Below are 129,500 nucleotides of genomic sequence, written 5' to 3' on the forward strand. Positions count from 1 at the left end.
GACACCGTCAACCCGGTTAAACAAGATGGTGTTGTCTACAGGATTCCCTGTGAGTGCGGCAAAGTCTACATCGGGGAAACAGGGAGATCTATGCAGGAGAGGATCAAAGAACACGACAGGGATATACGACTCGCCCGTACCCAGACCTCCGCCGTTTCTGAACACACCCACGAGACCGGCCACTATCCTATCTGGAATGAGGTCAAGTTTGTTGATCGAGATCCTCACTGGTACACACGTAGGGTCAAGGAAGCTATTCACATAAGACTTCACCCTAACAACATCAACGGGGATAGTGGAATTGAAATTCCTGAAGCATGGATACCCACGATCAAGAAACACAACAACAGGAGAACGGTACAACAGCGGACCACTGAGAGAACAGCCACTCGCCGGAACAATGGAACAATAGGAGGATCGAAATGCGCCAATCACAGCCGACCTTTGTGATATAAATGATACCGTGCAATCAGTCGACCTTATCGCCTGAAGAAGACTAGCAGTAAGCAGTCGAAACGTCGCGATCTACATCTCAAGTGACCACATCGTGAGACAAACGATAATACACTTTATTAATAGTAATAATAATAACATTTACAATGCGGACATTTCATAAAATGCTCAATTGCGCATGACAAGATTAAAAACGGAATAAAAAGGATAAAAAGCTAAAATTACAATTAAAAGTAAACTTATAATGATTTTAAAAAGTTAACCTGGATTTGTTTTAACTTTAACGGTAAACTTCGGCAAAATTAAAAGTCAACCCAGGTTTGTCGACAGTTGAACGCCTCATCAGGCATATGGTGTAGCTCAAAAACCGACGGTATTCGTGGAAAGGTAGACGGTGTCGCGACATCTTGACGGCCAGTACCGCGAGTAAAACGAGTAAATTAGACGAAGATTCCTCTTAAGAGTAGGTTTCAATTCAACAGACAAAAGGGCTAAATTTACCAATGTTTAGGCAAAGAAATCCTGGACTGCCGTTTTCCTTTCATCGTCAAATGCCGTAAGAGATTTCTCTCCATTAGCCGCAGCAGCTCGGTAGCTCAGCAGCAGTGTACATACAAGCGCAAACCGGAAAAAGAACCGTTGGTTGTATATAGAAGAAAAAAAAGATAACCAGATGTGATAGAAAAAGGCGAGACATCAGAATTTTATTTCCATTATTCATCTACAAAGCTTTATAATTTAGTGGAGTTTGGCTCGTCATCACAGCCTGCGAATGGAAAACGACATCCTACTAGTATTGGAGTATTCCGTTAGCAAAGTCAGTAATTTTATAGTTTCCTTATAGTTTCTCTGCGGCCGTTGCAACACTTGATTTGCGAGAAAACCTCAAACCGTCAGTTGTATGTAGCTGCCTAGTTTAGTTCATTAGTTCCGTTTAAACAGCTTCTCTAATAACTGCTGTCAAGTTACGAAACCTCGGTTAGCAGTGACTGTGCTTATCTTCTCTCGTAAAAGCACGACAAAATCTTGGCGCGTTAGTCAATCGTTCCATGCTGTCTAAATCCAACGGTCCTAGCTGGAAGAGGTCGAAATAGGAAACGCCTGTGTTTGTCTTTTTCTTTTTTAACAAGTTTTGCGATCTTTGTTAAGGTATTCTTTGAAATGATAATACTTGAATTTTGATTCCTTATTATAGTTCATGGCTTCCCTAAAACGCGAAGATAGATCAAGACACTGCTAAATATAATTAGGCTTATTTACAGGAGGTAGCTTTTAAGAATCTCCAAAAAGTGAAGCAAGTTAGGGTCAGTTGTAACGTAAACCATGGACAAACAGATACTCTGTTCATTTTTCCCTGTAAAATATTTTTTTTGCACATGATGGTGATGAATGTTAAGCGCATGTTTGTGCATTGGTTAGATCTGGCTGATCGAAATTTTTTGTTAATTTAGTAATAGCCAAAGAAAAATCGTGTTGTATGAAGAAATGTTACTTAATTTCAAGTAGAATTTTGATTAAGTCCCTCAAAGAACAACAAAACACGCTCCCCAATAACGTGCCCACTTAATTTGTCCAATTATTGCACACTCGATATTCAGTTTGGTATAGTATAACTGAATATTTCTCGATTCGATTTTAGAGTTTTTACAGGCCACATTAATATACGTATATTTTTTAATAAAGCATTTGTTCAATTTTATATTGCATTAAATGTGATTTAGATATCAATCAAATGTGCGCAATCTTGTTCTCGACCACAAGAATCTGATCGATAACATACTTAGTTATTAACTGAGCAGGAAGTCTGCATTGGAGAATCTTGATCGAGGTCGTGAGTACAGACCGAGGTCTGTGCACACGATCGAGGTCAAGATTCTCTCATACAGAACGACTAAGCTGGGTTAATAAGATGTTTATTAAATGGCAAACAAGAGAAAAATAATTCGTTTAATGTAAATTCGTTTATACTAGCTGACATTTTCCCTGCGAACGTTCGAGATGAGCTTAACTTAAATCTGCTAAATTTTGCTCGTCCTCTTTACTTTTTTTCTAATCAGGCTTTTTGGCAATTCCATCGAACTAATATTCTTAGAAGGAAATAGTCAATATTTTTGTATTTAAGTTTGCAACGTTTACACCGCAAGGGTGTAGACTGTCCATGGTCAATATCGATTTCAGCAAATCAAATTCGTGAATTCTTTAGCTCACAGTTCTTGTGAGACACAGCCATATAATAAATGCTATACGTGTAGATCTAGCAATGATGGGAAGTGAGCTAAAACGTGTTGCCTTTAAAACTGTTTAGAAAATATTTAAGATTGTGCGCACGCTCTCGGTAGTCTATAGGTGTGTTTAGATCTTAGTATATGTAGACACGGTTGTGACAAGAAATATTTTATAAAAGCAATAGGGGACTTTTTAATCCCGTGTTTACATCTAAACTCGAGGAGGGTTGGAAAATTCGTGACAGTTATGCAACCCACCGACGTATGGCGTATGACTAATCTGACTGTAAACTGGTGGTCAACGTCTTTTAAATTAGACTTTCGAGCACATTTGACTAGATTCGAACATACAGGTTTTGAGTTTGAGAAAGTTACCGGGTTTATTCACATATATTTATCAGAGTAGACAGTCATTGTACTGTTTTAGTACCAAAATATTTGTATTTTTGTCAAATAATGTATTTGGTGATAATTCAGAGGGGACGTAGATCATGCGAAACCACTGGAAAACAATGTTTCAGTTTGGTTCTATAAAGTTGCCGCACTTTTCTGAATCAACTCGCTGAATTAGGAATGATTAACATTACAGGCAGGGTTGATCGTTAACCATTCTGCGGTCATATTTGACGTCAGGTCAAAGCCGTAGTATATATATTAAATGAAAGACATCTAACATATCTCACTCAACTAAAAATGGGTTATACAATGTTAAACAAAATATAAGAATTTATGGTGGTTGCAAGAAGTGTCTTTTATGCCCATTCAATTTTGCCCGATATTTCACTTGTTTCATTTTCTTGAGAGCCTAAAATCATATAGTAATGATATCTCGTAGAAAAACAAACGTCTACCAGGGCACGCAGACAGTATATTAACGGTTTGCGCTTGACATTAACCGACAGCGTAGTCGCAAGAGCATCACTGGACAACGAACAAGTTGAGATTTCATTGTTTAGTACCGCTGGATTTCAAAGTGTTGGAATCTATTGTTTCATTTTTGCCATCTGTTTGGTTTTTATCGTCTGGGTGGCCCTGGTTTCAGTAATTAAACGCACTGACGGACAACCGAATATTTCGCACACTTGCATTTTCCTTTGATGTCGGTTTTAACGGGTTCCACTGAGCTGTTGTGCTGTGAAAACATGTAGGTAAAGGGCCGAACTTGATGTAATCAGGCAGCTACTTTGGTTTTGTTTTTGTTTTTGCTACGGTTGGAGTTTGGGTGAGTAGTCTAATCGGAAAGTAATTGGTTTGGTTTTACGCCACTCAACTGAAAACCGTTCTACTACGCAGTACTTAAGCCTTTATTGCCTGGCGAGACAAAGGACACGACGACACCCGTTAGTTAATTTTAATTAAAATCCACTCCAAGTTTGATTATAAATCCAGTGCATGTTATTTGTAAGTGACAATGTCCTATGATGCCACTCCCGTTAGTATGGACCCCTGAAATTCCTCAAGAAACAACAACAACAAAAAAAACAAACAAACAAACAAAACAAAAAAAACACAAACAACCAAACAAAAACAAACAAAAAAGTAAATGAAAACAAAAACATCAACAACAACAACAACAAAAAAACAAATCAAAGAAACAATCAAGGCGACGCTCTGTGTTACGCTACTAGTAAGTCCTTGAACAAATCCAGGCACTCTGACATCTTGAGTTACTGTTTGGGTTGTCACCTGTTAAGACATTGTATCAAAAAACAAAAAAGTTAAGATCTATAATACATTTGTAGAAACTAATGCCCTGTCGGCGGTGAACTTCCTTCCAAGCCTAACGGGGTCATGTTTACATGGTTTAACATTCGCGCGTTGTATGTAAATCTCGGGAAAATTCTGTTAGGTTTAATCCAAGCAATGCTCATTTATGCTGCTTCTTACGTTTTTTCGCCTTGTATCCTAATCCTCGGGTAACTGTCGTTTTTATCATTTTCTTCTCGTGTTCCCCTTGTTGTACGCTGCTATTTAATGTGCCACATTTACATTATTTTTGTCCTAGAAACCACTGGAAATTAGTTGTTAAGAATGGCTGACTGTTAGGATCGAGAAACGCCGGTCAACGTCCCATTTGACAAATCGCTCATATTTTGCCCAAAGATACCCTTAGGTGACCTAATTCTAAAAATCATATTTAAAGGTTCCAGCGAATTTTTATTTTTCAGAAATTCGCGAAAATTTGAAAGCGCGGTCAAAGTGCGGGTTTTCGTGTAATAAAATGACCGAAATAAGGTGCGAGGACGAAGCGCTGCTTAAGTTTTAAAATACACTCAATTGACTTCAAACTTCACACAAATGTGGAACAACCACTCTAATTTATTCCTCGATTTAAATTAATCTCAGATATGTTGATATAGTGGTTTTCCGAACCATTTTAAAAACAGCTATGAAGCGTGTGAAAAATAACGGCAAAATATAGGTCATGTTTAACAGCATAAAAATGCATCTGGTACCTCACTTTCCGATTATTTTACTTTACAGCCTTAAAATATCATTATTAAAGATATACCATGCCAAGTTTCATGCTCGAACTCGCAGTATTTCCCTTTGTGAAAAACGAAAATCTATGTCAATGTGTTGGGCGCAAATAACACAATAATTATGCACGAACCAGAGACAAATCAATTTCAATGGCGAAAGTAAAAGGCTGTCATTATTTAGAATCCCGTCAATTCACTACTATCAGTAGAAACATAATGTCCACTGCATAAAAACTGTTTTTAGACGTTTTCGAACCATTGCGCGTTAACTTTGTTTAATTTCGTGTCCGCCGTCATGTCTAGTTTGTCATCGCGTGTATTTCCTTAATGTCAACAACACGTATATGGTTGTCATAACAAACGCAAGAGATTTCCTGGAACCTTAATGTTTTCGATTCACCAAAACGCTTTAAGTTCGTTAAGACACAATAATGGGTCAACTTGGAATGCTTTTTAGCATCAAGGACGTTAAAGGATTGTAAATTAATTGAGTTGAAAGATCTTGAAGCAAATCAAAATCGCGCCCTCATTCTAATTTGGTAAACAGCCGATCTCCGTTCAAGTTCAAGAAGTCGAGAGGTTAATCCGGCAAAGTAGTACCGGTACAACAACAAAATCAAACCGAGGTCATCAAAAGTGTAAGTTTAAAAGTGTAGTGGCAAGTTCCAAATAAATTTCGCCTATATAAATTGGAAACAAGATGTGAAACGGTCTGACCCGAAACAAATTAACAAAATATTAATACGACTAATTTAACCCGAAAATGTTACGGAAAACATACCTAAAAGCCGTCGATTCCCCTCGATACCACTCCGTATTGCCTTAAAGAGCCCAAGCTTTCTGCTGTAAGAATCAGAGGCCTCATGAATCTGTAGTTATTATATCGTCAACCATGCTGCGTGGCTGATATTCGAGACTCAGTAAAAGTTGTCACACAACCGTACGAGCAGCCCAGTCACGCTTTCACTGCTCTTGCGCAAATGTTCAACATTTCGCAACTTACATAAACCGACTACAAGTTTAAAGTAGTGACAGTAGATTGAAATGTGCTTTTTAAAGCTGTCCTATCGAGGAACAATTATTTCTTGTTTTTGAATGGCTCTTAGTTGTAGCTACAGTCGGGGAGGTGGGGAGAGGGTATTCCCGGAAATTTCGGATATCTGTATGCCGTGGAAGACTCCTTAGACTTCAATTACTTTTACAATTTTATTGTATATTCTTACTACTTATCTATTTTTAGCTATCACTATTTATTCAGCCAATGTCTTAATTATGTAGGATTATGTATTACGTAGGATTTTATTAATTTATAATTTTAGATAGTGCAGGTCCACATCAGGACTTAGCGTCTTGCCAATTTTGATCTCCAACCTGCTTTATGACATAAATTATGTATGTATGTATGTATGATTAAGTGGTCTCCAGCTCTTAACGCCAACACTGAAACACTAGATGATTCTCGAAGTATCACAGGGGTCACTAAGCTAAATAATTTGGAGTGTAGCTCCGCTGAGTCAATTAACCGTTGGCGCGCATATTGCATTGACCGTGGACAGGTGGAAAAACAGTTAAACCGGAAAAGCCTGTTGCACATTGTAATTTAGCGTTGTCCAACACGCAGTCTGTCTGGTTGTAATGTTAATCGTATTTGAGAGAATCTCAAGTTTTCTTTCGACACATACTGGGGTGACATACTACTAGATGGGCGTGGCCGGGAGTCACGAGTCAAGTCAGTCAACTCGCCATGCTTAACCGAGAGGAGTGACTGCGACCTTAACATCAGTGCCATTATCAACGGGTGTGACCGAGGAAGCCTCTGCTGAGGTTTCCATAGATAGTAACCATGCACGGTAGGGGTGTATTGATGTCTTCAAGGCCGCTGCATTTGTGTCTTTTATAGGCTGTCTACTTTAGAGAGGCACTTGTCGCTGGAGAAATGTACTCAGTCCCTGGAAAGCTATTCCCTTATGGACTTAGCCAAAATGTGCTACAACCGTTGCTTGGAGCAGGCGTTGGCGCTTAACTCAAAGCCACAATAGGTCACCAGGAAGCCCTCGTTGTTTTGAAAAAGGTTTGGGCTCTCAGGGCAGTCAGTGACAAGCAGCAATCGTATCTTATGGCAAAATTCCGCGTTGGTCAAACGACAGGCCGAAAGGTTGACGCCGAACTGGTGGCGCGGGAATGCGCAGTGCCCGGAATCCTTATAATATTCGTTCTTTTTCAGGTGCTAGTTTTTCTCTCACCTAAGTGCCGCAATGCGCCAAAGTGATCCTGATGAGATGCATGTTCAGGCATCTGAAGAGGAGAGAAATTTTAGTCACGAAAGGAAGTTGTAGAAATACTCCAGCTCCAGCATCCTTTGGTACAGGACAAGCGAGACTCCTGTGCCTTGGCGATGGAGGGTGACCTAAAGAACCTGAAACTGTGTATCCTACCGTGCGGGTGCGAAGACATGGGACTAGATATACCTCTCCTACTCGTGCGCGGAAAAGCTCGAAACTCGACGCTTCTGAAGTATTTTACTAACAACTGCACTTGGCGGAAGTATTCTTAGGAACTGCCGGTGTTTGGCTTCTTCGGTATTTAGCAAACACCTCTTGCGGGGGTGGGGGGGGGGGTGGGGAGGGGGGAGGATCGTTAAATTTTTGTAGAGAAGGAGGGGGGGGGGGAGTAGAGGAGGAAGACACTTAAGAGGAAAAACTAACGGCCGAATCGTCTCAACCTCGTTCCCAGGGTCTCTCATCTCACCACCCCCCTGGAGCGACCTCAGCATATCAGTTCATTAGAATAACACAGACGCCTATTAGGATAAAGCGTAGGGACAATCTGCAGTCCTTCCACTAGTGGCTCACTATCACTCTTCTCGGTTAAGCATGGCAAATTGACTGACTTGACTCGTGGCTCCCGGCCACGCCCATCTAGTAGTATTTCACCCCAGTATGTGTCGAAAGAAAACTTGAGATTCTCTCAAATACGACTAACATTACAACCAGACAGACTGCGTGTTGGACAACGCTAAATTACAATGTGCAACAGGCTTTTCCGGTTTAACTGTTTTTCCACCTGTCCACGGTCAATGCAATATGCGCGCCAACGGTTAATTGACTCAGCGGAGCTACACTCCAAATTATTTAGCTTAGTGACCCCTGTGATACTTCGAGAATCATCTAGTGTTTCAGTGTTGGCGTTAAGAGCTGGAGACCACTTAATCTTCCACGGCATACAGATATCCGAAATTTCCGGGAATACCCTCTCCCCACCTCCCCGACTGTAGCTACAACTAAGAGCCATTCAAAAACAAGAAATAATTGTTCCTCGATAGGACAGCTTTAAAAAGCACATTTCAATCTACTGTCACTACTTTAAACTTGTAGTCGGTTTATGTAAGTTGCGAAATGTTGAACATTTGCGCAAGAGCAGTGAAAGCGTGACTGGGCTGCTCGTACGGTTGTGTGACAACTTTTACTGAGTCTCGAATATCAGCCACGCAGCATGGTTGCCGATATAACAAATACAGATTCATGAGGCCCCTGATTCTTACAGCAGAAAGCTTGGGCTCTTTAAGGCAATACGGAGTGGTATCGAGGGGAATCGACGGCTTTTAGGTATGTTTTCCGTAACATTTTCGGGTTAAATTAGTCGTATTAATATTTTGTTAATTTGTTTCGGGTCAGACCGTTTCACATCTTGTTTCCAATTTATATAGGCGAAATTTATTTGGAACTTGCCACTACACTTTTAAACTTACACTTTTGATGACCTCGGTTTGATTTTGTTGTTGTACCAGTAATACATTGCCGGATTAACCTCTCGACTTCTTGAACTTGAACGGAGATCGGCTGTTTACCAAATTAGAATAAGGGCGCGATTTTGATTTGCTTCAAGATCTTTCAACTCGATTAATTTACAGTCCTTTAACGTCCTTGATGCTAAAAAGTTTTCCAAGCTGACCCATCATTGTGTCTTAACGAACTTAAAGCGTTTTGGTGAATCGAAAACATTAAGGTTCCAGGAAATCTCTTGCGTTTGTTATGACAACCATTCACGTGTTGTTGACATTAAGGAAATACACGCGATGACAAACTAGACATGACGGCGGACACGAAATTATACAAAGTTAACGCGCAATGGTTCGAAAACGTCTAAAAACAGTTTTTATGCAGTGGACATTATGTTTCTACTGATAGCAGTGAATTGACGGGATTCCAATTAATGATAGCCTTTTACTTTCGCCATTGAAATCGATTTGTCTCTGGTTCGTGCATAATTATTGTGTTATTTGCGCCCAACACATTGACATAGATTTTCGTTTTTCACAAAGGGAAATACTGCGAGTTCGAGCATGAAACTTGGCATGGTATATCTTTAATAATGATATTTTAAGGCTGTAAAGTAAAATAATCGGAAAGTGAGGTACCAGATGCATTTTTATGCTGTTAAACATGACCTATATTTTGCCGTTATTTTTCACACGCTTCATAGCTGTTTTTAAAATGGTTTGAAAAACCACTATATCAACATATCTGAGATTAGTTTAAAGCGAGGAATAAATTAGAGTGGTTGTTCCACATTTGTGTGAAGTTTGAATTCAATTGAGTTTATTTTAAGACTTAAGCAGCACTTCGTCCTCGCACCTTATTTCGGTCATTTTATTACACGAAAACCCGCACTTTGACCGCGCTTTCAAATTTTCGCGAATTTCTGAAAAATAAAAATTCGCTGGAACCTTTAAATATGATTTTTAGAATTAGGTCACCTAAGGGTATCCTTGGGCAAAATATGAGCGATTTGTCAAATGGGACGTTGACCGGCGTTTCTCGATCCTAATAGTCAGCCATTCTTAAGCATTCAAGTCGTCGTGCAATAAACTTACTTTACGTTAAACATATATTGGCTTTGCTAGTGATTTTGCTACAGCTTTCATCCACACTTAGTGCAAAAAATCCTTCCAGTGCCGCTGCGCTCCTCGCCTCTTTTTTTGTCGAGCGATGTCATGTTTGATCGATAAAATTTTCTAAGTCGCCAAGTTAATTACGTCCCATGGATTTCCAAGTGCACGTGAAATCATTTTGTTCACCAAAAAGCGCAAGGTACATTAGAGTAAAATAACATGTCTCGGAGGGTCTAGAGCAAATATAAGCCTGGTATTCCCTCTCTACAGGAAAAAAAAAAAACATCTCATCATTATGCGGCATACACCTCCACTCTAAGGCAGTTCCAGTTATGTCTGTTTATTGGGTGACGACGGATGTACCTTGCGGAAACCTTTACTTGTAAAGGTTAATAACAAACAGATGAGTCTGCGGGAGGGAAAGAAAAAAAAACAACAACAACAACCTGGGCCGGGTTGTTCGAAGCCCGATTAAGCTAACCCAGAAAAAGGTAGAATTTTGATTTGAGTTTTGTATCTTTACGGTGAGGTTTTCTGTATATTGTTTGGCCTTCTGTTTTGAGTTTTAATAATCACCCTATAAACAAAACAAAACAGCAAAAACCATTTGTATAGAAGAAAAAGTTATAATTTGGTTAACTTTTAGTCCTGGGTTAGGGTTAACCGGCTTCCGAGCAATCCTGCCCTGTTTCCAACAAGTTAACCTAATATGAGCCCAAGATCCAATCGATAACCAGCACTTGGTCAGCGGTCAACTTCAAAAAAAGAGTTACCTCGAGGAGCTGTAAACTTGAGCCCGCGATATGGTCACGTGACAATCAATCAATCCTTTATTTGTTAGGGCAGGTTTATAATTACAAGACTGAATGAACAATATTGAATCGGCAGCCAAAAGGCTGATACTGGTCAGCGGATACCTTGTTTTGACAGTTGATCATAACATGGATGTCCAATATCAAGGAAGTACACGGTAAACCAAGGCTGCATGTCTGTCAACCTACTATTTGGAGTATGGCCGCCATGTTGGGAAACTCCGTCACCGTCGTCGCCGTCGTGCGCACGCGCCCACGAGCAATACCGCTAGCCATGATAACCATGAGAAAATCAACTCATGGGTTTCTTTTTGTTTCCTATATGAGTATGGGGCTCCGCTTGGCGGCGCTCCAGGCCGCCGGAGCTCCGCTATAACAACTTACTAAGTTAACGTCTCTTTTATTGGCTCACCACACTTTCCCAAAAATATGTAAGGGAGCAGACCTCACTTAAGTTAGAAGTAGAGCCTAATCAAGTATCTATTCTTTCAACGGAAATCAGTACTAACTTACTAGGTTTTTAACTAATGCAAGTTGCGATTCGTTAAGTCACTCGATTTACATGTACAGTGCAGGAGGTGCAAGATGGCCTAATTGTTGGAAGACCCCGAACATTTCATTTCCTTTTTACTACCGCATTTGCATTGAAGTTCACAAGTGATTTAACGATCTATCTCATTTCCTAGTTATGGATCTTTTTTTAATAGAACAATAAACTTGTGACGATCAGCATTGAAAATGACACTTAACTTCATGTTCCAAAACTTACATTAGAGTTTGATGTTATATTACATATTATTAAATTCTCAGCCTCGGATAATGCAATTGTAGCTTTCTGATTGGTTCACTGGATCTCGGTTACCAGCCATTATACCTGCGTTTGACCTTATATGGAAATGACTGCGGCAAATGTCGCTCACAATGAGCTTTTTCGCGTGAAGCAAAGGTTCGTCGACAAGAAAAATGGATGAAAAAAAGCACATTCGGTGAGCTATCTACACGGCAAATACAGGAAATTATGGACAATGCCGACCCAGTAATAACAAAAAAGCCTCAAAGCTCGAGATAAGATTATTTAACGGTACGTATACGTTAAGTTTCCCTTAAAGTTGCAAAATTAAAATATGACCGGCGAGATTTTACGCATTCATGAAGATTATGTAGTCCTGGTGGCACCAAATTTTCGAAACCGATATAAGAAATGTCAAAAGAAGAACTGAATGTTCAGTTGAAGTGTTTTTACTCGTCTGCGAGGAAGAAAGATGACACGTATTGCAAAAGTTCATTGATTAAATCCATTAAAGCCGCCAGTTGATCATTTCCTTCACACGCGCCGCACAACAAACCGTTTTCCATTATCTCTGACCAGGCAAATAAATTATTAGAGTATATGCATTTGTAAAAGGCCGCAGGAAAACAGGCATAATTGCCGGCGTAGTCCATAAGAAACCAGTTTCCAATGAGCAGATGAGGAAACTGTTCGACTAAGCAAGCTCGAATCGGCCGAGAGCAAGAATCCCGCACAGCTACAGAGGACGACCTAGTTTTATCTCAGTCTCTTTTTTGGTCGACGACGACGAGAGAATCAACGACAGCTAGCGCCAACAATTCTGTCCTTGCGAAAAACACCTCAAGGAGTTGAGTGTTTTGAGCTGAACCGAAGTAAGCCCGGTTCTTTACCAGCCACGAAAAACCACCAGGGTGGCCTCGGAGATTCTGAAGATGAATCTGACGCTAAGATAATTTCTGTCCTTGACTCTAAAACTGACCAACAATGAGCTCCACACATACAGCTCGAAATGCCAAGGCTTTCAAAGCAAGGGACTCCTGAGAGAGATCTTGTCGAGAATAATTTTGGCACAACGTCTGTGTCACATGGCGATCAAAGTTTTCCGCAGCATTATTACGATGGCAATGTGCAAGTGCACAATTATTTGGCTCTTCTCCATGACTCGAACTCGAACGCTTTTCAAATTTTCTGGCCAAGGTTATATCTCCTTCATTTGATAGACGTGTCTTGAATTGTACTTGATTGCAATTTCATTCAGCAAATTCTTTTGCTTCGCTCTCAAATTTTTCATTCAACTAATTTTACAAACGGCGCGCATGTCATGTGATTTCCCACTTGTTGTTGTTTTTGTCACATCGACTTCCGGTCGTTTTGTAAAATCAAAACCCAATAAAATTAAGCTATATTTCCAAGAATACAAACGCACCGAATTTAATAAAACAATTATTCCATTCGCGCTTGTTGGATATGAGATTGGTTATAGCCAACTCGGCCCTACGGGCCTCGTTGGCTATTTACCATCTCATATCCAACGCGCGCTCATGGAATAATTGTTAATTATTAATTCGCTTATCTTTCACTCCGGCAAGTTTCCACATCTCTGGTAAATCGAATTTGGCAGGAATAATAATAACAACCGCGAGGGGGTATAGAAGAACTACTTTCTTCCGCATCTACAGGACCAAATTCTTCGATTATCAGCATTGTGACCCTATTATATATTTAAGCACGCATTTTGAAAGATTGGTGATGATTTATGCGACGGTTACCTGTTTCACATCGTGTCCCATTAAATCCTGGTGCGCAGCTGCAGTTGAATCCGTTCACTCGGTCTGTGCAGGTCCCGTTGTTCTTTCAGGGATGACTTAGACAATCACCGATGTCTGTGTTAGAAGGGAAGATTGAAAAAAAAAAAAAAAAAAAAAAAAAAAAATACAACAAATGATGTTATATTTGATTGAGCCCGGAATATAAACAGGATCAACAACAAGTTTGTATACCGCGAACTCATCCTCAATTGTCAAATTTTTCTTTTTTTCTTTTATATTTTGCGTTCTTTTTCTGACTTTATCTATTCAGACCCTTTTTTTCTGGAACGTGTTATGTTAAGAGGTCAAATAGGATTGGCTGTTAGTAAACTGAACGCATTGCAGTCCTATTAACTAGAAATACTAATACTTACTTGTTTCGCATTGTGTTCCATTAAAGCCTGGTGCGCAGCTGCAGTTGAATCCGTTCACTTCGTCTGTGCAGGTTCCGTTGTTCTTACAGGGATGACTTGCACAGTCATCGACATCTGTGTTAAAAGGGAAGATTGAAAAAAAAAAAAAAAAAAACGACTACAGATGATGTTATATTTGACGGAACCCGGAATATAAACAGGAACAACTTCAAGTTTGTATACCACGAACGTATTCTCAAATGTCAAATTTCTCCCTTTTTTTTTGAACACTTTGTGTTCTTTTTCTGACTATATCTATTCATACCCTTTTTTCTGGAACGCGTTATGTTTTAAAAGAGGTCAAATAGAATTGGCTGTTAATAAACTGAACGCATTGCAGTCCTATTAACTCGAAATACTAATACAGTCGAACCTCCAGTTACGGCCCCTTCTCCTAAGCGACCTTCTCTCCTCAGCGACCTGTTTCCGAAATACCAAAAGTTTCCAGGTCAAATCACCATATTTGGAACCTCATACAAGCGACCACCTCTCGTAAGCGACCGCGACCTTTTTTGGAGGTAAAACTTTAAAATTTTCTTTTCTTTTCAACCTCCTGCAAGCAACCACTTGACATATGATAGAGCGAAAATTAATAATAAGGTGTAACATTATCGCAGTCTTTGGGTAGTATCGAGAAATGCTGCGGGAAGTACCGGGATTTTTTTTAAATCGAAATCACAGGAATAAGACATTTAAAACATGGGTTAAGTCTCTGCAGTTACCATATGCTAATGGGCTAAATTTTGACTTAATATGTTCGAAGCTCTCCTAAGCGACTACCTCCCGTCAGCGACCACCTAAGCTTGACATTTTGGGTGGTCGCTTACGGGAGGTTCAACTGTATTTACTTGTTTCACATTGTTTTCCATTGAAGCCTGGTGTGCAGCTGCAGTTGAATCCGTTCACTCGGTCTGTGCAGGTCCCGTTGTTCTTACAGGGATGACTTGCACAATCATCGAGCTTGAGAGGTTCAAAATGTAAACTCTAAAGGGTTAAAAGAAAGAAAGAAACTAAGTTCTGGTGTAGTCAAGCAACATTTTTTACTTTAAAATTATATTGACGAGATCATTGTTCAAGTGTTATCGTCGTCTTACCTGCTTGACAAGTACTTCCTGTGTATCCTTTCACACAAAGGCACAGATAGCTGTTCTTCTCATAAATTGACAGGCAAGATCCATCGTTTTGGCATGGTCCACTCATACATGGAGTGCAAGCCGAAACTCCTCCCCATCCTCCACCCCATCACTTTTCTAATGGTCCGTCTCTTAGCGGGGTTGCCACCAAGACATTTTTGTATCCAGCACCCTGCGCAATATTAATTTTAAATGGTTCCTCATAGAGCCACGTAGAAGCCAGACACAGTCACTACACAAAAATAGGAACCGCAACCAGGATGCAATTTGTTTGGTTTAAATTAGAGATGTGTAGCGTTGAAGAGGGCGTAAATTCTGAAACTAACAGGAAAATATTCGAATTCCTATATTCAAGCCCAAGTCAAGGCCACGATTGTGTGTGTTGACATCGACAAATTGTCATAAGGCGAATAGGTGACGAGGGAAAGCAACTATCTCCAACTTAGGCATATTGTCTTGATGTACTATGTACTATTAAATTCTCAGAACTGACATTAAAAGAAATGTATGACAGCCAAAGAGGAGAATATAAATTTGGAGCTCGTGACTTAAAGGTTCAATTTACCTGAAGCAATCGTGTCATGGAACACACCACTGGGATCTCTGTGGGTTTCATCGTCGTCTCTCATTCCAGGAAAAAAGGATAAAATTGTAACAAAAAATGACACGAGTTATTTCCGACACTTTTCAGGGATGTTGAAGCTTCCGGCCTTGTCTAATAAAGCTCGCCTGGTGAAAATAAATAAGAACACTTGGAACACTTCGTTGCATTGCAACGATTAAAAACAATGACCGCATAATGTTAAATGAGCGACTTGAAAGTCAACAAGAAATCAAAAGTATCAAGCCTTTGAAAGTTTTCTATCATCATCGGTCGAATGAATTCACCAATATCAGATCTAAATGTCGACGTGCATTTCTAATTGGATGAGGTTTGACTAATATTTAAAGAGTTCTAATTGTTTCGAAATTTTTACAATTCGTAAAGAACGTTCGAACAAGAAGGCCAGGTTTCTTCTACAAAATACACTGGTTTTAACTTATGTTCTTACCTTGGCAAGGCGCAAAAACCATTTTAATTCGAAGCACGTGCTTGCAAGGTTTGCTTGAAGTAAGTTCTTGTTGCAGGTGTTGGTGTTTCGTAACGGCTCCAAACGAATTAAGGACAATTCAAAAACGCAAGCTTGGTACTTGTTCCCCAGAAGTGGCTGAGAGCGAAGTTAAATTTCTGCTAGCTAGTTGAATTTTTAAATGTGGTGGAAGATGTGTGGCCGAGGAATTCAGCGCAGCAAATGTTTCAGCGATGTATCATTTGCAATTTAAATTTGCACACTTTTTGCGACCACGTACCGCATGGCTGATTAATTGCAACCATTTGATTGGTTCGTCTTCTTATTTTAATTAGTGCGGATTATTCAAATTTCATTTGTGTACGAAGTTATAATGCACCGCCCAGACTACGCCTGAGGAATTTGAAAACGGAGGTTTCACTCTAAAAGCGCATGAAATATTTTCGTCCACACTACGCCGGAGAAATTTTAAAACGCAACAATCACCGGTCGTTTTGGATTTGTGTTTGAGGAAAACTCCGGCAGGGAAATCACGTGATTATCGTGACGTCATCGTTTTCGAAAAGCTCCGTTTTCAAAGTGTTTTCCGTCCACACGAAAACAAAAAGCCGGCTCTTTCAAATTCCTCCGGATTTAAGAGTGGGTTTTCGAAAATCTCCGTTTTCGTGACCGATTAGTGTGGACGGTGGGCCCATCTGTAGAAGTAAAGCTGCGTTTTCAAATTTCTCCACTGAGCGTAGTGTGGACGATGCCTGAGTGAAAAAGTGTTTTTGCTTTCTTTTTTATTCCTAGAAACCTTCCAACAACTCATATTCTGATAGCAAAGCAGATAATTATTAGCAAACTTGATTGTCTTCCAGGGTCGTCCAGTCTTTCAGCGGGATGAATTAAGAAAGACACTGGCCTAGAATCAAGCCTTGCCAACGAGACACGTCAGTGAACTTATATAACGTTAAGCCTGTTACTCCCTGACCCTAAGATGAGTAATGTCCGTATGTTTATATATAAGTGCCTTATTTAACTTCTTTAAAATCTTCTACAATGGAGATTTACATTTTGAAATTTCTTTTTTTTCCAAATGGCCAGCCAACTGCGATTTTTTTCTTCCTGACATCCGTTCTCAGACGCGGAATTCAATAAATATATTGTCAATATTGGTTCATTCCCACCGGTTCAGTTCATGCCTGCCAGTTCAGATGACTTTTTCCGCTCTAAAATTGGTCTCGAAAATATGAGTACGGAAACGCTGTACTGTTCCCACAAATTCTCCGTACCACAATTAAAAGAAATGTTTGCGAGTCACTAAGGAGAATTAACATTTCAGGATTACAATGCACAGATCATCACTGTCTTTTAACGTTTATCAGCTTTTTGTGTCTTGAGTTTTTCTCCTCGCTTGAGCAACTTTCGAGGCAGTCTCTCGTTCCAGTGCTCGGCAGATGAAGTCTCCCGCATCCATAAGTTTGTCCAAGTTTACCCCCTACGTAATAATTTAAAAAATAAATAAAGCAATAAATAATAAAGAAAAAGACGGACCTAAGTTTCTGTCTGGGATCATTACGCCATCAGCGCGACTTGAAATATTTAGCCTATATCTTTCAATAGACGAGTTGCGATATATTGCAATTCTAACTTGGCGCCGAGGTTTCGGGGAATAAAACAAAAGAAGCTATTTTCCACCCTAAACCTCGATTTCATTTCTTCTTTGTTTTATTCCCATAAGCCTCGACATCAAGTTGGAATTTTATCATCTCGAAATTGGCCTGGTCATCAATTCTTTCTAACTCTACACATCACCCAAACAACACCTGACAAGACAAAAAACGATCTGAACAAAACCCCAAATTCTTGCTCGAAAATAGTTTTTACAGTCACCTACGCCGTTGGTATCTTGTCATTGCAACGCATCTTTAATTTCTGGCACTTTAAATTTTCCAGATTTGCTACTTAACTCGATCAAATTTCTCTTCAACTCAACTTTTTCAGTTGCAGTGTCAAGTCACGTGTTCCTTAATCTACGTCACCGTTCCTTTGTTTTGGAGAAAAGAACTGACCAAAGACCAACCTCGATCCCAGGCTCGCTCTCCTTTGCCTTTCCTAGGAGAGAGAGTCTGGGATCTAGGTTGACACAAGAGCAGGGCGAAAGTTGAGCCAAAATGGCGGTAAATTTGAAAGTTGGGCTGGCTTAATTATTAGCAAGTGACACTGCGCCGTGCCCAGTGAGTCAAACTTGAGATGAAGACCTTCAAATGAAAACTTACCGTTTCAAGGCCCATACCATGAAGCATATACACAACGTCTTCCGTGGCAACATTCCCAGATGCACCGTGCGCGTACGGACAGCCACCCAGACCACTGACTGACGCGTCTACCGTCCGTACACCCAGCTGTGAATAGAATAGACAACTGACACTCATTACGGTCGAGTCGTCCTGGACTTACAGCTCAACACCTTGTATGCTGTTAGAGGAGTTCTCACTTAAGAGAAGGAAGTCTTTCTAGATTGATTTGGTATTGGTTTCACGACACTCAATTGAAAACTTCTCAACTACGCTATGCGATTGGTTTAGAAAACTCGCGCCACTTCGTCATCCAATAAGAAGCAAAACTAAACTCAATCGCGCCCCGCGCGTAAATGTTTTCCCGCGCTTCGAGTCAGTTACGTGTAATTGTTTAGAGTTTTGATTGGTTCATTGATTGGTCCTTTGTGATTGGCCAAAGTGATTACTTTGCGTTTAGTTTCACGATACTCAATTGAAAACTGCTCTAACACACTCACACATACATACATTTAAATTTTACTTACTTGCAAGGCTGTGAGAATGTTAGCCAAGGCTTGGCCATACGTGTCATGGCAGTGAATGGCCAGCTTGTCGACTGGTACAGTGTCTAAGACACCTTCCAACATGGCTTGAGTTGTTCCTAGTAAACATTCAAAGATCGAATAAACTATTAGAACCCTGAGAGCATGACGATTTTCTTCCATAGTTTGCAGATACGGCCCCGGGGGCGGGAGATTTCCCATGTGAAAAGGTCGGGGATGCCCGTCGGAAATTTTGAATGAAACCCCAGAGGAGAGCAATCTGGGTGTGCCACGAGCTTTATTCGACCCCTAAAAGATACCACTTTAATTAGACATGACAGTGTTTTTCTATTTGTGGCGTTCGTCTTGAACAACCCAAGTGAGACCAAAATTCGTGATTTATACTCCTAAGCAGGACGAAAAGTATCCCGACCTTTTCACATGGGAGTTCTCCCGGGGGTTGTGGACAATGTTCAGCCTTCGGCCGATCTTAGCACACGCACCCGAGAAGAAACCTCCAATACCCATGAGTACATTTCTAATTCCAATGTTGCCACAAACAATGTTCTTCATGTTCTACTTACGACATAGCGCTACCCAGATGCGTCTTAAATCCGCTCTGATGGTTGCATGATACGGTGGTTGTAATAGTATAGAGCCATCGGTGTATGTATTTTTTTAAGTAAAATTTCAGATCTCTCTCGATTGAGACATGAATTCAGTTCAGCACATAAAGAGAGACTTCCTACACTGTAACGACATCTAACCTGGTGCTCCAACACCAATGGTGTCACCAAGAGACACTTCATAACATCCCATGTCAAACAAGCTCTTTGTTACCTGCACGAGAAAGAGATGGTTATAGTTACTAAAGTTGCAGTTCTTTTTCAGGAAGGCACAGGGCTGTAGTACAGAGATTGCCGCAACTGGGATCATAGCAACATGAATGTAATTTACAGATGTGCAAGCGAATGATCGAAAGCAACTTTTGGGAGTTTAAACATCTGTACTCAGACGGCGACAGCGACGTGAAGGACAACGCCGCTTAAAAAAAAAAAAAACATTTATATTATATTTAAGTCTAATATTGCAATATTTAATCAACATTTATTCAATTTGTCTATCATTGTCAGAATTATCTCAAAAGTGAATAAGTAAGACAGCGTTTAGCGTTGGTGGACAGTGCTGGTGAAACAATTCACCATTGAGGTCCCCATTGTGATAGGTGCAGTAATGCAGAGTTTGGTAGTATGGAAGGTGTACTGGCCTGATGGTAAACACATACTGGATTTGTATTGCATTTGAGCAGTTAGCGTTATTGCCTGGCCAGGGTTGATGTTTAATGTTTTTTTCTTTTTTTTTCGGGGGGGGGGGGGGGGGAGACAAGGTACCTTACTCTCACAGTGCCTCAGAGTCTGTACTCAGGTGTATAAATGGTTATAAGCAAGTTCAGGAGCAACAGCTGGAGTACCAATACTTCACTTGCCTTGAGGTATTACAACATACAGTAATGGCGTTTCTGAAAGAACTGGCCAGATACACCAAAACAAGTACACTTAAAGTTTCCTTCTGTGGCTAACAGGACGACCAGGAAAGGTGACGACATGTCTTTAACTGATTGCCAAGATTGCCGAACATGAAAAATATACTTGCAATAGATAATTAATCAATAATTAAAACTAAGTAAGGCTTAGCTAGATGCCCATTGACGATTTTAAATCTTACCATTGCTACAGCCTTGGGAGCAATAAATCCCTCGTATGGACAACCAACAACACAGGAAACATATCTACAAATAAAACAAACCACAAGGATTCATGAACTAATGGAAAACTCAGTAGGTAATCTCAGAAATTTTTTCCTAAATATTTTGCCAAACCCAAACTAAGACAACTATTGCCTTATTCACACCAACTAAACTAGTTTAACTAAATCAAGTTTAGCTTTTTCCAATTTGTCAATTACGTCTAGCAGTCATTTTGAGAGGACAAATTTCAAACCAGGTTAAATTATTGCTAAAATATTTTAATCAAACAGGTTTTTACCATGTTAAGTTGTGGGGTGTACATGGTATGAGCAACTAATTTTTAACCTTGTTTAGTTAACCCACTTTTAAACATGTTTTAATTGACAAATTGTTGGTGTGAACAGGGTATTACATTATTATTAATACTGTATCACTTGCAGATTTCAGAGCTGATAAACAGCAAAACAGGTGTCTCCTAGTGAAACCACTGAGCAGTATAACATCAAACCACAAAATACGGCAAGGCTGGAATGTCAGTGATCTCCTGCTATCAGCATAACTGGCTACAATGCCGAGGGCAGGAGATGAATGACAGTTCAAGCTAAAAATATGACACGAAGCCTAAGAACATAAAATGTCTTAATTTAAATGGTATTCTAATTCATTTTAATTCAGAGGTAAACATTTAACAAACAATACTGTTAAGAAACTTTCCCTGTACTCATATAAGAACAATCATTAAATTACATTGAAAACCTCACCCTCTTACTAGAATATTGCTTTTCCTTGCAGCTTCGCAAACAGCTTCAAACCTTTGTAGGCTTTCTGATATGGAGCAATTAATATTCTTTCTAAACATAAAAGGTATTACATGTAAAAGTGACATTGGCATGTGTTATAACTCATTCAAAACATATAAAATCCCAATTGAACGACCCTGTAGATTTTTAATATTTGACACATGAAACAGTCACAAATTAAAATGTACACATCTGCATTTATCTTTTAAGTAAAGATTTTTAACTGATACATTAAAAAAAATAAAGGTAGAAACTCTTACAATGTAAATGTATTGTATGGTTACAAAACACAACAGGCATCTGCCAACATAAGCCAAAGAGAGCCACAAGCCAAAATTTTTAGATGAAATTAATGTCCAACCAGAAATCTCTGGCAGGGTGACAGGGCTTTGTGGATTATGGATACATGAATTTCATGGAACAGCACAATGAAAACTCCTTGACCACATTTTCTCACCTACTGAAGGACTCTGAAGCTGCACCAAAGATGGCTACTTCCTTCACACCACAGTCCAGCTAAAAAGACAAAGTATCACCAACTACTGTACAATATACTTATCTACAAAAATGAAGAGTGGTGAAATCTGATAATACACTTCCATCTGGTCATGTAAATTGTCTGATGTTGTAAAGAAATGGCACTGAAACCAGAGTTGTTGCAGTATTACAACTGAGAAAATAGTGGAACTTTCAAAGTTTTCAGAAGATCTTTGTGATGTCATTTGCCAACACAATCAGAAAGTTTCTATATGTCACTTGAAATTTAAATAAACACTTGGTACTATTTAAAATATTTCCATGGTCTATTATGAAAAAAAAAACATTCAAAACACTGGCTTCATTTGAGTTTTGAACATTTTGACTTCAATTTTAAGGTCTGTAGGAATGTAGACCATGGAAAAAGGTGGTTGACCTTCAGTTCTTTATTGCATTGTTTAAACTATAGCTACTGACCGCTGCTTGAAAACCTTTGAGGTTTGGAGTGAGCACTGGGTAGGAAATGCCCGGGATCTTGTTTATTCCTCTTATGACTTGCTCATGGTCTGCCATCTATGACACAGCACATATACATGTATCGACGTAAACAAAGAAACATCTTGAAGTTCACACCTAGCAAAGGGAGATGCTCAGAGAGGGGAGAGGGGTGAGGGGTGAAGGGTGAGAGCTGGTTGGTTAGGGGTGAGGGGTGAGAGATGAGGGGTGAGGAATGAGAGATGAGGGGTGAGAGATGAGGGGTGAGGGGTGAGAGATAAGGGGTGAGGGGTGAGGGGTGAGAGATAAGGGGTGAGGGCTAAGGTGTGAGGGTGAGAGATGAGGGGTAAGGGGTGTTGGGTGTTTTGGGGACCTTAGGGCTAAGGGCTGAGAAGTTACATGTATGGGTGAGAAATGCTCAGTGATGGGTGAGGGGTAAAAAGTGAGAAATGAGAGGAGGCAGTGAGTGATAAGAAGTTACAAGAGAAGGGTAAGGGGTGTAGACATAATTATTACCATTATTATGGCTGCATCTTGATCACTATCATTCTGAATACCTGTGGAACCCATTTGGGAGATACAAAACTGGTTGCTTCAATTGATGAAAGGCCAGTCTCTGATAGCATATCAATCAACTTGATCTTAGACTTAGTTGGTACAACTGCCTACAAACAAAAAAGAACCATGCAGTTATGAACAATAACCACAGTCACTTGTCTTTCCCTTCATACCTGAAAGGACTGGAATATTTGATCTGCCAAATCAACCTCTGCTGAGCCTGGCAGACTTGACCTTGCTATTGTCATCCCAGAATATTTTGTGTCAGGGGCGGGGGAGAACACTCTGTGACGCCTGGCACTGTTTTTGTGTTTTGATCATCCACCAAAAAGTGACGCACATCTGGTAAAAAAGCGGGCTGAGCGGCAAAATCAAATTTGAATGCGACATAATCATTCTCTCAGTAAGTAAAATGGCAATATTTCGTAATCGGCAGGATATTTCTAATGTTTTATTTGGCCATGATAAACAAAATTTTGTCGTCTTCCTCATCATATCGTTTGTTTGAGGAACAGAACGATTATTTATTCAAAAACACGCTGTTTTGAAGGCGTGTGTTTTTATGAAATGTCGTCGTTTCTTCTTCACTGAATTCCACAGGAGTAATCGTTTGAGTGGAAATAATGAATTCTAGCTAAGTTGCACTCAATTCAAATATCCTATTCTCTTAGATAGGCATTACACTAAGAGAAAAGTGCAATGTCAGTTTTCTAGACGTGGGAGAACCTATTTAACAGAAGCCCATTTTTTTCAAATTTACCCTTGACAAACACTCAAGACTAATGTAGAGGTGGTAATCGTATCACACTGTAGGAATAGACCCACACACACAATGCGGCGGAACTTTCTTGCCGATCGACGCGAACGCAAATTCATGTTCTTGCTTGACTCAAACTGGTCTTATAAATTCTGTTTCGATTGGTTAAGAACCTTGAACAAGTTATCTTATAAATTAAACTTTTCCCTTGGCAACTCCTTAATTGGTAAACGCTTCCTTTAACATAGGCAGACCGTGAACGCTTAAAAATAAACAAGAAGATATTCTTATGGGCAATTCAGTAATTTGGGTATCTCATGTTTTTTTTCCAGTTATAATCTAAATATATTTATTTTTCCGTTTCAACTGTGTTGAGTTTCAGCCACACTATAAGGTTTCAATACCTCCCCCCCCCGGATCTTATGAGGTCAAGCATGCATGCACCTTTCATTTCTTCAATTACGTTCATTTGCCTTGTTTGCTGACCAAGTTCCTTGTCTTTTAATCCCTAACTATCATAACTGCAGCTTATTAATTGCAGCTTAAATTACTCATACATTTTGCCTTATTTTGAATGTGCTTTCTCTATACAAGCTTACATCAAGACATTTCAGTCCCAGTGAATGAGAGAACACTAGCAATTCTGACAATTCTCCCTTATAGAGTTCAATATTATTCTGATTCATCACTCTTTCAATGTGCGATCTTAACAAACTGTTTACAAACAGTAATGAAATATCACGCCCCGACACCCATCCACAAAAGGAAGTCTGGGAACAGGTAATAGCAACAATGACACTGCCAGGCTGGTGAATGTTACAAGCTATTATGAACTCATGTCTGACAATGATGAGTGACCATGAAACATGGTGCAGTGGAACTGAACAACCAGACTGCGAGTGACATTGTTAAGTGTTAGTGGTGTGAAAGTGATTGCTAGTTGGTAGTGTCTGTGAACTTGGACCAGATCAGAAAAGAAAAGGTTCCATACTAGAAGTTGACTGAGAGTAACAAGTTTGTACTCAAAAACTGAAGCTGCCTGATCAGACCAGTCTTAAAGCCAGCTTCATCACTACTTGTAAACAGTTCCTGAATTGTGTATGTGGGAGGACTCATTGTAATGACATATATGGGGAAGCTCTGCTCAAAAGTTTTCAGGCCTCAGATATAACTATTAAAGGGTAAGGATTTCTGACAAGTTGAATTCAGGTTTACGAAAGGGTACAGAAATCTTTCTCTTAGGGATTTCCTTTCTTCTGGTTCTGAAATGTTGTTGATAATCTCTCATTTACTCTCCTGAGCCAGAATGAGGGGATTCTGATATATTGTTCAAAAAGATATTTTAAAACTTCTTTCTAAGGGTTAAGAAAAGGGATACAGTATTAAGGGGTTGGACCTTGAGATGGAGCTTCCCCATTTAAAACTATGTAGAATACCTCCCCACCCCCACCCCCCTCTTTGTGTAACAAGATGTTCAAATTGTTTTCTGGGAAAAAGCAATTAAAAAACAAAACAGTGCCAAGGGATTGTGTGATTATCAATGTAAGTTTCCATTTGTATTTTGAATTAAAATGGGCCTAAAGTTATCCACAACAGTACAAAATAACCATACTTTGCATCTTCATAGAGAGACTCAATAACTTTTTTTTAATCTTGAAAATGATCTCAGAGATAAAAATGTCATTTTTATGGCTATTTATCATCTTAAAATGTGTTGTGAAGAAACTGCTTATTAGGAAAATATAAATGTTCAATGAGAAAAATGAACAGAAAAAAGCAACAAGCTGTTCTTTCAGAGGAACTCCTATATTTTATAATTGTTGTAAACCTTTTACAGAATGCAACTTTTGGATAGGTTGCACTTCACTGTCAAGGAAGAAATCACACCAGAAAGGCTTTGTATCTTTATTATGATTTGCATTATCAGTGAAACAAATCACATTTGGACAGGTCCACTGGCACTCTTACATGTATGTTAAAGATGGGAAAAGCAGGTTCAGCATCATCTAAATCAAGGGATTGTATGCCAGTGTGGGGTGTATATGCCAGGAGGTAACCACCTAAGAAAATGCAAACATAAATGACAGTCACTAAAATTAAACAACAACTGAGAACTTTTAGAGGCCTCCATCAGTCACAAAAAGACCAACAACCAGATCTTTTTCAGTTTAACAAATTGACATCAGTTTTTCATGCATCTGTCTTGAACATTATTGATCATGAATTTGGTCATAATGTTGTCACAGTTGCTGTGGATCCATGGGGCGATAGCATACACTCAAACACTCATCAGCAAACACAGGAAAAACTGACATCAATTTGTTTTTTTTAAATAACAAATTCATTGCCAAATTGTATGCTTTCACTCATTGACACATCTCTTAAATTATAAATTTATGTGCCTACAGGTCTACTTATTGACGATGAAAATTAGCCAATGAGCGCACAACAATTTCTACAATTATCGTAAAAAGTATAATTTTCGTTAGCAATGATTATTTTGTTAGTAAGGGTTTCAAAGGAAAAGTCCAGTGTAAAAATGTTATCTCAACAGAAAAAGTAATTTAGTTTAACAAGAGGAATTCAGAAGAACACTGATTAAGAAGAGAAATAAAGTGCTTCTCTTGTTTGTATTTCTCTTGTGGGTATTTGCTCATTTACCACCTAAGAAAAACAAGATATAATGTATAATTTTTACCTCTGCTGTAAATTTTTCAAACCACTTTGTTTTCACTTTCAGAGTGGTTCTTGAAAAGAATCACAAGCACACCACCCACCCCCTAAGTCCCTACTCCTACCCTACAACACTTCAGCCAGGATCCCATATCAACCCCCCAACATAACTTACCATAATACTCCCATACTACAATACAATCTTTTTTTTATTTTGTACAGACAGACCTATTGTAGATTCAAACATCAGATCTCTGACCTTTTGGTCCCCTTCAATCATGGCAAATTTATTTATATTTGTTGGTCTAATTTATTATTGCTCTCTGATTCCCCCTTCCCCTTTGATGACATTAAATTGATTTAAAAAATAAACTGGTGTAAACAAATTAAAGCAGAGGTAGAAATCGAGCCATAAAATTACTATAACTATACTATTAATATCCATATGTTCTATTGTAAAGACAGTGTATTACTACTTAAATTGAACTTCAATGTCAGAGACAAAAACCTAAAAACACCTGAACACAGGTCAGTGAGGGCATTGCCAGTTTTGCTTTTGCCAACAACCACTCTCCCTCAAAAATATAGAAGATAATAACAAATTAAAGCAATAACAAAACCAACCTCTGTCAATTCAATAACCACACCAAATTTCCCTCCAAAATTCTCTTCAACGCCTTACAGTAAACTTTTGCCAACAGCATAAATTCAACTCAATGCTTTAACATGCTTCTCTCATTTAACTTTTACCCCTTGAGTCAGAATTTGTAGGTGTATCACATAGAATTCCACAAAAGATTAAAAATGCTGTTAACCTTTCGCAAATATCTGCATCAGTTCCAAAGATATTTAAGTTTGAAAAATGTGTAAAATATGCAAATGAGGTTACTGATGATGTCATACACTCAACCTAATATTACATCAAGTTGGTAGGCTTATAGTTCTACTGGAAACACACCTACGGCTATTAAAATTATAATTACAGCCTGTATTTTCCCATGGCAACTCATTCTTTTCCAGTCCCCTCTAACCTGAGGCCACAACTTCAACCTTACATATTAATATGCTTGTTGGATCATGCAGATGAGGCACCATTGGTAAATATCAAAATGGAAAGCCAAAGGTGGCCAGAAAAGCCTATATCAGAGAAGGTTGAAACCCAGTATGTTGCCATGGTAACAAAACTGTTAAGCTCATATTATGGAGGACATCTGCAAATTTCATCATAATAGAACTTTTTAAAGTACTGTCCCTAGGAGCCTATAGTCCCTCGTATCTGGATAATAGTTCAAAACTTGTCTGGGGTACTGGATGATCTAACTGGTAGGTGGGAAACTCCCAGAACATTGAGGAGAGTTGCAAGAATGATTGTAAAATTAGCTCTTTGTAGGTGCTCATTAGACACTAACACTGCTAACATGACTGAGTTTTGGACAATATATATTTTGGTTTTTTGGATACATATGTAAACAATGTACTGTTACTGGTCATACAAGAGGTACCTTCATACTGAGTTAAGTCTTAATGTGTGTATTTAAAGGAGAAGGCTTCTGAAAGGGTTATACTTTTATAAAGCACCTGGCAGAAAGTACTATTTTGGTCTCCTAAAGGAGGACCATTGTAACTGCTTGATACATGCATATGAGACCCATTTTTCATTTTTTCTTTATGAGATGGAAGGTAGATGCCATTTAAACATTGATCAAATAATGAACAAAGGTCCTGTTGCTACAGAGCTACATTGTATCCCCACCAGATTAACAGAATATGAGGTGTTGAAGACAGTTCTTTGGAAGAACTAAAAAAAAGCTGTGTAAACAACCACCAGCGGCCTGTGTTCTCACAGCATCTCTTGTTGAGTTAATTTGATACAGAACATAACTTTAAAATCTCAAAATAGTTGAATTTAACTAATAGTTATGAAGTCCTACAAGTGTGAGAATTTCAGATTGTATCATTGCACCCAAGTATGAAGTTTGATAGAGAAACAATGGTAAATCATGCAATTCTACTTAACAATATTATTGGATTCTGAGCTCAAGATTCCCATCAGGTGATAATACGGTTGATACAGCCTCAAACTATCACCTCAAAGAAGTCGACCTCATAGTCCAATAATTGTTGAATAGAAAGAGAGAAGATGTTCTCTATTTCATTATAAATAGATAATAATAGGTTAAAGCTAATTACAAGATAAAATTTGAATTCTGTCCAGCATTTATTTATGAACCACTCTACAGTACACAGGAGGGGGGGAGGGGGGGGGGGTTACTACCAGAAAAATTTGGTGGGGGTGTGTGGCCCGCTTCCCAAAACCCTTACCCTATTGATCACCAAAATCTGCAATTTTCCCTACCCTATTTAAGACCAGACCAAAAATTTGACAACCTATTTACAACCGTTGCCACTGACACAGTTGCCCTAAACATAATTTTTGAAGGCCTTTTGTTTATGGTCTTATCAATAATGATGAAAAAGTAGCTTCTTCTAAACAACATTACCCAATTCAAGACTAGAGTACAAAACCCATACCCTATTTAAGACCAAAGTGGCCAAAATTGCTACCCTATTTATGACCAAAATGACTTAAAAACTATACCCTTTGGGGCCACATATACCTATATAGTGCATATTACGGAGTAGCCCCCCCCCCCCACTCCCCCCACCGGGTCACAGTAGAAGTGGGTAGCTGTCAAAAATGGGAGTAAAGTTAAGAGGTAAGGATATACCATACCATTGGGAGCTAACCCTAAACAGGTCAACCCCTTCTTTTTGAGCTGCCCAAAGAAGTTGATCCCCAGGGCAGTATTGCTGTTCAGACAATACAGAGGAATGTACAATTAACCATTGGATGACTGAAGGAAATTAGTTCTACTCATCTAGACTGCTTCACCCCTTTGTTGATCTTTTCTGGGAAATCTGATATCCCCAAAGCACGCATTTACAATGAACTCTAGCTCTCAACATAGATTATTTCTTACAGAGAAAAAAAGAATTCAACAAGAGATACGGAAATAGGATACTAACCTTGTGTATACGATTTTCCACCACATGCTCGTGGATACAGAGCTTTAACTGTGTTCACTTTAGAAAAAAACGGCTTCTGTTAAACGTGTTCCCGTAGTGCACAGTGCAAACTATGGCCAGCAATACTTCATCCAGGTTGTTGTTAACATTATAGGCTATTGCACTTAGTGTTATCACCGAATCACGAACAATAAGAACCAAAAGTCGGAACAACACCAGTTTTGCAAATGTGTAAAATCTGCCATTCGATGACAGAAGGCTCTCCGTTATTTTCCTTCAAAACAATGCAAAACTGTTCTCTTTTGCCGAAAGTTTTGCTTAAAAAGTCGAAGGAATGTGCCTGCAACATCTTTCTATCCTCAGTATGAAAGGACACGGACCTGATGGTTTGCAAATAGAGAAAAATCTTCCCCCATCAAAACGCCATTTTTTTCGCTTTGTGAAACGAACTGCGCGGCACAGTTTAAACCGGATGTGACGTCACTTTTTGGTGGATGATCCCAGATACGCAAATTTCAGGAGTCTTCTGCCCCGTTCCTGGATTGTGTAAATAAATGCAATAAACACAAACCAAAACATCCTTAGTCTATTTACTGAATCTAACTATCAATCAAAATCAACCACATTACAGTTGAATTTAAGTGCAGTCAACTCTCTCATAGTAAGCACATCTCATAAGCTACCACCTTCCGTAAGTGACCACTTTGTAAATAACTGTTTGGTGTCTCAGTCAAATACTGTTCCAAGAGCTCTCTCGTAAGCAACCACTACTCAAATTTCTTAAGCGACCGCGACCAGTTTTAAGACCAGAAGTTTGACGTATTCTTTTGTTTTCTGTTTGCGCTAAGCGACCCCCCAGCAAGATCATGTATGATTGTTAGAAAATCTTTACTCAGAAGTGACAAAAGTGTTTTTGAGTAATGATAATACAGTCCAGATTTTGCGCATATGCAACCCATGTTTGACTCTGTTTTCCTGGGTTTTGTTTGGTTTAGATTTTGATCAGGTGATTTTAATTAACAAGAGACACATTAACAAGAACACTCTATTGTCCTTTTCCTGAAAACTGTTGCAAGTGAAAAAAAAAATCATTCATTCAAACAACTTAGTTTCTATTTGCCTAATGTAAGCAGTCACCTCCTGTAAGCGACCACTTTGTCTTGTACCAAGGGTGGTCGCTTATGAGAGAAATAACTGTAGTTACATTGTAAGTTCAAACACCAAAAATGAAGATTCAAAATACTCCACCTTATATTGCATCATATGGCAGAGTTTTCATTGTGTGAAAACTGTTACCTGGTGTAAAATGCCTTTAAGTGTTAATTCTTCTTTTTCACAAAAAATTTGAAATCTTCTAAATTAACATTCCAAACTGCTTCACATACCTTTTCATTCTGCAGTCCATCTCTAGGGCCTACTTCTACAATTTTGACTTTCTTTACCAGCTGACTGATAGGCTTAAAATGAAGCATGAAACATAATTTAGACTGTTCATGAGGTTGCATACACTACAACTCTACAACTGGCCATATGCCTTTTCACTGTACATTACATCAACATAATACTGATGGCCTAAGTCATCATGTACATCCTTTACCGAGTTCTTCTAGGGGTCACATCAGGGGATGATTTAGGGGAGGGGGAGAGTAAGATTGAAAAAAGACTGTAAACATTATTATGGTAAGAAAAAGGCCACCAATCTGGTCAGGTGACCCACTATACATAATTTATACTATGGACATTGTTAGTATTTTTCAGTTAGGTTCCAATTTCCAAATTGCAACATTTTGAGCGCATGCCTCATTGATTCTACAACCTGGTCAGTGTAAAATGCAGAATGCAGACTGTAGATTGTAGACTGCAGACTACATACTGCAAACCGGGATAAAATGCAGACTGCAGATCGACCAGGGGCAAAATGCAGATGGCAGAATGTAGACTTAGAAAAAAAAATATATCATGTTATTTCCATTATCGAGTATTGACTCTAAAACAGGGTTATTCAGGCTAATCATAGTGAAAAGTCTGCACTCAAGTTTGCTTGAATATCACTCTGGTTAGACTAAATACCCCTCTTGTTAGCCTGAACATCACTTAGGTTAGCCTGAATAATGTCCCATTTAGTCTGTTTACAGTTAGCTCTCAATGATGGAAATAGTAACATGATTCAGTCAAGAAGTCTACAGTCCGCAGTCTGCATTTTACTCGTGGTCTGCGCTAGTCTGCATTTTACCCTTAGTCTGTATTTTACTCCTGGTCCACAGTCTGCGGTTTGCAGTCTGCAGGTTGCAGTCCACACTAGTCTGTAGTCTGCATTCAGCAGTCCACAGTCTGCATTTTACCCTGACTGTTCTTAACCCCCCTCCCCTCTTGAAAAACCCTGGATCAACCCCTGAGGGCTGTGAGCTTGAACATGTATAATTCATTTCTTGAACATTTTATAAAGAACGTACTGTTTATGTACAGTTGTACTGCTAAATTGTGTGTGCATTAATTAATTTTAAATGCTTACACATAATTTTTTAAAAACACCAGAGAAGTGAGAAGTGGCTTCTCCTTCTTTGCTTTGGTCTGAGTTGTGGTCGACTTCGTATTAGTTAAGGCTGTAACTGCTCAGAATTCTCAACCAGGAATTAGAAATTGGTCCGTAATACAAATTATTGCAAGCAGGTGTGAGATCAAAGTTTTTAAAACTCACTCACATTGAGATCATAAATCTCCACTAAGCCCCATGGTTGCTAACTGAATTATCAAGACGTTTTCTGATGAATGTATTTGTGTGTAGGAGGCTGGAGGTTGGCATACATGTATACATGTACATGTAGATGTGAGGGGGGGGGGGGGGGGAGGGCTTAGTTGTTCTTGCATATGTCTGCATTCCACATTGTATTCTTACAAGAAGCGAATTAATTGAAAATGGTCATTGTAGAGGAAGAGAAAATTAGATGTGTCCTTCTGATCTACATGTACCTTCCTTTGTTAGCTGGAGCGTGTTGTTCGGTAGAACAGGACAGAACAGCGCTACAACTGTACATCGTGTGACTTCTTACTAATTGAGCAAACTAAGCGATCTTACATTTCTTAAAAAGCAACATCAAACCTGCACTAACTGCCTTACCTTACTAGACAACTGCCGTACGCTTCTTCGAATCATTCGCGCTGGGAACATTTGACTTGTCTGCGACGTTTCGTGTGGCCTAATACGACAACTACTACGAGCTCGCGAGCCTGCGATCATAGCAAGTGCTTCTCCCCAGGGATTCTCCCCAGGGATAACCAGCGCAATCTGTTTGTTTGGTTTGTTTTTTCGCTATAAACTGGCATTTAAAACCGCAAAATGCTTGATTAAAGCAATGAGTCAAATGAAGTTTTGGATTCTTAAAGAACTTTATGTAATCGATTTTCTTGACATTTGCATGGATATGGCTCTCGACGAGCATAAAAATGTGTTAGTGATCATTCGCGTCAGAGACTTCTTTCTCAATTCGGACAAGAGAGAAAGTCTCATGACTGAAGAGGATGGGTCTACAAACAAACAAGTTTCGTGTGCCACGTATGTACGGGGGCATGCATTGTAATGTGTGTGAGCATAACGGCAGGGGGGTGAATAGGGAGGGAAACGGACATGGGTACAGGGGGAGAGATTGCCTGCTACTAAAAGCAGGATTTTATGGTAGTCAGTTTTTACTGAGCATACATCCAGACTTAGCTCAGTGTTTTACAGAAACAACCTGTGTGACAATCGTTTCCTGTCAGTATCGGTAGGAGCCGAATGGTCCATGATGGTGTAGAACTCTCAGCTGTGCTCAACCATGACCTGCTTTGAGTTGGACACCTAAATGAACTGTTGTGTAAGCCCTCTTATTGTGTCCCCAGTAAAAAGAAGTAGTTTTAGACATGGATGGAATGTTACTAGTTCTGTCATCAAGCAGGAAAATCAAAACTGCGCCGTAGATGGCTGTTAACTAACAGAGTGCAAGAAATTAGTTGCAGGCTGAGTTCACTTAGCCAAACTTGAAACCGTGTTTCAAAATTAAAATTTTCTCTACGAGTTGTAGATTACGGTTTAAGTAAGTAAGTTTTCAATCTTGAAGCGCGGTTTATCAGCTGTTTGATGGTGTGACTGACTCAACCTGTAGGTAATTTACTCTTTGAACTCACACGGTGTTTTAATTGTTTCATGGGATTCTCAATCCCCTTTCGAATTGTAGTAGGGAAAGCAAAATCGTTGTTGTCGTTGTTGTTGTTGTTGTAGTTGTTTTTCTTTGGATTTAGAGTCCGTATTTGGTTTTTCTGAAAGATTATGTTGCCAAAAAGTCTGTTTCTCATATTTCTTACCTCTATATACGGTGCGAGAGGAAGAACCAAAGCTACTATATAAGGAATGGAACGAAGAGCGACGAAGACTAATAATAATTTAGTATATTTTCGCTCGTAAGGTTAAACTCCTTCACTAATGCGCTGGCTCTTTGGGTTCGTCTCGCGATTTGCCAACGAAATTTTAAGTTTGAGGACATAAAGACGACTTTCTGGGGTCTTTATTAATGTTGATATGTCAAAATAAGGAATAAAACTTTTAAGTCAGCTTCCCGGATCCTTTTCCCTTCAGAAGAGTGTCCATAAGATCGAAACCATCAAAACGGCACAAACTATTTAAAGAGCAACAAAAATAGCCTTATTAGACATTTAGGCTAAGATTTATTTCAGAGACAGACTGCGCTTGTTAAAATGTTATAAAGTAAAGGAAAAAGAATTTCGCATTAGTTTCGATCGCTAATGATTACCTGTCTATCTATTTCCTCATTCTCTTCGTTTTTGAGTAGTTACAAAACTGTTTGAGATTCCACACTTTTGTTTATTTTATTTTAAAACCGTCAGATGTAAACATAACAGATCCAGAAATGACAAGTAATAAAATTGTAGTGACTGACAATGTATGCCTTTCTGAACATTACAATACCGACGGCTAAGACCAACAAAGTACGATGAACGAAGGAGCTGGAGGGACACATAACTAGTACTCATGTCTTTATTGACAAACGCAAAGCAAACTCAGTAGATTTCTTCATATACGTGTTTCTGGTTCAGGCCAAAACCTCCCTCCGGTACTTATCAGAGAGTACGTCACCCAGGTAACAACCTGGACTTTAACTCTGTTTAAGCGATACACTGATTGATCCGGGTTCGTACCGGGCTTGGCCAGATTAACAAGGACTTCAAATCCCTTGTCATCAGTTGCTCGCACCTCATTCGACGTGAAGGAATAGAAGGGATGTGGCTGCAGTTCTTGACGAAAACGGGATTCTCTCGACTCAACAGAAGTGTTGAAAAACTCAGTAAGTATGAGATTCATGTAGAGTAGGGAATCTGGATAAATGGGACTAGTATATATGTGACTCACGATCCGTTGTATGGGAATGGAGTTCTAGCCGCGTAAACATGCCTCGTGACAAAATAGGGCAATTGAATGGAAAAAGAGCTTCATATACCGATGAAAATTTGAGCGTGGCTTGACTGCTTGGGAGCCGACTGATAAATGATGAAATAGGGGCATGCAACGGATATATTCCTTGAGATATCTGTTACTTCGCCGACTTCTTGCTGGCTGGCAAGCCCACGGAAACTGGTTATCTCCCCTAGGATGTACTTGCTGAATGGTTAAATTTTGTTTGTTTGATTTTCCCCGACGCAACGCCCACGCCCCCAATTTTGTTGTGCGTGTGTAAATTAGGGTGTTGTGTCTGCTAACTGGCAGATTCTTACAAGCAAGGTCGCTATGAAGCAGACGGTTAAGTCAATTCTGATAAGGAAAAAGGAAATCTTTACAGTTAGGCATTTTCCAGCAATTGGAAAAATCGTTTTAAAAATGCTAATTTGTTCCTCCTTCGTGGCCATGATCCAGACAATGGTCCCAGCAGAATTGTGACGACTTTGATAGCTCGTGACATGCCCCTGCAGGAACTCCGAAGCGCAAGATGAAACAATGCGTAGATTTGTCGGTAGTTCATGTATGAATATTTTACTTCAGATTGAGACTTTGGCCTTTTCATTCAGCGGTCAACCTTTTAAAGGCACGCTCTGAGATGGAGCATGGTTCAGGTTTTACAGCGTTTTTTGCCGGGTCCCACTTACGGAATCCTCCGCTACTCGCCGACCTGTTTGAAATAATTAACCTACTAAAAATTGTTCGAATACTCTGCTTTCTATCTAGCGTGAACATTTTTCATTTCCCTGTTACTGAAGCGTTTGAAACGAAGCTGAATGGCACAAAACAAACAAACTAACAAGCATTTGTCTTGCCATGCAAGATTTACTTAAAATGACCATTACGTCATTCACGCAATTCCCTCTGACAGCTTTCTAGCAGCCTGATAGTATCAGCGTTCTAACTACAATTTTCCGAAATCTCTCTCTTTTCAGTGTGAAATGACCACCTCATTGGCCAGACGCAACTTTCAGGGTACTTGCCAATAGCAATAGAATCGCAAAGATATTCCGGAATGTTCTGCTGTTTATTTTAGTGTCAAATGTCTAACCTGTCGTGACTCGCAGGATTTATAAATAAACACCACAGTGCGTCATATAAAAACGTTTCACTCAAGGATTTCCATCACATCGTGCCAATTGCTAATTCTTCCCCTTTCTGGTTCAGTTTTTGGTCATTTACTGAAATCTAAAAAAGAGTTAACACCTAAAATAGGCCTGGAATGTTTATTGTGTTGTACCCAATCACCCGATCTTCAGACCACCGGAAACAGATTGGTTTTCATCGGTCACGGAACTGATTTCAGGATGTACCCTTCTTCTATTTATATTGTTGAAGCGACCTTTGGGGAAATTAGCTGATCACTCCAACACTCTTTGTTTGGTTGCTTCTCTTTTTATTTCCACTATTGATGACCTGGGTACAATACTCACAACGTTCTCTTACTTGTTGCTCTTGACTGGTTACAGCAATTACTACAACTACAAGAAACTAACTCGTCACGTTCCTTTTAAAGGGACAACCACGTCATCCATCAAATCAATGTCAATCTGTTAATTAGGCTAACGTAATGTCATGCGCAGTTCAAATAAAGTTCTATTGCGACTGCGCACCAAGCTACTTAGCATATTTTCCTTCGAGGTTATCGAGGTTGACTAAAACGTTTTCTACCTTGATTTTAACCGACTATTCTTAAGTGGCTGACCTAAATAAGGTAACGTGAGCAATATAAAAGTTACAATCTTCGTTCTTACCGATTAAAAGTTTAGGATAACACTAAGTTAAAAGATAAAAGTTGTTGTTAAATATTTCATACAACATAAGTGTTACAAGAAATAGGTTTGCAAACTCCCAGTTTCGTGGGCGGGATTTCCAGTTAAAACTATCCATCTCATTAACTGGACGTGCTCTTGGTACAAACATCCTTTAACGAGGTGCCGCTGCTATTGTTAGGAATCTTTTCTTTATTTGGGTAGAAGTGTGAATTAGGAATAAATTAATTTAAACATCGTTATCAAACTCCTTGAAAAGGTCAGTAAAAAGGGCAAGGTTTGACTGAAAAATTGGACGGGAGACTGAAAATAAGTTAAGGAGTCCAACGCGACTAATTCCAAAAAGAGCGCTTCCAAAATCTAGATTTCAATTTTTACTTCATTTTCTCGATCGACACCCGCGAGTAAACAAACGTGTTGCTGGACAACGCAGCTAAACCGAAAACATGCAGTGCAGCAACGGTGCTCGCAGAACATGAATGTACCAAGGCATCCTACCAAGAATCGGCTACAAATTATTGAAGTAGACAGTACATTTTCAAAATAGTTAGATTACATGGCACCATTTCCAGTTTAACAACGGTCAAGTAATTTACACATATTTCACTGAAGAACTAGTTCCTAGGAAACGTAGCACCTGCGTACACATCAACAACGATAAGAAAGGCAACATTTTTTAAACACCTAAAATATTCCAATATTATATTTCGAATGACCCAACACCTATTTCTCAAAACATTACCATTAACTTTTTACCCATTATCACAACGAATAAATATGGTTGGGAATTTATATCTTGCTTGCATTTTTATTGTTTTACAATATTACGGAAATTCTAAATAATTGCTTCACGTATTTCTTTGTGTCGAGAACTACATCCAATAATTTAAAGTTTTCTTTAGTAGAACAAAAGTCTCCATTCATTTTGGCAAAAGATTCCAATCCCTTTAGCCGAAAGAGACTGTGCAAGCTAACAGTAAACACCAGAGCGCAATAAATGTGTCTACACTCGGTTTGCATACAGAATCATTAATCAGCTTAAAATTGCAATATACGTTCAGTTTCTTCCATATCTCCCTTACCTTTTCGCTGTGCTTTATTTACGACCTTACCACTGTTTATATTACGAGGATCTAAATGTTTGCGTTGCGTACTGACTATATGTTGTATATTAGTATAAATCTACCAGCGTTCTATCACGAATGCCGTTCTTTGATTGGCTACGCTACTCGCTATCTATTAAACAATTAGATTATGAGCTCGCGATAGAAATCTAGAGCTCATAAGCTAATTGTTTTGTAGATATATGAGTACCCTAGCAGTGTGCGCTTGTTAACAAACTGGCTACCGCTCCTTTGCGCTTTCGAAAGTTCCGTGAAGAGGATTTAGATACCATTTTGAACGACTAGTAGATTTATACTAAAACAATTAGATTATTCGCTCTCGATTTCTATGCATGATAGTTGACGAGGGCGCAGTTGACGTTCCGATTAGAAAATCCAAAGTGTTCCTTTATTTTATCAAATTAACCACAGGATTTGTTGCTAGATCCTAACAGCCGGCTGTACAAACTATCCTGGTGCTGTGTTTACGCACCTACATTACGAGGACCGGACCTTCAATTTCTGCAATTTAGGTGTAATTCTAAATTATGCATGTCTTCTTCTTCAACCGTCGCTCTAGCCGGGACCTGCTCACAGCCCCTTTAATGTCTTCCCAAAAAGCGCAGGAACTGTGGTAGAGCAAAGAGAATGAGTGACGCTAATGACGTTGTCACAACGCAAGAGCTTTGTGACGGGTGTGAAGCATCTCCATCCATTACTGGCGAACAGCGACAGCCAATTAATTTCGGAAGCAAATTTGTTTCCGTGATTCCGCGATTTATCTTTCCATCTTTTGCGTGGAGACGAGAGTAAACGCTGGAAGATCAGGTCAGGACAGAATTGCTTGGAAGAACATTGTGGAGACCTCGTGAGCCACACAGACATTAAGAGGATATTAGTTTTCTGTCATGTTCCCTTGTAGCCTACTATTGCTGGTTTTCAGTGTCACGCAATTCAGAATAGATCAAAATCAAAATCAAAACCGGTCAATAGATAAAGTCCAGAATCTGGGAAATGAAAGAAGGTAAATATGCAAAGACTCTCGCCAAAATTCTGATCACAGCAACTTTTCTTATGCAAGATATGCGGAGAAATTTTTTACCCAAATTTATAGAGATTTGTATGGAGACGCCATGCTGGTGTCCATCCGTATGGGCACCAACATGGCGGCCGGAAACCAACAGAAACATCTGTCACTGAGGTTTGCTACAAAAGCGTGAATTTATCCCTCGAGGAACTCTAAAACATTAAAATAATTATTTTTCTAAGACATGAACTGTTCAGATAGCCGAGTTCCCCGTAATAAGTCACTTTTTTAACCATCATGACAGCTCTCTAGGCCGTCATGTAAATGCTGCGTCACGCAAAAGCTTAGAAATTCAAGCGTAGTTTATCACAAAACCAAGAACCCATTCGGAGCGAAAATTTGTATGAATATTAGTTTTCAGTTGCTCTTATACATCATTTAAGGAAAATCTCAGGAAGATCAATAGTGTTGTAGCTCGAATTTTAGTGACGTCATGTGAAAACCAGCTATTGGTTTACCGGTCCCGCGAAAAAAAAACAAAAAACAAGCAAATATCCATATTGACGCAAGTGTCTTCTGAAGATATAAAGGCCAACTATTAAGCATGTGTTTTGCTTTGATTCTCAGTATTTTGCTAAGGAACGAGAAACCCAGTAAATAGACAATTGTGTCGGATAAATCTGGCCACCCTTGTGGCATGTTTAATGAAATCAATGAAACGTGTAATAGGTGTTACTAAAATTCACAACATAGCGCTAATACTACTGAAACAGATTCAGCTATTGAATAAAATTGGGGCGACAAAAATGCGCCAATATGATAATAAAACAACTGAATAAGAAACAATAATCCGTTGGTCGGCAAAAAGGGGAAAGAGGGGGGGAAGAAAGAAATATAGCTTAAAAACCGTGCTTAAATCGGAGCCTGAAACCGCCTTCTAACCTCATTGGTTATATTTAATGATACCCACTATACCTGGTACTATGCAACCCCAACGGATTACCAAGCGGGCAGCATGCCTCGACATAAAGGACATTATATTTATCTTTGTTCAATGGCTCTGTCTCACAAGGACCGGGAACTACCGAATTCACGAATTTGATTGGCTAAAATCGATGTGGAGAGCGGTCTAGATTTTCCCATCTAGATCGGCATCTAGACCGGTAATGTTTTTCCGTAAAAAAGTTGCAAACTACAATGGCAAGTCATTGACTGTTTTCATCGAACAATATATATTTATGGAAGTGCCAAAAAGCCTGATGAAAAAAAAGAAAGTCAAGAGGACGAGCAAACTTTCGGCAGAATTAAATTCAGCTCATCGCTGTTCGCAAGCAAAATGACAGTTAGTACAAACCAGTTACATTAAAACGAATTAAATTATTCTTATTTGTGCCACATAATAAAAATCTTATTAACCGAGCTCAGTCGGTCTGTATGGGAGAATCTTGACCTCGGTCTTGTGTACAGACCTCACTAGCACTGCGTTCGGTCTGTACTCACGACCTCGGTCAAGATTTTCCCATACAGACCTCCTGCTCGGTTAATAAGAGCTTATTATTATATGGCTTGTGTTTGTAGGCGATATAACGCGCGCTCTGATTGGTTAATTGTCAGTGAATTGTAGGGCATTATTCTTCCGTAATGCCCCCGGGCCGATTACGGATTATGCAAATTAGGAAGAGCCCGGCTCGGAAAATTCAAGCGGATTGAAACGATGAAAGCCGATTAAAAACAGTAAGAGAGGTAAATTTAATTCCGAGTAGCTAAAAGTTTAGGGATTTTTCCTTACTAAAATTTATATAGAAGTCGTTTTTGACTTACCGGTAACCTTGGCGAGCGCTAGTGAAAAGCAATCAAAGTTTGCCGAGTGTTGAGTAAAGCTAAAATCGCTAAGTGTAAAACACCATCGGCAAATGTGTCACGTATCCTGAGCAGAAAACCACGAAGAAACTTATAAGTTATCATCTTAGTCACAATAATTACCGAAATATTGAACTCCGTTTCAGTTCTCATCAAATAGATTCCCTCGCTTCAACACAAGAGAGTGAAAATCAGCTAGGATCATCAGATGTAAACAATCGGACGGTTTCTGTCGGTAGCAGTATTTCTGATATCTGCAGGAAGTTTTGGACGCTCACAAGGCTTGAAAAGTTCATTCATAAGTCCCAGAATGAAGAAGGCCAAGATATGTTGTCGAAAGCGAATGCGAAGATCGAGTTATTCTGAGCAGTGCATTCTGAAGCATTAGTATTTTCTTTCACCGAAAGACCGTTGGTTTGGACCATTTTGAAGCACTTTCTGTCTTTTCTATATGCGTTGACGTTTCGCCACAAAAGTTGGAAAAACTCCCTCATCAAGTTGTGGCTCCACGATACTAAAATACCTTTTTGAGGGCTCTGACAATCATTTTTCCCGTAAAGAATTACAGTAGTGAAGTTCACTGACTGTGTAGTTTTGCCCTGGGTTTGAGACGATGAATGAATCGGTAAACGCGCGCATCGCCGGATGTAAATTGACGACTTCCGCTCGAATAATTTTTTTTTCTTCAATTCGTGAGCCATATAATAAACAACTTAATAACCTCGACCGTTCGGTCGTTACGGGAAAATCTCAAACCTCGGCCTACCGTATTGACCTCGCTGTCGCTCGGTCAATACGGCAAGACCTCAGTTTGAGATTTTCCCGTAACGACCTCACTCTCGGTTATTAAGTAGTTAATAATGTCTGCTCTTATATCGACGCGAGTGCCTTTTTAAGATATAAAGTATTTTAAAACTACTGTGGTAATTGTAGTCAGGCAAGATAAAAATACTAAAATGTTTGTTGTCAATGACTAAAAAAGGGTTGATTTTAACGTTTCGATTAAAATATTGTAACCTTCTTCAGCATAAAAAATTATGCGTCAAAAACGGCGTCAAGATATAAACGAGACCTTTAAAAATGAACGAGAGTCCCACTAGAGATTGGCTAAAATTCTGGTCACGCATCGAATGTCACACTTCTAGAAGCAATATTCGCGTCCACTAGCGCTGCGAACAGCGGCACACTATCTGTATATCATCGAGATCAAATTCGTGACTGTTTTGTCAGTTTTGTGCACAATGTTGCGCCAACAAAGAGTTCTTATTACCCGTAATGACGGCTCTTTTGTGCTCTTTTGTTCTTGTTTTCAAAGCGCGCATGGCTTGTCCAATGTACCTCTCCGTTCTTCAGTGATAAGAACTCTTTGTTGGCACAATGTTGTGCCCAAAACAATCCCGAATTTGATCTCGATGATGTACAGATAATGAACCGCTGCTCGCAGTCCTGGTGGTCGCGAAGATTGTTTCTAAAGGCGTGACCAGAATTCCATTAACGAGCACATCCAGATTCCAGAGGTGCGCATTATTTTAGCCAATCTCTAGTGGGACTCTCGTTCATTTTTAAAGGCCTCATTTACATCTTGACGCCGTTTTTAACGTATAATTATTTATGCTGAAGAAGCAAAGCAAAGCTCGCGTGTAAACCGCAAGACAAAAACGATTCAATACCACTGTATAGTCAACAGCCGAGGTGTACTCCCTAAACTGGCCTATACGGGGAGACTTTTCCAGGCTTCAGGTGTATAAAAGGGTAGTGATTTCACAAGTTCAGGCATATGAAAGGGTGAGGAAATCTTTTATTAAGTTATTTTAAAGGGTCTTCAATTGAAATATTTCGAATAGACGCACCTCAGGGCTGTATCATTTCGTTTATTAAGCACTACATTGAAATGACAAGAAGGCTTCCTTTTTTTGGCGCCTTATTCATAATACGGGCTAGTTACGAAAGTATATGAAAGAGGTACCATTTTTCTAGTAAAGGTATAAGAAAGGGTACCTTTTCAGTTTAAAATAGCATACAAAAGTGTAAGGGGTTGGACCTCGGGACGGAGCCTCCCCGCATAGAACTTCGTGTAGTATCCGCCCGGGAGTCAACATTTGGACAACAATAAACCACACCTCACATCTGTGAGAGTCATCGAAAAGAAATCCGCTTATTGCTACAGCAATGTAACAGCCTAGCTTAACATAACAGGCCTATAGCTAACAAAACGTACAAAACAAGTACAAGTCAAACCTCTATTAAGTTGTCGCCCAGGGGAAATAGTCAACTGGGCGCTTCATAAAGATTTACCGTTTAAATAGAGGTGAAATGTAATAAAGTTAGCTACTTGTGGAGTCTAAGTGGTGACCGCATCCGTTTAGTAGAGAATGGTCCGCATAATAAAGGTCTGACTGTAAATGCAATTCAACTTTGTTCCCACTGTCTCTAGGAACGAGGTTGGATGCAATTATGTCTGCCAAACACGCAGCCCAGTGTCTGGCTTGCTTAACAGGCACCAAAAAAATAAAATACATGTAATACACTGCCAAGGCTACCATTTGACCTAGTAACACGCACAATCAACTCCAATTTGAAAACACGAACGAAAGAAAATATAATTGTTGAATCGCTTGTAAAATCAGAGGAGTGATTACATAAATGCGGACGAGGTAATCGTAGAGAAATATAAACTTAGTTGAAAACAATCAGGTCTTATAAAATAGGCCCTTTGCGCATGGTACGGAATTAATTATGGTGGGACGCAAGTTATACAGTGGGACTTCCAAAACAAAGGAACTCGTACCATTCCAGCCCGACCTTTCGATTCCTTTGTTTTGAAAGTCCAACTGTGTAACTTGTGTCCCACCATCATTAATTCCGTACCATGTGACCGGATCGTGCAAAGGGCCTATTATAGAACGATAAGGGACTAGTTCCCATGCTTTATGGGGAGTTCTCCGAGCGCTGTGGTCCCCAGGAGTACAAGACTGCAGCGCGCACAGGGTCGCGTGTAGGCGCTAAAAATGTATTTAAATAGCGCGTGACGACTAATTAGTAGAATTCTACTAGTATACTTCTGCAAATTTTGCAATCTGATTGGGTGAGCTACTCGTATACTATCAACCATTAGTAGAATTCTTCAAGTATACTACTGCAAATACTGTAATCTGATTGGCTGAGCCATTGAACACTATCAGCCATTAGTGTGCGGTGGCTGGAGGTCGTCTAGGAAATGGCGACGTTTTCTTCGTGTTTCCAAAGTTTTGGAGGAAAATTTTGATGCAAATGGATAACTAAATTCCTGAGAAGTCTAAACAAAGGACATTTACGGTTTCTTGACTTTTAAAAACGTTGAAATTTTAAATGACAATTCAATCTGAGCGATCTTTTTCAGGCGCAAAGTTTAATAATGCGTCAAGAAATAATTGAAAACCGTGAAATTTCCCAAGGGCAGGGAAAGCCCTCGCACTCGGGGAATTTAAAGATTATATTCTACGCTGAAAACTATCGTTTTCACAGAAGCAAGCTGGGAGGAGCCGCCGAACATTTGATTGACGTTAGCGAAAACGCATTCGTCGCTTGAGCTTTGAATTTCAGAATCCGCATGTTATTGAAGGGCGCAGCAATGACGGCGTTTCAGACAGTCCAATTTTCAACATTTCCGGAGAAGAAAAAACAAAAAAAAAAACATTCTCGCAGACCTGAACCCTCAAGAAGTCCGCTTGTTTTAACCTTTTTTGTTTGTTTGTTTTTCTTTTTTGTTTTGGATCCGGTGTATTCAAACGTCGCCGAAAAGCCTAGTTAGATAAGAAAGCTAACAGACCCGCTGTGTGCCCATGCAATCAATCAATGAAGGGAGGAGTCGCGTAAATATATAGGATTATTACGACTGAACATTGACAAATCATCAGTCTAAAGCAGCTATGTCAGCTCTTTTGTTTGCTCACTCGCCAATGAAAACTTCACCTTGGTTTGTGTACCATTTTATCCTAAAAGAATCAAATTCTCACACGCTTGTTTGTTTGCCTGTATAGGGCGTCGCTTTAAACTGATGATTTGTTGACCAGCCGTTTTCGTCTATCAACCTCGTTCTTCACAAAATACTTCACAGCCGTCCATGAGCGACTGCTCAGGGCCCCGTGGCTCCTTTTAATACATTCCTTACATGGCCCTTTTCCTGGCACAACACCCGAAGTTATGAAACGCCCTAGACGACCCAGGATCGCTCTTTTCTCTTCTTTTGTCCATCGCTGTTTCACTACTGTCTGTCCTGAAAACGGAAGCACATAACTGCTTAGTATATTTTTAAAACGATTAAGTTTTCTGAACTGATAGTGACGCGAGGCACGGGACTTCTGTAGATTATCTTGGGAAGACACAATGCACCATACTTTTTTTCAGGGCCCGAACAAACGCCAGCCGAAGGTTCAAAACATGTCCATCGGGGTCACGGTGCTTACAGAACCCGAGAATTGACAAAACTGACTGAAAGAAATACAGTTTTAAGGCCCGTTCACACGAGCGAATTTTACTTTTACTTTGGATGCGATTTTTACGGCGACTTAATCGTGACGCAAAATCACTCGTATAAAATCCATGCGATTTTAATGCGATTTCTTTCTCCTCCGCAGAGGCTCCTTATATGGGAAATTAAATAATAATATTGGGTTTAGGAGGGCGCGCGGGGAACGATGGGAAGAGGGAAAGGGCGGGAGCCCCTTTTCTCTCTTTCTCCTTCCCGGCATTCCCCGCGCGCTTCCGTTTTTCCCTCTTCCCAGCCTCCGAACTACCAGCCTACGGCCAAGAAGCCTTTACGGTCAAAACAGCACGAAAGAGGCCTCTGCGGAGAAGAGAGCAGGTATTTTGAATATGCAAATTTCACTGCGATTTTGCTGCGATTTTCTTTCGATAACTGCTAAAATGTGTACCAGGGGTCCCCTCAGGGGAAATCAGTATCTGTATTTTTCGTCATACCACAATGGCCGGAAACATTAAGGAAACCTGAAAGTCCGCAGAAAAAAGCACACATGGGAAGTTGACGAAGAAGAGATGCTAATAGCTGAATGGGAAAAGTTGGACTGCGAAGATTTTAAGAGAACAGAACCAAAGCAAGCGGTGAGGTTACCGCAAGCACCGTCAAAAATGCTCCCTCTTCGTCTCTTGTGGCTTTCCATGATTTTACCCAAATTGATCGTTTTTTCCTCTTTCTTTGCCGGCGAACATATAATGCAATAGTTACACATAAACTGCGTTAAATATTTGCAAGTTTCACATCGTTACGCCAATTGTTACAACAACATTTTCAACAGTGTTGATCACCTACACATACGTTTTGCCTAAAAACCACTGGAAAAAACGCTCGTGATTCCTTCGTCGGGTATCAACTTACTTTTACTTCTTGGCGCCACATATTTAGAAGCTTTCTGTCCATCTGAACTATGGCGAGGACCTGAAATACAGTAATGAAAAAGCGCCCGTGCAGTGTGAGTAACATTAGCATGTAGTCATTTTTCTCGTCTGACCATGTTAACCCGTATCGTTACCGTCAGGACTGAGTGAAAAAGAAATCGTGAGACTGCGATTTGTCCTTTTACCAATTAATCATAACTGTAACAAGATACCAAAGTGAAGAAGACAGCATTTACTTTCCGAGATTCAGTTGGAAAAGGAACCCATTCAAGCGCAACTGTCCAATAATCAGGGTTGCTGATAACTAATCAGATGCAAGAATTTATTTATATAGTCATGATTATTTATGTTATTGTTTATTGAAGTGCTTTACACACTCGATTAGCGCCTATTTTTTTCTCGCGGGAAATTTTTCCTGGGACAACTCCGAATTTATCATCTTTCGCAGTCTGCAAATGAAAGCACAAAACTAACGATTTCACTTTTCAGATTTTCAAACCTTGGCAGGAGAAATTAAAGTCAAAGCTCTATTTTTAAAGTGGCACCAGCAGAGGAATGGCCAAAGCTTGACCGCTTAATACGACGTACGTACCTTGAATGTTGCATTGGAATGAAATCATTTTTGTCTGCACTCAATACCATTATTTTTTTGTCATTTCTAATTTTATTTAATATCTTTGAATTGTTTCCTTGTGTATAGTGAACGTTTAATACAGGGCAAAACAATAGAGACAGTTCTGTTGGACCGCTTAAAATGGAAGTCGACTTTACGGTTATCAAGGGAAGCGATTTCTGAGTTTCAATAAAGTTTATCTACGTATGTATGTTAGTACAAGTGACTGCCTAATAGAGGTTTGACTGTATCCTTTTTTGTGGTATAATTTCATCATTGGCTTAAGGGAGCTCAGTCACGGTTTGCGCATATTGAAAAGTTTGGCCTCAAATTTTCAAATTCATCGTTTGTAATCCGTGTTAAACTTCTCCATCCTTAGCCATCCTTGTTCCTTTATGGTTTATCATTATCTGTTTGATGTTTTTCTATCTTACTAAACTGTTATTTTCAGGTTCCCTTCAATTTAAAGGTAATTTTGTATGTGGCCAAAATAACTCAAATTATCGTGACTGAGCTCCTTTAATGTGGTTCTGCGGTATAGTTGTCTTCCGTGATTTGTTCAAGACAGGAGATTGAGGTTTTTGTTTTGTAAGTCTGTTGGTTTGATAGGATTTAAATTTGCATTTTCTTGGCTCTGCATGATTATTCAGTTTATCATTGAAGCGCAACCTCAAGATAATTAGCTTTTGTTGAACTATTTTCTCCCCAGTAAATGTTTTGTATATGTATCGAATACTTTCTTGTCTGCTTTTATCAACTCACTTCTGGGACTCTGTGGCACAGTTTTTGGCACTTTCTTTCTTTGAGGACCTGAAAATAAACATGGTCAAATTGTAAATGCAACTGTTCTAAGTTTAAATTTTTCTGTTCATAACAAATGATCTATACTTTTGCCTTAAAATGATTAGGGTTTTTGGACCTGTCACCTGTTTTAACTGATCAGATTCCTATTCCTAACTCTACACAACTACCTAACGAAATAGTAATAGAAGCATTTTCCCGTCAGTCTGCTTTTATTTAATATCAACTAGATGCATGCTATGCAATCGTTTGTGAACTTACTTTTGTTATTCCGACTCACGCTTTGAGCATCGGAGAGGTTCGGAGAGCTTCGGGGAGGATCTGGAATATACCAAAACAAAACGGAAATGGAGGGTCGTGTAATGCTGAAAGTGCACGTTTGGCATAGTGTAAAGGAAATTGAAGGTTAGTACACCGTACCTTTGTTAGTCTCGGGCGCACAGCTTCTCGCACCGTTCTGTCGTTTCAAACCACTAAGGGGACCTAAAACGAATATTTTCAGTATTTGCTCTGAATAAATTTGACAACGAAAAAGGAAGTCAAAATTTTAATTTTCAATCAAATTAGCACGCCCCTTTCCGTTCATATACAGCAGTCAACGATGGGAATTTAATCCAATCAGATTTAGGCAAATGAATAGCTAACTCTTCCTTAAAGACACCTGCACACATAGTCTTTATTTATTTATAACGTGAAAAGAGAATAGCGGGACATTGCTCCTAGCCTGCATTCATTTAATTAGTTTCTCACCATCATCAGCTAAAAAAGAATCTGCAAAGAAAAACGAAGTGAAGTTGAAGTGAGTTTTGTAGTTTTCCATGTTTTCCAGAACTAGCATGAGATTAACGATAATTGATATTATAAATCAAAACCAACATAGATTTTTACAACATAACCATCCTCTGAGGCAGAGGGAGGGAACTTAGTTATGTTTTTATGCCCGAGGTGGGAAGGGTTGAGGGGGGGAGGGGTAAGACAGGGAACGACCCGTGAAATAGCGGCGGTAGGTGGGCGGATATAGGTTGCCTCAGTTTAAGGGTTAACCGAAGATAAACGGATATGATCTTAAATAAAACAACTTAAAATGATGAAAGGGGCTCATATAAAGGTTTTCTTTCTTTCAAACCGCTGAGTTCTCGAATGCCTGGTCCACGTGTCCAAACACTTACTTTGATTGGCATCGTCGTCTTCTGCCGAGGAGGACTCTAAAATGAAGGAATTAAGAAAACCTTGAAAAGTGTCATAACGGTGATCCCCGTCCATTTCAATTCGGGGGGGAATTGTAGTTGAATGAAAGGGCTCTAAAACCAGGCATAGATTATGACCATTATGTTCTGAGTATAATTTCAAGGAAACTGTGAAATTAAAGAAAATATTCCTCGAAAAAAAAAAACCCTAGAAAATTACGACATACAGTATTCGTTTTCTTCTCTGGAGGCGCCACTTTGTCGACGTTAGTAACCCGCAGCAGGTAGCGTCTGCAGGCTACTGTGAGGGCACTTTTTTTCGCGGTTATGTGCGTCTCGCAGCCTCGATATTTTGCAGGGCTAAGAAAGTCTCGAAGTAGCATTTTCTTTGCTCTTTTTGTAAATGACGTCTGAGCATCTTAGAATCTGAACGTCTCGAGCTATGTATTTAGTCTTGGTCTCGCAATTGAAGGAGTCAAAATGTCTCGGGCTCACAAAGAAAAAGTCTTGCATTTAGCATACACCAACCCTGGATCACTTTGCGGACAAGGTGTCAAAACGGGCATGAAGTATCTAACTTTTAGAAAATAACGATTCCTTCTAGCTCGAATGAAGTGGCTACTCCGAAAATACTTTAGTTTTAAAAACTTGTTTAGCGGTAACATGTAGTAAAGGACCTAATGATTCGAGGAAAGCGATGAAAAAAATTGCAGATATTTACGGTGGATTGAACTTTGGAAAATATTTTATCCTACTACCTTTCATATCCACAGCGAGCAGAACAATTCTCATGCACAGTTTAAACTTTATAAAAAAAAGTTGTCTAGAAATAGGTTCTTGTTGTTCATCGTTGTATGGCAATAATAATTATTATTATGTGGCTAGTTCCGTGAGCGGGCAAGATGAATCAAATCCTGCGCTGGGATTGGCTACCCGAACGGGCAAGATAAAGCTATCTTGCCCGCTTGGGACTACCCGCCGCGTCCCGCAAGAAACATTTCTCCGAAAGCCATATAATAAATCCTTTATTGACCAAGCTTGTTCGGTCAAGATGGCTGGATATTGGCCTCGTTCTTTTTTTGCGAGTTTATGGACCTCGACTCCGTCTCGGTCAATAAACACGCAAAAAAAGAACTTGGCCAATATCCAGCCATCTTGACCTCACACTTGGTCAATAACTCATACATGACAAATAATAATACATATATACGTACTCTTTCTAACTACAAAAAAATATTCTGAGAAATTATTGTCTCACCCTACAATTTGTTGCCTTACGTCTCGTAAGGCGCATAGTACTGATTCGTTATTACAAAAACACGACTAGTTACTCTCCATTACGATTCTCCTAGTCAGCTTCAAGAATTGCGCATGACAGACGGATTCTGTGCATGCTCACAAAATCGGTCTCGATTCTTGGTGCTGAAAACGAGAATACTGTAGTTACTATCGCACTTTATATCGTTGCAATGACGCTGGTGATATGCAAAATACATGCCGTATCTGACCCACCTCCTGACTCATTGCCAGTGTCAATAATGTCCGGGATATCTGTTAATTAGAATATTCAATTTGTTAACATCTTGTTGAATCAAATCTGCGAAATTTAAGAATTCTTGAGTCCACGCGTTTTTTTCAGCTATTTTTGCTAGATTTATGTCCAGATAACGTTAACAATGAATAAACTTTGTGTTTAAGTACCTTCCACTGACATATCCCCCAGGTTCTTTCCGACTATTTGTTCCAGGTTCCCTGAATCGACAGCGAGGAGCAGTTTACTGACTTTCGCCAGCTCTGTTGTGGAATGATGGAGGCGATAGAACTCACGGTGTACGCGCACATCGTGGCCAAGATGGCGCGCTAGCCAGTCGATATCAACTTCACTCAACGCTGCTGTCTGTGAGACAGTGGCGATATATTTGCGCAGTTTGGTGCTGGTGATCGACTTTGGCTGGCGGAGTGACCCTTCAATTTCTCTCACATTGCTCGTCACGCAGTCCCAGCCTCTCAGGTGGTCCATAGACCCTTTGGTAGCCCTTGCAAAAACAAAGGTGTTTTCTTTCGGAATGCTGTCCGGCCGTGTTTTTATCAACACCTCAATCGCTGACTTTGTCTCTGGAGTCAAAAGGATTGGCACCTTTCTGTTCCTCTTACCCGTGATTTCAATGAGATCTAACCTGAAGATTTAACGTTCAGTAGACAATGTGAAATATAGGAGTAAAATAACAGTGAAGCATACCGAAGCGAAATGAATTTTGGTTCGAGAAATCGGAATTTCACTGTACAAAAATTCATTGTAAACATTAACGATCTCCGCATGTGTGGAACAAAACTAGAACTTAGGTTTCTCATATAGTTGTTTATTCTCTTTCTAAATATCAAAGAATTAAAAGATCAATTAGCATTCTTTATTTGACCTTATTTTATTTTCTTACATATCTTGACTGAATTTTGCACAGGTTACTTTTTTTCGGCATTCATTCAGTAAATGATGGGAACACGGAACTTTCTTGTGTTCATCTATTCTGCTTATTTCGGTCATGATCTAACTTTTGTTACCTTTCACATAGTCGCCTTTCTAAAGGCGACAAAGACTTCTTCATATCGCTCCTGCAGCCGCTCCAATTTGGGCGATTTACGAACTGGGTAACTTGAAGCGTAGCGGTCTCCCCGGATCTCCTCTTGTTGAATAGTATTATACGGGTCAAGGTTGCCTTGGCTAGGTTGGCCCACTGTTCAACGTTAACGGTAGAGCCTTCTGCTGTCAAGGCGGATGATAAAGACTCCATCTTGGAATCTAGATGATCTTTTAATCTAGTAAGATCCTCTGCGAGGGGTAGATAATCGACTTTATTTTGTTTTTTTGACCCTAATGAAGCGAGGGACCGCGAGCTGATTTTAGCGGTCCACTCGCTTTCAAAAAGGTCAATAAAACGTTTCGCCCTCTTGATCACAATCTCGTCTTCGCTCCGCAGGGCAGAACACTTAACGACTTGGGCACAGCGCTTGATGCTGTGCCCAAGCTTAAGGGCTAGAGAAGGAATCCCTACATTCAATCGGGATTCCTGGTCGAATCCACACAACTCTTTGACCGCCTCAATCAGCTCGTCAAACTTTGCGGTGTCAATGTAGTTTTGTAGCGCCGCCTCCTCCTCATGGCTTCTCGCCCGCAGTACCATCAGAAGCCTGGCCAGCTGACGCATCCTTTGCGATACGTAGTTGGCGTTTTTCCTCCCCACCTTTTCCAGGATTGCAGCTCCAAACTGCAAAATTACCTTATCGTGCTTGGCCACGAAGGAGATGTTGTCGTTCTTCATGGCAGAAAGTACACTCGAATATAGCTCCTTGTCCTCATCTGCCGTTGAGATCGAACCAGTCGGTAGCAGAAGCTTGGCTTCACGCTGCACCTTCTTCCATTTCTTAGTCTCTGATGTTTTGTGCACGCAGCGCTTGTTGTGACGCCAAAGCTCGTCCGCTTTGAAGAAACCCAGGCAATCTGGACAGGGTAAAAATGACGAGGCATTGGACGGGTGTTTTCCTGCGGGGTTTCGCACAACGATGATCTCTCCCTCGCCGAGGGCCAAAACGTTGCAATTGTGATGATAGTCTCCCTTAAGACGTATTCTCTCAAACGCCCTTGACCCATCCTTGAGAGCCATCGCCTCTGCCACAATCTTTTCGTCTTTGTGTTTTCTCATCAAGTGTCTGGAGAGCTTTGACTGTTTTTCTCCGCAAAACATGCACATGTGACTTTTAGCGGCGGAGACTTTAATTGTGATTTTGGATGGCATTGCTACAAATAAAGAATTTGTGTGAATTATGAACCAGCAGCATTCTATATGATCAGGAGCCCATCACTAGGAGCGTGCAACTCCCTTACTAAGCCTATGTCACGACATTTTTACAGACCAGTCTATTTTTAGGGTTCTTTTCCCGCGAAATAGGTCAGTTCTGGTCCACAAGGGAGCGCATCGGTAAGGAAAAAAATGGCTCACCTCACATCAGGAACCCCATCACTTCTTTTGGTAAAATGATGATCACAACTTCACTTAAAAATTAAGTCCGTGCTTGTGATTGGTCGCTGAGGTTCCTGCGGGGATCTGAATTCGCGTTAAATTCAAGCTAAAAATAGATCGGTCCTTGAAAACGTCGTGACAGAAATAAGGGCACGTTCCAAGTAATGGGCTCCTGATATGACTTATTCTGAATGATATTACACTTCAAGACCAATAATAAATGACTGGAAAATTAGAGCTAGGGTGTTAAATCCAAAAGAAACTGGATTTAAAGGTGAGTTCGAGTTAACCGAGTTCAAGTTAGCGGGTACTAGTGCCCGTTCCGAAGTTCAAATGGAGACTGGAGTCGAGTTTTAAAATCATTTAGGTTTATTAAAATTGGAGCCTATCACAAGAGAGAGCGATTAAAATTACCGCTAATCCTCTATTAGCCCTCTCCCCCAATACAGCTCGCAGAAAAGAAACATACAAATTGCTGTCTATATACAAGCGTACCTTTCTTAGTCACAGCGACAGCAGCAGGTTTTCTTAATGTGTCTGATACACTCGAGCTCCCAGCCTGTACCACTTGCTCCTCATGATCAACCTTTAAAGAAAAGGCAATTTGTTGACAACTGCGTCCAGGAGGAGCCGCGTTAGACGTTAAAAGTTAACCGAAGTATTAATCTTTATTGAATAAAAATGTTTTGCACTGCTTATCTTTTGCGTTTGCCTCTATGTCAAAACGAGTCTCTTGCGAATCCATATTTCATGTGAAAATGTGTTCTCCCAACAGGTTTATTTTCTTATAAATCAAACTCATTTTCATATGAATTTGATTTGCGCGAGAAATCGTTTTGAAACAGAGGCACAAGGTAACAAGTCAACAGAAAAGAGTCATTTGAATAAGAACTGGAAACTAGCTTAAAAAATCCCCCGGATTATTGCTACCACGTTTTCGACCCTGAGGTCAATACTTCTGAACGTTTTTATTTATTTTTAGTCTCAGAAAAGTGTCTTAAAGGTGACTCGATACCATTACAGTTAAATGAAAATAATTTTCTTGAAAAAAAAAAAAAAAAATACAGCAACGCTTAAAGTTAGGTTTTGATTGTCCCTTGTCTGATAGGTCCGCAAGAAACAAGAAACACGCAGTCTGTGGAGCGCACTCCACTTATTCGTTTTCGCTTCTTTGTTCTGAGGTACCAAGATCCTGTTTTGTGGGCGTGGCTTGAAATTTTTGTTACTCCTAATGGAATTCGTTTGCTTGCTTCAGACACCACAAGGTTAGACAACACGATCAGAGGTTGTGATTTAACAGGAGGCAGCGGTCCCGGGTTCGAGTCCCGCTCTGGTCACCACTTGGATTTGTTTCTCGGTAGCCCTGAGTTCAACTCCTCGGCCACGCTTGTAAATTGTTGTCAACTGTTAAAGATGTATATTTTGGGAGGCTAAACTGTCAGCGTTAAGCTTAGTATTAAACACGTAAAACAAAACTATTTTGAGATACTTTGATTTATCTTATTCGACTTTGGATAGCAGTATTCTATTGAGAGGAAAAGAGATGGACATGAGAAGGTCTAAAATTAAGGTATTGTCCTCCCTGCTGTAAGTTGCCACGTCTTACAACATTGTACTGATCGCTTACGTTCTTGAACTTTTTTCCAATCCGAGCTGAGGAAACAAGACTTACAGTTTTAGCGGAGTGAACTTTATCGCCACCGACATACACTGACGAAAGGCAGTCATCAGCAGTACATTTTGTTCGCGTCTAAAAGGAAACGAGAATACGTAAGAATGTACATCAAAACGAGAACACAAATAGAGAACTTCTCACAGGTTGCAAAAAGCATGAAACGCATGAATTCTTCCCCGGTCTTTTTCAAACTTACACTTTCATCGAGGTCAAAATCATTATTCTCCGTTTGGGACTGTCCTTTTGCTGCTGAAACAATGAATAATACCACTTAATTATTTTGGTCATGACAAGACCAAACGAGCCTGATATGCCGGCGATAACAGGTCACGTGACTCAACTAGTTAACAATGAAAACCCAAAATAAGTTATATTTTATATTGTTACCAAGTTTGAAAGTGTTTTCGTATTAAGATCGCTGAAAAGTTATGACTATTTTCAGATTTTATGCAAACTGTTAGGCTGCAAGCCATGCCTTAACATGCTTGAGTTGAGAGAAGTAATGCCGTTTTCTCGAGAAGTAGAAGACATAATCAATGTGGGGAGAAGTAGAAGCGAACCTTTAGTCACTGCTTGTCTCGGGGCTAGTTCACTGGACTGATTCTTTTCTTCCTGTTGTATACAACAAAAGTACAACTGTTTTAAAAACTTTGATGGCTTCTCAAGGTTCGCTATTACTGAAGAGAGTTTTTGTCCGGACGCTAACAGGGATTCTCCACTCATATGAATTCTTCAACGAGAATTAAAATAGGAAAATAAGAAACGACTCAAAATTGACCTTCCAATCTATGGTTTCATCGCTCGGCAGTTTTTAAGTCTCAAGCTTTTTCAGTTTCTTTAATTGCTTAAATTGTAAAATTCAACCAAGAAATTTATTACTACGCTTATGATTTTACAACTCGAACTCGAACAACCCGCGAACTCGAATAAAATCCAATTTCCCCTCGTTTTTACCCGATCTATAGTCATTTACTATGGGCTGACTCGAACTCAATTGACTTGAACTCGCCTCAAACTCCCCGCTAACTCAAATTAATCTTATTTTCCTTTTGCTCAACTCGAACTCTATTTTGCGTTGCTGATTGACTTGTCAAAATCGTGAATCGTGATTAACAAACACCAACCCTGCCAACCTCCTTGGGAGTTCGAGTATATTGTTGAATCATCTGTAAAAATTAATATTTATTACTGAATAAAAAGCAGAACTGACATTTTCATCTTCTTCTTCATCATAGTCATCGTCATCGTCATCTTCTTCATCGTCACTGGGATCATATGATGACATTGACTCGTCATCAGTCTCCACGGGTCGGTCATCCTCATCAATGAGGCAATAGTCAACATCTTGCTTGCAACTTCGGATGTGCTTTGTTCTGTTCTGAGAACAAACAAGAGAACAAAATTGGGATAACTGATTACTATGGATGCTATGTACAGGGAACTTTACTTTGCAGACGATTTCTCTGGTATACTTTTTTACTGCTTGACTGCTTCCTCTGAACAAATTAAACAAATCAGAAGTTGAGGTGTAAGTTAGGCTCCCCCTCCCCCGAGTCACCCCGGCCGAGCTAACTTTTCAATTGCTTCTTTACAAAATGCAACCAACTGTTTACATGTCGATCTTTAAACCGTCTGCGCGCCATGTCTTTTCAACCAAAACCGAAACACCATGTCGTTGTCTCGATATGGAAAGTAAGGAAACACTATGATGGATTATAATGAATCTTACAATCCATCAAATATCTTCGCTCGCGCGCGATTGGTCTAAACGCGTGCTGTGACTGAATATGCTCCAGCTAAAACTGGTGAATATCCGAGTGTTATAATCTATCAAATATTTTCTCTCGCGCGCGATTGGTCTAAACGCGTGCTGGGACTGAATATGCTCCAGCTAAAACTGGGGAATATCCGAGTGTTATAATCTATCAAATATTTTCGCTCGCGCGCGATTGGTCTAAACACGTTATGTGACCGAATATTCCCCAGCTAAAACTGGGGAACATCGGAGGATATTCCCCAATTTTCAAAACCGCGCGTGTTGCAAAAAAATTGAAGAATAATAAATACAATAGCCTCCATTTGGGGCGAAAGTGTGCTCGAATATTTGTCCTTGGAAATTATCTGTTCCTCGAAGTGCATAGTTTTCCTCGAGCTACGCTCTCGGAAAACTGTTCGCTTCTCCGGAACAGATAATGTCTGCGGACAAATATCTGTGCATGATTTTCGCCCCATATGGAGGCTGTTGTTTATATAGTCACGATCGATCTGAATTTGACCCCGTCTCGGGTCGTTACTACGAACATTTTATAAGTTACTGTTCTATATTTTTCTGCTGACGAGACCCAACCAGGTCGCAACAGCTTTTCAGAGTTTGCATTTTTGGCATGTTTGGCTCTCAGTTTGGACTCTGTCTTATGCCGTTTTTTTTTGATAAAGTTTCATCTCTTCATAGTATCAGCCTTGCTTATTGACCTTATTTTCGTTGTTACGAAGACGCGATTCATAAGGGTTTGCTGTGTTTCATTCGTTGTTTTCTCGCTTCTCACGCCGACACTGCGTAAGGAACAAAAAACAACGCTAGTAGCTTGCCTGAATCGTTTTAAAGCGGCGTGAGAAGCGGGGAGACAATGGAGAATGCAGCACAGCACATTTCATTCACAAAACATTTGAATTTATACCATCTGAAACAAAACCTTTGCATTCCCACGCAAAACCTTATAAACCGCTTTATAAGCAGGAGCTCACGTCAATCTTGTCCCCAGACCTTTTCAAGATAGCGGCTCTTCGCCATCTTGAAGGCGGAGAAGACCCTGGGGATGAGGTTACGCCCGGTTCAAACGCCGCTCCACTCATGTGCCGAAACCAAACTTCATTAATTAAGTTCGACTTTAGCGCGACTTTGGAGCGACGGCTGGTTCAGACGGCGTCCTTGCATCGAACTTAATTCGGGAAGCCGGTGGTAACAAAATTTTCGACCAGAAAATATGCGTTCTGAATTCAAGAACTACCAGAGGTTTTTTTCTTTTTTCTTGCGCGAGGTGGACGGAAATACTTCTCTTCGCTTCGGCGACCGAAAACCTCTGGCACCCAGGGTATCAAAACCTCTGTCCAAAACAGAAAAGCTGTGCAGTATTTAGGGAGGCAAATTGAAACTCAAGTTTCAGTGCTTGTATTTAGACAGGTCTTCTCCGGGTTATTGGGCTATTATCACGAAGAAAAAGCAAAAAAGAATTTGCGCTAAAAAAACTCGCTTATTCAGTCCCGTTTCTCATAAATCGAAGGCATATTTTGTAGCCTGCGCAGCCGGCAGTATTGTGGGAGGAGGACTTTGAAATACCGCCTGCGCGAAAGCCAATGTGCGGCAAAAACGGATTTGTCGAGAGAAGTACACTCGTCAATCAAATGTTAGATGATCCCTCCTGTATTTTCCAGGCGTTTGGAAGGAATGATTGACTTCGTTTCGTCGTCGAAAGAACACTGCGAATCAATACGGCCATTCGGATTTACGTCAATACTATAAGTTGAGTGGTCTGTTAACCACACTTCGACTTCAAGCTTCATGCGTGACTGGCCACGCCACTCAATTTTGAGCCAATCAGGAGTCCGGTTATATAAAAAATACATTACAGTGATTTATGCATTAGTTTCGACTCATGAGGGGAACGCCGTATTTTAGACCCTGCCGAATTTTATGTTGTTTGCCGCACCAAACCTAACCTGCCGAACCAAACTGATTCAAACGCCGCTCTTCTGCCGTACTTATGCAACAGTCAATTCCAGCAGTGCCCATCCCCCCCCCCCCCGGGCTAAGCCCCGGGCATTAGCATTTTTTTTTTGAAATGGGCAAATACCCCGGGGTGGGGACACGCAAGCTGTCTAAATGCCCCGGGGTGGGGCGAAGAAAGAGGGTAAATGCCCCGCCCCCGAGATCGTCGCCTTCCAACACCTTTGCAGTTTTTTTTTATTAATTAGTGAATAAAGTGTTCAACATTTCAGTATTTTAATGCAACGGTAAGACTTCATGGACAAAAGTACGTGTTAGTTGATTCTGATTATATTTATTTCTTTATATTTTGTTTTTAACAGTTTGCTAGAGGATAGCGTGACGTTAAATATTTTGTGGTATAAAAACCATTTGTTTTGAATATTTCGACTAGAATAACGACAATCCTGTTAAGAATGTTTACAATAAAACAATTATCATTGCTTTAGAAATCGCACAACTTTAAAATTTTATTTCAATACTTCATTATAAACAGTTCGTTGAAGAAATACCTAAAATTGAGAACACATACCTTTAAAAACATCTACAAGTTTCTCTAGTCCCTGGCGGAAAGCCATTGTTCGACAAACGCCTCGTCTTTCCCGATGAACTCATCCATGGCACTTTCGAAAACACGTGTGTCAAATGTCCGGGGTCGCCTCGGGGTGCGCAAATGCCCAAGCCCCGGGCCGCGATAAAATTGCGAATGCCTCAGCCCCGGGACTGACAACTTGAGCAAATGCCCCGCGGTTGTCATCAGTTAGGTTCTGCGCATGAATGGAGCGGCGTTTGGAACGGGCCTCAGAGTTACGTAATTCAGCGTGGAACGAATTGATGCGTAACAAATTTTGTTACCACGCCTTCAGTCAAGTGACGAGTGCAATTCTGTCACTTTTTCTCGTTTCCGAAGTTGTATTTTACTGTGTCTAATACGGGGAAATGATTTGTTGATCGCCTAATGTTTTTTGTGTCTCGAAATAGAGAAATAGATAAATCCCAGAGAACTCGCTACACTAGCATTGGAATGGCATGAAATGGCGCCCACAATATTGACAGCAACATGCAACACGAGGTCAGTCCATCTCGCATTTGACAACCATCTTGTGCGAACAGTTTATAAATTTTACGTTTCGTTGTTAAAAGTTGTTACTTTCCCAGAATGATTGCTGTCTCCCTTATCAGAGGAAGAAACAATTTGAAAAGGAGCAGCAAAGAGGAGAACAATTTGCAAGACGGGTGAGTATATTTAGGAAACGTGTGTAGCGTAGCGTGGGTTCTCAGGAAACTTCCCACCTTACCGATCGTCCTTCGGGAAAAGAGCGTACGCGCGGCAGTTTCAAGAAAGCTGTGCCGAACTTTATGTCAATAGAAAGCTTTCGATAAAACTAGTAATACTTCAGTCGCACTTTTTCTCCTGAGACCGGGATGGGAATGCGAGGGTGACCGGTCACCCCAAAACGCAGACCATGCAGACTGCAGACTGCAGACCAAGCAGACCATGCAGACCGTGCTGACTGCGCAGACTGAGTACTTTTTGTCTACCACTTGACTCACTTTTTTCGCTTCTAGTGACAAAATAGTGTTCAATATGTCCTAATGTTTGTTATTTATCCACAGGCGGCACAAACTCAACATCTGACTGTTGATTCACGCATTTAATAGACTTTCTATGGGAAATTCCCTTTACTGGTCCTAAATGTGCTAAAACCAAGCATAAAAATAAACTTACATACATTCTGGGCGCAAATATTGCGTCAATTTTTGACGGCTTTGTGGTTTCATTTATTTTGTCTAATTTGTTGTTGTTGTTGTGGTTTTTTTTTTTCAATATTCTTAGTCTTCTTTCTCCTCTTAACTGATTTAGAACACAAAGCAAGGATGGTGACTCTAAGCGACCTTATGCTACAAATCGCTTTTGCTCCACAAAGTACAGAATCGCCATTAGACTAGGGGTATTCCCTCTTCCGCTTAGTTGAGCGTGACAATAAGCATAAAACCTTGAGGAAAAAATGCTCGCATGGAATTTATTTCCCGAGGTTTTCTGTATGCGTCATGCACAATGGACTAAGCGAAAGAGGGGCAACTCGTAGTCTAAATCGCCACAAAAACACATTTGCCATAAGGACAGATAAATTAACTATCACATCAACTCATCATGGCAACCATACTGCGCTTAGAATTTCAAACGATATATTCGGTTTTCTGTGATCTTTCCATGTGCTAGGCTTTTTCGGCGTGATCGCAGTCACACTCCAACAGCCATTTGGAGTTACATTTTGTACACCACGAGTACAAAATGCACATGTTACGTGTGATATTGTAATACAAGATACAAGTGAAGTTTATTTCTACATTTTAAAATAGCTTTACTTAAGCATATTCAGGACCAAAGGGAGTTCCCTTGCAAAATCTATAAAACATCACCAGTCACATACCACCGAGTTTGCGTGGCCTGTGGATAACAAACACTCTGATATATAATTGAACAGAACCAAAAAATATGCGAGTCAAAAGTAAATGCGAAAATAAGAATAAGAAAAAAAAAGTACTCAGTCTGCACAGTCTGCATGGTCTGCACGGTCTGCGGTGTGCAGTCTGCATGGTCTGCGTTTTGGGCTGACCCGTTTGTCGTTCGATTAGTCATTTTAATTGTTCGAAATCGATAGCCGGAAATTACTTTATGTAGTTAATGAAAATCGGTAATCAAAAATGTGAATCGTAGATTACTCCAATCTCCTAAAGCAAAAAGTGGTGAACACTCTTCATCAAAACTCTTCTTCGACTTCTTCTTCTTCTTGAATCGACTTTGAAGATTAAAACCGTGTAAGTCATTTTCGGATTTGCCTGACGCTTAACAACTGAACAATTTAGTTATTGATAAAACTGATAGCTAATTACAAAAATCAATAAAAATCCATAATCACAAGAGACCAATCGATTTCTATCAATTTGTGATATTAATTGATTTATTAAATCCATTTTGAAATCACTGGCTATCCTTGCAATCTGATTGGCTCTCAATGGTGTGATTTATTCACGAATCGCACTATTTTTTGCTCTAAATCGCATCTTTTTCTCAGCCATTGAGAATGGGACAGTAAAACAAAACAACAAATCAGATTTCAATATTAGTTTAAAGTACACAATAAAATTTCAGGAAAATGAAAGGCAAAAAGCCATTGTGTGGAGAATTTAGCAACTAGTATTGCCAAAACTCTGTTGTTATTGTGTTTTTTTTTTCCAAAAAACTTGACGAATGTAATTAATTACAGTTTCTAAATGACGATTATCAGCTCCTTCAGGCTGAACACCAACTTTAATGGAAGTTTCCAACTTTCAGTGTCCATTTTGGCGAATATTTTGGCGATTTTTCTTCAACATCTGCTCAAAATCCGTATGATACCGAGTCCAGTAAAACATAAACAAACGAAAACCACCAACAACAAATTCAGGGCCATCTCAAGAAGGTAGATGTTTCCAGGTTTCTGGTAGTTTCAAACGAAGCAATAAAAGAGCTCAACTCTGTCGCTGTGAATAAACATAGTCAAAATACGCCCCGCTCCACAAAACAGTGAATGAATGAACGTCTTACGAAGCTGGTGTTAGTCCCGCCATCTTGGAAATATCTTGAAACAAATGGCGCCGCAAGAACTTGACAAGGTCCTGAGTATTGAGTCCTTCGCCGAGGTCACAAAAAGAAACGGAGATGATAACGAGCTGGACTCCCTTAAAATCATGCCATTAAACGGTATGAAAGAAAAAAAAACGTACCATCCACTGGGCATCGTGCACTCGAGGGAGTTTCACAACTCAAAAGAAATCCATCGCAGAATTACGCAGGATGCACCATCAAATTCCTTCTCCAAAGACAATGAAAAGTCTCAGCCTCAACCACAGAAGAAAGAAAGACCTTCCATCATTGATTCAACCGACGAGAATTGAACTTTTATACCTGAAGCAGACTATTTTCGTTCTGACTTCAAAACCACTTGTTTCTTTGTCATGCTCGGATGAGTTTTCGTCACATGACATCGTTTTGCATACTAAATGAGACGTAAAGGCGTTTCCGGTTCCGCTTTTTTTTTTAACAAACCGGCTACTGGAACAATACACCAAAAGTCTAAAAATTAAGGCGATAAAATTGTGCGATTTCAAAATGGATCTAATAAAGTGGCAATTGAACTTCATGTCGTGCAATTTTGATCTGAAATCATACTTGTGATTTCAAATCGAACTCGCGCTGCGCGCTCGTTCGATTTTGAAATCACGCGTATGATTTCAGACCAGATTGCACTCCACTCAGTTCAATTACCATTATTAATTAGTATTGATTATGATTAATTGTCATCGAGTATCAAATATATCGATTAGATACGCCTGGCTTTTAAGGGGTATCTGAAAAACCTGAATAGCGAATAGCGAAAAGTCGCAAATAGCGAATATTCCCGAATAGTGCGAATAGTGACGAATAGTCGTCAATAGTCTCCGCTTTAAATCTAATTAAAAATTTGAATATTGTTTGTTTTTTTAAACAGTACATACAAATCTAATGGTGCTTACCAGTGTTTCAGATACTAATGCACTGATATCCACGTCTGAGTTGTCTTCATCTGAATCAGAAACCATTTCAGCTGGAAGTAAACATGGATAAGCATGTTTTTATTAATGCACAATTTCAGAAAATTTAATTAGTGTGTATTTGATAATTTGGATCACCTGCAATACTGGCCTGCTGGTGCTTCTTACTCTGTCAAAGAAAGAGACTTCACTTTACTTACTAATATTCAAATTCTGATCCTCAAGGAGAGAAGAATTCTAATATATCAATGATTCTTTACATTTCTTTAACTTAAGCCTTCAGTTTCATGGCACTAATTTGCACCAAAAGGAGGTGGAGGTAACAGTTATACCCATTTTCACCACACTAGCATTCAATCACACTGGTACGCAATAAAACTTGCACAAATATCTTTAACTTACGTGTATATCCTCACTAATGTCACTCTCATGTTCATAACTTTTTTTGCGCCAATTTTTTCCAAATACTAAAGAGAGAAAAGTACATTTACATTCAGTGCATTTTTCAATGAAGATTTATACAGTGGGTGATTCCAGAAAATAACAACACCTATACCACAGGTGGCTTTTTGGAGTTCCGTAGGCAAGGGGGGTCTTTGAACTGGAAATCCAAAGGTATGGGGGGTACTTACGAGTGGAATTCCGAGGGTATGGGGGGATTCTAGAGGGGACTGACAAAAATGTGAAAGCACAAGCAAATGGATGACACTGCTGACTACCGTGGAAAGCAAGATACACTAGGCAGGCATTGATTGATCAGGCATGTGTTCACGTTCATGTACAGTAGAAAAGCAATAAAAACTGGGTTGTACACTGGGCTCCAGAGGCTTTAAAGTTGATGAATCTCTTCTCAGAAAATCGTTTGCGATGATCGCTGACCCACCGTGTTTGTTTAGCGCGAGCCAGGGTTTTCAATTTGAAATAAAGTAGCAGGAAGAAATCGTAAAGTAGGCGGAGCACTATTGGGTCGGGTAAAGGTGGCCATGTGGGGAAATGTGACGGAGTAGGTCACCTCCTCCTGCATACATGGGAGGGGTGGGGTAAATGAGGTGCTAGCCCTGGAAAATCTTGAAAATCTGTTTGCAGTGAGGTGCATTCTGATGCATATACATTTTTAGCACGGTAAATTGATTTTGTTCGAAGCCCCTACACTCGTTATACAGAACTACAGAGTGCTTGTCATTCATTATGTTACATTGTGCTTGCAATGATCTGTTTAATTGGACTGATAAATATAAATAAACTGTGATATTATATTATGATTATCCAATCGATATGCAAGTTCACTGACTAAAAAGAGTTGTAACATAGCGAGCCCGCTAGTCCTACCTAAATCCTATCGAGTCATCATGCAGGGCTGTCATTAAGGGCCGCAACCCGTAACACCTGTTACGACTGAGTTCACTCGATGTTACGGGTGAAGATGTCGATGGATGGTACGAACATGCTACACTTACCAAATTTATTTTTAAACATTTCCCTGTTGAAATAAACATAACTGTTTCTTGGTGTCTTGTCTCCTTGGTTCTACTATTTATATTTTACCCTGGAGATGAACTTTCAGTTTGCTTAATCGTCGTGAATTACTTTTAGACGCCATTTTAAGCAGCAAAACTTATCTTGCAATGCGCTGCTCCTGCCTTTTGAGAAATTCCGCGGACCGATGTAGAGTGTTGTCCAGGCTGATCGATCGTGTTTGGTCCCGCGCGTGTGTAGAGAAAGTTATGTTTTAATATGAATAAGAGAAAAGAACCCACGTCAAAACAGCCTGGGATCGACAGATTTTTTTCTAAATCCCAACGGACCGATGGAAATGAGGAAGCTCACAAAACAGCCGGTCGAAGCGGTCGACAAATACCAGCGATCACAGCTTCAAGTACTGCAAGGACTTCAGCCACATGCGGACAGCCTGTAGAACTGAGTATTATGCTACAAAGAGTGGAAGAAAAATTTCCCGAGTCTAGAAATGGTAAAGCGTTTCATTCTTATTACCACTGTAACGGAAAGAGACGTTCACTGTCTCATCCAGCTTATCTGAGCTCCTCTAACGGTAAGATAGCTCAGTAATGTAGAGATGTTATTATAATTTTTATTTCCGGTTTCACTCCTGTTTTATGCATTTGACCATAATAACAAATTATCATAACTGTAGCAAACATAAAACCATATTGCTGATTATGGACTGTCATTTATTTTTTTTTTTAAACAAGGAACACTCGAGTCTGTTGGAGATATTTTATAACTTTATTCATTTGATCTCTGTAAATTAAGGTGCATGAATTTGAAATTATGCACTGTGAAAAACAAACAGTACTAAAATAAGGACCACTTGCATAGGTTGATGCAACAAAGATGTTATTTCACTATTTGCTGATGATGTACTATAACATATTATCACTGTTTTATCAGCATTTTTGATTAGAAAAATTGCCATTTTCATGCCCTAGAAAGCAGGAAAATGCATTTCCAGGGGTTTCATGCTCCAAAAATTGGTGGGGAGGGGGGTGGGGGCATGCCCCCAGACCCCCCTAGATGCTCAGGCCCTTTCGGGCCTTCAGAACGTGGCCGTGGGCCACGTATTTGACTGCTACGGGTGATAACTTACATGCAACGGCTGCTTCAAAACTTAATGACAGCCCTGATCATGGAAGAAATCTCTATATACGCATGGCCATGCGTATATAACATGGCGAGTGCAGTTTCAATTAGCTGGAAAATTTCCGTCGAGTTAAGTTCAAGTCCTTTTGTTTAAGTTTCGGCAATGTGAAGGTTATTCTGAACAATCCAAACCCTACTTCAAGCGTTTGACTTTTGCCAATCTGAGATGTCGACTTTGTTTGTCTACATTTTCATTAAGTATTTTTGACTTTGTTTGCCGACATTTTCATTCAAATTAATTCATCGTGCATTGTGAGAACTTTTTAGTCAATCACGAATGAACATGTTTTTTAGCACCCAAGATGCTGTTTGCCATGTTATAAAAGAATTGGTTCATGCTTTTAGCTGTGCGTATATCAAGTTATGGATGCACTTGGGAAGTTTGGAGAGCACTCAAGAAGCTAGAGTTGCTCTTGGCTATTGCCTCGAGCAACTCTTACACTTCTTTTGTGCTCTCCAAACTTTCCGAGTGTATCCATAACTCGATATACACACACTAAGCATGAACCAATTCTTTTGTTTGATATCTGGTCGATATCATTTAAGCTTTTCATAACAAAAAAGAGCTGCAGGTGGGTCAGAAGGATTGAGGCGACTTCCAGTGCTAATTAGTTCCCGTCACATACATGAAGTACCACTACCAAATCAGCGCTCTATCGTTTTGTTTCTGCTTCAGTTTTTGATTTTTCGTTTGTCTTAAGATTTGATTAATCGCGTTTTTAAAGTATCTGGTGACTTGTGTCGGGCGCAAGTTTATTTTGAAAACCTTGGCCAGCGATATGTATTCATGCATAAATAAACTGCCGTAATATGGCATCTGATCGAGTGAATTTAATACTTGTTCGTAATATTGAAGGTAAAGTAGACAAGAATTGCATGTTCTAATTATCATAGTAATTATTATTATAACACTCAAAACAATTGAAAGTTTTAGTCCTTCCCTAGTTTAGCCGAAGACTAGTTGTAAAATTGCGACTGAAGGGTAGGAAGTGTTAGTCGCCGAACCTTAAGTCACAAATATATGCGTGCGATCATATTGGTTAAGACCTGTAGAGTGCAGGTTAAAACTTCTGGGAAGATGTAAAAGCGTAAAATCTCTTTTATTGGAAGTTGTCTGGGGCCAAGGTGGTTCCGGAAGGGACGGGGGTTAATGATTTTGGAATTCGGAGGGCATGCTGAAGGGGTAGAGCATTTTGGAATTTCCGAAGCCAAGAGGGTTGAAGTGTTCATGCCAGCCATGGTAGGGTATAGACATTTTCTGGAATCACCCAGTATTAGTACCAATACTAATATATAGGTTTTAAACGTGATTCATTGCTTCGCATGATTCAACTTGGAAAATGGCCTGTATTACATGGTTATAGGTAAAACTTTGTTTTCAATTGGTAAATGCAGCTACTTTATTATAGTAGGACCCTGATTTAATGAACCCTGATTTGTCACAAATTTATTCACAATATTTACAATAAACTGTATGAATTAAACCCAGATTTAACTAACCCAGTTACTCAACAAATGACTGGCAACGGCGATCAGAGGAACACAATAATTATTCGATGTAGAAGCCGGAATGTAAAATCGCATCATATGCACAGGAGTCAGCCATCCATTAAAGTCACGTTGCTAAAAATAGCAACTATACCCTTATTTAACAGTGGTTTTGGTCAGTTTTCAACAAATTTGTTATATCGGGGTTACTGGTTTAACAAAACCTCAATTTAACAAACATCCCATATCCCCTGGCACTTCGTTAATTTGGGGTGTCATTGGATATGTGTCTGTTGTGGCTCAAACTTCTGTTTTATTTAGATTTAATTTCTTTTAATGTCTGCATCAGATTCCTCTAATTATTTAGGAAAACAAACAAAAAATCAGTGGTTTGAAAATTTGAACCACAACTAACTTATACTTACATTATATTAATAATTTATAGAAAACAAACCTTTACTCGTAAGAGCAGCTTGTCGTGATACACTGGACTCCTGATCATGATGCTCCTTACTCTACCAAGAAAAAAATAAATTACTACACCGATCATGAGAGAAAACGCTCTAGTCTAGCTTGGTGCTAATTACTATATAGGACTGAATCAAATGCTCCTCATTTTGTAATTAGAACAACACGGAATATGCTAATTAAAAAAATAACTGCTAGTTATTCACCTATGAGCTGATTGATTTTTGCACCAAATTAAATTGAAAACCAATGAAATCTCTAATCTCTATAGGTGAACTGAAAACCTGTTAAAACCTTGAGATCCACAAAATGAATTCTAGATTTGCACCTGGAATTTATTTTGTGGATTAAGATTTTCAACAGGTTTGTGATTCATGTGGGAATTCTCTGTTAGGTTACTACTGTCTGGTTCTGTGCATGAAAATGTTTAATTAAACATTACATGCAGACACCACAATCCTTCCGTATTCTGTATTAACTTACTTTATTTATGTCACTGCTGTCACAGGCATACGAATTGGTACCTTTGTATAAAATAATAAATGATAAAAAAACAGAGATACTCCATCAGTTGATGCATACATAATCCAACCGAAAGGAAAGTAAATCAACTGACTTTGATATTGGTCCATTGAATCATTATTAAATGACAGCTTTCATTGAAGGTTGACTTAATTGGTACCATAAAGGGACTCAGTAGTATGGCTTATATATAAGGCTTTACATTATCGCACACACTGAAAGATTTAAACTGCTGTGGCATATATGTAGGGTGTACATGCTAATGATTCACAGTTTACGATTACCTACTTGCATGGTGACGCTTCTCATCTTTTCGACCAAAAATGGTCTTTGTCTTCACTTTCTCCCCCCCTCCCCAGGGTCAATGTAAATTGTTGAATTTCCTCTCTCCAATCTTGTAACCATACATAAACATTGTATTGTTGGGTAGCCAGCTGGGGGCTTGAAACATTGAATACCGACTTGCCACTTCAACCAAGATTGCCACTGGGTGGCATTTTGTTAAGTGTTTCACTGAAGGACTGTAAACAGCAATTGTTTGTTGTACAAACTTAATTGAATGTTAGAGCCTAACATTGTACGGAAATGAGTTCGGGAGCTCTCTGTGGTGTCGCACGTTTGCTGAGGATGATATGATGTACAACAAATAGTCAACTCGTGAATTGGCATTTCTTGGCCACTTATACTGTGGCGGTTTTAATAGTAACTCAAATAAAAGTTAATTGTTAACAATGTCCATGGTAATTAAATTATTATTTTCAGCAAAGGTGGGGCGAAAAAGGCGCCAAAAGCCACGCTATCTTTAAAACGGGGAACGGGGAATCGGAGAATCGGGGAATGGGAATGGAAATGGAAATGGGAATGGGAATGGGAATGGGAATGGGAATGGGAACGGGGAACGGGGAACGGGGAACGGGGAACGGGGAACGGGGAATCTTTAAAATGGGGAATCTTTAAAATGGGGAATCTTTAAAATGGGGAATCTTTAAAATGGGGAATCTTTAAAATGGGGAATCTTTAAAATGGGGAATCTTTAAAATGGGGAATCTTTAAAAGCGGGAATCTTTAAAAGCGGGAATCTTTAAAACGGGGAATCTTTAAAAGCGGGAATCTTTAAAAGCGGGAATCTTTAAAACGGGGAATCTTTAAAAGCGGGAATCTTTAAAATGGAGAATCTTTAAAACGGGGAATCTTTAAAAGCGGGAATCTTTAAAAGTGGGAATCTTTAAAAGCGGGAATCTTTAAAAGCGGGAATCTTTAAAAGCGGGAATCTTTAAAAGCGGGAATCTTTAAAATGGGCAATATTTAAAAGCGGGAATCTTTAAAATGGGCAATCTTTAAAAGCGGGAATCTTTAAAAGTGGGAATCTTTAAAACGGGGAATCTTTAAAACAGGGAATAGTTAATAGCGTTAATCTTCACTTAGAAGTGAACGAGAATCTCTCAGTTTCCCACCGGAAGCTATTTATTCTGTCACATGTATCAACTCAACAGGTACAGAGACAGTTGTGGTATTTATTCATTGTAATTATATTGCACGCTATTAAACAGGGGCACCCAACGGATCGTTTCGGTAAATTATCTGTTCGGAAGGCCTTTAATCCCCTCTGATTTTCTTGAGAGAATTGGCACCTCGAACTTTCGTGATATGAGAAATTTAATGTCTGTTGTTTTCGGACTGTTGAAAATGTCGTTTTGAGTAGCGAAAAAAGGTCAGCTATCATTTTCGGAAAGGCGATAAGACCTAAGGTTTTCGGGAAATGGACAAAAAAGCCCTAATAAATTCGAGAATACTCAAGTTCCCCTAGAATATCCGAACAGATAAAATTTTTTTAGTGCAACCTAAAATTAACCTACAGAGCTTTAAAAGTACTCCAGATAGCCTAAAACAGCATCTAACAGCATTAGAGAGAAAACGGTCGTTGGGTGCCCCTGATTAAAGCACATTGGTTTAGCGGGATAGCGGAGCGGTTCAAATCTCGATTCTCACTCTTTGAGATCCGCTAGACCGCCGACCAAAGAATCGAACCGCCTGGACTTATCTTAACTCCGTTTCATAGCGATGGATATTTGTCGTAGCCCCGGATCGTAGCCTTATCATGTGCTAATGGAAGGACTTACGACTTAACGACAAATATATGGCAGGGAAAACGCGTTTTTGGTTATTTAATCGATAAATCAACAGTCCCCTAAATCTGGTTCACATGACGTCGCTAAAATTCAAACTACAAAACTATTAATCATCCTGAGATTTTACTTTCATGATGTATAAGAGCAGCTGGAAACTAATATTCATACAAATTTTCTCTCCAAGTGGGTTCTTGGTTTTGTAATAGACTACGCTTGAATTTCTAAGCTTTTGCGTGACGCGGCATTTACATGACGGGCAATAAATCTGTCATGTTGGTTAAAAGAGTGACTTATTTCGGGGAATTTGGCTATCTGAAGAGTTCATGTATTAGAAAAAGTATTACTTTTAAAATGTTTTTGAGTTTCTAAAGAGATAAATTCACGCTTTGGTAGCAAAACTCAGTGACAGATGTTTCTTTTGGTTTCCGGCCGCCATCCGGATGGGCGCCAGCATGGCGTCTCCATCAAAATCGCTATAAATTTGGGTAAAAAATTTCTCCGCATATCTTGCGTAAGATACATTGCTGTGACCTGAATCTTGGCGAAAGTCTTTGCATATTTACCTTCTTTCTCTTCAAGATTCTGGACTTTATCATTTGAACTGTTTTGATTTTTGATTTTGATTTATTTTGAACGGCGTGACACTGAAAACCAGCGATAAAGTAATTCGATGCTCGATGCCCGAACGATGTGGCGGCGAATTTCGCGTATAATCCGTCATTGTGTTCTTAATGATACCTCTTTCTACGCCATGCAGTCATGCGAAGACAATTTCAAAGTGCCCATTGCATTCACTTTAAAGAAGAAAGAATCGGTCGCTTTGAAGGTCTTCCACAGTTTAAATGGAATGATCTCGGCGAACAAGATGTGATAGGGGAAGGGTCGGTTGGCGCCGTTTTTATCACAAAAACCAGGAACAAGGACGGAAAGTCGAAACAGTGGTTGACAAGAAATCACCCGCTTTTAAAGATTCCCGCTTAAAAAAGATTCCCCATTTTAAAGATTCCCGCTTTTAAAGATTCCCCGTTTTAAAGATTCCCGCTTTTAAAGATTCCCCGTTTTAAAGATTCCCGCTTTTAAAGATTGCCCATTTTAAAGATTCCCGCTTTTAAAGATTGCCCATTTTAAAGATTCCCGCTTTTAAAGATTCCCCGTTTTCAAGATTCCTGCTTTTACAGATTCCCCATTTTAAAGATTCCCGCTTTTAAAGATTCCCCGTTTTAAAGATCCCCCATTTTAAAGATTCCCGCTTTTAAAGATTCCCCAGTTTAAAGATTCCCCGTTCGCCGTTCCCCGTTCCCCGTTCCCCGTTCCCCGTTCCCCGTTCCCCGTTCCCCGTTCCCCGTTCCCCGTTCCCCGTTCCCCGTTCCCCGTTCCCCGTTCCCCGTTCCCCGATTCTCGATTGCCCGTTCCTCGTTTTAAAGATAGCCCTTCCATCAAAATTATCTAGAAATGTTAACCACATACGGGTATCGTGTTTAGATTCTCTGTTTAAACGGATGTGGTGATAAGGGCTTGTTAGACCGCTGGTAAGGTCAATTAAGCGGCGTAAAAAGCGCGGCCTGGGATGACAACAGAACAACAGAAGTTTAACAGGCCAATTAAAGACTGCAGTTCGCTCACAGAGACGGAGCGTTTCTTGTGAAAGTGATGTAGTAAGGTACGACATTTGGTAAGCTTGTCCAACGGCAACCTGGCCTCCCGCCGCACAGAATCGAGCTCTATACCAGCAAACTGTAAAGTGGTATTCGGCCCCACTGTTTTGTCCTAGGCAATTGGGACTCCAAGAAAGTTACACATATCGAGAAACTTATGAAGGTCTTCACCGCATTTAACTCTACTTGGTGCAATAAACAAAAAGTCGTCTAAAATATGCAAAACGGCAGAGACATGTAAGTGTTGCAAGCCACTCTAAAGAAGAACTGAACTTTTCGAAAATCGCCCAGCTAGACCTTAGTCCTATAGCGAGACAACGATCAAAATAGTATTCATTTGTCCATTTGATACCGAGTAACGGGTACTCCAACGGGTGAACAGGAATTATACGAAATGCGGACTTAATATCCGTTTTAGCCAAAAAGCAACCCACACCTAATTTCTTTAAAATATGAATGGCATCACTAATAGTAGCATAATGGACTGATGAACATTCGTCAGGAATAAAATCATTTACAGACGAACCTTTTGGGTATGATAAATGGTGAATTAATCTAAATTCATTAGGAGCCTTCCTGGAAACTATGCCAATGGGCGAAGTGCGAAAAATGGGAAAAGGTGGAGCCTTGAAAGGTCCCACAACCCTACCAGCTTCGATTTCCTTCATTAATTTTGCGGAGACAATTTCCGGATTCTGCAGGGCACTTTGCAAATTAGGAGATTCAAAAGAAGATAATTCACCGATGTAAGAAATTCGAAAACCGTTCCGAAAACCGTCAACTAATAGGGTTTTTAGGGTTGGACTATAACCGGCCAATAAATTCTCAGACCGGTCCGCTTTTACGGGCGTGACTGGATGGCTGTCCAACACCTGGATTAGTAAGTTGTGATCCTGATTTTCCGACACTGGGGCGCTGGTGGGTTGAGGAGACCTGACATTGACTTGCCATGCTCATATTGGCATCCCCTGCACCGCTTACCGGCGTGAAATGTCCAGCATGTCCCTTTGGGAAATTTGCTGGTAGAAGGTCGAAAACGGACTCGTGCGTGGGCCTTATCCGCACCTGCGGATGATGGAGTTTTGCCGCAAAAATTGGACATCGCCCTAAGCCATAATTCCCAGTGGATTTGATCCCAAGGGTAACGGTGAGGTGCAGATTGCCTTAAGTAGCGGAACTGCTCGTCACAAAAAAGCCAGTCGGCCGATTTATGAGAAAGATCACGCACCACTTCACAATATTTCATCAACTTTGGGGCGTCACCAGCAGCTTTCTCCGAATAAATCGAGACGAAAATGTTAAAGGCAGTTATCCACTGCTGAATAATTGTCACCTTCTTTGGCGTGTGATAAGGCTCAAGAGTTAGGTGGGGTTGGACCGAGATACCACCAGGGGAGGTCATAGATAAGGCATACCGCTCACGGGGAGGAGCTACTGACAACAACACACCAAAACCTATGTATCCGTGAGCCCAAATTTTTGCTTTTGTTTTTGAGCTAACTCTAGCACCTAAATCTACGCCAATGCTGGTAAAACGCTGGCGGGGTTCATCCCCAACACTCAAGGGAGAAAATGGTGGATCCGCGCCTTGCGTACCTGTGGGTTGAGTGAGGTTTGAAATCTCCTCGTTCACCAGATGGTCAACCTGACCAAGTGCTGTGGTAGTGCTGGCCGGAGCACTCGCTTGATGCTGCGTGGCCATGGCGTCCTTCACGGCCGCGGAGACAGCAGCGGCAATGGTGCTGGTGAGTGCCTGGAGATTTAACTGGATCATCCCCGGGACTGCAGTAGACTGGGTATCTTGCTCTATTGCAGCTGGCTCGACCTCTTGCAGATCAGAGGCAGGCGGCAACGAGCGAAGACGCTTAGAACGGCTTCCAGGGCCAGCAGTACGCTTCTTAGGGGGCATGATTAAGCGAGAAGAAATGAACTATATAATAACGGATGTTAGGTGACAGCGTTAACCGCATACAATGTAAAATGAGCTTAAGAAAATTACATGGACGGGAAGAAATATATAACTAAATAGACACCCTCAGAGGTGCCGGATTAAAGTAACTGCCAAATAATTGCGGTATGTAAAAAAGGATTAAAAAGACTGTTATCAGACCGAGACAACGCCTTTGCTGTAAATTGCGATAAGTGAGATAAATAACAATCATAAAAGTCCATCTCCATGAATAAATAGATATGCATTGACAGTAATACCGAGTGCATTGGACACGCCTATGGAAATAGGCGATCAAAATGGATTGTATACTCATGCGGTAAACTGCAAGCAAAAAACAATAACCAAAGCCGGTATAGAACAAATAGACACCTATGTACTGTGTTTACCATATAAAAAGAATGCACACTTATGTACTGTGCACAACGTATAAAACAAAGGCACACTAATGTAATGTGCATACCGTATAATACGGGCACAAATGTACTGTGTACACAGGTGGCCAAATGATGAGCCAACGGAAACAGCAATGAAAAGGTATGCGACAAATGAAAACCGCAAAAATAGCTGAATCACGAGGCAACAAGACACGGCTTGGTGTAAAATGTACACTATACATATATCAAAAGAAAATGGCTTGAATTAGCGTCAAACAGCATAGTTCGGCCTAATGGTCGACAATTGAACAAATGCGTAATGACTTTAAAACGGCCCCTCTGAGGCTCCGAAAAAACTTATATTGCCCCTGCCTATTGAGGTGGACACCATCACGCGCGAGAAATCTCTGGGATGCATTCCAAAAGCCTCTATGTCCTCAGAAAAAGACATAAGGGAGGGCTTCGAGGAACGTTTTAACATATTTGTTAAACGCGAGGACACGCGTGTTGAATACAGGATCGGACCCCAGAAGGGTTTGGCAGACATAAATAAGCTTAAAGTGCACCTAACCCGAAAATTTTTTTTCCCTAAAACGAATCCACTTGTTATTCGAAGCATTTGGGCGAAAAAATTTTTGAATTCGGTTGAATCCTCGATTTTCTATGCCCTTTCAAAGTCGCGCCTGAAGGGTTACACGACCGCGTTTTAGGGAGTCTGGGGCGGCGGTTGCTGATGACGTCTACCCAGGAACCAAACACAATGGCGCCTCAGTCAGCTCTCTGTATTTGCTCGAGAAAATAGAAAACAAAACTAATCGTTCCAATATATTTTGGGGCTAAAACGTCCAAGTTTTGTTCCAGAATCATTTTTTTTTTAAGTTAAGTTTCTATTCGGAAGACACCGAAATAAACTTCGATCGTGCACGTTCGACAACCGTGAACTCACTGCTTAGAGCTTTGAGAACAATTTGCAACATTTCAAGCGACGACGGGGAAGATTTCTTTGCGGACGAGCTGCTTGTATATTAGGAATGGAAAACTAGATACGACGTGGAGGAGCAGGCAAACGAAAAGCAGGAATGAAAACTCAAGGACTGCTTTGGATGGTAATTTCGTCACCTAAACACAAGATTCCCACGCGTGTTTATAGCCCGTCTACATTTGCCCTTCGCGAGAATGTATTTTGTCAAGGTATGGTTGTTCTATTAAATCCAGTTTGTGTTTTACTTTCTGGAATGCTTCATGTTCATAAGAGCGACGTAAGTGTTTAAGTTTTCGAGACTTGATGACCTCCAAAACACTGGCTTCGATCGATTGAAAATCGTAGAATTGTTTCGACCTGTATTTTTGAAGCTGCGGGAAGCAAGGCGGAATTGGGAAGGAAACATTTCATACAATTACCGATTTCACATTGTCACACGTGTTAAGTCGTAACTCCAAATAACCAGTGTAAATTTTTTTCAAAGTTCGCAGTGAAATTCGTCGGATAAGCGAAAAGGATGTGTTCCCTAAGCGGTCCGCAGACATGAATGTTACGCGGTCATTATTATTTTCGACACTATTGCATAGAATGTTTTTCGCACTGCTGATTTCCAAACTTTCGAAAAACTTTTTGAGTGTAACAATTTTGTTATCATGTAATACTAAAGGATTAATCTTCGACTTTTATCTAAATCGAACGAGAAATAAGTGTTGGTTGGCGGCGTATAGTTGCGACCTATTTACATATCACTATATTTGGTCGTAAAGGTTCTTTATCGATCACACAACTTTGCCGGCTAAGTTATAAATACTGCAGGATTGGAAGATATAGGTTGTCGGTAGCATTTCGACAAATTGCTGGTTGGCTTTAAGCAGAAAATTTTGAAAATAGGGTTTGAAAGCCTGCGGAACAAATTCCAGTGAGAGTTCTTCAATGGTTCTCACAGACTCAGTTCGCTCGTTTCGGTTCAACAAAATCAACCATCGTTTATGTCTTCATTGTACCATTGACCGATCATCGCCAGTAAATTGTACAGTATATCTTTTTTTTAGATCTGGGATATTGCTGCAACAGCCGATAGCACTTCTGGAAGGTATTTCTGTGCACTTTTCTAATGTGTATTGTACCATCCTGAAGAAAATGAGAGGACGTGAGATATTCGACCTTCCTGGGTAGACGTCACAACAGCCGCTGGACCCATTCTCCTCAAACTCGGTCGTAAAACAAAATGGCGGTGTTTTGGAGCTATTTTCGAGATTTCGTCGGGGCACAGAAAATCGACGATTTAAGCGAATCCAAAAATTTTTTCGTAGAAGTATTCCAAATAACAAGTAGATTAGTTTTCGCGAAAAAAAAAGTTTGGGGTTAGATGCACTTTAACGTTGTACGTGTCGTGCAGAATGGTAACAAGCTCCTCGATAGAAGAACCCACAACTAAAGGATCAAGACGAGAAAGATCATTGGTTCCCAGCTGTAAAATGGCTATGTCTGGAACGAATGAAGCGACCACGGGGAGGTCGTATTGCAACGTCTTAGCCACAGTTCTCCCCCCAGCACCACGCCATTTAAATGTGGCAACATCATTTAACAAGAATTGGTGGTTAAGGTTAGGGTTTGCAGCAACGAAGTTGTCTAAACGTCTAATGAATGAATGCCCCAGAATAAAAATTAGAGGGAGACCCATTCTAATATAATACAAAATATCTCTTCAACTTGCCTGAAAAAATGTTATCGCCAAGAGATGTACTCGCTGTGAACGTGAAAGCAAGAGGGAATGATTGAGAATGCGACCAGTCTTTTATAGTGGCGGATAGATAACACTCTTTAACATGATTGGCTGTTATGTCACATGACAGACCACCATCGGATCGACAAATATGTGCCTTGAATACAATAGCTCAATTTATCGTCATAAATAACATCATGCCTTGGCTTGATGTTTGTTTTTATTAATAATAAGTATCTCATTTAATTCCTTATATACTTATTAGAAAGCAGTCCTAAGAAAATACGCACGCTGATTGGTAAAAATCTTGTTTCTATGACTCGATAGAAACATGAGCTGTTGACGTAATGATGGTGTGAGCAAAGACAATTTACGTTTTGATAATAAAAGTTAACAATTTGTTTTCCTTTTTTTGTTGTGGTGTTTTCTAAAAGAAATAGAAAACATGTTCTCCGACTGTCTCTATCGAGTTTTAGTATTAATCATAACAATTACAATTTCCTCAAATGTGATTGGTGCATAAACTGCTGTATTTTGCTCTAATTAATCTGCAAAGCTGTAATCGAACAGTGTAATCGGACAGTTGGCTGTAATCGGACAGTTACATGAGCCAATCATTTTAAGTCCTCTCCACTAAATCCACCAATCACAACATTGATTACAATCACTATGGTAACCAATTCAAGAGACTGACTTTGTAAAATTGTGGAGGTTTAGTCTCTGGTGACTGTTTTGAAAGAAACTTAACAGCCATTTTGCAAGCTATTCTCCATATTTTTAATTATGATATTTAAAAATGACTATTAAACACTCTTTTTCAAATGAATTTTTGCTTTTGTGGGAAATTGTAATTGTTATGATTAATTGGTAACAGGAAATCGCGTCGTCTAATTCAGTCTGTAATCACACTTGTGATTAACAAATCGGACTCCCGCTTCGCAGTCATCTGATTTTGTTAATGACTCGTGTGATTACAGACCAAATCCGACTCCACTCAGTCCTATTACCATTATAAATCTACTAGCATTCTATCAGGAATGCCGTTCTCTGATTGGCTAAGCTACTCATGTTCTATTTTGTGATAGATAGTAGCGTAGCAGCATGCGTTGGGGGCCGCTTTGTGTTTTTGAAGTGTCTGTGAAGAAGATTTAGATGAAAGTTTTGAACGACTAGTAAGTTTATTCTAAAACAATTGGATTCTTTATTCGCTCTCGATTTCTATGCATGATAGTTGACTTGGGCTGCACTCTCATCAACTATCATGTGATAGAAATCTTGAGCTCATAATCTAATTGTTTAATAGAAACACTCGTGAAAGTTTGGGAGAACTCGAAAAAGCTGTGGAACACTCGCCTGTGGCTCGTGTTCCCACAGCATTTCTCGTTCTCCAAAACTTCCACTCGTGTTTCTATAACTCGATAGAAACAAGGTACATGTTTTCTATTTCTTAAATATTCTCCATTACATTTTATACCTTAAATGCATTTGCAGTTCATGAACATATTCTGCAATCCCTTAATTTTATTAAAAATTCTATTTTAGGCACCTGAAGGCAATGCATCCTCCTGGTCTGTGCAGTTGTTACATATGTAGAATGGTGGTTGAAAGTCATCTTCCTCATGCAACCTGGAACATGATGGAAATGTGCATACTACCTGTTTGCATTTATTGCAAGAAAGGCCATAGGCAACATCTTTGTAACACAAAGAGCAACATTGTCCTGTTTTCATTGGAGCTGTAAGTACAATATAAATATATGGAAATCTTTAAGTCAGTTGAAATGTTTAGTGATACTTACTTCTTTTGCATGCAAGCTACACTGTATCCAGTGTTGGAAATTAGTGTTCACCCGCTCGCCAGTGGGAGTGTGGAAAACGTTGAGTTAGCTGGGAGTTTTAGTTAACTGAGTTCAATTTAGTGGAATGCTACCATACTGTATAAAGCTACCTTTTTACAGGGTGACTTGTTTAGAGACTAAAGCTAATTGGCAAGTAATTAACTGTTTGTATCTCTGTCTAAATCTGCTCAGAATGTTGAAGTGCACAGTGTTGGCAAAATCCAGAAGGCGTGATGGTGGGGGGGAGGGCTGTCTTTGACACCTGTGCCAGATAGCCATAAGTACTTCAGTTAATCAGCCCCATTGGGAGGTAGAGGGTCAGGGGTTGAATCCCATTCTGTCTAGGTAAGGGTTCATAGGCCTTTAGTCCTGTGTCACAACCAGGCAAACCCCTCTCTCCTGACCAATGCATTGTGACTTAGAAATTTTGAGGGGGCTCTGACAAGGACATAATTATTTGGAAAGGAGCAGGTTCACCATGACCTAGCAGCCTGAGGGAGCCCAGGATCAAAGGCTGAATTACTCTCTGTCTAGGCAAGGGGTGGCATACATGTAAGTTGTGAATCTGAAGTTATTGTTTTTATGCTTAGCTGAGCTGTTTTTGCCACCTAAAGGCAAGCAATTGTGTGGGCCTAATGTCTGTCTGCTTAACTGGTTCATATCCCCTGAGGGGGAGGGGAAGGGGACCAAAAATTGTTTGGTGGCTTTCACCAGCTCTGCAGGTACAGTTTTGTTTTCAAATATGGCCTGATGTCATGAATGATGAATGATGTACTTTATAATTTGTTAGTACCTTGAAGACATACCTCACTGTTGGACCTAGATGTACTACATTCTATTGCTTTTTGGGGCTCCAGGAAGTCATCTGTAAATATAGTAATGGAAATTGTGCATAATATCAATCAGCATCAATTTTATAATTTTAAACTATTTGTATTTTATTTGGTGGTCAATTTCCTAAAATTGCCACATCAAAAGCACCTAATTAAGCTAGGCTTAAGGCTAGCTTCAGGAATTTTTTTTTAAGTTTTGCATGTTGTAGTGTAGGAAAAAGTCATTCAGATGGCTTTCTCAATAAATAAATATTACAATCATATAATTTCATAAACAAGGACATATATGGAAGGTGTCAGGTTTACCATGACCTACAGCATAAACTGAGCATAAAATGATAAATTGCAAAATGTGTATTTATTTTTAGCCAAAATGTGACAGAAAACCCAAATATGATTTTTTTTTTAAGGTGAGACATGTTAGTTTGTATTTAACTTTTTCCCCTGGCACAAATGTTCTGCTTGAAAATGGTGCATGCATGAAAAGGTAAGTAAGAAGTGTTGAGAGGGGATCAGATTTTACAAGCAGGTGTTGTCACACTGCTGACAATGAAATTTATTGTCAGTGGTGTGACATGATATTTAATATTTAATGTCATGAGCTTTTTTGTTGAAAGGGGGTGGGTTATTTAAGTTTCGATTAACCCTTGATAAGAGGAAGGTATGGGTCACTTTTCCCAACTGCTACCTTTCCAATTGGCCCCCCCCCCCCTATACTTATTAACCTGAGTCCCCAGCAAATATTTGTATGCTATTTATTAGCTATGCATTTACAATTACCCAAGGCAAGTACTGTCCTGTAGCCTCCATGGGTGGTTGCTTTTTCAATGGTATAGGCTTGTGTCCTGGAAATGGCAGCCTATGAAATGCAACACAGAATAATTTTGAGATGTGTTTAACAACCTCTTTAAGTTTACTAGAGCCTAATTTCAACATATGTGTGGACACATAAAAAGAATCACAGTGGCCATGTAATTTGATGTAGGTTGAAAGTTTGTTCTTTTCTGTGATAGTGTAATGATAATGAAATATAGCGAGTGACAAGAAAAAAATTATCATTTTTTTCCTTCAGTGTCACACTCAATACTCGATAACAATGTTTGATATATCTAAACCTCTATTACAATATTTTTTTTGTATTTTTACTAAAAGTTGTCAAGAAATTTATTTTGTACTTTGTAAAAGATTATAGACTCAATTAGGCATGTGTTTTCAATGAGTAAACATTTTTTGTCCTATTAAGCTCAACATTTGGGGTCTGATTACATGAGCTGGGCTGGCTTGGTTTTGCTGAGATGTGGGCATGTCTGTTAAATACAACTGAAATCAACTTTGCAATTACATGACAGCTGGACCAGCTCAGCCCCGGCTTACTAGGCAGAAAATCTTCCATGCATCACCAGGCCACCCTGGCTAACCGGGCCAGCTTAAATTTCCCTTCTGAGCACTCTACTAAAAAAATCCACATTTCTTTCTAAATAGGATGTGAAGATTATACAGCCCATGCATGCAGTTTTAACATGATCAGGCCCTTAGATTATTTAATTAATAATTGAACAGTAATTAAGTAATTGATTTTGTTGTCACGAAAATAAATTAGCTGAGCCGGTTTCATGTGACGTCATCATTTTCCAAGACTAAAAATTACAAGTCCTTCTAAAGTTTTAGTTTTACCAGGTGCAAGACCCTCTGATCACTTAACGTTTTACAGCGTTTCAGCTCGACAGGGTTCCTCATTTTGTTTAGAGAGCATGTTTGAATTTCTAAGTTTGTGCGTTGCGTGACAATAGAATGGCGGCCCGAGAAGCTCTCGCGTAGGTCAAAAGTTGAGTTATCGCTCAGGTTTTTGCTAACTGAACAGTTCATGGTCTAGAAGAAGTATTAATTTCAATGTGGCGGAGTTCTAGAGTGATAACCTTTCATTTCAAAAACAAAACTCGAAGATAGATGGCCCTATTTCTCCACGGCCGCCCCTCGAAGGGGCACCAACATGGCGTCTCCATTCAAAGCTCTGTGCATTTGGTTGAAACACTTTTCGGAAAATGGTGCGAATGGAAAACCGCACAGATCTATATCTTTGCAAGGTTGTTTATGTATCAATCATCTATCATATCTCACATTCTTGACTTAGTTTATTTGATGTTCAAGATTTTTATTTTTGATGGCGTGACAGCTGTGCAAAGCAGCGATCTTGACACACATCTGGGTCATCTGCTAGACTGCCAGAATAAGTAATGAATGATGGATTGCATGACTGAGCTGAACATTTACAATCTCTCTCTCTCTCTCTGTCAACATTACTCATATGAACCTATCCACGCATGTATTTAATGGGTCCTCAAGTACATTTAGGCCCAGATCAAACGTCGAACTTCACTTGAGACGAACTAAACTGCAGTTTTAGTAGAGGTTAAACTCGACCGTTGGGTCAAACGTCCAGCTTAATTCGAATTTCGATCGACCAAATCGTTCTATCCGTCTGCTTCAGACAGATAGAACTTGTTGTTCGATCTAAATTCTGTCGGATGAACTCGGGCGAGGCAAACGTCGAACTTATCATGAACTTAATTCGCTCAGTTTACATTTGACCTTGGCCTTGGTGATTTCTGGCAGGAACTTGTGCAGTGAAGGTGATCGGCAACTCATAGTTTGAAAAGGGCTGAAGGACATTCATCCATGATAGTTATTAAACGATTAGACAGCAAGCTGCACGTTTCTATTGGCCGTTAAATAATAGGCCAAGTTATTCTCGCATTTTGATTGGTTCTCGCCTATGATCTATTACAGGACAGATGCACGATCGACGTCATCATTTCAAAGTTTTTCCCTCTGTGTTTTAAAATGGCGGAAAGTTTTGAGAATTTAGATAATATTTTACATGACTGGGCAAAAGATAAGGTACAAGAAAGTCTTGTCCAGGCATTTAACAGGTACCAGAAGCATAGTCTAGCAGGAAGAAGAAAAATAAAGCCGTTTCTGTTTTAGACAATGACTCAGAAAAAATACCCGAGCAGTCTCAGTCGGCAGTCGAGCGAGACTAAACCAAACACAAAATTAGTCTTGGTAAGCCGAGAACCATTGCTTTGTCTCGAATTTAACAAACCGGATAAACAAAATGTTTATGAGATTAATTTATTTAAAAAATTGAACTTTTCTCAGTCTCAAAATAATTGTTGACACAGTGATTGTCTGGAATGAAACATCAAAACCACTTCTTAAAATCAGTTAAAATAAACACATAACCTTGCTTTCCGATGCGAATGTTCCAGTCCGTTTCAGGGCACAGCAGCGAGCAAAGTATAGCTCACTACAGCTCACGGCCAAGTGTATCACAGCTAAAACGTGTCTCCGACACTATTTTTAAACTGATTTGAGAATCACCAGCCACAAAGGACACAAATTTCCGCCATCACTAACGCTCCTTTCATTCAAAACTCGAATCGAATGGCCTCCAGGTTGACCGCAGCCACAAGTTTTCCGAGCGTAGTTTTTCAACTCCTGCAATATTCGAGGCAACATGCAAGCTTTTCGGCTCACAGGCTGCTCTGATGACAAAAACTGACTTGACTTATCCAGCATTTTCTTTAAGATTTGTAGATTTCGCAGTTCAATTCTGCTTTCGCTGTAAGTTTTCATTCCACGAGAAGCGACGCTGGAGTCAAGTTTGACAGTGGCGTGATTTTCCCGGACCAATCACCATTCTTTGGTACGCATAGCAACCAATGAGATTGCTTCAATTTGTATAGACAATAGATTACGTCAAATGGCTTTTTTTCGTGTTCGCCAAAGTGGGCAAAGGCCAGCTTTCGAGTTCTGTTGAAAGATTTTGAAATTAAAAAAGCTTTAGCTGTTGTAGTTTGTTTCGTTATTATATAAAACTAATAGATTCCATGTTGCCTTGCGTCTGTTCAGTAACAGATCACAGAAGACGTCTAAATGTGGTAAGAACATCAGTGACACACTCGGCTATCGCCTCGTGTGCCACTTTTTTGTTCTTACCACATTTTGACGTCGTCTTTGATCTCTTACTGAACAGACGCACAGCAACATGGAATCTATTTGTTAAATAGTTGGCGAGGGGGCAAACCCCAAGTCAACTATGAAAAGTCGATTGGAAACGAGAGCGAGCCGTTTTAATGGCGTTGTGAATAAATAGTTGTTTATCAAGTCCTTCTTTGCAATGCCTGCAATCAGTGTACATGTGAACTTTCTATCCTTTTTGTAGGGGAATTTGGAAAGACAAAGACGGATTCAAAAGCTTACAAAAATGTCTCAAGCCAAAGAAAGTATATTCTACTGGGAGTCGATCCACGGTCAAATTAGCAGGAGGACTAGAAATCAGCTGTAGAAATCAACAGGTGCAAGATCGTCGCAGGTGAGTTTGTTTGTAAATTTCTTGTTATCGAGCTTAAGAATTAATAAAAAGTGGGAGCGAGGAAAGAAGATCAATAAACGTACTTTGCTTCTATATTTTTTTAGATTTATGTGTTGATTTTAGTTGAAATTCAGTCATCAATTGTGAAGTCGGCGAGAATGCGAGAATGGGATGGCCGCAAATTTAAACCTAATGGCTGCTGTGAATCAGATGAACCGTTTACGCAAGTGTAAAATGGTGGTTTGAGCCAAATTAAAAGACAGATTCAGTCTTACTCTGAATGAAAAATGCCGGCCGGGTTTAAACCAGAAGAGTAAGAAACGACTTTAGACTTACCCTCAACGAAGAGTCCACTCTCATCTGTTAGCACCTTTTCGTTTGATCTGGAGCCTGTTCGTAGGCTAAGAATGGGACGGCCGCAAAATTCCTGCCACTGGTAAACTGAATGCCAGTTTAAGCTAAATTAAACGACAAATTTAAACTTACCCTGAATGAAAAAACGCAAACCAAAAGTTTAAGAAACGAATGTAGACTTACCCTCAACGAAATGTCCACTCTGATCTGTTAGCACCTTTTTGTTCGATCTGGTGCGGAGAAGAAGCCCGTTCGCAGGCTAAGAATGGGACGGCCGCAAAATTCCTGCCACTGATTAACTGAATGCTAGTTTAAACTAAATTAAAAGACAAATTTAGACTTACTCCGAGTGAAAAATGCAAGTTTAAACCAAAATAAGAAACAGATGTACACCTACATTGTACTCTCAAGGAAATTTCAGGTTTGATTTGTCAGCCACATTTTTGTTCTGATCGGGAGCTTGAGCTTAAGTAAGATTCTTCCAAGAAAAAAAAAAAAAAAAACGAAAGAAATCGTAGTCGATGGTGGACCAATGGTTAAGCTTACCAGTACAGCGGGTGATAAGTTCTGGGGTGTTTTTCATGAGCAGTAAAGCGAGGGTAAGCTTATTTATCTTTTACTTACCTCGCAAAGAAAATTGCGCCTTCGTCCACTGTCATCCAAGCTAGCCAGGGAAGAGCATCCTGACCATGTGCTCCCGTAACCGAAGAAACAGACAAGAGTAACTGACAGATGTCTGTCAAACTAATCTCCAAAAGACGAGCTTAGAACTGGTGCCTAGAGAGTTGGTGGGGGACATATGCCATTCAAGGCAACCTCACCTAAATACTTTCAAATACTTTCAGCTATTAAAGGCTAATCCTGGGAGAGCAGGGCGGTAAAAGAATCCGTTGAGGGGCAAGCCAGTAGTTACATACCTGTCAACCCCATGGGTCGCATTATGGTGTTTGAAAACATATTCTAGTTACCTAGTATACAATTTGCTGGATCAATACTATCACTTTTATTAGTTGGTGCTGCAATTAATGGAATCAAACAAATGCCCCGTTATTGTTGAACGCGTTGTAAACAATTATTGGATGACGTTTTGTGATATTCAGAATAATCAAGGTCGAGGAAGGGGTTATCAGTCAAAGCCGAAGGCTGAGGCAGATAACCCTTACCGAGACCTTGATTATTCTGAATATCACAAACAATCGAATCTAATACCGTAAATCCTCGAATTAGAGCCCGAGGGGGCGCTTAATCGAGGGGCGTCGGGGGGGGGGGGGGGGCGCTTATTTAATTTTCCCAAATTGTGGCCTGACATGATCATTTTTTTAATACATTATCTGCGCGTAAACAACAACATAAGCTGTTTATTGACGTGAAAAGCTGATCCTAAAGTTTTAATCGCGGCACCTTTAGTACTTAACGTGTTCAACGTGTTCACTTAACGTGTTCACAAACTAAAACAATGTACAAATCTAACACTACATGACGAAAACTGTATATCTTTTGTTGTCTCATTACTCGTCCACAAAATGGGAGGCGGGGAGGGGAGGGGCGCTTATTTTAAATTTCGGCCGATAGGAGGGGCGCTTATTCGAGGGGGCGCTAATTCGAGGATTTACGGTAATTGTTTTATCATACATTGAACATAATTTCCCTTAGAAAGAATGCACCGCGGTCATACATGACATGATTACCCGTGACCTTGAGTGTGCTTGACATGATTATTGTATGACGTCGCAGGCGCTGATTTCGAAAATTCACTGTACGCTTTCGGCCAATCAGAAAAGAGATAGTGAGTTCAATGTATAATAATAGTCGTTGTCATGATACACAGGTTGCCATAGTTACAGTGTAACCTTTTAAAGACACCCCTAATTTGAGGTTATAATTGCCAAAAACTCAAAAAAACGAACACGATGACCCCCGAATGCGCGACGTGGTGAACGACTCGCGTATTCACGAGTTATATAGAAGACGGCAACAAATATGCAAATCATTTCTTCCTCCCTCCATATATCGACTGTAAACTTTTCTTGGTAATTCCGCTGGCCACTGCGTAATGTTTGCGCATGTATTTTGCCCGTTCCAAACGCAAAGAAATATAGAAGGCCAGTAATGACAGATGTGTGCGAAAAAAAGATACCAGCGTCTGACTTTTTAATGTCGAGAGCAAGATTCGATTCCTGGCTGAACCACATTTTTAGTTTCTTTAGTAATGTTGTATTTTGTTCGCAATCGAGCTCTATATGTGTTTATTTCCTCAGAAATTGCTGGTGGTGAATCGTCATGAGGCAGTCAGCTGCTGATATGGTTCCATTTAAGGGCTATGAACGTTTTGTGTTTCACAGCGAAGTCAGCATACTCGTGGAGTTGTGCACGCGGTCTTGCTGTTCCGAGTTTTGTGGGTCCTATTTTCAGACTCTTTGTTACAACAGGAAAAGCGTCTTTCGTAGTGCAGTAATAACGCATAGCTTTCTAACTCCAAAATAATCACTCAAGTTATGAACTTCTCGTTATGCTAAAACGTATCTCTTGAGAAAAAAGACTGAGTTTGTAATAACAGTCGTAGTTAGTTATGGAGTAAACTGGTCCAAAAGGTACACATGAAACAGCTGTTATCACGCTAAAACACGGAAATATAGTTTTATATACTGTGTTGATAACTTAACATGACTATCCCTTAACTCAGGTGAACTGTAGCTAGCCGCTCAAAACATCCGCTTTTGAATCTCTTTAGGGTGCAAATTTTCATGTTTCGCTGTATAGTCAAACCTGTATTAAGCGGACACCCTCTATTAAGTGAACAGCAGTGCAAGTACCATTTTTTTCTTTTCCCACATTCACTGTACAAATTACCTGTATTCGACGGACCCCTCTATTAAGCGGACGCGGACAGCTTAAACTTGACTTTTATGGTCATTTCTGTTGTTAGAAACCTGTACGTTTTAATATTTAAACTTACCGACCAAGAGCTGTCACAGAAATGCGATATTTTATTATTCGGTTTTGTTTTTAGAGAAGCTTTGTTACTGTTTAATTTTGTGAGCCTTCGCATAATTTGATCAATATAGATACTGTTGCTACATTAGCATACTTAAATCGCTTTACCTCATATACTTGCCGCTGTCCATGGAAATCCGGTATTTTAGCAGTGATGAAATCCGGGAGTTCAGCAATGATGACGGCGGCGGCGGGGACGAGACCTTGTAAAAAATGAATTTACATTTTACCTACGAATGTCGCAAGTTTGTAAATCTGTTCAGTACATTTATCGGTCTAAAAACTTGCAGATATGCAAATAAATGTACCAAGATTGAAAAAGCTCGCGCATAGTCATTGTTCTGCTCATTGAACCTTTTGTTTGGTGACGCTCTCGTCGCCAGGCGCGTCGTGGTTTGCTGAGGCCCCGTCCACACGTAACCGGATGTTTTTGAATCCGCAACTTTTTCTTTCCAGATTCAGAAATTTCCCCGTCCACACGTAGCGTATTCAAATCGAATTCGCCTGTCCACACGCATCCGATGCTATCCAGATTCACCAGAGAAACTAGGCCGACACGTTGTGCCGCCATATTGGGCTATTGTTCTGTAAGAGACTTGACACGAGTTTGCTACGTCATCGGATTCGAAAATATCCGGATTCACCATCCCATCCACACGTTATCGGATTCGTTGCGGATTTATTTTTTTTACCCTCTGGAGAGCGGATTCAAAAGTATCCGGATTCGCTGCCGAATTCGTCGATGCGTGTGGATGAGGCCTAAAACTACCTACATACTTTACATACATCACTTCATTTACCCTCTGAATTCAGAGTAGCTTATGCAGCTACTATCTCCGAGCATTTAACCATCAGCTACTACCACTAGCACTACTAGCACGGGTCCCTAGGGTGTCCGCCTAATAGAGGTTTTGCTGTATTTTCATATTTTTGTTTTTTAGGGTTTCGAGATTTCACATTTTTCTATGTAATTAGGTGTGTTAAAAACCCCAACGGGGGATGCCTAATAATGGCTGTATATATGCATGTATGTCCCGGACACGTCGTTCAACTTCCGTATTTTAGACAGCCCTTTTGTGTGCACTCTTTACCTATAACCCCGTTCAGGGAAAGTTTTCGATTTATTAATATCCCTTTTTTGGTTAAGTTAAATAAATCTATGATGATTTTTCGCCCTTGTAGACTGCGAGCATTCTTTTAGCGCGTGGAGCGAGTGGCGAAGCTGGTCCTTCGTAATTCCCTCTCCGGACTTACTAAAAAATTCCCCTAAGCCTCGAAGTTAAGTTATGATATAATGGTATATCGAAAGTGGCCCACTTTGATTAAACTTTTCAGGCGATTCTACAGGGAAAAGCAATGAAAGCTAGGATTTGAAAAGGTCGGGCTAGAATCTGAACAGTTCAGAGGAGTGAAGCCGAGCGTCCGGGGATGAAATTTTCGCTACAGGTTAATTTCAGTTCGTGTTTTTTAAAGAATCGCGGAATTTAAGTGACGCGAACAGTAAGTGTCGTGAGCATAACATGACGTGATAATTAAGTGATTCACATCATGTCAATCAGAAAGAGTGGGTTAATTACCACTGAAACATTTACAAAATCATATTTGAACAGCAGGCTCCCCTCTGTCTTCATGTCGCTTGGTAAACCATACCGCGGGTGCCAGGGTGGGTAAACCATGGCTATGACCCAGGCAAGAGAATTTAAGATTGCTGCCAGGCTTAGTCTGTAGCATCAGACGCTTTCTCGCCCTAACCCCGGAGGGTAGGGCGAGGAAATGGCTGACGCTTGTCTTCAAGCGGTCATCACCAGTCGTTTAGCCCCCAAAACGATTAACCCGGCCCTCAACCATTAGTCCCCCATTAACGCTCAATTAAAGAACGAGAAATATACAGTGTTTTCGACTTCTGGTTCGGGGCTAAACGGCTAGGGGCTAATTGACTTTAGGGCTAAACGCCTTAAGGGCTAAATGATCGGTTGCCCTTCAGACCACGGGTGTTCGAATCACTGGTCGCAAGGAGCGAAGCGCTGAAAGCGTGGATCCTCGATTTACCTGGTGGAAAGCGTTATCCAGCCTTTGGACAACTGGGGACAGATACAAAATCGTTATCCAGTGGATAAGTGTGAGGAGAACGAAATACGCAATTCATTGGATCGATTGACGATTTAATCCTTTAAAACGGTGGCTGGAGGTTTCACACCCACATCAACTCAACTAGCGATCAAGCGCTTAAAATGTATCCTTCTCTTACCGAGCAAACAAGACAACATTTTAGGCATAATGAAACAAAATCACAAAACACGTTTATTTCTTGTTCTTTAATCCATGGAAAGTAAAGGCGAACTTGAATAGAAGTTTATAATGAGTTCAGGGGTGCGAGCTCGGTGTGTGCGTAACAAGTAGCATAGCTGTAATTGAGCAACCTGTCTCGGCCTGTCTTTTGTCTCTTTTGTAGCAATGTGCGCACTGTTTCATGTGATTGTGATTTCAAAAGTACGTGGTAGCGAGGTTGCTTTTGAGGCAACCACGTTTCCAGGCTCTCTCTCCTCTGCCTCCCGAGAAAGACCCTAGATGCATGTTATGTAATCGTTGTGATAAATACCCTGGCTATAGATGCATGCTATGTTATCTTTTGTGGACTTTTGTTATTCCGACTCGCGCTTTGGGCATCGGAGAGCCTCGGGGAGGATCTGGAATATACCAAGGTTGTGTAATGCTGTAGTGAAAGTTTCAGTTCGAATTCGAGTTGTACAGTTCACGGAATCTGCATAACGTTCTCCTTAAGTGCGTATACAATATATATTGATAATAATAACAATAAACATGCACAATAAAACACAGTTATCGAGACCTACTCTCGGTCATAAGTATCCTATACATATTGGGACGAATAAAGTCATTAAGGCCGAGGTCTTCCTGAATTTAAGTGAAATTTTAGGAAGTTTAAAGAGGGATTAAAAGGAAAAAAGGGTTTAGGAACAACACCGGACAGTTGATTGCCCCCGAAAGGGGACCCGGGTTGGTGGACAACTGTTTGGCGTACGTTTACCCATTTTTAACTTTAAATTCTAATTTTAAAGCAAAATCAAATCTTCCAAATTTCCTATTTTCATAAATTTTACTAATCCTTCGACAAAAACTTTTTATCCCCAAATATACCCAAAAATCACCCAAAAATTTACAATACAGCCCAAAACGTAGATATGTGGGATGAGCAGAGAGATTTTCGACTGCTTGAAACGTGAACGAGATATTTGCGTTAAGACCATAATACCCAGCCAAAATACAGCCTTCATGTTAACCCCCGCCTTAGTTTTGTTGAACACTTCTCGGTGTCACTCCTTGTAGGTCGACGCCTGAGGACATTTGGGCTCCAACAATAACAACAACAACAACAACAACAAAAACCTTTATTAACGTGTCTGGGGTATTTAGCATTGCAGCTAATTGGGGACACACACAAAAAAGAAATTATGAGTGTAAAAAATAAATAAGTATATATTAAAAAAGTTAATAAGTAAATATTAAAATATTAATAAGTAAATATGAAAGTCAGGTCAGGATAAACATAAGAACAGTTTTCACAGTTATCCCCAAGCAAAGGTGCTATGTCTCTTGTTCTTATAGTTGATATGAAGGAATGTAAGGTATCACTGTTCTTTTCATCTCTTGAAAGTCTTGACCACAAGTATGGACCCATGTATCTTATAGAGTGTTTCCCGTATCTTACAGTCCGAAATCTTGGTATCTTAAAATCATTTTCATTCCGAAGTTGGTTTACTTATTAACTTTTTTAAATATATACTTATTTATTTTTTACATCCATAATTTCTTTTTTGTGTGTGTCCCTAATTAGCAGCAATGCTAAATACCCCAGACACGTTAATAAAGGTTTTTGTTGTTGTTGTTGTTGTTACACATCTCCTCAGGCCCGCCTCACGTACGATAATAGACGACGCTTACTAGCAAATCGTTAGACTTGGGCCTTCATTGGAGTTAATGATGTCCTCGGGCAGACTTCCTTTAGACAGCAAATACAGAACGCTAATCGGTCGCTCCTTGTCAGAATCACCGTGCGAACTGAATTCAGACGAGTGTAGCCTGGGCTAAACTTCACGCAAATTGAAAAGGGGGTTGGGGGGGGGGGGGGGTTAATAAATAATGAAAAAAATACCTAAATAAATGAAACATGCGGCAAGGAGTTTCTACATTTCATGCTAGGTAAGAGAATCGGGAAAACCCAATGAGAATTCCCAGAGATTTCGAAAGCGACTTCCGGTATTTGTTTCTTCCTTGGAGGTCTACTGAGAACAAGGATTTGTGTGCTACTTCGCGACGTAGGTACCTTGGGTACCAGAGATTTTTTTCTTGCGCCTAGACTGCAAAACAGTCGTATTTTTTTGCGAACGCGAGCGACGGTCGATATCCGAACGAAAGGTCTGGAGCACACGAGGATCGCGCTTACGGTGCTTCGCGCTTTCCGATAACGTCCGAAAACGACTGTTTTGCAGTCTAACTGTGAGGGTGCTTTAACGTAATTCAAAGGAAAGAAACACCTATCCCTCGAAAGAAGAAGCTAAAAGATTAACAGGTGGCGAATGGTCTTCAAAAACCACGGGTCTCGCAAAGTTTTCTTCTAATTTCACGGGTCTCACAGTCTCGTTTCAGCGGTTATGCGCGTCTCGCAGTCTCGATATTTTGCACGCTAACGAAGTCTCGAAATAATATTTTGTTTGCTTTTTTTTATAAATGACGTCTGAAGAGCGTCCCCAATAGGTTTGGCGGGATGCAGGATTTGGCATTTTTTCGCCGTGATATTCGGGATTTGAGCTGAAAACAGGGGCGGGAAGCAGGAATTACAATTACGAGCGGGAGTGGGATTTCGTGTTTTTATGGGGCACGGTTCGGATGCGGGATTCGCAGGGGGAATAGAGCGGGATATGGGATTTAAATTATTACATGAACTCGTAAATTAACCAGCGCAAAAACCGCAAGCTGGTAGAAACGAACCTTTTGTGCATATAGCTGTGTCAGATTTCTAATGAATAGCAACGGCTCTCTACCCTATCAGGTTCTGTCAAACGTATCCATTATCGCTTGATTACGTTAGTATCATGAGACTGTATGAGGTCTTTGAGTCCTATTTCGATCATTTGCGTTGGCCTCTGATATTAATGACATCTGTCCATTGGCTCCTCGCGGCTTTGGCCCTCGTTATCGTGGCTTCGCCGCTTTCTTAGCGCACTCAAAAATTGCTTAAAAACCGTTAAGCTACTCAGGCTATCCATTTCCGACATTTTAGACGCTTGCGCCTGTAATCTTGACCACCCCTCTGCCACCGATCCTTTCTAGTTTTTCTTAGTCTTTCGACCTTTTTCAGAGCGCTTGACCGGGCGCTTGGCTTGTTTTGGCCAGGATGGTCCACACCGGATGGCGGTGATAACGATTTACCGAACGAATTATGCGACATTATAAATTGCGTCGCCATATTCACACCTTATTCACCATTAATTCTTATGGGATGTAAATGAACCCACACACTGATCGAAAAGAGTGGGGGATGTAGTTCCCGGTGTTGTGGTCTCTCTCTCACCTGATGGTTAAATGTACGGAGATATTAGCTGCATAAGCTACTCTGAAATCCGAGGGTAAATAAAGTAATGTATGTATGTATATTTACGAAAAGGATGTGCGAGCAGCAATGCCTTCATTCGAAAAGAAAAATTCTTAGCCCACATTTCAAAGAAAATGAAGACACTGAAAGCTTTGAAGGAATCTGTCAGGTGTGTTTACGGGCCATCTCGTGGAAATGAACAATCTTTTTCTTTCACTGATACGTGGACAGAAGAAAACAAAACAGGACTGACCGTTTACAGAAAGAAACGTTATACTCATTTGTGCTTACTTATCTGCTACCCTTTGAATCCTTTTGTGGTCTTTTATGCGATATCTATTTTTAAAAGGTTTCTGCGTTAATTATTAATTTAATAATTTAACAGATTAATAACTAACGCGGAAATGTCTTTGAAAAGTGGACGGGATCGGGATTTCCAGGCTAAAAAGGGCGGGATGGCGGGATTAACACGAAAAAATGGACGGGAAAGCGGGATCTGAGAACCCTATTGTGGACCCTCTTCTAACAGAAAACGGTTTTTAGTTTCCAATAAACGCCAACAAACTCAGCACATGTCTTGATTCTAACAGATCGCAGCCCTCGTATTTTGCAAAGCTACAATTAACAGTTAGATGTACTCTGCGGTTTGGAGTAAACAAGGAAATCCTGTCTTGCATCCTTTCTTACCGCATGAGGTTTTCATAACCTTAAATGTAGTAGACTTCTTGTCTCTTAATATCTTAAAGCTTGTCGATCAGAGTCTAACTGTGTCTTTTGATTTAAGAAAAGAACGCGACGCATGGCATTTTCCCTTTAAACACTTTATTTCAGTAGGGCTCATAATTACAGTCAAAGACTGTAGTCTCCCTTATGGCCCTATGGAAAACTAAGTTACAACAATACAATTGAAATACTAAAATACTAAAATACAAGTTAATTAAAAAAGCTAATAAAACATTCTGTCTACTCTGAAGCTATCACTTATTTATTGACAGGAGGGTGTTATCGGCACTTGTTAACCTGTCAGACACAGAGTAACACCAGCAGGAAAATGATATCAAGGTACTTGTCATGTATTACCTGTTGTATATTTTTCATTTAAAATATTAAAATGTTATTCCGTAGTACGAATTGTGAGGGAAAGAGCAGACAAAAATCAGATACTATTTAGCTGATATACTAACTGAGGATTTAGAAGAGATATCTACATGGAGGCAGCACCCTTGGGTGTATTGTTTGCTTGCAGAGTTTTCAATGGAATTACAAGCGAGCAAGAACACAGAGGAATAACTGTGCAGCAAGGTGGAGTAAAGGTTAGAAAGCTGACAACTTTACTTAAAAATAAGAGAGGATCAAACAATGACGCAGTGAAGTGTTAATTGTAGTTTTGCTCAGTTAGAGTTTTCTTGTAACAGATGCCTGGTAACGAGGCATTTGTTTTCTTTTTTTTTTGTTTTTTTTTTTTTTTCCATACTACGCCGGAGGAATTTGAAAACGGAGGTTTCACTCTGAAAACGCATAAAATGTTTTCCGTCTACACTACGCCTGAGAAATTTAAAACGCAATCACCGGTCATTTTGGATTTGTGTTTGACGAAAACGTGGTTAGACTGATCTCCTGATTATCGTGACGCCATCGCTTTAGAAAAGCTCCGTTTCTAAAATGTTTTCCGTCCACACGAAAACGCGAAGCCGGCGTTTTCAAATTCCTCCGGTTTGAAGAGCGTTTTCGAAAAGTTCCGTTTCCGTGACAGATTAGTGTGGAAGGTAGGCCTAACCGTAGAAATAAAACTGCGTTCTCAAATTTCTCCGGTGTAGTGCGGACGCTACCTTCGTTCTTCCAATCGATAATTTCATCTCAACTCCCTGGAGACGAGACGCCATTGTTGAAAAACTATAACAAAGTAAGTTCCTTCACCGTTGCCAAGCGACTTGAGAACCAATCATTTTTCAAGTATTTTTTCCTCGATAGAACAGAAGGTTAAGAAAAAAGTGCCCGCTGTCTCGGCCAATTAAGATTCAGTAATTTTGCCCTCTATGTTATAAGTTCAGAAACTAACGTTGTATAATTTGAACGCCTCATAATGCATGGTGTTGTGGTTGTCTTAGGCATTGATATCCCTTGCTGCTCAAAACACGGAAAAAGGCGCCGAGCTTGCAGCACAATCTGTTGCTAAGATTGCTATTACTATGAACCCTGAAGTGGCATTTCCTGGACAAAGGGTGAGAACCAACATACACCCCAAACCTCAGTATCATAATAGGATAATTACTTATCTGAATTACCGTATTCTCACTTTTAGTTCTGTAATAAGTGTATGGAAATGAGTTGGAGAATCGGCATGTTCATCGTACTCCTGCGAGGCAACAAACGTTTTCTGCGTTTCGGCAGAGTTCTGGTAACAAGAGTGGAAGAATGTTTAGGTTTTTCCTCAAGATACTGCGAATGCTTTGGTGCAATATACCAGCTTCTGTCAAGTAAATTGAAACGATCGCCTTTAGCTTCCTCGGAAGAAAACCTGTACATGTACACCAGTCACCACTGAATCTCGTGAAATGATTGATTGTCCTGATTTATCACCAAATGCTCAGCACTTGCATCCAAAGAAATGTATTGACATAGTAACGAGAATTGATAGTCTGAGTCAGGAGTCATAGGGTTAACTTGGGATTTCTTTCTCTCGACAGTCGTTCGGCTTGATCCGTCCGTTACTGAAGTTATTGCATCCTTCTAAAACGGTAAATCTCAGCCTCATCTGATTGATTTTCGTAGCTAATTGCTGCGTAGAAGTCATCAAACGGGGAGGGATTGAGGGAGTGAGGGGAAAGGAAGGGGGGAGTGTCCTGTGGCATTCTTCCACTCTGGTAGCTCTTCCCGTTGACGCCTAATGGAATCATACAAACAAAAGTCTGATTTTGAGGCATGCCTAACAACGGTAGATTCTAAAGTTGTTTCAGAACTACGTCACGCAGCATATGCAGGCAAAGAAGAAAATGAAGGAGGTCATGGTGACCTCATGGTTAGTGCGCTCGTCTCTGGATCGAGCGGTTCGGGTTCGAGGCCTGACCGGGGATATTGTGTTGTTTTCTTGGGCAAGACCCTTGACTCTCACAGTGCCTCTCTCTACCCAGGTGTATAAATGGGTACCAGCGAACTTGATGCTTTGGGTAACCCTGCGATGGACTAGCATCCCATCCAGGTTGGAGTAGAAATACTCCTATCCCTTTTTGCTACAGACACTGGGATAAGCTCCGGCCTGATGGGGCACTTGGCTCGTATGCAGACTTTACATTTACCTTTACCTTTTGATTGACAGGGCTTGCAACAGTTTGAATCTCTAATGGCGTTGACGAATTTGGCTCAAATGAGCGACGAAGTCAGGTGAGATGATATATTGATGAGCTGTGCAATTTCCACTTAAATATACTTATTACTATTTTCTCTGCAACGTTTTTTGGCATTTCAATGCTAGTAACACACCTTGCTGCGAACCTGAAAACAGCACTAGCAGGCGCGGCGAATTGTCTCTCAAAAACCATTGGTCTCGCAGAATTTTCCTTGAATTTCACGCGTCTCGCAGTCTCGTGTTTTAGCTGTTATGTGCGTCTCGCACTCTCGATCTTTTCACAAAGCTGTCTTGGAGTCTCGCTTTTTGCAAGGCTCTTTGAAGGTCTCAAAGTTCCGCCGATTTTTTGTTTGCTTAATGAACGTCTCGCGCTCGCATTTTAAATACTTTGAGGTCTCGGTCTAGCAATTTAAAAAAAAGTCGAAATGATTCGGGTTTGAACAACAAAAACGCTAGTGTTGCCTTTTCGCTAAGCTGCGCACTTACCATTTACCACCCCTAATAGCACACAGTGTATGGCACAAAAAAGAATGAGTTTGCCAAACGCTTATTGTGCCCCAGCTCCATTTGCCACCGTGTGAAAGGCATCTGCAAAGTGAGTTATAGTACGCTTATTTTGTGTGATTTCAGGCGACATATTATGAAGGAGAAAGGCTTCCCTTTGATCGAGAGTCTAATGTCTGATGAACATGACATGGTCAAGAGAGCCGCCACTGAATGCATGTGTAACATGGTGCTCTGTGAGTAGGTAACAATGCTGTTAGATTTCACTCGTTCTCTCGTCAACTGTGACACCGTAGACAAGCGCTTCGCTTTCAAAAGAGGAACACTTAAAAGCTGGTTGCTTTGATGTTCGAACAAATTCTATCTATTATCACTTCAAGAAATTTATAGAGGCCATTGAGGAGAACTTGAATGTTGACTATTCGGGCGCTACATGTTTGATCTACATGTCGTTATTCTCCCCTTGTCGTCAAACCATAGGTATTCAAAATGTACGAGAAAGAAGACGCCCCCACTGAACGAGTGAAGCTACTGACTCTACTGTCAGGCGAGGAGGACTTTGAGCTGTCGCGGTGAGATATTTCATTTCTGGGCAATGTGTTTCATAAATATTTTCTCCTCTGGGAAAAATCATTTGGTGGGACTCTTCTGGTGAACTCCCGGTTAAAGGTGTAAACTTCACAAAGGCGGAATCATGGTGGCATGACCGACCTGATGGGTTCGCAGGAGCTGTAAACGTCACCAGTTTATTACTCTGTTTAGAACCGCATTTCTTTGCACACGATTTTGTTGTACTCAAACCAGATATCACTGGTGTCACTGTTAAGGTTATGTCTGTTGAGGTATAGTTGAACGCGGAAATGCTTCATTGATATTCCGCTTCATCTGTGGAATACGGACGGGTTATTTATTGAACAGCTATTTAAGGTTATTTATCCGTTAGAGCGGCTTCAGGAGCACTGGCTGTCCTGTCCTCCAGCGAGAACGTTTGTAAGCAGATCATAAAGGTGAAGAGTCTTTTCAAGACATCAGTTGTTAATCAGTCTTTTTTTTTTTTTTTCGCAAAGTTAACTGCAACGATGTAACCTCTGAATTCGTCAAAAATACTCGCTACGCGTCGTATTTTCAACTCTCTTCTCGGTGTTTGTAAATGTCGTCAAACACTGTCTTTCGTGTTTGATGTATTACATCCAAACTTATGATTAGTGTAAATCCTTAATTACTCGAGCTTTGTACAATGCTCATTTATTATATATGTAAGACTGAGAAAATTGCACTGCAGTGCGATAAATTGGCTTGCTCTCAGCCAATCACTATGAAGTAAGTTGCTTAGTCGTGTACACGTAATAAAGCGATTTATTGAACTAAAAACCCTTGACTGTTGACTTTTGATTGGCAGGTGTCATCGTACATGGATATTCAGAAGCAACTTTTGGTGTCCGATAAAAAGGAACTGACACACAGGTAACTGTTGGTGATCCCTTTGGTTCCTTTTCTGGCAAGGCCAAGGACAGAGTGGAGTCATTTCAGAAGTGGACGACTGTTTGACTTTGAGGGAGGGGGTGGGTGATTTCTTTTTAAGAAATTCCTGCAAGCATAATTGTACCCAAAGAAAATTCATGCACTCGATCACTGCCGATATCAAAAATTCACGCACGTTTAGTGAGCCGAGAAAAAGAGCAGAAAAAAATATCAAACATTCACACGTCCAGAGAAAAGAAAATAACCAAATGATCCACCATAGTAAGAGATTAACTGTCATTAGGAAACAGTCATTTGCCAGTCTCTCTTTTTCATTATAAATTTTCAGCACTGTTATTATAAGTAATGGTAATAGGACTGAGTGGAGTCCAATTCGGTCTGTTATCATAAGAGTGATAACAAAATCGGACGACCGCGTAGCGGGAGTCCGATTTGTTTATCACGAGTATGATTACAGACCGAATTGGACGACACGAAGTCTTCTTACCAATTAATCATAAAAATTACAACTTCCGAGAAAAGAAGAATAGCCAAGTTATGAAAGAAAGGGAAAATTTGCATTAAAATACCTACAAATGAGATGCAAACATTCTAAGGCCACCGTGCCTCCTACCGGCAATTAGGCGCCAAAAACACAAGAGCAAGCGCGCGCACGCACGCACGCAACTACAACTTTGAATGTGATTGGTTGATTTAAACTACAACTTTGAACGTGATTGGCTTATTGAACTGTCCGATAACAAACTGTTCAATAGCAAACTTTCCGATAACAACTTGGCAAGTGAATTAGTGGAAAATAGGAGTTTTTTAACCAATTACAATCGAGGAAATTGTAATTTTTATGATTAATGTTGAAAAGTTTTAGTATTTCATTGCTTCTCCCCTATCGCCGAGAATCACACTATGATGACATTATGTTTGAAATTGAGCCCGACTTATATATTTACTTCTTGATTTCTGGGTAACGGTTGTGGTTTTTCCAGCGAGCAACAGATTCAACCACGTTTTCCTTACGACGTGCCTTAATGTAACTTAGCGTAACATAACGTAACGGCAGTGTTTGCGCCAGAGCGCGCCATTGCGGGAATCCCGCGTTACAATCAGAGATGGCCCCCAGAAAAACGAAAAAAGGGCCAATTTGGCCCTTTCCTTTTACAAGACTGCAGGCTTAACACAGGCATAATATTTTGAAAGCCATCCCAGGGCTGGAAATTGTGATCGATACGGTTGCCAATGCAACAAGCATTTCATCCTTGGCGACCAAAACTTCTGGTTTAGTCGCCATAGTACGGCATAATGGCGACTACATTTCTCTGTGTTGATGATCAATAACGGTTATTTTGTCACACATTATGTCCTTCTAGAAAATCATATTGAATGATCTTTGTTTCTAAAACATTCAAAATAAGAAAAGAAGTCAATCCGTCCTTTTGCTTTGCTGTATTGAACCCAGTTTGAAATCGCCCTATAATGCATTGCAAACCCTTGATCATTGACTACGTCATGTAGGCCTAAGGATTGTTCTCTTGTAATGTACAGATCCTTCATACTAGTATCTGATTCAAAAGAAACTTTATTGAGTAGAAACCCTTCAAAAAGCACTTACTATTAAATTTTATCATAGATCCTAATAAACTGTTTTATTTTCCTTGGTACCCTGATGCATTTTTTCCTTCTGTAGCTTTCAGTTTATTGGTCCCTTTCCTAAAAATTTGGCCCCCTAAAAAAGATCTTCAGGGGCCACTTTGGCCTTCAAGTAAAATTTTCTGGCTGAAACACTGGTAACGTAACGTAACAAAACGTAACGTAACGGGACAAAACGGACCATTTCAGGAACAAACTCAAAAAAACAGGCAATCTGGAGAAACGCTGTGATGTTATGCTGTACGCCAGTTTGGTCACGGGGTCTGGTTCTCATGCGTTTTAACTTAAACAAATCAACAATGTTGACGTTGATGTGAATGTCTTTTTTTTTTGTTCATTGTACAGAGGAGCTCATATTGCTGCCAACGTGATAGCTTCTAATAAGGAAATAGCGACCAAGGTAGGAACATTGTTGCCATGTTTACTGGGTATGAGTGAGTGAGGGAACTGAAAATGCTAAAAATAACGTATAAAAAATGCGTTTCTCCCAAAAGTCTCCAGGTGTCAATGGGTTAATTGATTATTTAACGATTGTTTGATAGACCCAGCTGCACCTATTGGTGTATGTTCTAGCTTGTCCACATACATGTTTTGACATATTTATGTCTCTTCTTTGCTCTCAGTTGATCGAAAGTGAAGTCCTTGAGATCCTGATGGTTTTCTCCAAAGACACCGACCCTGAGATGTCAATGGTTCGAGCGTGCGCCGAAAGAGCGCTTGAAAGTGCTGTGGAGATGAAACTTACTAAAGAAAACGAAGAAAAAGACTCCAGGTGATAACGGCGAGGAATAAAGTAGCTGAAAAAGTATAAAATACTTAAACCTGCGAAGAAAAAGCAATGGAGGATACCTTACGATGAGCCTTCGTTTCCCTTGACCAGCGGTCGAGAGTCCCGTCTTCTGACCGCTGATCAAGGACTCCAAGTTCAAGATTGACGCAGGAGAGAGAAATTTGGCAACAACCACCGAAGTGACATCCAGGGCCATATGCTTCATGAAATGCACGGAAAATAACGAATTATACTATAAGACGAAGAACATAAACAGACATGCAACAAGGTTATCAGGCCATATGCTTCCTCTTAGAATATAAGGGGAAAAAACTGATGGTCTTTCGCTCCAATTTTTAGCTTAGAACATCATCTGCTCACTGTCGCTCTTAATTCGTTATTCTTTCAATAACAAGGTGAATATCAGCATGCTGTATCTTCGTATTTTCGACAAATGTCTCAGTTCTCGTTGGGAGAACTTGTCTCCAAGGCAATCTACCTTCATCGACCATTCATTATTTCTCGTCACTACACTTGTAATGCTTAACTGTGCATTAATGTGAAGAAACTTGGATGCCACTGAGTCTGAGGGATTAAAGGGTTACCTTCCAAATTTTGAAATTTGCAGAGAGGATCTTTTTTATATATTTTATGTCAACATCGACAGGTGTAGCTTTTTGTCAATAAATTTACAGTGGTTCAGGTGCTTAATTCGACTTTGCGTTACGAAATAACTCCCTTTTTTGCACTTGTTTGTTATGTGCGTTCCAATCGTGTGGACTGGATAAGCTAGATGGCTCCATAGTGTTGTCACTGTAACTCAACTAATAAGTCTTATACGGACAGGCTTTACGCCGAAGTCACGGGCCTTGTTCTTTCATATACCTTGGCCTGTTTCTGTATTGTAACTCTTGAAATTAGTGCTCTTTGATCCCGGGTCTTTCTCCAATTGGGCGGTAGCACCAGTTCGTTACTGTTGAACAGTATTCACTGCAACAATTTCCAGCCTGTTGCCGTGAAGCAGACCAGTTTGTAAAATTGACAGTAGACATAACCCTGTTCAACATTCAACCAAATTAAGACACGTGTAGCGACTGGCAAGGGTTGTGGGGAGGGAAGGGAAAACTGGGTTGTGAAGGGGTTCTATTGCGTTAATTTGGTTCCATCCGCGCCGCAGTAACGGTTTGGACAGACCGGTGGTGGCTGCAATCTATAGACGTAGAATAAGCCACAGATTTTACCTTTAATGTATAAGGTCTGACTGCAACAAGCCCTAAAACTAAAGCAGACCTTCCGTTCGACTTCACCATCTTCAGCTTTGGGATGGGTACCATTCAACCAAACTTGGTGCAGAGTAACACATCTTCCAAAACTAAACTGATTCGGACAGGCGGTAGCCATTCTCACCCCTGCATCACCTTTAAATCGATACCAGCCAAAGACAAGAGCGTCGTCACACAGAATCGATTGTGCGATGAAAGTGATTTCTCTACCGGCGCTGGTCTGGTTGTTGTATCCATAGCACACGTCAAGTGAAAAACGTTAAATTTATTTTGTATGTGTTTCTTAGTTTCCCTAGCGGTCAAACACCATCTTAACTTCAAAATAAATGCGGTATAAAGAAGACTGATTTTAATAATAATAATAATAATAATAAACAGTATAATAATTGTAAGAACCTTCCCAGCATCCTTTGATTCTGAAACATTTGCTTATTAAATAATTTTGTCAGCTATCGAGTCCGGGAGTTTGTTACATTACATGAAAAAAACACTCGTCATGAAATAGATATCGTTTGCAAATTTGGTATGATGACGTCATCAGTCACTTGACCATGTCTAAAAGTGCGTTTTATCTCTGTGGGGGGACAGGCATTGAGCAACTGGGAAGCACTTTACATATTTCAAAGGGTAATGCTATATGGCTTTTAGAGATGGACGCGTGGCTTCTGCCGACTCACAACTAAGGGGGCTACGAGCGAAAAAAGTGGGGGACTAGGTCGAGGGTATTCTTGAGTTTCACCCACGTGACCAATAGCTTAGCAACGGTTACTATCCGCCATCTTGGTGTCCCTGAAGCGTAAACAAAGCGTATCCAAAGAAGAGTTCATGTGAGAAAGAAGGGATGGTTTTATGTGCTGTTGTTGGCTGTTCGAGCAAAAGTGGACATCATAAAGGCTTAGGGTTTTTTCGTACACCTAAGATCATTACAAATCAAGGGGAAGAACAGGAGGAACTCACTATTAGGAGGAGAAACGATTGGATTTCTGCGGTGAGTCGCGGCGACGCTACAAACAAGAGAGTGTTAGAGAGTGAACGAGTTTGTAGCAAACACTTCGCTCTGAAACTACCGGAACAGAGCGGCTTTAGTGGATAAATTGGTCAACAAATGGATCGATTAAACTTAAAGCTGCTGCTTTAATTTTGCAGTGGTTAAGTTTGGCATAAAGCTGATCCATTGCTTGTTGGTGTAGAGGCTGGTCTCAAGAACGAGGTAACTTAGCAAATCCGATACCACAGGGGGCAAGCATTCTAGACTGAACTGCTCGGCTGTTATGCTTACGGGGTTAACACCTATGACCGAGATCTTTTGCGAATATCTTTCCTTTACTCGACTCTCTAAGCTTTTGGCATACTCAGAGAGCACTGGAATACCTTTAGATGAATGCCCGGTACTTTTATCGTTTTTCTCTTTCTGGAAATTCCTGTAGTTGTCGAAATAATAGAGCAATAATAGAGAAGCTTCACTGTAGAAATGGACTATTATTAGCATAAATTTTACACCCGAGGGACACCAACATGGCGGACACTGATTTGATCAAAGTTTGTGACGTCAAGTGAAACTCAAGAATATCTTTTCTTGGTTGCAACTAACAGAAACTTAAACTTGCGTGTTGGTAAATATTTTTATGAAGACACTCTATGTATAACCTTGTGGCTGTGACGTCATTGCTTACGTTATTAAAACGTGCGGAATATTTCAGATGGCTTGTACGTTGACGTCATAAACAAATCGATGGGTTACCAATATTTTGTTTTGGAACCGGCTTGAATTACATTCAAATTTTTTGCGATGTTCAAATCCAGTCACGTTTATAATTTACCGGCCGCAGGTGTCTGCCAATCACAAATCCCAACCGGCCACCAATGCTTCCATTTGATTCACTTATTCACTATGGCCTAATTTTAGCGCGTACCGAGTTGCCACAAAATTTTGGAAAGCGACGGGTGTAATTTTCGGTTTTGTTTTAGAAGTAAGAAATATTTTTTGAACTAAACGAATGATAGCTTAAGGAGAAGAGTTTAGAAAGATTATAGATTTTTTTGTATTTCAAATTCATAACTTTTTTTCCCATTTGAGAAAGCGTATCGTACGAATTGGAGCTTTTATTCAATTTTGTAATTCTGTGTCTAGTCCTTATGATGCCAGAAAAGAAAATGGAGTCTCTTTGCTCCTTCGTGGATTAACAGGATTGAGAAATAAGTTTGGAAACTAAAACTCAGAAATGACCCCAGATACAGGCAGCTTGACTACGAAGGTCAGCCTCGTTATACAGGCTCGCTTCGTGTCCGAAGCCGCTCCTCGGTGTCTAAAAACGGTCTGTCAGAATAGGGCTAAGGAAATATTATCACCACAATGAAACTGGAAGCCGAAGCTGGAAACATTTTGTTATTTTGCTTGTCAGTGTTTCGTGTTAACCATCTTTGATATCACCTAAGCAACCGTTTCTTGACAGCCATGATTGAGAAAAAAACGTCATTATTATTTATTTATTTGTCTATTTATTTATTTATTTATTTATTTATTGTTCACAGTATTTTTTTTTTGGATTTCTCAGACGCAGATCCAGTATACGTGGTGATCCATTTTCGAGACTGCGAGCATCGAAGCGGCAAACTTCCAATTCTTAAGGGGTCTAGGGCCATGCTCCCCCAGGAAACCAGTATGATCTGCGCCTGTTTTTGCCACATCATTGAGCTGCAAAAGCGTTATCAAGTTGGATGCTCTCGTTAATTGAGGTCATTCGATGGTAATTTGGGAACAATGTAACCCGTCTGCGTTGAAAGAAATGCCACTCTCCAAGAGGCTCTTTCAGAATTTTGAAATGAAGAGGAGCATTTGCGTACCAGCGAAGGCTCCTTGTACTAAGTGTTAGAACTCTTTTGAGCAAGTTTTTTTTTTAAATTAGTGAAATCCAAGACTGATGGCGGTTGGGCCACATGGAAACGTGAAAAATTAACGCATTTTCTTCAACTAAAGACTGATTAGAAGAGGCTCTGCCTAAATGATACTAAAAAGAGCACAATTGTAGGTAAAAAAGAAAACAAAATGTCACGACACTGACCACGAGGTGAATCCACGTGGCAAAAGTGAAATAGTATGTCCAACATGAAAGACTGCGTTTGTCCACATTTCCAAACATCGAGAAGGGAGTTGAAAATACGACGCGCAGCGGAGTATTTTTGACGAACCTCGAGGAGTATGGAAATGTGATCAAACTTTTTCTTTAGTGTTTGATTTATCTTCTCAATCTTAAACAAAGGAGAAAACGGAGAAATCAAATCGTAAGAATCTTTCTAATTAAGGTCAGATATCCAAACACCCTCACAGCCATGATTTCCTTTGTTTAAACTTGATGAATTATTTAAGAGTTTGAGAATTGAAAATTCATCACGTGATTAACAAATGTGTTTACCGAATGACACCCTGGGCACTGAACAGCCCGCACAATGTAGTTATGCAAATGTAAACTGTTGTGGGGGTCAACTCATAACGCATTAGTCACCAACACAGCATAGATATGATGTTTAGAACTCGGAAGAAACTTAAAAGATTGCTCTTGATGTTCTGTCTTGTTTTTTCGCTGTTGTACGCAGCAAACAGTCCTTGGTTTGGGGCAGTGGAGTCAGATAGCACGGAAGGTAGCTAAGTTTTGAATTTACATAATACACTCTTCAGTATGAGGATATGTTAATGGATGCATACTAACTGTAGATAGGGAAAAAAAAATATCTCTTACATGTTGTCGGTATTCTAGTCAGTATTTTAATGGAAGTGCCCTTACAAACATGATAATTTTGGGACGTCAGACAGCCACATACAACCTCTTTTTAGAGTTTCAGAAATGCCCGTTTATAGGGTGGTGACTGTAAAGTTTTGGCTGAGAGAATCTGGGGAGGTTACATTTGCTGTCAATTCGCCCAGGAAAGAAATCTTCTTATAGGCAGGCATGGTTATTTTGAATAAGAAAAAAACAAACAAACAAACAAACAAAAAAATTGCCGTTCAACGTAACGGCTTCAACATGTATTGTGATATGTTTTTCTCGTTATTATATATTCTTTTGTCAAATATTTGACAAACATGATATCACGTAAAACAGTGCAGCTCAGAAATAAGCGACCTGCGCACATGCAATCTATATGCGTGATTAGTACATTTATTCGGAAGAAATCACTCCACGATATTTGAAGTCCACAATATTTGAAGGGATGGAGAATTTTCAAAATTACTGCTATCTCACTTGGACCAAAGATGCTTTGAAGAACTCATATTCAAGGCATTTAAGAATCGTAAACGCAGTGGTTACGTTGATCGCCAGCAGGTCAGATCGATTGACCGAAATTAAATTTTATTCAAACTAAAGCTACTCATTTTTAGACGATGATGACAACTATGAATGAGGTCAACAACGATACAACAAAGGCACCGGATGAATAAAATAATTCTAAAACAATTATTCGCCTCAGGCTAAGTGAACATTGGTGAATATTCACCTGGACCTCGTCTCGGTGAATATTTACCAATGTTCACTTCGCCTTCGGCGAGTAAATTTTTAATTGCACGTACAGTGCATAATCACGGGCCTATATCTCTGCATAGATACGCGCGTTTATGTCTCTTTGTTAGTCACTCCCGTTGGTTTTCTTTAATCTATGCTGGTTTGCAAGATTATTAACGGTTTCTTTAGGAGACTTAAAAAATGCATGTTGCTTAGCATACGAAACATTTAGTATAAAATGCGTTGGTATACCATGTTTATCAATTTCGTTTGTGTTAATTTTTCAATAAAGGATGGCGGTCTTCTTCTTAATTAAGGAATAACTTAAAGATTTGATATTAATTGGTGAAAAATAGTTAAAAAAAAGAAAGAAAGAAAGAAAAAAACTGAAGTACTTACAAAAAGGCAAATAGTTGTGGAGGGCACGAGTTTACAATAATGGCAAAGAAAAATTATGTTTTCATGCGAGGCCATCCCCATTTTCCCCCGTTCAGTTTCGCCCGATTCTGCTTTTCTTGTTTTGAAAAACAGAATCTGTTACTAGGAACGCAATGGTATAGGCAGACATTGTTTTCATCATTTATCTGGATCTGTGTTTACCAATACAGATTCATTAAGGATACTTCTTAATGCTCAATATACCCGAATTCTGTTCACAGCCTTTCTATTTTTCAACGCACGCGAAAGAGGAAGCGAGTGAAGGGAGCGGGAGCACGAAGCACGAGGAGGTGAAGAGGGAAGGAGAGGGGGGGGGGGGGGGGGTGCAGAAAGCGAAACAAACTCGGTCGGCTTTTTCCCTACGAGTTTGTGATCGCTGATTATAATAAAAAACCTTGATTGGATAAAACCAATAGCCAGCCATACTCATGTCTATCATGAAGGCACTGATCGGCAGCATCCACCTTTAAAGCTCCTTTCCTGGAAAAGGTTACCTAACGTGGGCCGAGAAAGTCACACATACTTGCACCACATCATAAATCATTACGATAGTTTGCCTGAGGTAACTGTTTTCCTACAGGCAGACAACGGGTATCAGTCTTGTGGATTCTTCACAAGGCCTCCTATGAATTATGTTTATGACGTCATAAGACTAACATCATTGAAACGTACTTGTCTAAGGCCAAGTGTTTTCATGTCGTGGGGAAGAATCCCGTATAGTCTCAAGTGGCAAATTATGCTGAACAATGGTAAAATGCGTCGAGCTCGTTTGACTGTAGCAGAGTTTTTCAAAACTTTGTTTGGCTATCGATACCCACCAGAAGTGTATTTTTGCCCTGGGGGATGTTTTGCAGCAACTCGAGACATGATCAAGAAACGTCCACTAGATTTTTACATCAAGGCCATAGCATTTGTGAATGATCATCCTAATCCGGAGGAAGGACATTACTTTGAGAGGCTTTGGTCTACGATGTTTTCATAAATCTAAGACTCATGTACAAGATTGCACAACCTCAAATACACTATTTACCTACCCTTAGTTGACAGTGGGATTTCAACAGACTGAGAAAATAGAGACCTTAAGATACTCTTTTTCCAATGTACGGCGCCGTTTCTCCAGAGTAAGTGAAAATCTGCTCGTGTTGGAAGAGACTTAAGGGGGCCCTCAACTGTTGAAGGAAAATGAATAAACGAGTAAGTATATTCACGCTTCCTAATTTGTGTTCTACGGATTGCGTTGGATGCACCACGTCAAGAGCGAATCATACAGCTAGTAGAAGAAACCGTCCTATTGTCGTGCTCTTTGCCCCTGTCATCTATTGGAATGTCATTTAGATCGCCATTTCTACATATACATTGTTCCTTGCAGTCGTTTGAGAGTTGTATGCCCTCAAACCAGGAACAGTGCCCGAAAATTCAGTTTAACGAAGCTAGATATATTACATTTACTATGTTCATTTTGTTGCTTTCGTCGGTAGCATGCGCATGCATCGGCCTAAAGGGCTTCAACGCAAGCGCAACAGACTCGCAGTGACTCCTGCGAGTTCTTACAGGCTGCTAGCCTGCATGTTCGGTCCAAACATTATTTCTTAAAAATCTGCTTATAGCACCGGTAACTTTAAGAATACTATTTGAAACATCTTACTTTAATTCGGTTCTCCTCGATTAAATTCTCAAGTATTCTTCAGAACGTTAATGTCAAACTTTACGAGAATGCTTAAGCTTGCAGTGTTAATAATTATTCACGCTTAAATTTGAATATTACTGACAGTCTGTATTTTTGCCGACGGCTTAATTTAGCTTTGCAGTCATTTTATCGGCGGTAGCTTTACCAGTCTTCAACCAAATTAACCTGGAAATTCACCCAAACATTTCGCCAAACCGAATAAACTAACAAAACGAGGAAATATCCATACTTTGTAATCACAATATACAAATATTCACATAGGAATAAAAGTAAATTTAGCAAATCCTGTTCGCTTCGGCTTAAAATGGTTTGTAGACCTTTCTTGGTTTTCAACAACAGAAGAAGAAATTTTAGCAGTCTACGAAGCGGCTGTGCCAACTAACACAGAGAAAACTTCAAAATTCACCCGGCCGTGTATCCAAATATGGTTTTGGTTAAGCTTATTTTTAGACCTGAGGTTATAAGTTTAAGTTGACGACGAAAATCGACAGAAAACTTAATTTGTTTACAACTTAAAGTAACCTCCACAAAGCGACTCACGTGTTATTGTTTAGAGACGAGCAAAATTAAAACGATGTAATTTTTAAAATCTCTCACAGCATGGCTTCAAATAAGGAAGACTTAAAATGGATTCCAATTGAAAATAAGCTTATATCGCCGAGGCAACTTGTCAATTTTCATGGCAAACGCCACAACAAAAGTCACTTACCGCAAGTTGGCAATTCAGTTCGGCCAGTGTAAATCTTCCAAGCAGAAACTTGCAGCAAAAGTTGTGATGACTGAACTGAAGTAATCTTTTCACCTTTTTCCGCTGCGTTTACTGTTTTGTAATTTCTCTTAACACTCAGGCACGTTTGATTTCTCTTGTTTATCACCTGACCAAATCATGTGACTTTTGAATTTTCTTGAACGGCTGCACAGCATCACGTCGCGCGAATTTTAAACATGTGAAGTCCTGCAGTCTTCTGCGTCAATTTGTCGGGTACTTTCGCCATTTTTCTATAGTCCTCGTTAGCTTTGGTTCAGGGCATTGTTCGGTATTATTGCACCTCCTTTCTCTAGCCCTTGACTCGCTATAATTCACGGCATTGTTCAGTACTGTTTCGCCTCCTTCCCCAGCGCTGGCCCGCTCTTTCTCGCGATCTTCTTCACTACTTCTTTGCCTGTTAATTCTTGCTTTCTGTTTTTTGCTTCAGTGCAACCCCATCTTAAAAATATTAGACCAACCTTCGCTATCGTTTTTCTTTAAAAATCCCGCGAAGAAAAATGGAATTCTTCCGCTACAAACCGACACTGCATGTCTCTGTCAACCTATTAGCTGGAGTATGGCTGCCATCTTGCGCGACTCCGTCGTCGTCGTCATCGTCGTCGCCGTCGTGCGTACGCGTCCACGAGCAATACCGCCAGCCATGATAACCATGAGAAAATCAATTCATGGGTTTCCTTTTCTTTCCTATATGGGTATGGGGCTCCGCTTGGCGGCCCTTCAGGCCGCCGGAGCCCCGCTATAAACGCATTGGAAGTGGAACCATATCTATTATCAGTGTCTGTTAACAAGAACATTACAGCAGAAAAATTGATGACAGAAAAAAAGAGGACTTAAAACTTGAAACTTCATAACTAGAGGTTGAAAATGCCAGGACTTTCTGTGGAGTCAGCTACAATCAGTACCTTGCATGCTTAGCCAGTCCTCTGAATTCTTGTTATTAATCCGGGGTTTGCTTGGTATATTGCAATAGGAGAAGCAGAGATTTAAAATCACAGTCAACTTTTTGAACCTTCTTAAACCTATGCGGAGCTCAAGATACTAACTTAAATAAAGTAGAGTATCTCAATAATCTACGAGTTCAGTTGATGATCCTGTTAAAGCACTTTGATTTTGTGTGCGGTGAGCGAATGGCTAATTTTCCAAAAGCACTAAACGTCGACAGCAAAAGGCGATATTCTGACGTCGTGGAAAAGCAAAGAAATGTAAGGAATTTTTTAAATAATAACATGACTATTTTGGAATTTTCCAAATTAGAGCTGATGCCGATTTGGAAGTCTATTGTCTGCAAGTAGTATATAGCCCCGGACATACAGCCTGAAATAGAAAGACAAAATGAATGGGAGTCAGTTCAGCCGTTCGTATACACTGTCTACCGCTGGTGTCTTAAAGTACTCAAAGTACTTATACATAAAGTACTTATGTTTGTTATGTAAAAGTGGAAACGTCTCCGCTGAGATATGCATCTTCATCATAATCCAGTCAGTCAGGGATATGCAACGGATCTGCTCCTTGAAATAACTGTTTTTCAGGCAAGCTCTTACGCAGTGGGAAACTTCTGGCCGCGCTTTGTAATTAACCCAATTCTAAGCTACATTTTGAATCAGCATCCTGGTGGTACATGGGTTTTTCTTGCTGGCTGGGCGAATTCCTTCCTTTCATTCCTCTTCCCCACTGAAAGAGCAAATTCTATCTGGACCTACATCCATCCGGCCAATTGCCCCCTCATCCCTTGTTCTCTCATTGGATGTGCACATATGACCTTGCAACCACACCTGTTAGAGTGTGTAATGTGTGCCTAACTCGATCTAGCTGGCATTTTATTTTTTTACAAAGGAATATAAGAAATACTCTTTTTTGGCCATCTTTTCATATGCACATTTTTTCCCCAACTTCTATCACTGTTATTGTTAACTAGTTACTTAGCTTAAATTTAAAATTTAGTTGTTACTTCTATCCTAAATTGTCCATTCTGACGATGTATGTCGAAACACACGAAACATCAAGTTAAATGATACAGTTTTATCAAGATGTTTTCCAACAATGCGTTTTATTGTCATGTTTATCAGCGCGGTTTGTGCGGTGTTAAATATAGGAAATGAGCTCTGAAGAAAGACATTACTTCTCGGGATTTGATATTCCATGAGGCCGAAGTGCGAATCAACTATATCCTCATAGAAAACGAGAGCAAGTAATCTTATTGTTTTAGTAGAATTCTAATTAAATTTCCTTCAAATAACATTTCCAATATTTCCAAATGTAGCATACGGACTGAATTGTTTAAAACTTGTATTAGTGCACTCGCGACTCCTTGCATGTCTGTTTCAATAGTCCATGTTATGAAAATAAACTGAAACTACGAAATTGCGAAGAATTTCAAAAAAATCCGCGACAAAATTAATTACGAGATAACCGTTACCATGGATACCTTTCACGGTTGGAAAAAATTGAAATTTCGATCAGGCGTGAATGGATCTTCTTACAGTTGTTTTTATACTAACAGGACAGGATCGCGATACAGAACTAAATGCGATTTTGAGACGGCATTACCGCAATATATTGGCGGCGTTGGGAGAAAATATGTTCTCGTATTGGGGTCCGTCGCCCGGTCGCCCCGTCGCCTCGCTATTCCACCCACTACGAGAATACTTTTTCTCCCAACAAGGCGCCAATATATTGCGGTAAGGTCGTCTCAAAATCGCAGTTAGTCTATGATTATCACATATTTATGTTTCCACGTCTTCTTTTAGCATAACCTAATGGCTGGATATCATCAAACTCACAATGCAAAGTAATCCTAATTGGTTATATCGATCCTATTTGTTGATCAATTGTCTGTATTTTTGGCCTTATTATGGTCACATATCCAAATATGAAGAATAAAAAAAAAATGGATTTGTTCAAATCTTTTTCATGTAACTAACAATTACCTTTTTCACATCGCGTTCCATTATATCCTGAAGCGCAGCTGCAATTAAATCCGTTCACTCGGTCTTTGCAGGTCCCGTTGTTCTTACAGGGATGACTTGTACAGACATCGATATCTGTTTTAGAAGACAAGATTGAAAGTGGAAAAAAATACAACATGTGACGTTTTATTTGACGGAGACCGGAGCAAAAATTTGTACACCAAATCTAGCTATTATATTTGTAAACCTCGATAGCACGTTCAGTAATCTGTACAGCAATATTTTAAATTTAAAGTGGAGCTTCGTCACAGTTTGCGTATCTCAAAAAGTATTTCTAAGCATATTGAGAAAGTTAAAAATTTTGTTAAAAAACGACGACGTTTCGACGTTGAGCTAACGTCATCATCAAGTCAAAATGATAGTTGATAAAAAATGTATAAATAGTCAGTAAAACAATAGTTCAATGGATGTGTTAAAATGTTTAAAAAATTAAACAAAGAGTTTCGCACGGATGGAGTCAGTTTGCGTGTTCAAGCTTGGATTCCGTTCCTTTATGCAAAGCATCTCATAGACGGGGCAATCAAATTTCCCTTGGCACTTTCGGAGAATTCGATACTGGCTTTCGTTGAGGAGGCTTATGTCCCCATAAAAACTCGGCGATTGGAAAACACCTTTTGGAAGCCCACTGGGACATAAGCCTCCTCAACGAAAGCCAGTTTCGAATTCTCCGAAAGTGCCAAGGGAAATTTGATTGCCCCGTCTATGAGATGCTTTGCATAAAGGAACGGAATCCAAGCTTGAACACGCAAACTGACTCCATCCGTGCGAAACTCTTTGTTTAATTTTTTAAACATTTTAACACATCCATTGAACTATTGTTTTACTAACTATTTATACATTTTTTATCAACTATCATTTTGACTTGATGATGACGTTAGCTCCACTTCGAAACGTCGTCGTTTTTTAACAAAATTTTTAACGTTCTCAATATGCTTAGAAATATTTTATCGCAATTTTTTACAGTTACATGTTTAGAAAAATCGCTTCTTATTCGTATCTTAAAAAGTCTAGCGTAAATTGTTCAAGTTCGTCGTTTGTAATCCGTGTCAATCTTTTCCATCCTTAACTATCCTTGTTCCTTTAGGGATTATTATATTATCTTTTGTTTTTTTTCCATCTTAGTAAACTACTATTTTCAGGTTTCCTTCAATTTAAAGGTAATTTATATTGTACGTGGCCGAAACACTTTCACTAAGCTCTACTGCATGTCTACTTTCCCTCTACTGTCTCCCGAAAATAAGCACAAGAATTTGAATACACACGTCTTTTTTCAGACGTCCACCATTGTCATATTCCAGTCAGAGGCACGCAACGGACGTACAACTCCTTGAAATATATGTTTTACGCACGATTTCTTGCTGGCTGGGAAACTAATGGCCACTCATCTTTAGCTGCAAGAGGAACAAGAGCCGGTTTTACTGTTAATTGTTGGTCGCGAGAAGATAGCAGACCAGAAACTCATTTTTGCAGGTTTCCTTCAGTGTAATCTTTTTGCCTCGGGGTCTGTATTAATGCTATTGCTGTCCATATTGTTATTTATGAAGATATGTTTCTTCTTGTAAGCCTGGGGTATATCTTACTTAAGCCTTTTAAAAGATGAACAAAAGTTAGAAAAGAAATAAATTCTGGCGGAGTCAAGGAACATTTTGGACTTTAAAATTATATTGACGTACATCATCGTCCAAGTGTTATCGCCGTCTTACCTGTTTGGCAAATACTTCCTGTGAATCCTTTCACACAAACGCACAGATAGCTGTTCTTCTTATAAAGTGATACGCAAGTTCCACCGTTCTGGCGCGGTCCACGCATACATGGAGACTCAAAAACAAACTGATATTTAGTAAATGAAGGTAAGCTAAGCAAATCTAAGCAAAGCTAAGCTAATTTAAGGTGGCTGAACACAATTTTTGATACCTGTGTTTCATTCACCTCTTTCTCTAAAACCCTTGATCCCTCGGTCGCCAAAAATAGCAGCAGGCAAGTTAACAACACAAACTTTGGTTTTTTGATGGTTAAGCTGACGTATGTGCCATTGCCATGGCAAGATGAATAAAAATCAACAGGCCTTTAAAATCAGTTTTGTTTGTAGAAAATCTAGTCATTAGATTTTCTTTATAATTTGCATGCAACAAGTTTGTAACGATTCTCACAAGTTGACACCATTTTGCTAATAATTTAGCAGAGAGATCTTCAATTATCCCTTGTTGAAGGTTCACTGGAATATCTAGAATTTCCTTTGTTAAAGTTCAATTATTATATAAATTCCCAATAACTAACTATTCGGATATTTTTCGAGAAAACTGACGGCAACACATCTTGGCCGTTTTATCTCGATGTAGAGGACCGTAGCCTTAAACGTCTGGTAGCGGGATGATTCCTTGTTCGTCAAATTTAAGAGAGGCTTGAATTAAGATAATACTGACAGTTCAGCCGAGTAGAAATGAAGGAACGTTGCATTTGTGTGCCAGTGCTAAGTAGGATCATTAAACGTTTTCACCATTTCGGATGAGGGCCAAAAAGAGTTGAAAAGAAAGCAAATTATTATTAATGACAGTGACGAAAATTATTTATATAAACAGTTTTGGAGGCTTACATTTTACGTTGCTCAGATCGCGAAAGTTTTCCCTCCATTTCCGATTGACATTTCTTACCGATATTTGCAGAATTTTTTTTTTTTTGTCAACAAAAATACAAACAAGTATTCCGTTATAGTTATTTTTTATCACTGTCAATCCTTGTCAACAAGGTACGCTTGTTCGTAAGATGTTATTTTTACTGCTCTAAAAGTAAAATTTGATATCTTTGTAGCGCCCATATATAAGGCAATTTTTATAGAGAAAATGAGTGCGCAGTTATGTTTTTGTTTTTGTTTTCTTTTGTTTTTTTTGTTTAATTTAATTGTTTGTTTGTTTGTTGTTTTTTTTTGTCGAAAAATTTGAAGTGACGAGATCTTCCTGCGTGGATTTTCTTTTTTTGCTTCATGAAAAATAAATGAGTTGGGTAGTTGCCCTGCTTGCTAGCTGTAGCTTTGCGGTTTGAGCTTTGTACCTGCTGAGTACGTGCCATTGGAGTCTTTAGTTTGTAAAAATATCATGGATACCTTACCAGTATTGATCATAATTAAAAAGAATAAAGCCTTCCCCGGTAAAAATTATTAAAAAATTGTAAGCTTGTAGCAGCCAGTCTACTGTGTTCGATGGATAAAATTTGTAGAGAAACAAATTTTATCCGTCGAAGACAGTAGACTGGCTGTTGAAAGCTCACATTTTTAATATTTTTACCAGGGAACGCTTTATTCAATTTTTAGTTTGTGCTTGTTATTATTCATAATTATTGTACGTTTCAAGAAATTGGGCCTCTCAAGTCAAGTATTCCGTTATATTATTTTTTTTTACCTATATCAAGCAGCCTTTGCTCCTACCTAAAATATTGTTTATACTGCTTGTCCTGTCATATCCTTTATATGTTTTTTCCCATCCTGTTTAACAGTAACATTTTTGTAGGAACAAATGAGGGCGCAGTATTTGCTGGAAACATTTTAAGTGAAAAGATCTCCCTTTCTGACTGTGTTTTGATTCAGATGAACTCGTACAGGGAGTTGAACTCCCTGTTAGCTTTGTTGTGCGAGCTTAAAAAGTTTAACCTATTCATTGCTTGTGTTTCGTTACAATTGTCAGTTGAAAAAAATTAAGCCTCTCAAATCATCGATTCCGTTATATTCATGTCATTTGTATCGACATTATACATTGCTGATGCCAATGTCTCTCTAGTAATTTGCAAAAAAAAAAAAACAAAACAAAAGCAGATTGTTTACAAAGAGGATTTCAAAGAGACCGTCAATAAAGTACTTACCAGAATACTAAAGTGATAGAAAGATTGGCCGCTGATGAACTTGTCCGAGTTGTTGTACTTGTCAGATGGGAGTAGTTCACCTACGATTCTTCCGCTGATGTCATAAAATGCAGCCAGGTTAAAGTGCACCTAACCCCAAATTTTTTTTTTCGCTAAAACGAATCTAGACTTTATTCGAAGCATTTGGGCGAAGAAATTTTTGAATTTGGTTGAATCCTCGATTTTCTATGCCCTTTCAAAGTCGCGCTTGAAGGTTTCACGACCGCGTTTTAGGGAGTCTGGGGCGGCGGTACCTGATGCCGTCTACCCAGGAACCAAACACAATGGCGCCTCAGTCAACTCTCTGTATTTGCTCGAGAAAATGGAACACAAAACTAATCGTTCCGATGTATTTTGGGACTAAAACGTCCAAGTTTTGTCTCAGAATCATTTCTTTTTCGTCACTGGAGTCAGAGTTAAGTTTCGATTCGGAAGACTCCGAAATAAACTTCGATCGAGCACGTTCGACAACTGTGAACTTACTGCTTAGAGCTTTGAGAGCAATTTACAATATTTCAAGCGACGAAGGGGAAGACTTCTTTGCAGACGAGTTGCTTGTATATTAGGAATGGAAAGCTAGATACGAAGTGGAGGAACAGGCAAACGAAAAGCAGGAAAGAAAACTCAAGGACTGCTTTGGATGGTAATTTCGTCAACTAAACATAAGATTCCCACGCGTGTTTATAGCCCGTTTACATTTGTCCTTAGCGAGAATGTATTTTATCAAGGTGTGATTGTTCTGTTAAATCCAGCTTGTGTTTTACTTTCAGTTGAATGCTTCATGTTTATAAGAGCGACGTACGTGTCGCAGTTTTCGAGACTTGATGACCTCCAAAACATTGGCTTCGATCGATTGAAAATCGTATTGTTTGGACCTGTATTTTTGAAGCTGCGGGAAGCAAGGCGGAAGGAAACATTTCATACAATTACCGATTTCACATTGTCACACGTTTTAAGTCGTAACTCCAAATAACCAATGTAAATTGTTCTCAAAGTTTGCAGCGAAATTCGTCGGATAAGCGAAAAGGATGTGTTCCCTAAGCGGTCCGCACATGTTACGCGGTCATATTTTCGACGCTATATCACAGAATCTTTGTCGCACTGCTGATTTCCAAACCTTCGAAAAACTCTGTGAGTCTAACAATTTTGTTATCATGTAATTCTAAAGGATTAATCTTCGACTTTTATCTAAATCGAAAGAGAAATAAGTGTTGGTTAGCGGCGTACAGTTGCGATCTATTTACATATCAGTATAACGCTTCTTGATCATGATCGGATCACACAACTTTGTATGTTACAAATACTGCGGGATTGGAAGATATAGGTTGTAGGTAGTATTTCTACAAATTGCTGGTTAGCTTTAAGCAGAAAATTTATGAAAATAGCGTTCGAAAGTCTGCGGAACAAATTCCAGTGAGAGTTCTTCAATGGTTCTCACAGATTCAGTTCGCTTGTTTCGGTTCGACAAAATCAACCATCGTTTACGTCTTTGTTGCACCATTAGCCGATCATCGTCAGTTAATTGTACAGTATATCTTTCTTTAAATCTGGAATATTGCTGCAACAGCCATAGCACCTCTGGAAGGCGTTTCTGCGCACTTTTCGAATGTGTATTGCACCATCCTGAAGGAAATGAGAGGACGTGAGATATCCAACCTTCCTGGGTAGACGTCACAAGAGCCGCTAGACCCATTCTCCTCAAACTCAGTCGTGAAACAAAATGGCGGTGTTTTGGAGCTATTTTCGAGATTTCGTCGGGGCACAGAAAATCGAGGATTTAACGGAATCCAAAAATTTTTTCGCAGAAGTATTTCAAATAACAAGGAGATTTTTGGGGTTAGGTGCACTTTAAAGGACAAAGATGATGGTATGTTCACACATGCAACGCCACATTCTTTTCCATCGAGGACATAATCAGTACCAAGACTTGTGATGTTTAAGTACGAGAACTTGTGGGCCTTAAAGTTGACCAAAGCGATGCCATTGTGAACTCCTCGGCTGGTACTTCGACCGCGTGCATCTATATTGTTAGGTGTACCTGTGTTCATATCATCCATCAAATGCATGTTTAATTATATTAAGAAAGTTCTGAATTGGATTGAAGAATAACTATTGATTTAACAGAGGGTATATGCATGCAAGATCACCTTTTGAAGTTGTTATTGTGCTGAATGATATCATCAAAGCCAAAAATCTGGTAGGACATTGAAAAAGATCCATCCGAAACGTGGATCAGGGTCGCTAAGTTCCGCGGCGAATACTAACTAAGCGCCACTCGAACCTGTTGACAAGGAATTTAAATTTGTATTTCGGAACGTCTGTTTTGCGAAAGCCGTGAGAAGGACAACTTTCAATTCAGACCCTAGGCGGCCTTAGAACCCCTTTCCGACAGTGAGTTTTCACTGGGGTGTTTTCTAATCGTCAGCTGCATGGAGATTACTAGATAACCAATCAGCGTGAGGTAATTGTGTGTGAAAAAGACAAACAACCAAACAGTCAAACAGCCAAACAGTCTCCCGTGAGGGGATCAATATGACCCCCACATTCAAACTATTTTGACAATTTTACACACTCGTTGAAAGCCCACCTTAGTATTTTGGTTTCTCGCGTTTATTATTAGTTTTTTTTGAATTGCAAAGTGCAGAGCTACCGCAGATTTCCAACAATTGCATGCACGCTATAATTGATAAATAGCTGTTTGTTTTAACTGACGTTCGTTGGGGAGGATTGTCTGACGAAACAAAAGAATGTCTGCATAGGAGGCTTTTTTCAAAGAGAAACATTAGCATCAATTTAATGATGCTGTTCGAAGGAATATCACCAGCCGCTCTTAAAATGGCTTTTATGGGGTTTTATCGACAAAGTTGCCTGGAGGAATAAAATTTAATTATATTCCAAAAATAATAATAAAAAAATAAAATAGATTGTATTTTGTTTTGTATCACCTTACAGATCATCATGGAGGAGAAACGAAGGGAAAATCAGTTTTTAGTGGACACTATTCGTCTTGAAAATGTTTCCCTGTTGCGATGTGTATCTCGAACGAAGGCAAGAGCGCTTGTTTCGCTCCACGGTAATAAATATATATTTGTCTAGAATTTTAGCTAAAGTTTTCAGTCTGCAGTCTGCGCTTTACAGTGAGAGATACTTAGTATGAGTCACACAAGTTCAAGTATTGTTCTATTCTGTAAGCTCGCTGTGTCCTGATTATAATTACTCTTAAGGGTGGTTACTTTCCATTGATATAGACGAATCAGAGTCAGGTGCCACATATTTCTCGATGTTGAACTCTATTATGTGCGGGCGAGAGATATATTCTCGCGAGCAAATATCTCTTCCGATAAAAGCCTAGGCATTGGGCTTTACATGGATGACTTTGGTTTTGTTTAAAATTATTTGTTACTCTGTGAGGGAGTTGTTAAAAAGTTTCCAAAATTTGGTGGAAAATTAACCTCACAGGACCCCCATTGGGCTGATATCCAGAACCCGGGCGGAAAACGATGAATGAAGATAAAACTTAAGTACATAAGTCTGCAAAGAACTTGTTATGGGGATTTTTAGGAAGATCGGAGCACCCTTATTTCCAAGTCTTCCTTGCTCTCTCAGGCAGAAGCTCTTAAGAGGGGAAATTAGTCTTTAAGCCGATCGTGAGAGGGTGAAGTTGAAAAACAAACGAACAGTCTTTCAGCACGCAGTAAGCACAAATTGAACGCTAAACCTTTGCAAAATTGCAAAGGAACTTTATTAATATGTTCATCAAACCATTACATATTACCCAACTACAAAAAAAAGCTATATATGTTTAATGATTGGTTACAAATGGAAATGACATCCTAGCCTGTTCCAGGGGACGATCAAAAAAAGCGGGCGGGCGATGAGCGCGGTCTGGGAGAGAAAAGGAGAGGGCGGGAAAGCCAACAAGCATTGTTTTTTTTTTGTTTGTTTTCGTTTTTGTTTTTGATTTCGAGGAGTCGAAATTCACTCATACTGTGATGTAATGTGGAGAATTGTTTGCAAGATTTCACGCGTGAATGGAGCGGCAAAGAAGGCGCCTGATCAACCTGGCCCGTGGAAAAGATTTTCTCACCATTATTTCCACCGATTTCGGACTTTTGTCTCTAGAGGTCGATGTTTAGGTCTGTAACTCGTTCTGACACCATATAGTGTAGCTGTTTACGCGCAAGTCTGTTGACCGTTTTGCGTGTTGTATATGTCATTGTTTGGTTTTGTTCAGGCAAGACCATGATCTTGATCCTCCATATGGATCTAATCATTTGCCGGTAATAAATTCTCTGTACGCCCACACAGAGACTTCCTCATTCGAAGAGATTCTACACAGAGCAGACATGACTTTGCAAAAGAACATAACATGCTGTGAAGATAGGCGTGGCCTCGTGAAACTCTCACGAGTAACTCGATACCTAAATACTGAGATTTCGACATTTGACACAAAAAACGGTTCTTTTTTCAAGTGGGCGGAATGAAGTTTTCAAAACAATGCTTAAAGGCTTTCCCGCCCTTTCATTTTCTCTCCGGAACCCGCTGATCGCTGGTCCCGCTGGTCGCCCGCCAGCTTTTTCGATCGTCCCCATTTCACCGAGAGCCTGGAACAGGCTAATAACATCCTTGCATAATAGAATCGGTGTAAACCTGTCTTCACAATATAATAAATGATCTCATGCTGCGGTAGAATTTCGGCTAAGTAACTGTCACTGTAGTTTTAAAAGGGAAAACAACTACAATGTACCTGCAAGTGAATCTGTACGACGCAAAAGTGCTTATCTAACCTTACAATGTCCAGTTTCAATCTGAACAAAAACTTAGCGGTTGAATTCTTAAAATTTTGCAGTTTTTAAAGTGCCACAAGAAATCACCGCGAGAATTAAGGGTGGGGATCGCTGCTTTTGGAACTCTACGGCATGATACATGAGTCCTTTATTTATCTACGTTCTATATTACAATAACTATCTTTTTATTATTAATTAAAGTATCAGTATACCCTAAAATTGACCATTTTAAATAAAACTCTATGGGAAAAAAAAATTGATTCCAAGCTAAATTATCAACGAAAAACGATTCGTTGCGTAAATTAATTCTGATTAATAGCTGTCAACGGCTTCTCACGAGAACTAAAGTTGCATTAAAAAGTTGCGTGACTGATTTTCATGTAGTACGATTGTCAAACGTTTGTGTCTGTTAGTCGACGAGCTGTTCTGAGTGTTATCCGTTTGTAGAATGTGGATATAAGTCGTAGAAGAAACGCAAAAGTTCATGTCCATTTTTAAGAGCAAAGAAAGCACCACAGAGTCAACAGAGGAAAAAGTCGGGGGGAAATGGTTTCAAAAACTTTTAATCAAAATTGGGCTGATGCGTTAGCTACTAACCACAAAGGTTCCTGGCAGGAGAAGTTGCACGCACTGGACGGGGAAGACGTTTAAAATTCTCTAAGCATAATTATAATTACTTCCTTGGCGCTTTCGCCGTTCGAAATAGTAACGGTAATATCGACTCAATCGGTATCTCTTGGGTCTCCTCTACGCGGCCTTTACGTTGTGTACGAGTGCGCTTGTTCGTTGTCAACGGCATCTCTGAAGCCAACGCGTTTTACTGAAAAACCGAAAAGAAGAGACAGAAGCGAAAATTATCTTTTCACTAACCTGGGTGCATGAGCGGTAGCATTCAGATCTTGCAAAGGATAGGCAACATTTGAGACTCCTGGCCTTTGTATATGGCAAGCTCTATTTTTAAAGTAAAATGAGCCCTCACTTTATCAATCAACGTGCCGTCGTTTTCACACCTTTTGTGTATTTATCTCATTACACCGGAAGAACGCCCCAAAGTATATTTTCCTTCATATCTCTAAACGAAAATTTCAGCAAATGAAAAGCATATTTTGGGTTCGTTTTCTGTCAGTTTTCAACGTTTGACGCTGAAATTTGGACAGAATGTCACCCGATAATCAGGCAAAAAAACCCTGTCGTGAATTTCTATTTCTATTTTTTTTTTGTCAATAGTTATGATTATTTTAGCGAAGGGAATACACTCTCAAAAAGTGTAACCGCGTGTCCAGAAAAAACCAGAAGAGTAATTAAAACTTCCTAACGCCGTTTTTCTTTTTTTCAGAGAAAAGTGTCAAGAAGACACAGCGATGTTGGTCGCTTACTCCGGCTAAAATCCGACCGGAAACGAACTTGATTACTGGACCTCTGTACTTTAGGAAATCGGCCGCTGTAGTTGGTTTTTGATTTTAACGAATATACCTTCGAAGTCTACAATTTTTTTATGGAAAAAAGCTTTCAGAAACTGGGGTCAGTTTGCGTCAAGCGTTCGACCACAACGCGACGCCAACGAATAATGGTCATCTGGGGTATAGTGATACCTTAAACACAGTCAAGCATTCGCTAATTAGGAGCATGTTACTGACTGTGATAAAAAAAGTGTGATGTAAAAGCTCCCGTAAGGTCTTACATGAATGGCTTGATACGCTCTGAGAGAACTATAGAACAAACAACAGAAACAATGCCCCTAGCCCTAAAACAATAACAGCTGCTAACAATGAAGAGAATTACAAGCTCACGAGAGCTGCTACACTTCTGATATAAAACCTTGATTTCAAGGGTGTCTACAGACGGAATTTCTTGCTGTCGCTTCACAGCTTTACGTTATGGCTACTAATTTCGGCATTGATTAAAGGAATACGTCACGATTTGAGCATCAAGAAAGGCTTGGCCCAAATTTTACAAGTTCGTCGTTTGTAATCCGTTTGAATCTTCTCCATCGTTAACAATCCTTGTTCCTTCATGATTTATTCTTAGATAACTCTTTGGTGTTTTTCTATCCTAGTATAATAACTTTTAATTTTAGGTTTATTCGAATTTAAAGATAAGTTTGTACGTGGCCGAAAAAACTTTAAGTAACGCGACTGAGCTCGTTAGAAAAAAAAAAAAGTTTCCTCGGGCAACTATACATTCCTTCGTGCTATAAAAAGATAAGAGATATCACAATGAAATATCAAGGATTAAATACAGAAAAACGCCAAAGCGCCAATCTTGGTGGGACACCAAGAAACGGAAAGAAATGTTGTTTAACCATCAAAGGGCTTAGAAATTAATTAATTAATTAATTTTCTCAGGCTACCTTTCATCACTGAACTTTTACCGTCTATCATCAAACAGCTCAAAAATTAATCGTCAACCGTCAAAAAACCATCTTTAAATGTAAACCGTAAAACCATAATAACCGCCATTGAGACCCTCAGCTATTAGTAAAATATGGAGTTCACAAAATTTTCGTGAGAACAGAAGTCTTGTTGTCGATAGTATCTTGCAAGAGAGCAAGGCAAAAATGTTTGCAACCGCCAGAGCTTATTCCGGTTTTTGTCATATGAGTTTTATAGAACTAATGTCAAACTGTCACAATGGGACGATACTCCATCGACTAGGGCTTGCGACAGGTTGTTCGGCAACTTTTTGGCAACTTTTCGTATTTCGAGCAATCTTTTTTTGTTTCGAGCAAGTTTTTTGAGTTCTGAGCAATTTCTAGTTTTCTAGATATCGGAGCAGCTTTTAGTGCTTTAATTGGCCATGCTTCCATATCTTACAATGTTTCAGTAGACAATTTGTGAATTTCTTTAATTTTTTTTAAATAATTTTTTTAACATTTCTTTTTTAATGTTTTTAAAAAAGAAATAAAAAAGATTTGATATTGATGCGTGGTATTTACTCACACGTATTGTGAACAAATTTATTTAGTGACGCTGGTGACAACGCAAAATTGCACAAAAATCCCTAGAAATGTTTTTTATTTTTGCATCAGACCAAATAAAAGAAGAGAGAAACAAAAAAAAGTTTCTGCTTTTCTTAGCAACTTTTGAGCAACTTTCGTTAAAAAAAGCAACTTTTGACTTTTTTTGGAGCAACTTTTGAGCAACTTTTTGAGAAATTTCGGGCGACTTTTGGGAAATCTCGAGCAACTTGTGGCAAGCCCTACCATCGACGGTTACACTTTATATTCAACATTTGTAAGGTTGCGCTGATACTTCGCCGGTAATTATCCCAGCCAGTCCCCTATCGGAACAGGAAAATATTCGGCGTCCCACGTAATTGCTGGTTTTCAGTGTCACGCCATTCAAAATAGATCAAAATAAAAATCAAAACCGGTCAATAGATTAAGTCCAGAATCTGGGAAATGAAAGAAGGTAAATATGCAAAGACTTTCGCCAAGATTCTGGCTACAGCAATTTTTCTTATGCAAGATATGCGGAGAAATTTTTTACCCAAATTTATAGAGATTTGCATGGAGACGCCATGTTGGTGCCCATCCGTAGGGGCACCAACATGGCGGCCGGAAACCAACAGAAATATCTATCACTGAATTTTGCTACAAAAGCGTGAATTTATCCCTGGAGGAACTCTAAAGTATTAAAATAATACTTTTTCTAAGACATACACTGTTCAGATAGCCAAATTCCCCGAAATAAGTCACTTTTTTTAACCATCGTGACAGCTCTCTAAGCCGTCATGTAAATGCCAAGTCACGCAAAAGCTTAGAAATTCAAGCGTACTGTATCACAAATCCAAGAACCCATTCGGAGCGAAAATTTGTATGAATATTAGTTTTCAGCTGCTCTTACACATCATTAAAATAAAATCTCAGGAAGGTTAATAGTTTTGTAGTTTGAATTTTAGTGACGTCATGTGAAAACCAGCTATACACATACTAGGCTACGGTTGCTTCCCATCCCCCACCCCAAACTAACCCCCCACCCCCAACCCCCCACCCCAAGCAAAAAAAAAAATCAGCAGATCAATGAGATCTTTTCCTAACAACAACAGCGAACCACAACAACAAAAGTGGGAAGTTAAGAATAAATCTCATAGTACTATCAAAAATACTCATGCAAGCAAATAAAGGCCAAATAAATAATGACAACAAGTTAGGTCTAGCTCAGTAATGAAGTTAAAATTGAAATAAAATGGTCAAGACTTATTTGTATTGGTTCCAAAACAGCTCAAAACATAAAAAAGCAACTTACCTAATTCGTTTTAATTATTTTGCTTGTTTCTGTTATTTTATGCACGAGTTCAAAGCGTGAATAAGGGGATGTTAGGGTAAGTCAACCAAGATAAAACACCTCCACCTCATCAGGTGAGAAGTTATAAGTCCCAGCCAGGATTGTGAGTCGGTCTTGTACTCCACTTGGAAGAGAGTAAGTGTCGCCAAAGTATGTGTATGAATTAGTGTTATTGCTTGCATTGTCAGCAATGTAGATGTCACCATGAAATGTTGGACCATAACCTGAGTACATGACAATTGCACGTGATGGGTTCGTCACCATGCTCTTAAATGGAGCCAGACTTTCTTTATTGCGGAGTGAAATATGAACGCATTGGAAGTGTAACCATAACTACCATTAACACTTTTTGTATCTGAAGAGAAGGGAAGAAAAGTAAAAAAAATAATAACATACAAGTAAATATACAAAATATTATATATTCAAAATGCGGAGAAAGATATGAAGACATGATTAAAAATCGTAGTTATACACAGAACTTAAGCAGTTGTGAAATTAAAGCCTAAAAAAAAAATCAGGCCTGAACGGGGTTCAAACCCATGATCTGTGCGATACCGCTGCAGTGCAGTGCAGTGCAGTGCAGTGCTTATGCGTTCGAGTCCCGCCTGTCGCGGAGTGAAAATATGCACACATTGGAGGTGGACCCACATCTATTATCAGTGTCTGAAAAACAAGAACATTTCAGCAGAAATATTGATGGCCGAAGAAAGGATTAACAACTCGAAACCTTACAACTAGAAGTTGAAAATGTTACGACGTTCGTGGAGTCAGCTACAATCAGTACCTTGCATGCTAAGTGAGTACCTTGGTTCTCCTTATTAAACCGGGCTTTGCTTGGCATATTGAAATAGGAGTAGCAGAGATTTAAAATCCCAGTAAACCGGAAAAAATTTTTGAACCTCCTTAAACGCACTGAGAGCTCATGTTACTAACTTAAATAAAACAGGATATCTTAATAATCTACAAGTTAGTCGATGGTCCTTTGAACACATAATATTATAGTCCCTCATCATAGGCCTGCAATGCGTGCAGCGAGCTAGATAATAAAGCTGTCTGCACGCATTGCAGGCCTATGATGAGGGAGGATATGAAAGGCCGCGGGTAAGAACGTCCCCTGGATTTTTCGGCCATTTTTGAAAGTGCTCAAAACTAGCTGAATTTTAGCATGTGGGCTTCGTTTCCCCTGAGAACCATTGCTTTGAGGCTTTTTTCGCTGGGTTGCTCTTCGTTCTCGAGAAATAACGTATGCAAATAAGGCACACAGGTTGGAAAAACCGAGTGGTTTATTGCATACGCAATATCTCGAAAAGGAAGCGAACTTTAGCGCAAAAACTACGGGACATTGCTTAACACACCAGAACAAAACTGCATGCGAAATTTGGAGCGTTTTTGTCAAAGTTCACTTTTGATTAAAATACCTAACGCCCTTTTCCTGCCGAGTCCTTCAAATAAACGAAGCCGGGTCTTTCTTATGATAAACAGAGCCGATCCTTTGTTATGATAGCCAAGCCAAGCCTTTTTTATAAGTCGAAGTCTCGCCTCGGTTTATCATAACAAAGGTCGGCCCGCCGCGACAGCAAGGACTTTGATTTCACTTAGAACCAGCAAATTGTCAATTTCACGCAACGTAGATTAGCTCAATTTTGTTGATTTCAGGTCAAAAGTAGTTAAAATGTTGACTCGTGTTAGCGCGCGACGGCAAGGATGTTGATTTCTCTTAGAAAGCAGCAAAATGTCAATTTCACGCAACGTATAAGCTCAAAAATGCTGATTTTAGGTCAAAAAAGGTTTAAATGTTGATTTCACGTTACCCCGTGACGGAAAGGATGTTGATTTCACGTAGAAAACAGCAAAATGTCAATTTCACCAACGTATAAGTTCAAAAATGTTGATTTCAGTTCTAAACAGGTAAAAATATTGATTTCACGTTAACGGGTGACGGCAAGGATATTGATTTCACTTAAAAACAGCAAAATGTTAATTTCACGCAACGTATAAACTCAAAAATGTTGATTTCAGGTCTGAATAGGTAAAAATGTTGATTTCACGTTAACGCGTGACGGCAAGGATGTTCATTTCACTTAGAAAACAGTGAAATAATAATATTAAAAACCAGGACTCTTACGCCATGTTCAGTCAGCTGATAAACATCGAAACTACCTTGGCGAACTAGGATAGTCAAATCAAATACAGCAATTAACGTAGATGCCACTACTAAACAGTCAAAGAATAGGGCATATAGAGCGTTTTTATTGTCACGCAATAAAAAATAATATCAAAAACCATTCAGTAGATAAGATCAAGAAATTGTGATATTACTGAAGATAAATAAAGAAGACAGTTCTCCAAGTTTAAGGTGTGTGCGTTGTCCCAAAGTTGAGACATTCGTCGAAATGTTCCGCGCAAATTTACAGAGCCTAGTATGGAGCCGCCATGTTGGTGTTCTGTGGTACACCAATAAGGCGGCCGGAAAATAGTGTTAACATCTGGAACTTACTTTGGTTATCTGGGACAATGATTATCTGTACTGAACAAATAAACATTAAATAAGCACTTTTCCAAATACAGCAACGCTTTAAATGGCTAAAAATCACGAGAGAAATACATATTTTTCGACAAACGCGATCGTAGCTTTATATCACGCACCGCCATAACTTCAAAATTCAAAATGCGCTGGTACTTCTTATGCCTGATGAGGATAACAACTTTTGTGGCTCTTTAGTTTTGGATTTAAGAATTTGATGACTTCACGTGAAAACGCTCTATAAATAGAGCAAACAGATGAACAAATTAACCCTTCTGCGCAACGTACGGGTCTCCATACGTCTGCATGTCCAATACAATACTTACAATACTTTATTTAACCACGCGACACCTAGGAGCGCAAGCGCTCGTTAAAACGTGTGGTGAACTCAAAATTGTATAAAGAAAAAAAAGAAGAAATAGGATTAAATAATCTATGTAAATATGTAATATACAATAGATGCGTAAAATAGTTATGTACAAATATAATAAGAAATGAGTTATTTAAACCTAAAATAATTACCTAGTAATCGTTAAAAGTTAAAAGGTCGTTAGCGTCCCTTACAGATGGAGGTATTGAGTTCCAAATCCTGGCGGCTATAAAGGAAAAAGACTTATGCCGCCATTCCAAATTGCATCTAGGCAACTCCAAAATTGTACCGGACCCCCTTAGGTTATATGAGCTTACTTTAAAATTAAAGAGATCTTGAATATAGCTTGGAGCTTGATTATGTATGCATTTATACACAAGGACTAAGGCCTGAAATTTCCTGCGCTGTTCTAACGAGCTAATGCCTACAGTCTTCAAAAGGAACTCATAAGGGGTTTGCCTACCAAAGCCTAAAATCGATCTAAGAATACAATAGTTCGTGTCCTCTAGTTTATTAGCCTGAGTGTTGCCCACACCAAGCAATAAGGGCCCACAATACTCTAGATGTGGTAAAATAAACGCTTTATATAGACGGCCCATAACATCTATCGGTATGAATTTGCGTATTCTTCGCAAATCAGTTGCTTTAGCGCATGCTTTTTTCACTTGTTCCTTTACATGATGCATAAAATTAAGCTTACGATCTAATGTAACACCGAGAATCTCTAGTGTCTCTGTACTGTCCACAGACTTATTATTTACAAGAAAATCATAATGATAAAGCTTTGGACCGATGGCCATTGCCTGAGTTTTGGCACTGTTTATTTCCAAGTAATTCTGTCTGAACCACGATGATAATATACTGAGATCACTGTTAATAACATATTCCAGGACTAAAGGAGAAGCATTAGATACATACTCTGTGGTGTCGTCCGCATAGAGCTGCAAGGACGTGTTGGTGATTTCATAATTCAAATCATTAATGTAGATGTTGAATAGAAGAGGGCCTAGGAGTGACCCCTGCGGGACTCCGGTTCTCACAATTCTCCAGTCAGAAGAGACATGCCCATCAAGTTTGACTCTTTGCCTCTGTCCTGTTAAATAACATGAAATTAGGTCCAGAGCTTGTTCAGTAAAACCGTACGCCTTCAGCTTCGCGAGCAAAAGGGTATGGCACACAGAGTCAAAAGCCTTACTCAGATCTACTGCAACAGTGGCAACCGCCTCCCTCTCGTGAAGACTCAATCGCCAATCTTCCACTGTCTTCAGCAAAGCAGTACAACAGGAGTGTCCACTAAGATATCCAGAGAGGTTGGGTGAGAGCTTTGGTACAAATGCGGTGTAAACTTGGTCCGCTACAACACGCTCATATAGCTTCGACAGGGCCGTCAAAATAGACACAGGGCGATAGCAGGACTTCTTTGTCTCATCATTCTTCTTAAAAACTGGAGAGATATTGCTACTCTTCCAGACTGTTAGTAATGAAGTGATTGATTAGTCTGGTAAGCGGTTGCGCTATGGCTGGAGCAGATATGCACAAAAGTCTCTGGGAGATAGAATCACAGCCGACAGCCTTCCTTGGGTTGAGTCTGTCCAAGATGTTTTTCAGA

At 39.7% G+C, this 129,500-nt stretch overlaps 5 protein-coding genes across 9 annotated transcripts; 2 read left to right on the plus strand and 3 right to left on the minus strand.

The window, feature by feature from the left end:
• Positions 1-16,382: 16,382 nt before the first annotated feature.
• On the minus strand, positions 16,383-32,653 carry LOC110051642 (hydroxymethylglutaryl-CoA lyase, mitochondrial-like). Of its 2 annotated transcripts, XM_089271776.1 has the most exons (11): positions 32,534-32,653; positions 30,801-30,872; positions 22,958-23,065; positions 22,383-22,478; positions 21,886-21,944; positions 21,390-21,479; positions 20,607-20,670; positions 19,649-19,721; positions 18,885-19,000; positions 18,340-18,465; positions 16,383-17,558 (listed from the first exon to the last, which is right to left on the minus strand). In XM_089271776.1, exons 1-11 carry the CDS (start codon positions 32,651-32,653, stop codon positions 17,442-17,444), a joined length of 1,041 nt encoding a protein of 346 aa, XP_089127902.1. In that variant the 3' UTR covers positions 16,383-17,441. The 2 variants fall into 2 exon arrangements, with proteins under 2 accessions (XP_089127902.1, XP_089127903.1); XM_089271777.1 differs by lacking the exon at positions 32,534-32,653 and having other exon boundaries at positions 22,917-23,065.
• Positions 32,654-42,513: 9,860 nt separating this feature from the next.
• LOC110058193 (uncharacterized) lies at positions 42,514-76,012 on the minus strand. The gene is made up of 21 exons (XM_089271744.1): positions 73,206-76,012; positions 67,787-67,827; positions 67,290-67,350; positions 63,092-63,156; positions 62,828-62,858; positions 62,672-62,742; positions 55,559-55,726; positions 54,909-54,960; positions 54,545-54,597; positions 54,346-54,423; positions 53,169-53,259; positions 51,217-52,450; positions 50,359-50,834; positions 50,170-50,208; positions 48,640-48,675; positions 48,221-48,241; positions 47,891-47,953; positions 47,732-47,791; positions 47,432-47,479; positions 46,037-46,096; positions 42,514-44,917 (listed from the first exon to the last, which is right to left on the minus strand). Exons 1-21 carry the CDS (start codon positions 73,516-73,518, stop codon positions 44,691-44,693), a joined length of 3,288 nt encoding a protein of 1,095 aa, XP_089127870.1. The 5' UTR covers positions 73,519-76,012; the 3' UTR covers positions 42,514-44,690.
• Positions 76,013-76,034: 22 nt separating this feature from the next.
• LOC110053956 (protein unc-45 homolog A-like) lies at positions 76,035-96,743 on the plus strand. Of its 4 annotated transcripts, XR_016201578.1 has the most exons (6): positions 76,042-76,522; positions 78,185-78,379; positions 83,538-83,687; positions 93,642-93,708; positions 93,893-93,959; positions 94,755-94,803. XR_016201578.1 is itself a non-coding variant. In XM_089271788.1 (5 exons), exons 1-5 carry the CDS (start codon positions 93,855-93,857, stop codon positions 96,738-96,740), a joined length of 453 nt encoding a protein of 150 aa, XP_089127914.1. In that variant the 5' UTR covers positions 93,721-93,854; the 3' UTR covers positions 96,741-96,743. The 4 variants fall into 4 exon arrangements, 2 of the variants coding, with proteins under 2 accessions (XP_089127913.1, XP_089127914.1); XM_089271788.1 differs by lacking the exons at positions 76,042-76,522; positions 78,185-78,379; positions 83,538-83,687; positions 93,642-93,708 and adding exons at positions 95,334-95,384; positions 95,963-96,027; positions 96,623-96,743 and having other exon boundaries at positions 93,721-93,959; positions 94,755-94,868; XR_016201579.1 differs by lacking the exons at positions 93,642-93,708; positions 93,893-93,959; positions 94,755-94,803 and adding an exon at positions 79,270-79,799 and having other exon boundaries at positions 76,035-76,522; positions 83,538-83,624.
• LOC110053954 (protein unc-45 homolog A-like) lies at positions 96,623-101,093 on the plus strand. Its single transcript, XM_089271792.1, has 6 exons — positions 96,623-96,740; positions 96,977-97,068; positions 97,440-97,503; positions 97,896-97,960; positions 99,968-100,022; positions 100,246-101,093. Exons 2-6 carry the CDS (start codon positions 96,986-96,988, stop codon positions 100,396-100,398), a joined length of 420 nt encoding a protein of 139 aa, XP_089127918.1. The 5' UTR covers positions 96,623-96,740; positions 96,977-96,985; the 3' UTR covers positions 100,399-101,093.
• Positions 101,094-113,587: 12,494 nt separating this feature from the next.
• Positions 113,588-117,990, minus strand: LOC149105062 (uncharacterized). The gene is made up of 3 exons (XM_089272320.1): positions 117,484-117,990; positions 115,845-116,014; positions 113,588-113,888 (listed from the first exon to the last, which is right to left on the minus strand). The coding sequence occupies exons 1-3, from the start codon at positions 117,988-117,990 to the stop codon at positions 113,708-113,710; spliced, it is 858 nt and encodes a 285-aa protein (XP_089128446.1). The 3' UTR covers positions 113,588-113,707.
• Between the last annotated feature and the right edge of the window lie 11,510 nt (positions 117,991-129,500).

This window comes from Orbicella faveolata, unplaced genomic scaffold (assembly GCF_042242905.1).
Source record: "Orbicella faveolata isolate gen_17 unplaced genomic scaffold, um_ofav_v1 contig_34, whole genome shotgun sequence".
NCBI lineage: Eukaryota > Metazoa > Cnidaria > Anthozoa > Scleractinia > Merulinidae > Orbicella > Orbicella faveolata.

What these genes read in the sequence shown, in the direction of transcription:
- LOC149105062 (XM_089272320.1), bottom strand. Translation starts at nt 117,990, where the DNA reads ATGCATTTGATGGATGATATGAACACAGGTACACCTAACAATATAGAT. An exon ending in GAGGTGCTATGGCTGTTGCA is followed by an intron (nt 116,015 to 117,483) that starts GCAATATTCCAG and finishes ATTTGGGGTTAG; the next exon opens with GTGCACTTTAACCTGGCTGC. An exon ending in TCTTTGAAATCCTCTTTGTA is followed by an intron (nt 113,889 to 115,844) that starts AACAATCTGCTT and finishes AGATTTGCTTAG; the next exon opens with CTTACCTTCATTTACTAAAT.
- LOC110053954 (XM_089271792.1), top strand. Translation starts at nt 96,986, where the DNA reads ATGTACGAGAAAGAAGACGCCCCCACTGAACGAGTGAAGCTACTGACT. An exon ending in TTTGTAAGCAGATCATAAAG is followed by an intron (nt 97,504 to 97,895) that starts GTGAAGAGTCTT and finishes TTTGATTGGCAG; the next exon opens with GTGTCATCGTACATGGATAT. An exon ending in ATAAGGAAATAGCGACCAAG is followed by an intron (nt 100,023 to 100,245) that starts GTAGGAACATTG and finishes CTTTGCTCTCAG; the next exon opens with TTGATCGAAAGTGAAGTCCT.
- LOC110051642 (XM_089271776.1), bottom strand. Translation starts at nt 32,653, where the DNA reads ATGATCGCAGGCTCGCGAGCTCGTAGTAGTTGTCGTATTAGGCCACAC. An exon ending in CATTGGTGTTGGAGCACCAG is followed by an intron (nt 19,001 to 19,648) that starts GTTAGATGTCGT and finishes AATGTTTACTAG; the next exon opens with GAACAACTCAAGCCATGTTG. An exon ending in ATGGTATGGGCCTTGAAACG is followed by an intron (nt 17,559 to 18,339) that starts GTAAGTTTTCAT and finishes ATTATTACGTAG; the next exon opens with GGGGTAAACTTGGACAAACT.
- LOC110053956 (XM_089271787.1), top strand. Translation starts at nt 76,317, where the DNA reads ATGGTAACAAGCTCCTCGATAGAAGAACCCACAACTAAAGGATCAAGA. An exon ending in AACAAGAATTGGTGGTTAAG is followed by an intron (nt 76,523 to 78,184) that starts GTTAGGGTTTGC and finishes ATTCTATTTTAG; the next exon opens with GCACCTGAAGGCAATGCATC. An exon ending in GTCCTGTTTTCATTGGAGCT is followed by an intron (nt 78,380 to 83,537) that starts GTAAGTACAATA and finishes TCCTTTTTGTAG; the next exon opens with GGGAATTTGGAAAGACAAAG.
- LOC110058193 (XM_089271744.1), bottom strand. Translation starts at nt 73,518, where the DNA reads ATGCCCCCTAAGAAGCGTACTGCTGGCCCTGGAAGCCGTTCTAAGCGT. An exon ending in AAACCTCACTCAACCCACAG is followed by an intron (nt 67,828 to 73,205) that starts GTACGCAAGGCG and finishes TTTTATACAAAG; the next exon opens with GTACCAATTCGTATGCCTGT. An exon ending in GGGGGATATGTCAGTGGAAG is followed by an intron (nt 50,209 to 50,358) that starts GTACTTAAACAC and finishes TCTAATTAACAG; the next exon opens with ATATCCCGGACATTATTGAC.